The sequence below is a fragment of the Meriones unguiculatus genome, chromosome X (assembly GCF_030254825.1).
Source record: "Meriones unguiculatus strain TT.TT164.6M chromosome X, Bangor_MerUng_6.1, whole genome shotgun sequence".
Classification (NCBI taxonomy): Eukaryota; Metazoa; Chordata; class Mammalia; order Rodentia; family Muridae; genus Meriones; species Meriones unguiculatus.
In genome coordinates this window covers 89,264,112-89,408,290 of record NC_083369.1, presented here as the reverse complement: position 1 = coordinate 89,408,290, position 144,179 = coordinate 89,264,112, and the positions used below count along the sequence as shown (strand labels likewise).

Below are 144,179 nucleotides of genomic sequence, written 5' to 3'. Positions count from 1 at the left end.
CCACTCTCTGCCTAGATATGTGAGACAGGGTCTCTCCCGGAACCTGGGACTTATGTTTTCTTTGACAGGCTGGAAGCCAGCATGCTTCAGTGATCCTCCAATCTCTGCCTCCTTCATAGCTGAGGTTACAGGAGTGTTAAGGATGCTTGGCTTCTTACTTGGGGTTTTAGATATGAACTGCAGTCCTGTGACTGTGCAGCAAGCACTATTAATTACTGAGCCATCTCTCTGGCTCAGCTCCCTTTCATTTTTATGATTAATTTAGAAACTCAGCCACCCATGTTTAGGTGAGTCTTCCCATCTATTAGCCTAATATAGACAATCTTTCCTAGTTAATACCCAGAAGGTTGTTTCCATGGTGATTCTAATACCCATCCAGTTAACAATTAAGGTTAACTACAATAAAAGGTTAGTATTTGGTTCTGTGTGCTTGGGAAAAGGGTTTAGGTGAAAGACAGGATCTAATTCTGTGGTCAGTGTTAGGTGATAATGATAAAGAGGTGTTGGACACAGACTAGGGAAAGAATTATACAGCTAGTTGAAGAAGAAATACTGAAAAAAATCCATGAAACCTCAACAATATGGTTAGTTTCTCTGAATGGCAATTAGGGTCTTCTGATTAACAACATTTCAAGCCAGGTTCCACATACTTGTCATTCTCTTCTCTATTCTGTGGTCTTAAACCTTAAGCATCTGCCATGGTATGGCAAGCATTGCGGTGGTCACTCTGGTGGAAAAGAGCACAGTTGTCATCGGTAGAATCTAAAAAACAAAGCAAAACAAAAAGCAAAATCCACCCAGGTATTTGGACATGAGACAATGAAGTCATATTTTTTTATTTGTGCTTGAACAAGTGAAATTCATTTGTCATGAATCTAGTTAGAAGGCATCAACTAAGAGCTTGTAGGCTCTCCTATAAGGTTTCTTTTAAAGCAACTCTAGAGACAGGGGACAGTCTGAGGCTCTTCTTCTACAACTTAAAAACAAAACAAAACAAACAATCAAATAAAAAAACAAACAACAGTGCCATTGCTGCTGAACCACGCTTGCAAATTTTGCTTTGTATTAGGGAACAAGTTAGGTGACCAACACTGACTCTAGAAGGACTAGAGTGTGAACTGAGAGTCCCATGTGTAGCCTCAGCCAGCTTGGAAACTGCTGCTTTGCTAGTAATCCCTTAGAAAAAGGCTGGAAAGGTAGAGAGGAAAAGCAAGTTATGAGAGTTAATGTCCCTTAGTCCTGAGTTTGGCACCAACTTTGGGCAAACCACTTTCCTTTCCTGGGCTCCAGTTTCTATATCTGTATAATGAAGGGAGTTGGAACTCTTGTTAATACAAAATCTCTCTGGTTGTTGGTCAGGCATATCATTACCTAGATGACCTTTCTCCTCACTCATTCTATTATTTATATTGCTCCGGTAAAAAGTAACCACTGTCCAATTGGGGTTGAGGGTGGTCACGTCTTTGAGTATTGCTGTTAACTGTTGGTGTTGACTCATCTAAAATCCTGTGGGCAAGTTGTGATGATTTTGCCCAAAATAACAACTCTTGGTGTGTCTCAAGCCTAGAACAATGATTAGTACAATTCTTTCTTTCATTCAATGAACACTCTCTGAGAACTAGCTTTGGGAAACAGTACTACTGGAGAGAAGACAAAAAAATGAATAAGACACAGTCTTACTATCTTATATTGTTAAGAAATATACACAGATATCTATGAGAGTATGTAGCAATTATACAATGCTCACCTCATCATCGAAACCAAGCCCTATTCCAAATACTTATTCTGATTCATTTAAACCTCCCAAAAAACCCAGGGAGCCAGTGCTAGGGTAGCCTGTTTTTCAAACAAGGCAGTGGAGGCTCAGAAAAGGTTAATGCTTTATATATAGTTAAACATTTAGTAAGTGACAGAACTGCTATAGTAGCCCTATGTGTTTTCTCACTATGCTTCATTACTTCCTAATTTAAGAGAGTCTGACTTAGATGTTAGAGACTCAAATAAAGCAATGGATGGATGCAAGAAGTGGAAAATTGCTTCTTGGTGCCCAGCAACAGGAGAATATAGGCTTTGAGGTTAGGCAGACCTGAGGAAATAACTTGACCTCTGTTAACATCAGTTGACATATCTATGAAGTGGAGGTGATGAAGAATCATCCCTGCCTCACAGATGTGAAGATTAAATAAGTTAATGCATTTAAAACACTCAGGATGGTGCTTAACACATAGAACTTGTATAACAAATTTTACCTACCATCATTACTATTGTTAACATCGATGGGTACAGGTATCGAGGGCTGTAACAGGATTGCATTCTGAGGCTTCAGCGGATGGACCTTTGAGATGAAAGTTGATTTTTAAAACCAAGTAAGCATTGTTTAGAAAAATGTAAAATTAAAGTCACCAGAGATTTTCCTTGCTTGACAAGGTAGAGTTTGATTTTTACCTTAGGGCACAGCACTGTTTCCCCTAAGCTCTGGAAGGCATGATTAACTATCATATTTCAAATCTCTAGATCAATTGGATTCATCAGATTAGCCCCCAAAAGTATTGGTGCTTTGGGGGCAATAAGATAATGATCAGTTTTGCTAACTATTAAGAAGACAGATGTGGAGGAAGCAGGGCAAAGACAGAGCGCTTCCTACCTCATCAGTTCCAGGAGGCCGGAGGCCAGACTTCAAGGTGGGGAGAGGGGTATGTCAGGCAAAGGCAAAAACTAACATTGCATGGCACCTAGTGTGGAGGCAGACTTGCTAGGGAATTTACGTGCATTGTCTCATTGAACTGCCCAACTATAACCCTTTGTTCCTGCTGCTGTAACAAAAGGTCAGGGACAGGGTAAATTATGTACAGTAGAAATATATTTCTCAGAGTTGTAGAGATTGGGCAGTCAAAGATCAAAACACCAACAGGTTTTACCTGGTGACAGCTTCCAAACTTTCTTCACTTCCACTTGGTGCATCCTGAGTGTGTCCTCCTTTGGGGTAGGGAGTGGGGAGTAAGGGGTTTCAATGCTATATTTTCACATGGCAGAAGAGACATGTATAAGTTACTTTGGGGGTTGTTGTGGCAAACTACTTTAAAAAAAAAGTTGACTTCCGGGTGAAAAGATTGCTTTGTGATGCATGGTTTGAGGGGAAATACTCCATCATGGTGGAGAAGTCATGGCAGCAGGAGTGTGAGGTGTCTGATTGCATTACACCCACAGTCAGGAAGTGGGGAAATGAATACCTGTGTTCCATTTATGTTCACTCATTTTCTTCTATTCCTTCCCTGCTTTTGGGGGTTGAATCTAGGATCTCCTACATGTGAGACAAGTCCCTTTTATTTAGTCTGAGGCCCTCTCTATCCATGGAATTGTGCCACCCACACTCATGATGGGTCTTCTGATGTCAGTTAAATCTCTCTAAAAATGCCCCACAGAGAGACCTAGAGGTTTGTCTCTTAGGTGATTCTGTATTCTCTCAACTTAACCATCAAGATTAACTATCTTGCTAATTAACTATCACAAAGCAAAAGGGTAAGAAAATAACATCTGGGCCAAGCATGGTGGCACACACTTTTAATCCCAGCACTTGGGAGGCAGAGACACAGGTGGACCCCTGTGAGTTCAAGGCCAGCCTCGTCTACAAAGCAAGTTCCAATACAGCCAGGGCTACACAGAGAAACCTTGACTCAGAAAAATAAAATAAAAGAACATTGGATTGTTTCCCTCAACCTCCTTTATAAGAGTTCCAATCTACTCATGAGGATTGAGGACAGGGCCTTCATGAATTAATCACCTTCCAAAAGCCTCAAGGCTCCTCTTCTCTTAATACTATCACCTGGAATTTAGTTCCAACATATGACTTTACACACACACACACACACACACACACACACACACACACACACACCTGTACTGTGCAGAAGAAGCTCTGAATCCTCAGAAGAGCATCTGGAGCCACACAGCTAGTATAAGGTATTGAGGGGCAGAATTAAAATTGATTACTAAAATCTGAGGTTTAAAAATAATGAAACACATTGCTTACACAAACCCATAATACACAGGGGCAGGTAAGTCAATTGAGTGGCTAAATAGCTGATAGTAATAAGACACCGTGGACCTGTATAGCTTAGTGTTGATGTGGGGACTAATGACATGCTGGTTTCACATAGGTCAGCTATCTCATCTCTGTTCCCAGCAATATATACACCAAGGTGTGCCTCAGATTGTCCTTCACATGGATGGAAACTAAGTCATCAATGGACAGAAGCTTATCTCTTCTGAAATGCCCTCACATATGCAACTTGATAATGAAGATTAGCCATGGCAGTAGGTAAGATGGGCACCAGGAAAAGGAAGGTTTTATAAGCAGACACTGAATAGAACTTTCTGTAGAAGATGAAGGCCATGTCCTATGCTGTCTAGTACTGTAGCTACAAGTCATGCTTGCATGGCTAGAGTGACTGAAATATGGCCAATGTAACTAAAGAACTGAAATTTAACTTTACTTAGAATGTGGTTGTAGCTATCATATTGGAAAACACTACTCTAACCACTCAGCAATCACCATGCATATCCTGGTAAATGTGCAATTAAATATGAAAGTTTCTATTTGGGGGGAGTACTTAGTTAGGTGTCATGGGCTTGCTCAGTAAAGAACCAGATCAGTAAGTTTCTTAAGAATGATTCTGTAAAAAAGGTTTCTTCCAAATTTGTAGAGTGCCTTTAGGCACATGATCTCATTTCTTTCTGAAGGACCCAGGAGTGGGGAGAGCAGAGATTACCCTTCCCATACTTCCAATGAGTGTGGGCGAGGGTAGCAACGGTCTACAGCAGGTATGTCTAGAGGACAGTGTTTCTCTTTTTTCACTGAACTACTCTTTCTAGTAGGAAAGCCAAGAAAGAAAGAAAAAAAGAAAGAACGAATCAGCCTTGATCCCTCAGATGAAAAGACATTCATTCTACCTAGTCCCTCTTCTATTTAATGTGGCCAGTTGGTTCACAAACCATTATCAGGAACCCTATCTTATTCCCATCCAACTCCCTGACTTATTTGAATAGTTTACTCATATATTCAGTATCATATATGCAGAAGAACCAGTTATCTCTGAGACTTTTCTGGGTCTGGGGTTGCATTTATATAGAAAAAAAAGGCCACTTTCTTGTGGACAGTTTTGGCAGAGGGAGACTGACAAAGTGTATGTATCAGAATGTTGCAAAATTTCAAAGTTTTGTTTTTTTTGTTTTTTTGTTTTTTTGTTTTTGGTTTTTTGAGACAGGGTTTCTCTTTGTATACTTGGCAGTCCTGGACTCGCTTTGTAAAGCAGGTTGACCTTAAGCTCACAGCGATCCTCCTGCCTCTGCCTCCCTGAGTGCTGGGATTACAGGCATATGCCACCACTCCCACCTCAAAGATATTTCATAGTAGTGTACCATAGTTTTCACATCATCTGTGGTACCTAGAAACACTATTTGTTGTACCTTTCGGGTACATTTGGATGTACACTTGGAGCAAACGTTTGGGCTTGCTGCAAGGTGGAAACACCTATTGATTTAATCTTTTAACATGTGTTGAGTGCCACCTATGTGCAGAGAATGATATTGAGGACTCAGAAGATTGAAATCATTAGGGTCCTGTCTTAGGAGTTCTCACTCTGATGAAAGAAGCGGTGCATTTCTATGGCTGTAAAAGGAGCTAAGAGTCTACAGTAGAAAGGAAACAGACCCCAGGACCCTCTTACTATAGGGGAATCCCAGCTGAATGTAATAAATAAATAAATAAATAAATAAATAAATAAGGCTGAGTTCGGAGGCTCCTCCTTCCCCGTAAAGAGACAAAACTAAATAGGGGATAGTTTTAAGCAACAAGGTATAACTTGCACAATGTCTCCCAACAGTGAAGAGGAACCAGAGGTCAGTATGGGGGTGGGGCAGGACTGGGAGACAGGGACAGGAGGGTGGCTTTTTGATTGGGTGGGATTTTGAGGTTTTGGAGCATGCATTAAGAGCTCACTCATAGGGTCAGGCCGAGGTAGAGGGTACTCGCTTGGAGACAGGAGGAGAAATAAGGCTGGTAGGCAGTTATCCAAGTCCTATGCACAACCTAGGGAATCACCACCAATTCTAATTCAGTTGAAGGTGCAGAAGAGAAAGGAGGTGGAGTAGGGGAAGGTCTTGAGCAAACCCATAGGAAGGAATGAAGAGTTATAAGGAGAGAGAAAAGAACATGGCCAGGGTCAGAAATGGAGGGAGGGTGTTGGAAGGAGCCCAAATACGGTCCTTTTCCAAATGCCCTGGTATCCTGACGGCAGTTAAGGAAACCAGATGAGAAAGGGTTAAGTGTGCCCCTCACTGCTCCAAATGCTTGCTGTGTTTGAAATCCTTCAGGTCTCTATCAACCCTCTGGACCCCAGCCAGGCAGGCATTGTCTGGGTAGCGGTTGTGGGTTGTCCCAGCAGCCGCTCAGCCTTTGTTGTGGGGCCACCTCGGGGTTCCTTCCCGCACCCTGGATAGGACTGCAGCACGCTTGCCGGGAGGGGGGCGGTACAGGAGGCTTGCTCCCTCTCCCTCTTCCTGGCCCCCGCCCAGCCCTCCCGATGACCACATGACCAAGTGGGATCGCTGCCAAACCACAAGCTACAAAATGCAGCCCCCGAAGTGAGGAGGAAAGCATTCGCTCTTGCAGCCTCAGTCAACGGGTAGTTGGGAGCCACAGTCAGCCACTTAGTTTTTGCGGCCGTCCTGTCCGGGAGCCACCAAGGCCAGCCCTGCTGCGGTAGAGGAGACTGCAGAGGAGGCGAGCAGACGTGGGGCCAGCAGCAAGCGGTGCGTCTGGGGCACTCACTCTCCCGCTGTCCGGGAAACACGCGAGCTCTGTGCCCGCACGTGCCAGCCCCGGCTCGCGCCTTTCTTTGCATCTGGGGTGCCTGGCCTCTCCGCCCACCCGCTGGCTCTTCAGGGCTGCAGCGGACCGAGTTGCAGCATGAATCTGGGGCTCTGCATGCAGGCGCTGCTGCTACTCTGGCTCTCCTTGACTGCGGTGTGTGGAGGTGAGTGCGTGCCCTTCCACTAGCCTGGGCTTCCTCCGGGGCTTTCCTGAGCTGCAGCCTAAGAACTCCTCTCTTTCCGGCCCACGCGAGCAACTCCCGCCTCCCAGGAAACCCAGGGCGAACTATGCAGGAACAGCCACGCTCCAGCCACAACTGAAGGCAGACTGACAGGGCTTCCAGGGCCAGGGGCCACTTGCCATGTAGGTGCTGTTCCCTCGGGCAGCATGAGGTTCCTTATTACCTTGTACATCACCATTTAAGCCCCTCCTGAATGTCCTTAGTAGTTTAAGGTTCTCAGGGCCTCAGACTTACATCCTGTGTCCTGTACTCTGTAACCCACGTGGTACGGAGGAGAATGGGGGTATGTCCCGCTCACGTCGTGGATCAATGGAGGCCACTGACCTGAACTGAGTGGGTCAGGACTCTACGTTGAGGGTCTCTGGGTCTTGGAGTTTAGGGGCCACTGGCCAGTCCAGGGGCTCAAGCTACTGGGGCTGATGTGCTGACACTAGATGTGACACTTGTTGCATAGTCAGCCTGTGCTTTAGCAGCCTCCTTAGGCAGATCTGAACTGGACAGGGCCAGGCTGGTTTTCTCCTGTACTCCACGGTCCTGGATAATCATGTTCCCTGTTCCACTGTGGGACAGCGGGCCCATAGCTTCCATCTCTCAGGAGACTTGGTTCTTCTATATTTTGGCTTCATTCTCCATTTTTGCCCCAAGTATAACTTTGGTTTTCCTGTCTCCAGGTACCAAACCACAAAACACAAGCATTTGATCTGACAACCTCCATGCAGCTCAGGGAAGGGGATACCTTCACCTCCACCTGTACAAAACCCTCACCTGGAAATTCTTGGCAATGATACTCCCCTGCCTACTTCAGTCCAAGTCCTCAGTGTCTCAGCAGCCCCTGCCCATGCTGCCGGTCCTCTGTGTGGGTCCTCAGTGTCCCTCCAGCCCCTTGCCCAGGCTGCCTGTCCTCTGTGTGTCAGAACCTCCTGCTGCCAGCTCCCACCTTCAGCTGCCCCACTCATGTGATCTGGCTGTCACTGCAGCCTGCCTGGCACAACAGAAAGGCAAGGTCAAGACCAGGTGGACAGTTGCCAGTGCCAGGGCTAGAGTCACAGGGAGGTGTCTCTTAGTCTCTGAGCACCATTTTCTCTCCTTCCACTCCCTTCTGCCAGCTTCTGCTCCAATATGCAGCATAAGGACAGCTTACTCTACCCCTCCCAATGTGGAGGACATCTCTACTCCATCCCCAGTTCCAAACTCTAGGCACTCTTGTAACCTGAGCCAGGCTTGTCAACAGTATGGTACTAAGGCTAGTCAAATGGAGGCCAGGCTTTCCAGAGCCTGGTCCAGAGAAGGAAAGTGTTTCAGTGAAGGTGAATGTTTAGGCGAAGAGTGTCTCATATTCCAGAGACGCAAACATTACTGCAGAGCAGTGGATGTAGCATTCCCAGTGGGATCTCCATCGGAACCTCAGGTTGGACTTTTAAAGCACTCACTATACAGACCTGACTCTGAACAAGAAGACAGGTGTGCCATTCCTACTGAGGTTGGCGTGTTCCTGAAAAGTTACATAGACTCCTTTGTGTGTCTCAGCAGGGTCGGAGTTTGGGTTGCATGAAAATCAAATCCCCTTCTTCCCATGGCTGCAGTTCTCAGCTTGAAAATGCAGTTGCCTCACTCGAACAAGGGTTCCAATCCTCTTGGCTTGAGATTCTCTGGGAAATAACCCCTGCTTCCTTTTAAGCAGAAAATGAGTTGAAAGTGCATACTGAAGTATATTTGGGGTATTCTCTGTCTCTAACGAATGCCTTTTGTACAGCCAGGACCTCTGCAGTGATGAGAATCAGTGGCTTCTAATTTGTTTTTTCAGACAGGAAAAAGCCAGGGTTTCAGGTATCAGCTTATCTGACTAGACTCAGCAGCAAAAGTAGGAAACAGTGAGTGATTGGATCAGAGTTCAGGAGGAGCCCAGGGACTTCCTGCGATGGGGAGGAACAATGAGCTCCAACCCAATAGGTTTGAAGAGGCCAAGTGGCTTCTGGGGTGGCTGCTTTCCCAGGCCTGACTGAATCTCAGTGAGCTCAGGGTGGATCTTCTCTGCAGGTCTAGAGTCTAGACATCTTCCTGGCTTAAGTCTGAGCCACTGTCAGCATGTTGCTCATCCTGGCTCTTGACCTCTCTTCCTATAGTGCTCTTCCCCCACGTCCTCCCTGACTGCAATAGACACTGACAGTCACAGGTCATTAGGACATGGGAGGGGTGATACATTTTCCCTCCTGGCACCATCCATACATGTCTGCTCTACCCCTAGGATACAATGGCCTGGACCATTGTTCCAAATCCAGTAGTTGAAGGCAGGGACATGAGAACCAAGGCCTCACTTTTTTAAAGTTCTTGGGGTCCTTTCACTATGAATGGCTACATGGTGGTCACCCCACACCTGAAATGTGTCTCTGCTTCTGCTTTCTCATCAGCATCACTCAGAGCCACCCTCAAGGCTTAGGGTAACTGTTGATGAAATTGTAAAACTTAGACCATCGGCTAAATCAACTGGTGGGGATGTAACAATGGTGCTCTCTCAGCCCCTTCACACATGGTATTAGCTTTAGGTCAATCAAACAGAAGCAGTACCTAACACTTCTGCCTCCAAAGGACTACTATTATTTTTTTTATCTTGATTCTCATGGATTTTAGGTTTAGAAGTTCAGTTGGCACACTAACACACTTTAACCATGAGCATGGAAGTATGGCAAGCCAACCCTTGTAAACTCCTAGGTCCTAATAGGTCTGGTGTTTTTTCCTGGACAAGAATGGAAGGATGTTGTAGGGAGAGAGAGAGAGAGTAGTGTGCTGGTCTGGCTCTGAATGGGGAGGAAAAATAGCAGTTTTAAAGTCTGTGCAAAGAGGGCCACAAGGACAAACCTCTCCCAATTTTGAACCAAGAGGATACAAAATGCCTGGAAATTGTGTGTAAGCTGAAGACTCATAAGCCAAAGAGTTGATGAAGGAGCCAGAATATGGGGGTGTTGGAGGCAGGAAGGATTGGAGAATGGAGGAGTAACCAAATGGATATATGGAAATTGTGAGTCAGTCGTGGGAATTCCTTGATGGACAGCAATGAAATTCAAGAAACAGGGATAAAGCTGAAGGCAAATCTGATGGTGTGCAGGGAACAGAGGCTGGTATTCATTATCATTAGCCTCAGGCACTACGGTGTTTCTGAAGACCACTCCCATCTTGAGCATTGCATAAGCATCCTGCTCATCTGCCTCTTCCCCAGAGCTGTCTCATCTCTGCACACTGTCCGCTTCTAAATGGCCAAGAGTGTGTCTGGATCATAGCTCAGCTTTCTTGATGTACTACTGGCTCCATGAGAGCTGTCAAATGTGCCTTTCTCCCTCATCTTTCCCAACAACTTCATGTACAACTTGCATTCCATTGTTAGGGCTCAGTGGCATCCGATAACTTTTGTACTAAGCCATATGTGGGCAGATGGAGACAGGAGCCTGGGATAGCATAACAGAAGCCAGGTGAGGTTAGAATGAAAAGAGTTTCTATCAGATTTTGGGTAGTAGGTGTGATCTAGAATGGTAGATTGGTGGGGAGGTGCTAACCCCAACAATCCACTCCTCTTCTTGTGTAGCATACTCCTACAGGTCACAGTTCCCACCTCCTTTACTCACTTGTACCATATTTCTTAGCCTCTAAATATGGTCACAGGCTGACTATAACCCAGTACAAAGTAGGCTTAGTTAGTTGTATCCCAGCCACACCCACAAGAAAGCTTCAAGAGCATGGAAAAGGCTCAACTTATTGATGAAGTGTCCAAGGGAGACAAAGACACCTAACTACTGATGAAGTACCCAAAAGAGACAAATGAGATATCTAGCACACAGAAGTGGGTTAACTATCAAAGGATATAAGCATAGAGTGACATGCATTTGGTATTTGCTTTAAAATATAAAAGCCAAAAATAAATAAATAAATGAATAAATAAATAAAAGAAGAAGAGGAAGAGGAGGAGGAAGAAGAAGTGGTGAAGCACACATGATTCCATTCAATAACTGTGACATCTGGGTATGGGTCCATGAAGGGGCATCATTGTGATGTTGTATGTTTGGTATGTTTGAAGTATACCAGTTGTAGGTGTGCCATGGGAAATTGTTCCCCCACCACAGCCAAGTATAGGCTTGATGCTGCAGAGTGAACCCCCAATTAGGACATTTCCAAAGGAAGAGCTTGTTTGTGCCTGCAGATACGTGATATAACTGTCCAAAGATTATAAAATCAGTTACCTCAATGGTAAAAAGAGTGACTCTACTTGCCTCAGAACAGTGTACGAATGGGACATCTTTTCATTAGGGTAGAAAAGAAAAATATGAGAGCGCCACCTTGTGGAGAATTTGCACTGTCCCTTTGACTGTGGCTTCCTCTACTGTCTCCCTCTACATTCTTAACAGATTTTTCTCCTCTCTGCAGTGCCACTGATGCTGCCTCCAGACGGGAAAGGGCTAGAAGAAGGCAACATGCACTACCTGGTGCAGCCCAGAGCTTCGAGGGCTGGACCAGGGCCCTGGCAGGGAGGCAGGAGGAAATTTCGCAGACAACGTCCTCGTCTCTCCCATAAGGGCCCCATGCCTTTCTGAATCAGGTATTATAGCCCCTTGTCAGCTGGTAGCACCAAAGGGGATGGACATTCTACTATCAAAGGCCAGACACACAGGGGTCGTAGCGCTTCCTTGAAGCTAGTAAAAAGTAGTCATATTATTTATCTATTTTATAGAAAAGGAGACTTCTATAATATAAGCCCAGAGAAGGGCTTAGCACTTGGGACCAATCTCCCGACTCCCTCCCAAGAGCTAAGTGTTTAGTTTTCTTCTCTCCTTCTCCCTGGGATTGGGAAGACTGGTGTCATTGGACAGTTCTGGAGGCCATGGCTAGAGAGGTTTGCTAAGAGCATGCCTACAGATATTCAGCGTGCACTTTTACCAGGCTCAGGGTTGAAGGGAAAGAACAGAGAGCCATGTGATAGTCAGGTAGGGAACAGAAGAGCCTGAGTGTTAGCTGTCCAGATCTGTGAGAAGCAGAGAAGAATGAAAAGTGGCTGCAGAGAGAGCAGGGTTTATGCCTGTCCCTGAGGGCTGGCCTGCTTCCCCTCTCACTGCAGCCAGAATCAAAGGGAATTAACTTGGAACCTTGGGGTTAGGGGTGGAGTGGGCATGACTTATGTCTCTTTTCTTCTAAGGGATTCCTTTGACCTAGGATATGTCTGTGATTTCTCGCTGGTCATTTTGTCTCTTTAGGATTGAAGGAATCTCCAAGTGCGCACCCGGTGCTGTTCTCTCCGCTCCACAGATTTGTTCTCTTCTCTGGAACCCTCATGTCCATTTGGCTCTCACCTTATACCTGTTATAGCTGCTGATGGTCCTGGCTCTTCTCACTCACCAAGTTCTTCTAATGGCATGGTCTTGCCCTTCACTTGGATGGTTCCATTTCTCTCACAAGGATCCATTTGACCCATCTTCCTGGCCACTCCTTGTAATGCCATTGGAGACACAGCTTTTCCTTGGCCTGCTCCATGTTCTAGACCCTATCTATTGGCCTTACCATTCACTTGGCCCTTCCCTCTTCTCATTTGCCTTGGCAACTGGACTGGAGCACTCCCTTCTTCAATGGATTCTTGCGCCCCCTTACTTTCTCATCAATTGGACCTCTCCCCTGGAAGAGAATACAGAGATGTGCAATGAGACTTTGATTTAGAGGGATTGGGTGTTGGGATACATAGAAGGTGCATGGCAACACTGACATGTGGGTGTGGTGAAGGAGTGAGGAGAAAAAGCTGTCATGGCCTCTTTCTTAGGTCTCACTGGCCCTGTTAAAGGAAGAGAGGAGCCCATGAAGTACTTTGTCACTGTGTCTCCTAACATCCTTGCTCCCTTTGTTCTATTGCAGCTAGTCCAGTTCCCAGATCAGAAGGGGAGAGTACTGACCCTTACATGGTTCTATACTCTCCTGGGAGTAAAAGCTAACTAAGCAGAATAGCTGTTTTTGCCCCCTCCCCTTAAAAATCATAGAAAGTTAGAGCCCAAAGGACCCTTGTAGATCATTTAGCTTCCTTATGCAAAAGCTTGCACAAACAGAGGCCCTGGAAAGTGGCCTGCTCAGAGCCATTGCAGAGGCTCAGAGGGGATCAGGTCTCCCAACTCCCACTTTATGATATCCTTTTCCCTCTCAGTGATGTCCTTTCAAAACAAATGAAGTGCCTTTTGCTGGGCTTAGTGCAGGCAGTGGCTGGGAAGGATAGGAAAGGAGGGGGAAACCAGCTGTGAACTGTTCTGTGTGGAAATGGAGCTTCTTCCTCCATAAGTGGTGAAATGGTACCCTAAATAGGCCTAGTCCCAGCCCCCTGCCCAGGCTCAAGCTATTTTAATTAGGGTTCTCAGGCACTGAAACTACCATTTAGCCCCTGACACTGGTTGTTCTGAGCTCCTATATTGACTTGTTCTTGTGGCTTTGGGGGGAAATGTCAGAGGCTAGAAAGGGGAAGAAAGGAAGGAGAGAAGGAAGAAAGAAGGAAAGATGGGAGGATGTGTAGGTAGTGTATTTCACTCCACCAAGAGATCTCATCTCTCACTATGAGCCTTTTTGCAGCCCTTCCCTGAAGGGAGAACCTCATCTTTTGCTTAAACAGATGTTCTTCTCAGAGGCTTCCCAGGAGGGAGAAAAGAGAAGACATAAGCTTGATATTTACTTATATGGGTGTAGGGCAGGGGGAGTCAGGACCCCCAAGCCCCATAATAATCCAAGATTGCCTATCCACCCCTCTCCAAAGCCTTCCCATCTGCTGCTGCTGTTGCTGCTGCTCTGCTGCTGTCACTTCAAACCCCACCCTGGGAAGCTGGGCCAGACATAGTGTCCTCAACCCCTTGGGCTTGAAGTGGGGCTGGCTGGTGCCTCTTCTACTGCTGGTACCTTTACCAGAGACCAGGCCTTCTTCCTCTTTGCTGTTTCTGCATCTCCTGCTTTATCAGCCTGCCATGCCCAACTCTATGGGGAAGGGGCGGGAAGGGGTCGACAGCTGAGAAAGAGGGGAGATAGAAACAGAAGAGGGGAGTAAGTTCATCTGGTGGGCTATCTTATTTAAAGTTGTTGTGTATTGTTCTTATACTAATTTATATAAAACTATTTAGGCCCTTTGAATTAAAGAAACTGTCCCCTTCCCATAACTGTTCTCAATGTTGTAAAGATTGTTCTGTGTAAATATGTCTTTATAATAAAAAGTTAAAAGCTGACAATTTGCCCTTACTCTTTGAGGTCATGTTCAGGAGGGGTGTTCCTTTCACCCTAAGACCATACTTGTTCCTGTGCCCAGATTGCACGTGTAGGGAAGTAAGTGCTTGCATCTCAAATTGGTTCTAGGTCAACTGGTCTCAAACCAATTTGCCACAAGCACACAAAAAGACTCTATGCTTAAGGGCCAGTTCACATAAATTTGAGCCCCTTTCAAGTCCTTTGGCATCTGTTAGAATGTCCTTATTTTTCTGGCAGTGTCATTTAAAGGATTTTTTTTTTCAGAAGAATTTCATTTAAGGACGTGCTGATCAAAGGTGGGATTTTTACTAAAAGTTGTTTTGTAACCCTGGGTGGGTGTCTTCTGTTTTATCTATTTTTTAATACCTTCTGGACTTTTTAGCCAGTTTGCCTTTCTTGAAAAATGTTGTCAGCCATAAATACATTTGGTAATGACTTTCTATGTATCATTTTATGTTTAACAAAGTGGAGTTGCTTGATGAATGAGATAGCTTGAAAATAAAATCCAAGGAGTTCAATAAAACCCTGCCCCATTTGTCTTACTTTTTCATGCTTGTTGTCAAAATGTTAATATCTTGCAGAACAGACAGGAACATTGGATATATGCAAATTTGGCTAATAAACCCATTAAGTATACACACAGCAAACACAATGCAGAGCTAAATTCAACGAGGAGACAGAAATCATAAGAATGGTTGCATTTGATAAATCTTGTGAGAAGTTCTGTAGATTTGACAAGTATTTTAATGCTGAAAAGGTTTAATTTTAAAAGAAAATGAGTTCAGACAAACTTGCTAAAGAGTCAAAACCACTCAATAGGCTAAGAAAAGTCATCCAAAAGCACGGTTAAGTATCTCATCATTAATAGAATGCTGCACATTGTACCGTAATGACTTAAAAATATGGCATTTTGTTGAAAGTACCTCTTAGGAAAACATGTAGCTTTGAAATTGCTAGTTTGCTGTTTAAGTGAACTGGTTATCAGAGGAACTTAGCGTGCATAGACAGAGCTTGGATTGTGGATGGGTTGCTTTTCCACTATCCCTAACCACCCCCTGAGCTCTAATTTCACATGAAATCAAGGGCTAAGGGGTGGTTCTGGAAAAGAAAACTGAATTCTCACCCATAAGCGTTTAGGCAGTTTAAAAGAGCTTTTTAAAAATTACTAACTCATTTATTATTGAAGTGTCTTGAACAGAAAGACTGTCATTCCCATCTTACAGATGAGAAAACCTGCTGAGAGAGGGGAAGCTCTTAGCCCAAAGTTTCATAGCGTGTAAGTCACTATAGAATCTACATTGTGAATTCCAGAATGCAAACTCTGTAGAGTAGAACAGACGGTCTCCTAGTCATGAGAAAAAAAGAAGCAGAAAATGTGTGTGTGTGGGGGTGGTGGTGGTGGTGGTGGTGGTGGTCTCCCCACCCCCATTAAATGAAACAGAACTTTGGAGTAGGAGACAGCCTGGCTCAGCGTGATCAGGGAAAGTGAAGATTGGCCAAGTGATTAAAACTGGCCCATGAAGACTCAACAGCATCTGGGAAGAGGATGATGGGCAGGGAAGGGAGGGGAGAAGCAGCCATCAGGGGGCACAGGGCAAGTGTAGTGAAATGGGTACCAGTGAATGGGTGTGAGCTTGACTCCCTTGGGACAAATGACAAAGGGAAGGGAAACTGATGTCCCTCTGTAAAGATAACTGGGTTTCAGACCTAAGGAGAGCAGGAGCAATAGGTTATATCCTTTGAAGGTATCTTGACTTGACCAAACAAATACAACAGGATCAGAGCAGTGTTGGTTGTTAAAATACTCAGCTCTTCAGAGCTATCCAGTCAATGGCCCTGTGGCCACAGGTGGCCCAGGATCGCTATGAGGTGGCCTAACATAGACATTTAAAACATTATGGGCTTTCTTGGTAACTTGATTTTGTGACTTTTTCTTTTTGTCCATTTATTTATTTGGGTATGTGGATGCATGTGTGTGGGCTTGCTTACCACAGTTCACATGTGGAGGTCAAGGGCCACTGGGTGGAGTTGTCTTTCTTATTCCACCTTGTAGGTTCCAGAGATGGGACTCAAGTTATCAGGTTTGGTAGTAAGTTCAGTTAACCACTGAGCCGTCTTACTGGTTGGTTTGTACAGTTCTTGAGAGTCACAGTTGTAGATGTCACTGTCACACAAAATAAATGTATGCCTTTCCTCATAACCTGCAGATTGAGGTTAGACACCTCTGCTAGATGATTCAACTACAATTCATCTGATCATTTCTGGAGAAGTGGCGGCAGCCTGAGGGGTTGAAGGGGGCAGGCAAAGAACCTGAAAAATAACACTGCTTCCAAATCCATCTTAAAACTGGGCAGCCTTTGAAATGACAAGGATTCAGGAAGTAGATTTGGGGCATGCATAGCTTTTCAGGCCACAGGTGTTGGTTTCAAATGAGCCGTGGCTGCTATGAAGCCTTTCTCTTCAGACTCTGATCCACTTGGGACCCCTAATTGAGCCTGGGCTACTCTTCTACAACTAAAGAGCCCATGGAGTCTGGCCTAAGTGGCCATTTTAGGGTGCTTATATAATTCTGTTTCTCAGATCTAAAGGCTATTCAGCTACATTTCTCAACCCAAGGTTTCTCTCTGCCCAGGTTGAACCAATGCCAGCTAACCAAAAAAAAAAAAAAAAAAAAAAAAAAAAAAGGTAGAGAAGATTTAGTCACTACCTTCCTGTCCTGGCTGAGGAAGGCTGTTCACCCTGCCAGCATTTCTCTGGAACACCCAAAAGGAAGGCTTCTCGAGGTCTCCTTTGGAAACCTACTTTTCCCTTCTTAGTGGCCAGTACTTGGAGAGGTAATCTGGCAAGGAACTCCCCTGCTGCTGCTTTGGACTACAGCTGAAAGGTCAGAGGTACAAGGAAGACAGTTCACCTCAGGGGTCAGACCACTTTTTCTGTACAGTGTTTTCAAATCTGTCCCACCTGTTAATTACGTCTGCCTTGTCTGACAGAAGCAGCCATATACATCACAGAAATCAATGGGTGTGACTGTGTTCCAGCTAAGCTTTATTTCTCAAAACAGGTGACAAGCAATAGTTTGCCCAACCTCATTCTAATAAAGCATCTCCAGGTTTTTCAGCTTACCATTCAGACCCAGCATAGGGGGGAAGGGAAGACTAACTTTCTGTAACCAGGTTTACAGTTGAGAAAATGTCATCAACTGGCTGGGCTAGGGCCCCTGCACCAGGATGTGATAATAGTCTTACAAAGTGCTTGCAATGGAAGGGGAAGTCTGACTTTTAAATCATGGGTCAAATCCTGGTGCATTTATTTTTCTGTGTGACCTTGAAGGCAAGGTCATGGCCAGGGTGAGCTGTCTTTTCCTTCTTGCCCTAGGTCCTGCTGCTTATTTCTCAGGGCTATGATAAGGACTGTGCAGCATCACACAGTTGGAGGCTCAACCCAGATCTCATCTCCCAGGCTTGGCTCACTAAATAGGTATAGTTATTATCTCCCCTCAGCATTGGGGAGCCATTATTTTCACTTTATACCTTGAGGGGAAAAATGCTTGAAGAAGTGAAATCACTTGTTCAAGTGCATGGAGTAGCCCTACTTGGCAAGCCAAGCTTTAACCCCAGGTCTAGCTTCACTGTCTTGCTCAAAAGGTCTGTATGTCATGCCAACTGTGCCTTGGTGACTGGAAACTTCAGCTCTCCTAGGCCTTCCCCAGGTACAGATTTGGCCCACAGCATTCTCCCTTGAGCCAGCTTTAGCTTGAGCTGTAGCCTGGAAGGCCTCTTCAAAGATGCCAAGTCCTCAATATTAGCACCTCATCTGGAGATCCTGAGCTTCAGTCATGGAACTAGACACCTGTTCCAGGAGACTTGGTATTTAGGGATCCTTTCTCTAAGGATCAGGGGCTTGTAAACTTAGGTTTCCTTCCTGAATCTGTTTCTGCCTCAGTTATCTAGGCAGCTTGGCCATGCCTTTCTTGGCTGCTATAGGCCTCAGCCTTCCTCCCTGCTAGGCTACCTTGAGTAGATAGATGGCTCCAAAGCACCTGTGAATGAACAATGCTTATAGTTGGGCCCCCAACAAACAGTGAAGGCACTTCAGGTACTTTGGGTTGTCTTGTGGAGGAAGCTCAGATCTGGGAGAAGAGATAGACATAGGATGGGACATGCCCTTCAGCCTTGAGAGGAAGGCAACTGTTAGATAATGTAGGTCTACACCACTTCCCTTTACTAAAAGGAAGCTGGTACCTCCTTGTCATCTTTCTCTTATTGTGCCAACAAATTGGTTTTCTGTCTTCTTTGAGTATTGAAGAGTTGAAGACTATAGTCGAGGGAGCCCAATAGCATGAAACTCCGAAGCTCAGAGCTATAGATCCTACCTCAGCTTGGCCAGTAGCTGACTGTGATTCCAGCCAGGTCACTCGATCTTTTAGGGTTCCAGTTTCCCCTCATCTACCAGGGATCTCCCTTTCTCAGCCGTGAAGAATCCCAAGACCAGAGCTGATGATCCTGGGAGGTCATTCTGTGAGTCAAACCCCTTTCTTTTCACATATGACAATATTGAGACTCAGACAAGGAAAGTGACACTTAAAGGGAGAAGAGGCATGACTAGGTAATACTAGGGTGCCTTTCCTGTGCCATGCATAGAGCCTCGCCTGCTTTGACTTTGTCTCCATCACAGTCCAATTGTGTAGCCTAGAAAACAGAGGCACTGAAAACCTAAAATCAGATAACCAAGGTAGTATTGGTATCTTTCTGGGCCTCAATTTTATCCTTTCTGAAATGAAAATCATAGTCTTTTGAAGGCTTATAGTAACTGAATTTCCTAAAGTTAAAAATGGTAGAGTGAGTGCCCGGAGGCAGTGTCTGTGCATGCATGGACATGGGTGTGTGTGTGAATGCGTGTGTCTCTGTAAAATATTGCCTCTTTTGTCAGGTGCTCTTAAACACCTCCCCCCGACACTCTGCACCTGAAAGTGTTTTATAAGAGTAGAAAGCTTGGGTTTTTGATCTTGGCCATTCTGATAGGTGTAAGGTGAAATCTCAGGGTCGTTTTGATTTCCATTTCCCTGATGGTTAATGAGGTTGAGCATTTCTTTAAGTGTTTCTCTGCCATTCGATATTCCTCTATCGAAAATTCTCTGTTTAGCTCTGTTCCCCATTTTTTGAATTGAGTTACTTGATTTGCTGCTTTTCAACTTCTTTAGTTCTTTATATATAATGGATATTAGCCCTCTGTCAGAGAGAGGGTTGGTGAAGATTCTTTCCCAATCTGTAGGCATTCGTTTTGTTTTGATGATGGTGTTCTTTGCTTTACAGAAGCTTTTCAGTTTCATGAGGTCCCATTTATTGATTGTTGCTCTTAGAGCTTGTGCTGTTGGTGTTCTGTTCAGGAAGTTCTAGGGTCTTCCCCACTTTTTCTTCTAACCGATTTAATGTGTCTCGTTTTATGTTGAGTTCTTTGATCCACTTGGACTTTAGTTTTGTACAGGGTGATAAGTATGGATCTATTTTCATTTTTCTACATGTAGATATCCAGTTAGACCAGCACCCTTTGTTGAATATGATATCTTTTTTCCATTGTGTGGTTTTGGCATCTTTGTCAAAGATCAAACTCAAGTGACAACACATGCTGGAGAGGTTATGGAAATGTAAACTTGTACAACCACTCTGAAAATCCATCTGGAGCTTTCTCAGACAACTAGGAATAGAGCTTCCTCAAGATCCAGCTATGCCACTCCTAGGCATATATCCAAAAGAGGCTCAAGTACACAATAAAGACATTTGCTCAACCATATTTGTAGTAGCTTTATTTGTAATAGCCAGAAGCTGGAAACAACCCAGATGCCCCTCAAACTAAGAATGGATACAGAAATTGTGGTACATCTACACAATGAAATATTACTCAGCAATGAAAAACAAGGAAATCATGAAATTTGCAGGTAAATAGTGGGAACTGGAAAGGATCATCCTGAGTGAGCTGTCCCAGAAGCAGAAAGACACACATGGTATATACTCACTCATATAGACATATAATATAGGATAAACGTACTATAATCTGTATACCTAAAGAAACTAATCTAGAGGGAGGACTATGCTAAAATGCTCAATCCCCATTGCGAAAGGCAAAGAGGATGGACATCAGAAGAAGAAGAAAACAGGAAACATCTTAGGAGCCTCCCACAGAGAGCCTCGGAAAGGCTCTGCCCTGCAGACTATCAAAGCAGATGTTGAGACTTACGGCCAAACTTTGGGCAGAATGCAGGGAATCTTAGGAAAGAAGTGGGAAATAGTAAGATCTGGAGAGGAAGGAGCTCCACAAGGAGAACAACAGAACCAAAAAATTTGAACACAGGGGTCTTTCCTGAGACTCATACTCCAACCAAGTACCATGCATGGAGATAACCTAGAACCCCTGCACAGATGTAACCCATGGCAGTTCAGTATCCAAGTGGGTTCCATAGTAATGGGAACAGGGACTGCTTCTGACATGAACTGATTGGCCTGCTCTTTGATCACCTCCCCCGAGAGGGGAGTAGCCTTACCAGGCCACAGAGGAAGACAATGCAGCCATTTCTGATGAGACCTAACAGACTAGGATCAGAAGGAAGAAAAAGAAACCCTCCCCTACCAGTGGACTTGGGGAGGGGCATGCATGGAAAAGGGGGAGGAAGTGAGAGATTGGGAGGGGAGGAGAGAGGGAACTAGAGGGGGGATACAAAGTAAATAAAGTATAATTAAAAATAAAAATAAAAAAAAAGAGTAGAAAGCTATCCTATTTCTTTCCTCAGGCTGAGAATATAGCTCAATGGTTGAGTGTGTGCTTACTATGCATTAGGTCCAGGATTCCATCCCCCTCAAAGGAATCTTAATATTTGTCAACTGTGAATTGAGTGCCTATTATGTACTACATTCTGAATGTGTGTGTGTGTGTGTGTGAGAGAGAGAGAGAGAGAGAGATGTTATTCAAAATCACAACAGATGTTTAACCATGGGGCACTGGAAGGAAAGTCAGGGCTTTTAGGCAGTTTCTTTGGGAACTGTGGGGATGTCAGAGAAGGAGATGAGACCTCAGGAATGAGTCTGGAGCAAGAAGAAGGGAGGTACTTGTAGAAGGAGCCCAAGGACCCTGTTGAAGCACCAATGTAGGAAATGTTAGATACAAAAATTTTTAATAAATTTATTTTTATTAATTACACTTTATTCACTTTATATCCCAGTTGTAGCCCTCTTCCTCATCCCCTCCCAATTCCACACTTCCTCCCTCATCTCCTGCCATGCCCCTGCCCAAGTCCACTGATAGGGGAGGTGCTCTTCCTCCTCTTGCATTTGATTTTAGCCTGTCAAGTCTCATCAGAACTGGCTGCATTGTCTTCCTCTATGCCCTGGTAAGGATGCTCCTCCCTCAGGGGGAGATGATCAAAGAGCCTGCCACTGAGTTCCTGTTAAAGACAATACCGGTTCCCCTTACTAGGGAACCTACATGGATACTGAGCTGCCATGGCCTACATTTGTGCAGGGCTTCTAGGCTATCTCCACGAATGGCCCTTGGTTGGAGTATCTGTCTCAGAAAAGAACCTGTGCCCAGATTTCTTGGTGCTGTTGCTCTCTTTGTGGAGCTCCTCTCCCCTCCATGTCTTTTTATCTCCCCCTTCTTTCATAAGATTCCCTGCACTCTGCCTAAAGTTTGGTTATGAGCCTCAGCATCTGCTTTGATACCGTGCTGGGTAGAGTCTTTCAGAGGCCCTCTGTGGTAGGCTCCTGTCCTGTTCCCTGTTTTCTCCTTCTTCCAAAGTCTATCCCATTTGGCTTTCTGAATGAGGATTGATCATCTTACCCAGAGTCCTCCTTCTTGTTCAGCTTCTTTAGGTGTAGAGATTTTATTATGTTTATCCTGTATTATATGACGAATATCCACTTATAAGTGAGTATATACCCTGTGTGTCTTCCTCCTTCTGGGACACCTCACTCAGGATGATCTTTTCTAGTTCCCACCATTTGCCTGCAATTTTCATGATTTCCTTGTTTTTAATTGCTGAATAATATTCCATTGTGTAAAAGTACCATAATTTCTGTATTCATTCCTCAGTTGAGGGACATCTGGGTTGTTTCCAGATTCTGGCTTTTACAAATAAAGCTGCTGTGAACATGGTTGAGCAAATGTCTTTGTTGTATACTTGAGCATATTTTGGATATATGCCTAGGACTGGTATAGCTGGATCTTAAGGTAGCACTATTTGTAATTTTCTGAGAAAGCTCCAGAATTATTTCCAAAGTGGTAGTACAAGTTTACATTCCCACCAGCAATGGAGGAGGGTTCCTCTTTCTCCACATCCTCTCTAGCATGTATTGTCACTTGGGTCTTTGATCTTAACCATTTGATGGATATAAGGTGAAATCTCAGGGTCAGTTTGATTTGCATTTCCCTCATGAGTAAGGACGTTGAACATTTAAGTGTTTCTCTGCAATTCAATATTCCTCTATTAAGAGTTCTCAGTTTAGCTCTGTAACCCATTTTTAATTGGATTACTTGATTTGTTGCTTTTTAACTTCTTGAGTTCTTCATATATTATGGATATTAGCCCTCTGTCAGATATAGGGTTGGTGAAGATCCTTTCCAAGTTTGTAGGCTGTCGTTTTGTTCTGATGACAGTGTCCTTTGCTTTACAGAAGGTTTTCAGTTTCATAAGGCCCCATTTATTGATTGTTGATCTTAGAGCCTGTGCTGTGGGTGTTCTGTTCAGGAAGTTGTCTCCTGTGTTCAAGGTTCTTCCCCATTTTTTTATTCTAACAGATTTAGTGAGACACAACTTTTTTAAAATTCTTTTTTAAAATTATTTATTTATTTTTATTAATTACAGTTTATTCACTTTGTATCCCCCATAAGCCCCGCCCTCCTCCCCTCCCGGTCCCACCCTCTCTCCCCCTTCTTTGAGCATGCCCCTCCCCAAGTCCACTGATAGGGGAGGTCCTCCTCTCCTTCCTTCTGATCCTAGTCTATCAGATCTCATCAGGACTGGCTGCATTGTCATCTTCTGCGGCCTGGGAAGGCTGCTCTCCCCTCAGGGGGAGGTAATCAAAAGAGACACAACTTTTTAAAAAGCCATTTACAGACAAAGAAGAGAGGTTGTGTGAGGCTGTGACTTGCCCAATGAGAGATTCCATTGGACTCCTCCATGTTGACTGATTCCCTTTCCTTCCTTAGACTGGGAAGGCAGGGTACCTGATGACAGTAGCTAAGACATTTTCTTCTGGTAATTTGCTCTTATCAGTTTCACCAGTTGCTTAGGAAAGGTAATGCCCCTCCCTTTGTTGAAGTGGGCAGTCGAGTGCACCTGGGCCAACTTTCAGGCTGCCAGGAAAGTTTCAAAGTTCTGCAATCCAAAACAGTGATTCAGAGGCGCTGTCTCCAGCCTGCTGGCTCAGTTTTCGGAGAAATGTGGCGTGAGAGGCTTCCCCCTGCTGGCAACATCTTTGAACTGCAGTGCTTTTTCTTTTTCTTCTTTTTTTTTCTTTTCTTTTCTTTTCTTTTCTTTTCTTTTCTTTTCTTTTCTTTTCTTTTCTTTTCTTTTCTTTTCTTTTCTTTTCTTTTCTTTTCTTTTCTTTTCTTTTCTTTTCTTTCTCTTTCTCTCTCTCTCTCTCTCTCTCTCTCTCTCTCTCTCTTTCTATTTTTTTCCTGGCCAATGAGCTCTCGAATGGCTACTATACTGTTTACTTCGAATCTACCCTTTGACAGCCTCTGCTTTACTATCTGCATTTGACTAGAGCATGTTTGGAACACAGAAGGAGGGTGCTGGGGGTGAATTCTTTGGTGCTAAAAAGAAGCATCTATGCCTCTTTGGTGGCGTCCTTTCAGGATTGTCCTAGACTGATTTTCTTGCCCTCAATGAATGCTTCCTTCAGTGAATTCTGGCTTCTGACTGGTCTCTCCCCTATCAGGGGCTCATCTGTTTCCCTGATGTTCTAGAAGAAAGTTTCTTAGCTTTTCCAGGCAATAGCAGTTGTCATTACTTTATGTGTTCCTCAGAGAGCTCTCAAGGAGTGAGTCTAGTCTCTGCTAAGACTCAAACACACTCTGGGATCCTTTTTGCCACTGAAGTTATATAGGGTGTTTCTGCCCAGAGAATACTTCAATTAATGGACATTTTGTGTCATGATGGTTATCCAAGATTTTCAAAGGTGTCACTCCACTTACTTCCCGCACTCATTTTAATCCAGAGCTTTAGCAGACATCACTCCTGTCTCCAAGCCTCTTCTAAGTGACTAAAAAGGCCATCCCATCTTACCGGTACAGTCTCAGCAAGCAAAATCCCCTGGTGTGGTCATTATCTGAGTACTTGAGCCATTGCATTGTGACGTAAGTGTCAGAGTGTAATGAATGGCCGAACTTTACTCAAAGGGAAAGCTTCTGGATGAGATCAGAAAGATGGGAGCTCTGGGAAAGCCCATTCACCTTCTAGAAATCAGCTTCAAGTAGGTGCTCATGCGCAGGCATCACTTTGTCCTTTCCCCATGGGTAAAGCAGATCAGTCACACCTGAAGCATATCTAGGAATTACCCTTTTCGACTCCCCTAACTGAGGCTATGACTCTTTCATGCACAGATACAAGAAGGAAAGATCTGCTTCCCTCCTATTGCCATTGCCAGGAACCCACCTCACACCTTGCTCTTCCCATTGCTGTCCTCTCGATTGGGTGGTCCTAAGGTCTGAGAAGTTTTGTAACAGAAAAGAAGCTGCCATGCCAGTTCTCCCAATTGATAACTTAGTCCCTCCTCCTCATCTACCATCATTTCCCTTATCTATACTGTGGATCCTTGTACCTATTGCTGGGATATTTATGCTCAGTGAAGACACTGGAACTAAAAGCAACCTGAAAAGAAAACCACTACCAGAAACGTGCACGTGGAGAGTTCAAAGCCCCTAGATCAGCATAGAGCCTTGCCCTTGGCAGAATGCCTTCTTTTTCTCCAGCTGTTGCAGGAGGATGCACAGATAACAGTCACATAACACCCCACAGTTGGTGGGAACTTTAGCTGAACCATCATTCCATAAGGCAAGCCAACATTTATGGAGCACTGATGTGCTAGGCATTATTCTGTGTGTTTTACATCTGCTTTACTTATTGGATCCCCAGGCAGAAACTCTCACCCCCATTTTGTGGATGTGGGAAGCAAGGCTCCATAAGCTTATGCAAATTGCCTAAAGTCACCTAGCTAGTAAGCTGTGCCAAGATTTAAAGATTGCAGTCTGCCTCCAGGACCTATGCTTGGCAAATCATTGCTATGACTGAACAGTCTACATAATCCTTGCTGAGAAGTTGTTTTGCCTCTGCTTGCTTGCCCCCAGTAAGGACGAGTTCATTACTTCCCAAGGCAGCCTGTTTTGGTGTCACACAGATATGGCTGCTAGACTCTTTTGGCAAGTCTAGCCAAGTTTTAGTGACCCGGACCACACAATAATCTAAGTACCCTGAAGAGACAAGTCGTGAATAGGTTATAGCAAATATTCTCCTTCTTCCTCCTCACACAACAAAATTGAGGATTTCCTTGACCCCAGAGAAATCTTGACTTCAGTTTGGGGGAGGGGAGCTGGCATGCAGCCCCACCTCTCTTCGTATCACAAAATTCCCCAAGGCACTTAGGCCCCTTTGCTACCTCGTGCCCCTGATGCAGTGGCTGAGAAGGAGACCGAGTGAGTGATTTGCCTAAGGTTCTGTGGCAGTTTAAGCAGGAAGTCAAATGGTTCCATCCACCTCAACATTCTTTTCAGCTGGTGCCTTGTCTCTAGTTATAAACCGGTGCATCCACAACACTCGGTGTATTACTAGGTACTCCTTCACGCCAAATGAATGAATGGGCTCTAAGAGGGTGAAGTGCAAGTCTACAGCCTCCTTTCTAGCTGCCCTCAATTTCCTGGAGGAGTTAGTTTTTCATCCTCTGTTGAGATCCTTAAAAGCAGTATTTCCATGGTAACAAAGCATAGACTTGCCACTCTGTAGGGCCAATTTTTTTTTTTTTCTGTCACACAGAATCTGAGCTCACTCCAGAAAAAAATACACTAAATGCTTCCAGTGTCTGAAGAGGAGGTGACTGTCAGTTGAGAGACCTAAGGAATAGGCACTGCCAAGGGCGGATCCCCAAGAGCATATCTCTGCAGGGAAGTTCTTGGGCCCATCGACCTTGCTGGGGTTTCTATGGTAACAACACTAGGCTAATGGGTTGCCAGGGTGACTGCGCCATAGTGCTAAAATTGCACGGGACTGGACCACACAGGGCCACCGAATTGAAAAGATGCTAATAACACCTTTCTGAGTCTCTATGACAACAACCACTCAAACACCCTGTCAGCTTTGTCCTGAATGCAGATTAGACCCCTGCCCTCCAGGCTCAGCAAAGAACAGCCTAGAAGGTGGGTCCCCTAGTCCAGTGTGCTTTGGATTTTGTCCCTGCCTTTCCTTTCCAGAGGGATATAGGGCCCAGGTTTGTATCCCTCCTCAGCCTCACCCTGCTTTACCATACTGCTCCTCAGAGTGTAAGGCTGAAGCAGCCTGGGTCTGGAAGAAAGTCTGGGACAGGAACAGGGCTCAGTCTGATAGATGTGGGAGCAAATGGAGCTTTGGGTTACTTCAGGGTTCAGTGCCTCTCTTGCTGCAGTTGCTGGCAGGCTACTTGAGTTCATGTAGTCCAGAAACAAAGCCACGAATACCGGGCCAGACTTTTCAAACACTTTGCAAAGCCATAGCATGTATAAATTGTATAAAAGCACTCAGCATCAACCATTGAGTCTCATTCTTCTTCATACCAGTGTCTCCCTGAGGCACCTACAATTCTGTAGAACACAATCTGAAATTTCTCAACTTTGAATGATATCTAACCTGAACTATTTGACTTTCCAGGTACCACTTGGGCTTCTGCTTTTCCTACCTGTTCATGGAGTTGATGGTAAAGGTGTGTGAGGAGGACAGAAGGTTCCATTGTGAGGCCAGGCAAAAACATTTAGGACAGACCTTCCAGAATTGACTTCCACACTTGTTTCATGCTAGCCAGTAGTCTAGGACACACTTTCTGTGTTAGTCACTGTGTCTTCTTCAAAACAAGATGTCAAGGCTGGCATGACTATCTCCATAAATAGGAGGAGAAAGGAAGCTCAAGGCAGGGAATAGTGAACCTTAGTGCACCACCCTGGGTGAGCATCTCTTCACAGGGGGTGCTGCTTAGTAGCTCCAGCAGAGAATTGTGTGAGCAGTGCTGACCTGTGACCTCTCTCTGGTAGCGCTGAGCAGAAGGAGGTGAATTCATCCAAGTCATTAGTGGCCCCTTACTACCTACTGCCTCCCACCCAATATCCACATGCAATACACTGCCTTGTCAGTGGGAACTGGAGGGCAACTTCCACTCTTTAAAGCAGGAAGCATTATTTCTCCACAATGTCACAAAGGCCATAAAAGGAACATGATCTTGTTAGGACCAGGATAGCTATGGTGATTCCCAGTTACCATGGAAACTCAGAAAGGTTTATGATCATCAATTACATCAAAGGTCTGTACTTATTGGATGTGATCTTACACACCTAAAATCAGTACTTGGGAAAGTGAGTCAGGGAGTTCTACAGAACAAGACCTTTTCTTCAATCAAACTAAACTAAAATAGCAATGACAAAAACAAAAAAAACTCTGTAGGGTCAGGAGAATGACTCATCAGGTAAATCATTTGCTGTGCAAGCCTAATGACCCAAGTTCAATGTCTGGAATCACACAAAAGTGGAAGGAGAAAGTGAACTCTGCAAAGTTGTCCTCTGACTCTCACATGTGCTGTGACTCGTGTGCACCTGCATACACATCATGTTCACAATAATAACAAATACAATTGCTGTAAAAGTCTGTAATTGTTCCTTCAGATTCAGGTAGCAACACAATCACTTCCATACTTCTTGAATGCATGGATTTGTGGGGCCATGTGTCTGGCTCTTGAGTATGGTGGATAAGAATTTATTTTCATTTATTTATTTCTATGCGTTTGGGTATTTTGTCTGTTTATGTGCCTGTGTCTCACATGCATGCCTGATGCCCAAAGAAACCAGACAAGGGCATTAGATCCCCTGGAACTGGAGTTCCAGACAGCTGTGAGTCACTATGTGGGTGCTGTGAACAGAACCTGGTCCTTTGGAAGAGTAGCCAGTGTTCTTGATCACTGAGCCATTTCTCTAACCCCTATCTGAACACTCCTCCAGCCCCAAGCTCTTTGGATTGTTCTGACAAAATACTGAACACTGGATTCATAAACCACAAAAATCTGTTTTTCATAATTCTGGAAGCTAGGAATCCAGGAGGGAGGGGCCAGTAGCTTAGGTGTCTGGTGAGGCCTGCTGTCTGCTTCAGGATGGCACCCTGCTTCCAGGTATTCCAGAGCAGAGAAGCTTTGTGTTATCAGTTGGCAGGAGAGTAGAACTGGATGCCCCACTCCCTTCTCAAGCCATCTTGTATCTCCTAATTTCTCTTCAAGGATTCTACCCTTGTGACTGACCTCATAAAGACTTTAACTCTTATTTTGTTTTTTAAAAAAATCTATTTTCTTTTTATTTATATGTAAGTGTGTCTGCATATAGGTATGTGAATGTGAATGCAGATGCCCATAGAGGACACAGGCATCAGATCCCCTGGAGCTGGAGTTAAAAGTAGTTGTGAACCACATAGCATGGGTACTGGGAACCAACATTGCATCCTCTTGAAAAGTAATGAGTGCTCTTAACTGCTGAGCTACTTCTCCAACCCAAGAATTCTATCTGCTTTAGGGTCACTTTTCTGCCTCTCCCTGACTGTCTTTCACAGACACAGTAAGTGCTTAATAAGCATCAAATGAACAGAGATAAAAACAGATTTTTATAAATATGCTTTCTCTATTCCTTTGTGTTTCTACCCTGATTTGGTGTCTTTAAAGCTCTGCTGTTTCTAGTAAGGCCTGAAAACCTGATGACAAAGTTTTCACCAGGGCTCATGGAGGACAGGAGGGAGGTACTTCAAGCACCATGGTATGTACAGATTATGTGGAGAAATGTGGGCCTCCAGCAACCCCAAATCATGTCCCATTGTGTCACTTCTAAGTGGAGGGGCTGTGAATGAAAGTGGCCTCTTGACCAGCAGAGGCAGCAGTGGTACTGCAGGCCTTCGTTCTCCAGGGTGGGAACAGTAAAGTCAGATGGCCTGGATTCTAGTCCCAGCTCTGCTACTTAGCAGCTGTGTGTCTATAGGCAAAGTGTAAAATTGGTAAAGGGTATTTTCCTCACCTGGAACGTGGAGGTCCTGCTAGTTTCTTCTCATGAAGCTCTTACATATCAATTCTTTTTGTGTGACATAATGTGTGGTACCAAAGAAGCACCTAACAAAAATGGAAGAGCTAGAAGGACCGTAGCTGTAGTTTGGCAGTCAAGCATTTATGTAATGTGTGTGAGATTCTGGGTTCACATCTCAACACCACAAAAGAGAGGGGAGAGTCAAGAAGTTTTTTATCCCCATTAGGGGTGAAATAAGAAAAGGGAGTCAGCCGGGCAATGGTGGTACATGCCTGTAATCCCAGCACTGGGGGGGGGGGGGCAGAAGAGGGTGGATCTCTGTGAGTCCAAGGCCAGCCTGGTCTACAGAAATGAATTCCAGAACAGCCAAGCCTACACAAAGAAACCCTGTCTCAAAAAAAACAACAACAACAAAAAGCAAAAAAACAAGAAAGAAAGAAAGAAAGAAAGAAAGAAAGAAAGAAAGAAAGAAAGAAAGAAAGAAAGAAAGAAAGAGGGGGAGATGGAGGGAGGGAGGGAGGGAGGGAAGGAGGAAGGGAGGGAGGAAAGTCAAGAAGTTCTGTATCCCCATCAGGGTGAGATACACTTTTCCCCCTAATGTCCCATCCATTGCCACCACTACAGTTTCTGGTCAGAGTTGACCTATTTTCCCCTGGGAAGAAAGCCAGACTGTTTATTCTAGTCTCGCTGTTTGGGATGCAGAGCAGAGCAGAGTTTAATATTTCTTTATAATGCATTTGTTTAGCACAACTTACATACTACGCTCATGTTCCCCTGAGTGTTGTTTGGAGTAACTCTATAATTCTGCTCAGAAGAATTCCTACCTTAGTTGCCCAATGGTCTTTCCTCCAAACTGCAGCCCTCCCTTTCTGCCCTACCCCAGGAGCTCTGTGATATTGAACCAGACTCTTCATTGCTTTGAACCCCCATTTTCTTTTTCTAGCATGTGAGAGTCTGAGTGGTCTCTGGGTTCCCCCTGATAGCACAAATGCTTACAGTGACTGCCATGCTACCGGCCTGTCCTAAGATCAGTAAGACCTGGATTTCCTGGCTTCTGGAAAGGCTTCTAGCTCCCTGTCTCCTGGGGAGAAGTGTTGAAAGCCAGGTTGGGCAAGCATGTGAAATAGAAGTTCCAAAAGGAGACCTCAATCTCACCTGTAAGCTTCTGCTCCAGCACAGGTCAAGGCTCGTTGAAAACAACAGCCTTTTTTATGGTAGCCAACCATGCTTGGGGAGACTGTCCTGCTTCAATGGCTGTAAAGGCCTGAATGATCATGGCTGCATTACGCTGTTGTGAGACTCTAATCTTGCATATACACCACGGGCAAACCAAGGAGACCAACACCAGAAGGCCTGCTAACGCTCCCATGCCCGCCCATTCCTTCAGATGATTCATGGCTGCAGCAATCCATGGTGATAATCCTGTGGCTAGTCCTGCGTCCACTCTGGTAGAATTTACTGCGATAATGGCCACTCTCAGCTGCTCCATCGTAGTATCGAATTCTCCAGTCCAATTACCTAAAATATAGCTAGACAATTGTTTAGACAGATTTGCAGCACAGGAAAAATTCTCATGTTGTATGCTAGTGACACAAAGTCCAGCATACTTTCATTGATAGCCAGGTTGAGCGATTTGCCATAGGGTATCAATTTGCTCCTGCACAAGGTCAATCCTCTGATTGAACACCATCAAGCCTCCTTTTAGTTGAGCATTAATTCCTTTTTGTACATCTAAGGCATGAGCTAAAAGATTATTCAGGGTCTGAGCAGTCTGCACAGTATGACTCCCTCAGGATGCGAGGCTAAGCACTGCACTCAGGGTCAGCCGCTTTGGACCCAGAGAAGAGCATGTCTGATTGCATGCGGGTTGATGCCCCAGGTCCCGCCTCTGAGAAAAAGGTATCGAACGGGTCTGATGCTCTTTGGGTGGATGACACCTAAATGAACATCTGTACAAAGTCCCAATTTATTTCTAATATCAGAGATCAGACCTCTACTCTTGCCTGATGCGCCTAAAACAAAAAGGGGGAACTGTAGAGAGCTGCGTAATGCCGCGCCTTAAAGATGGAGCTGGTTTCTGCCTTCCACCTTCCCGATGGTGAGTGCTCTCTGTCAGGAACAACTCCACATTTGGCTAAGGCTGAGGATCTGGCTTGCTTCCATGTATGTGGACCTATCTGCATTGCCCACGTGGCACGCTGGGGTTGGCTACCCAGAGGCTATCTAAGCTGTGGGCTGGCTTCCCCAGGGTCAGATGATTGTTCAAGGTTCCTGAATAAACTGCATTGAAAAAAAAAAAAAAAGAAAACAACAGCCCTGGCTTGGCTTCTACCAGGCCTAACCTAAAAGTCTTGCACTGGGCTTGTCAGCTTCCTGAAAAGCAAGAGAAGTGGCTGAGCACTTTGGAGAGGTGGTTATAATAGGTTGTTTTCAAGCAGGGCTATCTTACTGCTCTCTCTGCAGGGCATTGTTGGCTGCCATTGATCTTCCATATACTCTCTCTTTAGGTCTCATCCAAGCCCAACTAAACTCCTGTAGGTGTAGCTCAAGAGACTATCTGCAAGGATTTTCCCAACACACCACCCTCATACCCCCAAAGCCTTACAATTTGAGTTACAACATCTTAATAATAAAGAAATTCTTACTCATTTCCTTGCTTGGATCTAGACTGTGGTCCTTTATTCAGTTCCTTGTGCTCTGAGGACAGTTCCTCAGCCTCATAGACACAAGTGAGCAAACCAAGGTTGGTTTTGAGCTGGGGCACAGGAACCAGCACTTGACTTGAACCACCTGGAGGCAGAATACCTGAATTCTCCATTCTGGTTCCTTTCTAAATTGTGTACATGACTTAGGGAAGGCCATTTCCCTTCTTTTCATCTGCTAACTTAATTGGGGAAATATGATGTGATAGTCTAACCAACCTTCCTTGGCAAGTAAGAGACTCCCAAAAGAATGAATCTGTGATAATACTTTCAAGCTGCAGGGTGCTGCATATATCCCCATAGCGACATGAAGAGATGCCCTTCTATCTCTTCTAGGTATCTGGATTCCACCAGTCCCCTCCATGTTCTGAGGTGTACTTCCTGTCACCAGGTCCTTACCCTTCTTCCATGGCCATCAAATGTGATCACAGCTTCCCTGTCAATCTCCAACATTCTTCTACAACCAAACTCCTCATACAAATGGTGTTCAACCATATGTCTGCATTTTTTTTCATCTTTACATTTTTATCTGTTGGCTTTTGGTGCCACTCTTCACCTATCATCTTCCTTTATGGTTCTTTTGGTTCTTCTACTAGTCCTCAGAGAGTACCAATACCTGATATTCCTACCCTTGACCAATCTAACCCTCTTTGACTGTGGGCTGAAGCTAGAAAGGTTAACTAATGGACGATGATGATAAGATGGATAGGGAGGCATTTCTAAGATTACACTATATGACAGTGAAACCTGTCTTTTTCTTATTCTCTCTCTTGCTTGCTCAGAGAAAGCTGTTTGCCATGTTGTGGACTACTGTCTGGAGAGATCCACATGGTGAGGCACTAAGGGCTGTCAAAAGCTGACAAGACACTGAGACTTTCTATCCAAAACCCAGCAGGCACTGAGACACTCTTGCCAGCAGTCACATGACAGAGCTTGGAAGTGAAGTCTTTATCAATTGAGCTCTGTAGGGACTGCAGTCCAGCTGACATTTTGATCCCAGCTTTAAAGAGAACTTAAGACAGGGGACCCAACTAAGCCACACCCAACCCAGAGTCCTCACTTACTGATTATGAAATAAACTTTGTTTTCATTCTTGAAGTACTAGGGATTGAATCCAAAGCCTTGTGTATACGAGGCAAGCACTTCACCACTGAACTACATCTATGTTTTATTTTTTTTGAGACAGGGTTTCTCTGTGTAGCCTTGGCTGTTCTAGAACTCCCTGTGTAGGCCAACCTAGCCACAAAGTCATAGAGACCCACCTGCCTCTTTCTCCCAAGCGTTGGAATTAAAAGCATGTCCTACCATGCCTCGTTCTCTTTTTACCTTTAAAAGTTTTTATTGTATTTTATTTTAATTGTGTATATATGTGTACATGAGTTAGTGTTAGAGTCACAGGCAATTTTGAACCATCTGACATGGGTTCTAGGAACCAAACTTGGGTCTTCTGAAAGATCAGTAAATGTTCTTAATCACTGAACCATCTCTCCAGTGACTCTCTCTTATACTTTTTATTTTGATACACGGTCACACTAAAGTAACAAGGATTGTCTTGAACTCTCTTATCACCTAGGCAGGCCTTGAACTTGCGATCCTTCTTCCTCAGCCTCCTGAGTGATAGGATTATAGGTGTGTGTCCAAACATGCCTGGCACCAATCATGTACTATCTGTGTGACTAGTACCACAAAGCCTTGCATCACAATCTGTAGAAATACAAGCAAAGCATTCAGAGAGACATTAAATTTCCAGTGCTTTTGTGCTTCAAATGCTACATTTTTTAAATTTATTTTTGTCCCCCTTGCTCCTTTTCGTTGTAGACCTACATGATAATCACAGTGTCTTGAAATCTCCTTTGCTAAAGAAATTCATCCATTACTTTTTAATTTAGTCTTAGACAAAGTCTTAGGACAAGGACAGAAAGCAGCCACAAGCTTTGCCAAAATATCACAAGAATGATCTCTATTCCAGTTGCTAATATTATTCTCCTGTGAAACCTCTTAAGCTAGGTTTAAACATTACACATAGCTCTCAGCACTACTATCTTCCAAGCCCCTACTAGGATGGCCCATCCCACTCTAGATACAACATTCAACCATATTTAATGTTGGCACCAAGGCTTGTGCTGAAAGATAGGAGACTAAGGTGAGGTCGCATCTGCATTGAAATAAAGGGAGGGGTACCCTTGAGGTAAGACCCCATTCAACTAAGCTTCCAACTTATAAAAGGAAAAGGCCTAAGGAATTTTCTCCTCCTACAAAGGAAAAACAAGTCAAAGCTACTGCAAATGTAATTCGAGGGGGCCATATCAGCGAGTCAAACTTCACAGTGTTATTTAGAGTCATGAAAAACATTTGAGCAAAAGGGTTGTGGAAGTTTCCTCCATGGTTAAGGAGAGTCAGTGGGGCCAGAATTGTGGCATTGGAGTCCCTGCATGGAGGCCCTGAGAGGCCATTGCATCAGTTTGTAAAACTGAAGCCTGGATTTCCTTGGAGATCCCAAAATGTTAGAAGTGCCAAAGCTATGCAATATATGCCAAGAAGAGCTACACACAGAGAGACGAATGTGTTGCAGGCAACCAAGTCAGAGGGTGGAAACTTCTAAGCTCTCTGATGCAGAGTTTTTCCTGCTGGGGTCTGGTCTTGCTTTGGTCCAGTATTTTCTCAGTATGCCCTGCTGCCTTCCTTTTGGTATGATCATGTATATATCCTGTGGCATTATATATTGGAAGTATGTAATTTGTTTTTTGATTTTACAGAGGTTTACAATGAAGAGATTGCCATAAATTTCAGAAGAGACTTTGAACTTTGGACTTTAAAACAGTTCTGAGACTGTGATAGCATCTATGGGGACTTCTGAATTTGGACTAAATGCATTTTGCATTGTGATATGGCTATAAGCATATGGGAACAAGGGGATGGAATGCGGTGGTTTGAATGAGAATGGCCCCGATAGGCTTATATGTTTGATTACACATGGTGAAAATGTTTGGAAAGGATGAGGAGGTGTGGTCTTCTTGGAGGGGGTATGTCACTAGGTGTGGGCTTTAAGGTTTCTCTCTCTCTTTGTTTTTCGAGACAGAGTTTCTCTGTTGTAGCCTTGGCTGTCCTTGACTCACTTTGTAGACCACGCTGGCCTCGAACTCACAGTGATCCATCTGCCTCTGCTTCCAGGAGTGCTGGGATTACAGGTGTGAACCACCACACCTTGCTTTGGCTTTAAGGTTTCAAAGGACTCTCACCATTGTCCAATGTTTTCCTCTTTACTTTCTATTTGAAGATTAAGATGTGAGATCTTTGGTGTTCCTACCACCATACATTTGCTCTACAATCATGGGCTCCAACTCTCTGAAATTGCAAGTCCACATAAACATTATCTCTTATAACTTGTCTTGGTCATGATATTTTATCACAATAGTAGAAAAGTAGTAGACACCTACCATCTTTGCTGTGGACCAAGACAACACCAAGAGTTGCAAGAGGCAGTATTTAAATGATATCTCCATAATGCACCCTGATTTTTAAAATTACAAATGCTTCTCTAACTAGTCCTCTTTCTTCCTCTATTTATTTATCCATACTACTAACCATCACATCATATATGTTTTACTTCTTTGTTGATTGCCTTCCACGCATGAGACTGTAAACTCTGAGAGAGTGGTTCTCAACCTTCCTCATGCTATGCCCCTTTTACAGTTCTTCATGTTGAGGTGACCTCCACCCATAAAATTATTTTTGTTGCTGCTTTATAACTGTGCTTTTGCTACTGTTATAAGTCATAATGTAAATATCTGATATGCAACCCCTGTAAAAGGGTCCCTTGACCCCCAAAAGTGTTGTCACCCACAGGTTGAGAACCACTGCTCTAAGAGGATAGGATTTTTGCCTGCTGTGTTCCATGAAGGAGCCTAAGCAGCAAGTTGTGGGGCGAGTAGGGACAGCCTCCATCCAGGATGTCTTGCTTTTTTGGTCATGGAAGCTTTCCTGGATATGGCTTAGTTGCACACCTATAGCAAAGGTAGCATCTGGCCCTGCCATTTCTGAAGGCTTCCCAGAATAAGACAAGAGGTCAGACAAGACTGTGCATATGAGAGTATATGAAGATCTGTGTGGCTGTAGGTTGGATTGGGAATAGAAGGCAGGGTATGACTATAAGCTAAGTGTGAGCTCATGCTCTGGAAGGAAAGGTAAGATATGCTTGGCTGGGTAAGGGTAAGCCCAAGGCACAGAGGCCTCATTAGCCCTATAGATTCCATTTTTGTTTCCAGCAGGTGTCCTTAGTATGGCTGGCACTAGGATCTACTGATATCCTTCTGGTGTCCCTGGAAGAACCAGGAGTGTTAGTGACTAGTAGGCCAAGCATCTCTAAGGAGGTTGTGGTCAAGCCTCTGGCATTTCCCCTCATGAGCCAAAGGAATGCTGGAGAAGCCCCAAGAACAATGGGGAGCTGACAGCCACTCAGAGGATCTGTGACGTGGGCCCTAAAGGGGGAATGCACAGCTGCTGGCCAGAACTCAGGGGATGGGAGAGGGGTTGGCAGGGATACAGAGAGGCTGAGGAATCCTTGAAGGAGGAAGGCGGAAGCAGCTGGGGATGACACCGATAGGCATTTCCCGCTTCAGGATGCCCTCCTGTTTTCTTCACTTCCACTGCAGCTGCAAAAGCAAAAGCTGCAACTTCCATCCGGCCCTCAAAGGTCATTCTAGAACTCAGGAGTTACAGGGCCCCAGTGAGCCACCTCCACTTTTGCCACCCCACCCAGTCCCAGAGGAAAGCAGGCAAATTGCTCATTCCCAAGCAAAGTGCCTTCTTGACCTAAAGGAAATTGGCAAGGGATGTTCAAAGTGTTTGTGTATGTAGCCCTTCTTGACCTTTGCCAAAAGAGGATAGGAGGGCATTTTGGTCTGGAAGGTGTGCTTGCCTTCTTGCTCTCTCACTAAGGCACACCTACACGTCCCTCCCCAAGTGATGCAATTCATTGCTCAGGACCGATCTTTTCTATGGGTGCTTCAATTTAGTCACAGGCAGATTGAAGCATTTCTTTATAAAGACCCTCTTTTTTTTTTTCTCCTTGGTACCCCATTCCAGGACTCTATAACATTTTTTTTTTCATTGTAACACTCACTAAGCATGCTCCTTTGGTGTACTTTGGATGATATGGTAATTCACCCTCAACAATTTGCAATCACTGGGGTTATGCCTCTTAGCCACCCTTAATGGCTATTCAAGGTTTTATCTTGGAGAAGATAAGCTATGCTCATATGCAATTCCCAGTGTAGCAGCTATATACTCTTCTCCTGTCCTACTTCTTGAAGAAGATTCATTGGAGAGAAAAAAACTTCATTCCTGGAATAATTCCAATTGCACCCTTGCAATGAAGATCAACATGATGCAGCATTATATGTAAGGCAAAATCATTTCTTTGCAAATTTCCCTACTTCATTATGCCATCCTTTACAACTGTCTTGACTCTGCTGTCTGAAAGGGGTCCCCATCAGAAGTTGTTAGCGTTCCAGTATTAGAGCAAATGCCTGAGATAATCAACTTGTAAAGAGAAGAGTTCTGTTTTATTTTAGTATTTTCAGCCTCATTATTTTGGGGCCTGTGGCAAGGCAGCACATCATAATGGTAGCATGTGGCAGAGAAAATTGCTCACCTCATCTTTTGAAAGTGAAAGAAAGCACAAAGACCCCCCATGCACTGGTTGTGAACTTGATAGAATTGAGAGAGAATTAAATACTATGAGGATGTCATTGTTTCATTCTGTTGCTGTGATAAAGCAGTCTTGCCAAGAGCAACTTAAGGGAGGAAAGGGCTTATTTGACTTACATTTTCAGGTCACAGTCCATCATTGAAGGAAATCTGGGCAGGAACTCAAGTAGGAACTGAAATAGGTATCATGGGGAAATTGTGTCTACTGGCTTGCTCCTTAGCTTGCACAGGACCAAGGTGTATAGCCTTGGACCAGGTGCCTAGGCATGGTGCTACCACAGTAGGCTGGACCTTCCTGCGTCAATTAGCAATCAAAACAATGTTCCCACAGACATGGCCTCATGCTGATCTAATTTGTGTAATCCGTCAATTAAATATGTCTCGTCTTTGAGGTCTGGAAGTTACGTCAAGTTGACAATGAAAATTAACTAGCACAGGGGAGGAGTCTTATTCTGAGTGTTGTTGGCAGCAGCACCATAGGCTGAAGGCACAGATGGGAGAGAAGGGAGAAAGAAGAGAGCCAGCAATAACACTGTGAAAAAATATTCTCAGTATCATCACCATCACTGTACTAGAGGGTGAAAGAACTAATTTCATTTTTTTTTCAGTGAGGCTACTAGAGCATTTTGAGTTACACAGGTGACTTGCATTGCATTTCTATTAAACAAGGCCAACTTAGAGATTCTGGTTCATTTTACAGCTTATAAAACTAAGGCATATATAAAAGAGATGGAACCTGTTCATGTAAAGAGATAAAGAAAATATTTTTCAGTAACAGCCAGCACCAGCATCCCCAGAAGCAGAAGTATGGTGCCAAAAATGTGAATTATGCTTTTACGGGTAGAAAAAGGATGCCTGTCCTAGCTTTCACACCTGTAATACATATCAAGGCCTCAGGAGTCAAGCGAAGGATTTGGAACAATGTTAGAAATTTTAAAGGAAAATGTCAAGGAGCAGTGAAGAAAGGGAGTGAGAAGACCCAGAGAGATGGAGGAAGTCTAGACATTCCCATCAAAGATCTTCAGGGTGGTCTTGCTCTCTCATCACGTTCTTGGGGAGAAATGAGGAAAGGCCAAGGTTTTAAGCCTTCCTCATTGTAGCAGGAATAGAGACCATGCCCCAAATCACAGGAACTGGGGGGCAAAGAAGACCACAAGATACATTTTCCCTATTATTTCCCTATCCCATGAAATTCACAAATATCATAGGTAGGGCTCTCTTGGCACTGAACTAGCACAGAGGTGAAGGGAGGCTAAAAGTAATGCCATTTAGGTCTCAGGGAGCATGGGGAAGGTGGGGAAAGATCAGGAATCCACTTGGGTGATTAGAAATACAAAGATGAAGAACCCGAGATACTGTAGATTTGATTACCACCCCCCATCCCTTAATTTGACAATTGAATAATAATAATAATAATAATAATAATAATAATAATAACAATAATAGGATTAAGGAAGCATCTATGGCAGGCAAAACTAATCTCTATCTTCACTCACCATGCTAGGTGTTGCAAAATTAAAAAAAAAAAACAACCCACAGTTATTTGATACCTATAGAGAAGTCATTTCAAGAAGAGATAGCACAATGGGCAAAAATCAGATAGGAGGGTAGTTGGAGGACATAGGGACTCTGGGCAGCACTGAGAAAATAGCTCAGCAGAGTGGTAGAGCCCAAGTCCAAGTTCACTGGACAATGGGCCTGATTCAAGGGACTTCTGGGTATGTTTAGAATCCTTGAGGAGGAGGGGAAAAGTGAAAGCAAACAGACAGCATCTGGCAGTACAAGTAGACTAAGGTACTGAGTAAGTTGTTTGAGAAGGATGCCACTTACGCTTTGCAGGAAGATGTGTACTGAAAAATCCTGGGCTAAGAGTAGGTATAAAGCTGTCTAGACCAGTTCAGGGTATCTCATGGTCACCAAAAGGGTATAATATGATGGAGGCCACTTGGTGAATAGCTTCACTCTGTTCCTTTTGGACACTTTTCCAAGGTCTGCCCATGCTCAGGAAGAATACTGACATGTAGAGCTTCACAACTTGATATGGATGGGTCACATCTAGCTCATGGTGTCCTCTTGGGCTCAGATGAAATCCTGAGTGAATGTATGTTATTCACCTGAATACAACCATGTTAAGGACCTCCAATGCTTTAGACCCAGTGGAATAGCAAAACCTTCCCTGGGTTAGCTCAGGAAAATGACACAGTCTTCCACAGTGGGTCCAAGTACTAATGTTATGAACGACTGACCTTTAGCTAAAATTGGTGCATGCAGAAAGTCTCAGCTATAGCTTCTTTCTCCAGGATGAATTCTATATGAAACTGTTCCCATACAAAGACTTCCTATCAAAATCAGCTAACCTGCCTCCTCCGTGATCAGCTGTATATCAGCCCACCACATCCTCTATATGTACAAAGTACATGTGCTGAGTGTCAGGACTCATTCTTTTGGTATGTCGCCATCAGAGTGTATGGCCCATCTGATCCTCACTCTTCTGTTTATGTGTCTGATCTTTCTTTCTTTCCTCATTGCCCTAGTCAGAAAAACCCCAAATCCACGTGGTTGTAGTTATGGCACATTCTCCTAAGTCCTGTCCTGTCATCTCCCCTTTTCATTCCCATTAGATTCTTCACTAAAGTCCATTGAACATTTATTAGATGCTGCCCTGTGAAAATTATGGAAGAAGGTGGCTGTTCCTTAGTCTTCAGGTAGCTGATACATGGACACACGTTGTTATGACTTCATGGCATTAGCTCCCTAGGAAAGATTCAGTTAAAAAGTTGTAGGAGGATATTTCCTTTGGGGTGGGTCAGGAAGTCTGCATAAAGGACATAGCATTTGATTTGGGCAGCAAAGGAAGGTGGAAAATGCATGTTCCTAATATTTTATGAAGGTGTTGACTGCATATCAGATTGTCTTCTTTTAAAAAATAAATTAATTTATTTTATTATATGTGTATAGGTTAGGTATTTTGCTAGCCTGTATGTATGTGGGTGTATCATGTATGTGCCTGGTGCCCATGGAAGTTAGAAGAATTCATTGGATTCACTAGAACTGGAGTTACAGATGGTGGTAAACCATGGAATGGGTGTTGTAAAATAAACCCAGGTCTTCTGCAAGGGCCACAAGTGCTCTTAACTGCTGAACCATATCTCCAGCTCCATTCTGTCATTTTCTCTATGCACTTCAAATAATGAGTAATCTAGGCTTACCACATTCCCATCAAGTAAGTGCCCTTACCGTCCCCATTGAACAGATACAGACATTGAAGCTTCTCTGAGGCTCCAGGATAGGCAGAAATAGTATTCATGTGGGAGCTATGACTTGAATAAGGAGAATCAGGGATGGGTCCAAGAACACCTGGGAAAGCAGAAATTGTCTGGGCAGCTTTAGCGTGTGGTGCCTGAAGTAGGAGCCATCCAAGAGCAGGTAGAAATAAAAAGAAGTTTCAAGTTACATCTTCAGGTACCCATGGGCAAAGACTGTTAGAGTACTTCAGAGGACTCACCAGCAGCAGCAGTCACTCACCCAGGCTATATTCTAACAAGGAGGTGCCCTTCCTACCTTACCCAGATGCTTCCCATTTCCAAAAGGGCCTCACTAAGCCCTGCTGATTATCCACTAAACTCTAAGGCCAATGTTCACTCGAGGACAAGAATGGAAAATCCATCATGCTCTAGGCAGGAAATTCCACAGTGAAGGCCCTTGAGCTGCATCCCTGCAGAAGGAGCCATCCTGCATGCAAGACAGGTCCTGTTCCTGTTTTGTTTGTTTGAAAACTGGATGTTGTTATTCCCTGCTCTGCCTGTGTTTATGTCAGGGAACTTTTACCATTGGAAAACAAAGTCCAGGCCAGGCTAGGGCCAAAACAGCTCACTGTGGAGCCCTTCACTCTGGCATTTCCGGGCTTGCTCCCTCCTGATGAATTTCTCAACTGAACAACATCAAAGATCATCTCTTCTAGCTTTTCTCTCATCTTCAAGGGACTGTGGTGCTGAGAGTAAGCTATTTGATTCTTGAAGCAAGGTAACATCTAAGCTTGATGTCCCTGCCTAACTCCAGCCTGAATGAGTAACAGGAATAGTCTTGCCCTTGACACCGAGTAAGCAGCAACACAGAATGCCAGGCCTTGACACTCAGGCTTCTCTCTCTCTCTCTCTCTCTCTCTCTCTCTCTCTCTCTCTCAGCCTCCATTTACAGGAGAAAAGGGCCAGGCCTTGGAGGGTAGCCTCCTGGGACAGTACTTCTCATTGAATCAAATCTCAGAACTGGAACGCAAGACTGGAGAGGTAGTATCACCTGCCTCCAGTAGGATCATCTTCATTTAGCAGGTGAACTAATGATGATGGGAGTAATCTAAAGATGGGAGTGGAGGAGTGGGGCTCAATATCAAGGCTAGAAAAAAACAGGTTGAGAATTAGAGAACAAGAACTACCCACAGGACCTCTGCAGCCATCTTGCCAAAAGTCCTCTCAACGCCTTTCTTTTGTCTCCTCTCAGGCCTCCATCTTGAGTATTTGACATCCGGCCTGGGCCAGGCTAACCTTTCTTTTACTCTTTATCATCTACTGGTTCCTACTGCCAGCTGACAGAGCCAGTTCTCTCTCCTTCCCAGTTCAATCTAAGCTCCTTTGTCTTCAATCTAAGCCCCTTTGTCTGCTATGGCTTCTACTGCCCTTTCCCTCCACACGGGCTGCAAAATATCTAGGCTGCAACATTTTGCACTGTTCCATGCACCAAAGAGCTCATGGGTTTCCTGGAACTCTCCTATATGAGTGAATGCAATCCATCAGTCAGAGCACAGACTTCCCTCTTTTCTCCTCTTCCTCTTTTTCTTCCATTCAGTAAATGACAACTTGTGGGGCAGTGAGATATTGATATAATCCATCAGGTTCCTGATCAACATGGAAATCAACTGACCCCTTTGATGAGTAGTGGCTGAGGACAGGGCTAGTGAATGGGCAGGTGGCAAATAGAATGGAATACAGAAGGTAATAATAAGAGGGCTGGGAGTATAGTTCAGTTTGTAGAGTGCTCTCTTAGCATTCACAAAGCCCTGGGTTTGATGCCTATCACTGTATAAACTGGGCATAGTTGTATATGACTTTAACCCCAGCACTCAGAAGGTAAAAAGATCTGTAGTTTAAGGTCATCCTTTCCCATACTGTGAGTTCAAGACCAACCTAGACTACATGAGACTCTCTGTTTTGAAATAAGTAAGTAAGTAAATAAATAAATATGAGTAAATACTATTTAGAGGACAAAATGGACTTATATAAAAGGTCAGACACCACGTATATAGTTAAGTTGATATTCTAATTCAGGTTTATCTGATGCTACAGTCAGACTCAAAATCAAGCTATAGCATTAAACTAATGAAAGAACATGAATCCCTGATGAGGACCTCATTAACCTTGTCCTGAAAGCAAAAGACATTCTAAATCTATGAAAAGGAAGATTCTGAAATACACCCCCTTACACATTCACACACACATGCATGCACACACTGAGCTTGGGAGATATCTCTTAAAAGGCTACGAATCTTAATGGGGAAATGAATGCAGTTTGGAGGCTGATGGAGGATATCTATGCTAGGACTGTTTTCATATTGACGATACAAACTAGTAAGAAGAAGGCAAAGATAGCTAGGCATTTAGCCTGTCTCTTCCATATGTAGGGAATGGGGTCTTTCTAAAGCTCAGGGGTAGGGTTTGCCTTTGGGCACATCCTCTTAGGCCAAGTCCTATCCAAAAGCTGACAAAGATAAAAGATCCACCTAGGTCATTCCAGGCCAGTACAGAAGTATGGGCATATAAAAGTATGGAATCTGGCTCCTGGTGGCATCCCCACCCCTCATATTTTTGTTCAGGGAGTCACTTTCTTGGTAATACCTACCCTGACCACCATATCTAAAACTGGTCCCATCCTGAGTCTCCTTCTGTATTTTATTTTTCTCCAGTGATGTTTATCAACGAGTGACATTTCTGCATGTTCATTTTCTTTGTCTTATGCCCTTCTCTACTACATCATGCATACCACAGTAGCATAAGACACTCTGGTATTGTATGTACTGCTTGAACCTCAGGACCTAGAAATGTACCTAGTACACTGCTGGTCCTCAAGAAGTTGCTGCATGAGTGAAGTCACTGCTTCAGGCGTTTGTGATCTGTATATGATGCTGTTCACACTGTAATGCTCCTTGGCTGCTCTTCAAGGAGAGGCATGCGGTTTAAGTGTAGCCTCTATAGAGTCCACTAATCTGGCCAGTGTGATATCCTAACTGCAATACAGACAAACTCTTGTATACGTGACTTCCCTGCTGAGATCAGTGGCTGTGCCCTGTGTGCTTAGAGAAGGGGTGAAGTAAACAGACACAGAAAACAAGCTGGGGTAGCTATCCTAATATCTAATAAAATAGACATTCATCCAAAATTAATCAAAAAAGATGAAGAGGGGCACTTCATTCTCATCAAAGGAAAAATCCATCACCAGGAGGACATAACAATCCTGAACATCTCTGTCCCAAATACAAGAGCACCTGCATTTGTAAATGAAGCATTATTAAAGCTGAAATCACACATTGATCCCAATACCTTAATATTGGGAGACTTTAACACTCCACCCTCACCAAGGGACACATCATCTAGACAGAAGCTAAATAGGGAAATAATGACACTTACAGAGGCCTTAATTCAAATGGACTTAATAGATGTGTACAGAAAATTTCACCCACATTCAGAAGAGTATACCTTCTCTTCAGCACCTCATGGAACCTTCTCCAAAATAAACCATATAGTTGGTCACAAAGCAAGCTTCAACAGATACAAGAAAATCAAAATAATCCCTTGTATACTATCAGACCACCATGGCCTAAAACTAGACCTCAGCAACAACAGAAATGACAAAAAGCTTACATACACATGGAAATTAAACAACTCTTAACTGAATGATATCTTGGTCACAGATGAAATGAAAAAAAAAAAAAAGAAATTAGAGACTTCCTAAAATTCAATAAAAATGAAGGTAAAACTTACCCAAATTTATGGGACACAATGAAAGCAGTGCTTAAGAGGAAATTTCATAGCACTAAGTAATTCTAGAAAGAAGTTTGAGACATCTACTACAAGCAACTTAATGGCACACCTAAAAGCCCTAGAAAAAAAGCAGACACACCCAAGAGGAGTAGATGATTGGAAATAATCAAACTCAGAGCTGAAATCAATTAATTAGAAACAAAGAATACAATTCAAAAATCAATCAGACCAAGAGCTTGTTTTTTGAGAAAATCAACAAGATAGACAAACCCTTAGTCAAACTAACTAAAAAGCAGAGAGAAAGTATCCAAATCTGCAAAATCAGAAATGAAAAAGGGGACATAACTACAGACACTGAGGAAATCCAAACAATCATTAGCGCTTACCACAAAAGCCTATATGCCACAAAATTTGAAAATCTAGATTAAATGGAAAATTTTCTTGATTAGTTCCACTTACCAAAGATGAATCAAGGCCAGGTAAATAAATTAAATAGTCCTATATCCCCTAAGGAAAGAGAAGCTATCATCAAAATACTTCCATCATTAAAAAAGCCCAGGGCTGGACAGGTTCAGCACAGAATTCTACCAGACCTTCAAAGAAGAGCTAACATCAATACTCTTCAAACTAGTCCACAAAATAGAAACAGAAGGAACATTACCAAACTCATTCTATGAAGCCACAGTCACCTTGATACCTAAATCACACAAAGACTCAACAAAAAAAGAGAACTTCAGACCTATCTCTCTTATGAACACTGATGCAAAAATACTTGCAAACTGAATCCAAGAACACATAAAAGATATCATCCACCATGGCCAAGTAGGCTTCATCCCAGGCATGTAGGGGTGATTCAATATACGAAAATCCATCAATGTAATCCACCATATAAACAAACTGAAGGAGAAAAACCACATGATCATCTCCTTAGATCCTGAAAAATCATTTGAAAAACTCTAACACCCATTCATGTTTAAAGTTTTGGAGAGATCAGGGATATAAGGTACATAACTAAACATAGTAAAGATAATATACAGCAAGCATATAGCCAACATCAAACTCAATGGAGAGAAACTTAAATCAATCCCACTGGACTCTAGGACAAGGCAAGGCTGCCCACTCTCTCCATATCTCTTCAACATAGTACTTGAAGTCCTAGCTAGAGTAATAAGATGACTAAAGGAGATCAAGGGGATCCATATAGCAAAGTAAGAAGTCAAAATATCCTATTTGCAGATGATATGATGGTATACATGAATGACCCCAAAAATTCAACCAGAAAACTACTCCAACTGTTAAACACCTTCTGCAAAGTGGCTGGATGCAAAATTATCTCAAAAAATCAGTAGCCATCACATATACGAAAGACAAAATGGCTGAGAAAGAAACTCGAGAAACTATACCCTTCACAATAGCCACTAATAACATAAAGTTCCTTGGGGTGACTCTAACCAAGCATGTGAAAGACCTATTTGGAAAAAAAAAATATCTTAAAGTCTCTGAAAAAAAGAAACCTAAGAAGCTATCAGAAGTTGGAAAGATGTCCCATGCTCATGGATCAGTAGGATTAACATAGTGAAAATGGTCATCCTGTCAAAAGCAATCTACAGATTCAGTGCAATTCCCATCAAAATACCAACACAATTCTTTACAGAACTTGAGAGAACAATTCTCAGTTTCATAAGAAAAACACAACAAACAAACAAACCCAGAACTGTGAAAACAATCCTGTAAAACAATAGATCTTCAGGCGGTATCTCTGATCTCAAGCTGTTCTACAGAGCAATAGTAATAAAAACTGCATGATACTGGCATAGAAACAGAATGGTGGATCAAAGGAATAGAATAGAAGACTCAGAAATAAACGCACACACCTATGGATACTTGATTATTTTTCCAAAAAAGCAAAACCATACAATGGAAAAAAATACAGCATCTTCAACAAATGGTGCTGGTCCAACTGGATGTCTACAAGTAGAAAGTACAAATAGATCCATATTTATCACCCTGCACAACATTAAAGTCCAAGCGGATCAAAGACCTCAACATAAAACCAGACACACTAAATCGGTTAGAAGAAAAAGTGGGGAAGACCCTTGAACTCATTGGCACAGGAGACAACTTCCTGAACAGAACACTAAAACTTCCTGAACAGAACACCAACAGCACAGGCTCTAAGATCAATAATCAATAAACTGGACCTCATGAAAGTGAAAATCTTCTGTAAAGCGAAAGACACTGTCATCAGAACAAAACGACAGCCTACAAACTGGGAAAGGATCTTGCCCAACCCTACATCTAACAGAGGGCTAATTTCCAGAATACATAAAGAACTCAATAAGCTAAACAGCAAAAAAATCAAGTAATCCAATTAAAAATGGGGTACAGAGCTAAACAGAGAACTCTCAAAAGAGGAATATTGAATGGCAGAGAAACACTTAAAGAAATGTTCAATGTCCTTAGTCATCAGGGAAATACAAAACAAAACGACCTTGACATTTCACCTTACACCCATCAGAATGGTTAAGGTAAAAAACTCAAGTGACCACTCATGCTGGAGAGGGTGTGAAAGGAAACCCTCCTCCATTGCTGGTGGGAATGTAAACTTGTACAACCACTTTGGAATTCATTCTATTGTTTTCTCAGACAATTAGGCATAGTGCTACCTCCAGATCCAGCTATACCACTCCTAGGCCTATATCTAAAATATGCTCAAGTATACACCAAGGACATTTGCTCAACCATGTTTGTAGCAGCTTTATTCGTAATAGCCAGAATCTAGAAACAACACAGATGTCCCTCAACTGAGGAATGAATATAGACATTGTGGTAGATTTACACAATGGAATACTACTCAGCAATTAAAAACAAGGAAATCATGAAATTTGCAGGCAAATGGTGGGAACTAGAAAATATCATCCTGAGTGAGGTATCCCAGAAGCAGAAAGACACCCATGGTATATATTCACTTATAAGTGGATAATAGACATATAATATAGGATAAACATCCTAAAATCTGTACCCCTAAAGAAGCCTAGTAAGAAGGAAGATCCTGGGTAAGATGATCAATCCTCATTCAGAAAGGCAAATGGGATGGACATCTGAAAAGGGAGAAAACAGGGAACAGGACAGGAGCCTACCTCAAAGGCTCTGAAAGACTCTACCCAGCAGGGTATCAAAGCAGATGCTGAGACTCATAGGCAAACGTTGGGCAGAGTGCAGGGGATCTTATGAAAAAAGGGTGAGATGAAAGACCTTGAGGGGACAGGATCTTCACAAGGAGAGCAACAGAACAAAAAATCTGGGCACAGGGGTCTTTTCTGACACTGATACTCCAACCAAGGACCATGTATTGAGATAACTTAGAACCCCTGCACAGATGTAGCCCATGACAGGTGAGTGTCCAAGTTGGTTCCCTAGTAATCGGAACAGGGACTGTCTCTGACATGAACTCAGTGTCTGGCTCTATGATCACCTCTTCCTGAGGGGAGAGCATCCTTAGTAGACCACAGAAGAAGGCAATGCAGCCAATCCTGATGAGACCTAACAGGCTAGGGTCAGAAGCAAGGGAAGGAGACCACCCCTATTAGTGGACTTGGGGAGGGGCATGAAATTAGATGAGGGAGGGAGGGAGGATAGGACTGGGAAGGCATGAGGGAGGGGGGCACTGCTGGATACAAAGTGAATAAATTGTAATTAATAAAAAAAGAGAATCCTGAGGTTCATATGTTTTCATCAAGTATGAAACTGATTCAGGAGCTCAACAGTATCGGGGCCATTGTTTGTTTATCACAACTGCCAGTGGACAGGATCTAAACTGAATTAGGAATTGATGTAGCACTTCCTCAGCAACTTGGGTCAACAACAACCACAACAAAAACAGGGGACTACCCCAGGTTACTGACTAATAATAGCTCATTTCACACTCACCAGCTTGTGAGTTGTGATGTTGGACAACTTCTTTGCTCTCTCTGAGCTTCAGTAGCCTCCAACGTGAAAAGTATGCTTCTGTGAGAGGAAGATGAATTACTAGAAGGAAGGTGTCTGGAACAATGCGCAGTACATGGTGAAGAGTATACAAACATTACTTACTCTTTGTGCTATTTATAGATGGTGGGAGTCTCTAGAAAGGATCTATAACTTTGTCTAGCACCAAGTATGTAAGCTGAGGGAGGAGACTGTGATGTTATTGTGGATAGTCAGATCACTATGAATTAGTAGCACTTACACTGAGACCTGAAAGGTGAAAATGATACAGCCTGCAAAGACCTGGGGGAAGAACTTTCTGGGCACAGGGAACAGCTAGTGCAAAAGGCCAGATGCATCAAAGGACTTGGAACTCTCCTGGAATGTAATGGAGGCCATTGTTCCTGGGTGGCTGAAGGGCCATCAGCTGAAAGAGGCAGGTATGAGCTGATTACACCAGGATTAACAAGCCACAGAAGGGAGGATGTGGAAGGGCCATGAGCACAAGGGTGGTCTTATTGTACTCTCACACATTGCAATGTGCACTCATCCACGTTCTGCCAGGAGATAGATGTGACCCCCATCATCCATTTCCCTGCCTGAGTTTTAGGCATCTCAGAGCAGCAAAAAGTCACTATCTTTGATTTTGACAATTTAGACTTTTCTTTCATTCACACCAAAACCGAGCTTCCATTATTTTGATCATTATTTTTCCTTTAAGGTCCAGTCTCTTGTAGCCCAGTGCAGCCTTGAACTTGATTGATACGTAGCTGAAGATGAACTTGAACTCCTGATCCTCTCGTCCCAACCTCCTGCATGCTGGGATTACAGGAGTATGCCATCATGCCTGGCTGAGGCTAAGCTCTGAGACAGTGAGCTTCTTATGCTGCCTTTCAGCAGGCACCTAAGCCAAGTACCAGTGTTGAAAAGAGCAAGCTTCCCAGTATGTCTGAAACCACACTGGGCAGCTGGGCAAGCTGGACACCTTCATTGTAGACAGTTTCCCCAAGACTCTTTGGCATCAGTTTCTCATTCTACTACGATTGATATGTAGCAGTGAATAATTGTTGAGAGAGAGAGAGAGAGAGAGAGAGAGAGAGAGAGACAGAGACCGAGACAGAGAGACAGAAAGAGACCTAGTTGCAGTATGATAGATACATATCAATTTTAAGAAATGGAATAAAAAAACCAGGTCTCTGCCCAATTCATTTGAATTTCTTGAATGACTGTTGATATATCCATGGTGAAAAGTGTGTTCACTCGCTGAGTAAGAGACTTTGTAACTTCAAAATATACCAAACACGACTACCAGTTCCCTACACATCACCCTCCCCACAAGAACCCCATTCCAAGTCATGTTGGACATCCTTTTTTAATTTTTTTTATTAATTACACTTTATTCATTTTGTATCCCTCCATAAGCTCCTCCCTCCTCCCCTCCCGATCCCACCCTCCTTCCCCTTTCTGCATGCATGCCCCTCCCCACGTCCACTGATAGGGGAGGTTCTTCTCTCCTTTCTGATCTTAGTCTATCAGTTCTCATCAAAAGTGCCTGCATTGTCCTCTTCTGTGGCCTGGTAAGTCTGCTCCCCCCTTAGGGGGAGGTGATCAAAGAGAAGGCCAATCAGATTATGTCAGAGGCAGTCCCTCTTCCTATTACTAGGTAACCCACTTGGACACTGAACTGCCATGGGCTACATCTGTGAAGGGGTTCTAGGTTATCTCCATGAATAGTCCTTGGTTGGAGTAGGAGTCTCTGGGAAGTTCCCTGTGTTCAAATTTTCTTGTTCTGTTGCTCTGCTTGTGGAGTTCCTGTCCTCTCCAGCTCTTACTATTTCCCACTTCTTACATAAAATTCCTTTCACTCTGCCCGACAGTTGGCCATCAGGCTCAGCATCTGCTTTGATAGTCTGAAGAGCAAAGGGTTTCAGAGGCCCTCTGTGGCAGGTTCCTAGTTTGTTTCCTGTTTTCTTCTTCTGGCTTTCAGAGGCCCTCTGTAGCAGGTTCCTAGGTTGTTTCCTGTATTATTCTTCTTCTGATGTCCATCCTCTTTGCCTTTCAGGGTGGGGATTGAACATTTTAGTTAGGGTCCTCTCTCTTGCTTAGTTTCTTTAGATGCACAGGTTTTAGTGGGTTTGTCCTATGTTGTATGTCTATATGAGTGAGTATATACCGTGTGTGTTTTTTTGCTTCTGGGACAACTCACTCAGGATGATCCTTTCCAGGTCCCACCATTTACCTGCAAATTTCATGATTTCCTTATTTTTCATTGCTGAGTAATATTCCATTTTTAAAGACAATCTTACTATGTAGCTCAGGTTGGCCTTGAATTTACAATCCTTCTGACTCCTCCTCCCAAGTGCTGGGATTACAGGCAAGTATGTTACCACATTCAGTTTATTTGCGCTTTGAAACTACTTGGTGGATAAGCCCCCACCCCAACCCCTGTGGCATTTTAGAATTGTCCTTGGACTTTCAAAAACTCTTTACAAGGCTCAGCCTAGGACACAGTATATGGCAAAGATTATATGTAACAAATATTCTTTCTTTACCCTGTTTCCCAGCATTCCCTGTAGTTAAGTTTAGGCAACATAGTAGCACTGACTGAGAAAGAATCAATGGGCCATGGCATTAAGAGTTACTGTGCTGTTATGGACTAGATTATATCCCCCAAAGGAGTATTTGGAAGATTTCTATGAGTGTCTGGATCTGGAGCAAAGAACTAAGGGTAAATGGGTTCAAAAGAGTGGGGCCCTGATGCATTGATGGTAGAGTACCCAGGCTTCAGAACCAAGGAATTGATGGCAAATGGTTAAGTCATTAACAGTCTTTGGCTATTTGTTGTGGTAGCCTGAGATAGAACTCCCTGCTTCTCCTGGTCTCTTTGCCTAGTCTGGAGTTCTTGGAGGACACTGGTTTCATACAGCTTTCATAGCTGTTGTTCAACCTTTGCTAAACTCTTAGAAAGAGAGGAGCCTTTCCTGTGTAGATCTTGATTTCACGGTGTCTGTTATCATAGCTTGACTTACTATATATAGTTGACAGAGAAAACACATCAACACTATTCAACACAAAAACAGAAGTAGGTAGAAGGCACCAGGAATTATCCCTGTGCTGGCAGACCACAACTGAGCTGGAGCAGCAGTAGGGGTCTGGGAAGCACAGTACTGGGAATTAAGATGGGTAAAAGTTGTTTCTTGGCTCCCTGGACCTAGCATACAGTGACTGTTTAAACTTCTCAAGGAATCTGTCAGCATTTTAAATAAGAAAACAAGGGCAGTGCAGGAGCTGTTGCACATACTGGGAGGTAAGGCATTGTTTCTAGAAAATCCTCTTTCAAATGCATACCGCTTTCTTAACAGGCACCTTGCCTACATCTTCTGAGACAATTCTGCTAGGGTGCTTTTTCAGGAAGGTGCTGAAAGGACAGGTCCGGGGCTTTGGAGCCACCCTGGTCATAAAGAAAGAAGCTGGCTGCACCACTTGGCCTACTGTTAGCCCTCTGCTGCCTTATTAGGAGGTTTGCATGTCTACGGAGAAAGGCCTATGCTGCTACTTGGGCTTCCCTATGAAAGTCTTTCTCCTTGCTGTGCTTTCTTGGGTCATGTCACCCGCATGACCATCTTTTTAGATCATTCATGAGAAAGGAAGGCATGTAAAATGATGAATCTTATTTAATTTTACTTTTGTCAAGACTTACCTATAAAAATTTTCTTCCCTCAGAAGAGGCTTACCAAATTCTTTTCCCCATTCAAGGCTAAGCTCAAGTCCCAGCCCCCTAAGGAAACCTTTCTGTACTGCTCGCTTACCTCTTAATAACACGAGTTGTAATGTTATACCCAGTTCGTGAGCCCCCACAAGATCTACAGGAATCGACTCCGCTGCAAAATACATGAGGGTCTTTTTATTGTAAATTACAAGCTGCAGCTTGGGCCCACAACACCCACCGCTGAAGCAGTGGGAGCTGAGCGCGCCATCCCCGGGTTAGTTGGGTCATTTATAGATTCTGGTCCCATTCTGCCAGCATGCCCAAGGCAGGGGCAATTCCTGCCTGGCAAGCATCTATTAGTCAAGATGCTACATTTTGAATCGATTGGCTATAGGAAGGTTCCCAGACCATTGACCATTGACCATGACCAGGTGTCCCTCCCTAGGGGGAGGGTTCAGTTTCCTAGCAACTGTATCTCTAGTGGGTGGGGAAAGAATGCAGTGAGGTGGCTCTTCCCCTCAGGGCATTACTAAACGTCTTTACTGTACCTACTTTAGGTCTTAATAGCTGCTACTTTATCTTTTGATCTCTCAGTAACTGATGTCTACCATTAGTATTCTGTGCTCACTCATTTTGCTTCTACTCTGTCTAATCCCTCTTAGTCCCAGAGGGAGGCATGTTTACCACCCCATTTTGCTCCCAGGATAACTGTTCAGCGGGAAAGTGACTTATCTAGACTTGCACAGGTAGCATATGGCCTAGCTGGAAAGCAAGCATTTCTGATTTCCAGGCCTTGATCCTGCTCACTGCTCTCTATTGCTCCCAGAAGTTCATCTCCCTGTCTTCAGTTGTTTCAATTTTGTTGAAACAAAACCAAAAGTAGACAAATAGACTTTAAAGTTCCTTTGAGTGTTGTACTCCCTGCAAGGTCTTTGAGGGGAGGGATGGCTGCTTTTAAATAATTAAAATTTAGCTGGGTGTGGTGGTGAATGCTTTCAGTGCTAGCCCTCAGGTGGCAGAGGCAGGTGGATCTATATGAGTTTGAGGCCAGCCTGATCTACAAAGTGAGTTCTAGGACAGCCAGGGCTATACAGAGAAATCTTGTCTAGAAACAAACAAAACAACAACAACAACAACAACAAAAACCCTTACCTTTTCTCTTTTCAACAGGACTCTACAGTTAATATTGGTTGTGTACATACATAATTTCATCTACTCATTACTACATTCCTGAAAATGTTTATGTAGTTCATAGACAAGGTAACTGGAGCTCAGAGTTTCTTGCCTTGCAAGAAAAATGCATCCAGTGATTGAAAGCAACTTGCTTTCTTTATCCCAAGGTGCCTCTTACTCTTACTAGCTAACGTGTCCCTGCTAATCCTTTCACCTCTCACAAGGCAGTTTGGTATGCTAAGGCTTATTTCCATCCAATCTAAAATAGCTGAGGTCAATAATGGTACCCATTTAATCTTCAGTCTTCAGTGTTGGAGCCATTGTTCATGTGGTATTTACCAAGCAGGGTATGAGTGGGTCATCTGGAGATCCTGGAACTGGAAAGCAGGCCTCATAGCTGAGGACAAGCCTCAGAAAAGATGTGCTGAGGATCTTTACACAAGGCAGCCAAGGTTTTCCCTAGGGGCTCATTAAGAGCCTCTCTACTGCTTTCATTATCTTGATACAAATGGGACTTTGGGGACACCATAGGATCGGGGGACTCTGTTGCTTCTTCTCCATTTAGGACCCCAGAAGTGTGAGGAGGTTCCAAGAGAATTCCATCAAGAAGGGTGGGGTTTGAGCTTTGAAGAGGGAAGAATGGCATATCTGTCAAAAAGTCATTCTTGACTGGACATCTGCTTGGCTGGCAGGTTTGTAGCTCAGTCCCAAGTCTACACATGAGAGCAAAGCAAGGGGGAACTGGAGAGGGCTAGGCACTAAGCATTGTAGCAGGCCCCATGGCCAGCATACTTTTCCTGTCATCAAGGAGCCACCTCAGAAGATGGCATGTCTGAGCTGTATTACCTGATTCCATCCATGAAGACTGGCTGAGTGAGGGGCTCTAGGGGCAAAGGTCTTTGAAGATCTTCTGGAAGAAAGGACGGCAGAAATGAAAGTGTGTGTTGTGCATGTGTGTGTGTGTTCCCCTTTGAATTGAGGCTCTGCAGTGAATCAATCAGAAGGGATGATTTAATTACCTTGGATCCATCTTAGCATCTTCTAAGGATCTCCAGTGGTCCTTTCTCCTGAAGGCTCCTCCAAGGACAGGCTGGCTGAGCCGTGAACAAAAACGATCAAGGTATGGATTTCAATAATATTGCCAAGGTCAGGCCTATTGAGTGAGGCAAGTGAGGCTCCTGGGAATTGAATATTTTGAGGTGCTCACTCAGAGCTATCCCCTGCACTTTCCCAGGTTGCAACTATGAGTGAGCGGGAGCCTCCTTTAGTTTTCCACCGCAGGGCCTCACTTGCCTATCTTTGGCTGCTATACAGCCTGGGCCACTATGCTCCACTGGGATTCACAATATGAGAACCTTCTGAGACTTGGTGCTGAGAATGCAAGACACCCTTACAACAGTCAGAGGTGAGTCTGCAAAGGGACCCAGAAAGAGAAACCTCAAGTCTGTGCTGCAAGTTTGAGTGGTTTTCTGAGTGTGAGGAAGTACATGAAAAAGGAGACCTGGAGACCTGGGGCGAAGCCCCCCTCTATCTCAGCACTGTGGTGCCTTTTTTTTTTCATCTGTAATTTAAGGACATAACTTCCCTCATAGGACAGCAGTGCAATGTGGTGTCTTGCCTGCCAAGCCCTGGGCTCCAGACCTAGTGCTACCACACACTGGTTCTCTGATTTTAATAAATAAATAAACCTCTGATTTATTTTATTTTTATTTTTATTTAATAAATAAACCTCCGATTTATTTTTATTTTTATTTTTTTACAAACCAGAGGATGCATTACATTTCCTGGAAACAAGTAGTTAAATAGAAATAGGGAGATTTCTCTCAACTGTGTGAACAGAGGCAATTGATTCAACTGCGTTCTTAAGGTTCCTTCCTGCTTCCTGTTTCCATGATTTAAAAACAAAGCAAAACAAAACAGCCGAAAAATCTTCTCTTCGAAACAGATGTTGAGAGCCAAGTCAGCTCTCCACACCATTTCCCCTCCAACCCCGCCCACCAGATAAAACTAAGCTTATACTGTCCTCTGGTGCCCATGACTGTTACAGAACTCACTTGTACTGGCCTATTAAGATGTGAGCTTTAGAATCAATACTTCATTCATTCGCACCTCTTCGTTCATTCACACCTTATAATTTTATTGATCCCTCCATGCTGGCCAGGAGCTCTGCTGTGAATAAGGAGGCCACACTTCTGTAGGAGAAACAGACACAGATTTAAAATAAACATCATTTCATTTTATTTGTTTGTGTGTTTGTGTGTGTGTGTTTGTACATGAATTTATGTACTGAGCCGTCTTTCTGACCCATAGTAAAAGAAATGTAAAGGTCGAGGTGTGCTTGGCTTGAGGGAGGCAGTGAGATATAGAGAAGATCTTGGCAAGAACATGCTTTTTTAGCCTCTTTTTAAAAATTACATTGTATTGTTAATCCCTCAAGATAAAGTATTTTAAAGTTAACATACAAATTGATGGATTTCATGATGGAATTTTCACACACATATATATATATTCATGACATATATATTCATATATATATAACATATATAATGACATATATATTCATATATATATCATTATCTGTAGTTATTTGTCCCCCCTCTCAAATACCCCTCTTTTTTGCACTTGCCCTCCTCTTCTGATACCCTCTTCTCCTCAGATTGTTGCCCCTTTTGTTTTTGTTCCATTACTCTTTCTACCTCCCTCCCTTCCCTTAATATCTCTTTGTCTTTCACAGTCTCCTATGCCCCTCCTCACACACACAGGAGCATTAAATCTATACTCCACGTACAAGACAAAACAGAAAGCACTTGTCTTTCTGAATCTGACTTGTTTCATTCAATGTACTGTCTTCAGGTCTAATCCATTCTCCCATGTCATGATTTCATTTTTCTTCATGTCTAAATAAAATTCTATTGTATATTGTACTATTTTTTCCATTCACATGTTGATGGGAATTTAGACTGGTTCAGTCTTCTGGCTATTGTGAATTATATAGCAATAAACATGGTTTTGCAAATTGCTCAAGAGTAATCACTGAGAGCCCTTTGGGCCAGGAGTGGGCTAGATCATTTCGTAGTCTTACTTTCAGTGTGTTGAGGAACCTCCATATTCATACCAGTTCACAGCCCCCACAATACATAACGGTTCTTCTCTCCCCATATCCTTGCTGGCATTAAAAACATTTTTTTTTTGTTTTTTGTACATGAATATTTCCCTGCCAGTATGTATGTGCACCACATGTCTGTCTAGTACCTGTGAAATCTAGAAGAAGATGTTAGATCTGTTGAAAGTGGAGTTATACATGTTGTGAGCTGCCTTGCTGGTACCTGGTCCTCTGCAAGAACACTAAGTGTTCTTACCAGTGAGCCATTTCTCTAGCCCCAGCATTAGTTTTTTGAGAGCCACTTTAACTGGGTTGAGATGGAATCTCAAAACAATTTTAGTTTGCACTTCCCTGATGGCTACGGATGCTGGATACTTTTAAAAAATATTTATTGGTCATTTGTATTTCTTGTTTTGAGGACTGACTATTCCGTTCATTAACACATGTATTAATTGGGGGAATTTGTGTGGTTTGGTGTTTAATTTTTTGCATTTCTTTATGCACTTTAGATATCAATCCCATGTCTGAGGTATAGTTGGCAAAGACTCTCTCCTACCCTGGAGGTTGCCTCTTATGACTGTTTGTAATTTAATTTCATGCAACCCTGTTTGTCAGTTCTCAGTATTATGCCCTGTACTGTTGGTACCTTTTAAGAAAGTTGATGTCCACATCTATGTCTGGAAGTTTTTCATATTTCCTATAGCAGTTTCAGAGCTTCAGGTTTTGTGCTAAGGCCTTTGATCCACTTTGAATGGATGCTTGTATTAGGGTGAAAGTTAGTTTCATTTTTCTATATGTTCATATCTAGTTTCCTTACCATCCTTTATTGAAGAAATTAACATTTTTTTCCAGTGTATGTTTTTGACACCCTTGTCAAAGATCTGGTAGCTGCAGGTCCTTTGGTTTATTTATTATTTATTTTTTGGTCAGTCCTCTATTCTAATCCTTTTGTCTCTGTGTTTTTTTTGTGCCAGTGGTGGTGGTTACTGAATGAATGAGTTTGAATTCTTCAGGTGACTGGAGAGAGTGGGTATATGTAAAAGCAAAGAAGCACATTTAGAGGAGTATAAATTATTTGGTATGTTGGGGTCATAATGTGAGTTCAGAGTAACAAAATAAGATGAAGATGAGCACTGGTAGGCATTCAGGCAGACATAGGTCTTGTGTGTAATGTGAAAAGTTTGGACTTGATCCCTGGTTGAACAAGGATTATTCATGGTTTTGAGTAGGGAGTGACATGGCCATATCTGAATGTCTGTAAGTTCATTTTGGCTGCTTTGTAAATGATGCTGGCCTGTGATGCTCTTGGCCTGGTTGCTAGGTTTAGAAACAAAACAAAAGGGGAAAAAAGAGAAACAAACAGAATGAAACACAGATGGCCCAATTAAATTTGAACTTCATATAGAGAACACTTTAAGTGTAAGTATAACCAAAATGTAGTACAAGATAGATGGGAAATGATTCTCTATCTGAGATTCAAATTCATCTAGGTAGCTTATACCCAGTCTGGCATCAGTGTCTTAGAATCATCACAGAGAGATGATGGTTGGTGGCTTGGGCTACAATGGAGATAGAGATGTGAAAGAACTTTGGATGACAAGGATGTGAAAACATGAAAAAGAAGGAGGTCTCAAAAATGACAGTTTGGTCATTTAATTATACCCTCAGCTTACCCTGAGGCCAAGTGTCCTTCAGAAGCGTGCTCTGGAACTGTGGAAGCCAGGAGGACAGCCACCTCCAGAACCATAGCTCAGCTCTGCCTCCTACTTCCTTTTACATCAGCATCCTCATCGCTTGCTTGGCTCAGGTTATCTGCTAGGGACTAGTGCCTAGGAAGAAACTGGGGCCTCTTTGCACTTTCATCGCTTGCCTTTCTGCCCTAGTCTTTGCAATGCAAGCAGGAGGCCTCCAGACCAGGCCTTACTTCTGACCAGTATAGATTCTTTTCACTAGGGAGAGAAATCCTAGAGTCTCACTTGGTATTCTCCAGTTTCCTTTAAGGCATTCCCATCTGAAAAAAAAAAAAAAAAAGCTTAGAACAAAATGGCGTTCTGATTTTGTCAGCCTTCTTGTGGCACAAAAGTGCCTCTGAGTGATAATGAAACAATGAAGGCCAAGGTGACTTAAGACTGGTTTCTAGATCAGTGGAAACACTTTACATTGGGAATCAGAGATCCTGCTTCTGCAGTTGACCATGCATCAAGATTGCTGTCAGTGCTCCTTGCCCTCAAGGTTCTGGGTCACACATTTGTTTGGCAGCCTTCTGGTAAAGAGCCAAAGATAACATCCAGTGAACCCGCCATTCTCTGAGAACTCCATGCTTGACAAGACTTGGGAAGATGCTCCAGGCTGAATAGCTCAGACTCTTCAAAATCACTATCCTTCTTCCATGTCTCATAGATCCCACCCTACAAGTAAATCTACCTAGGAACACTTAACAGAAAACTGACATGGGTTTGAGTTTGGAATGTCACACAATGGGCATGCAGCCAGGCCAGGCATTTAGGCTGGCCACCACAACAGGTGACTGCCCAGTTCTCCCTTCTGGAGTCACAAGAAATAAAAAAGAACTGTATATCTCCTTCACGAGGAGATTGGGTATAAGAGGCAATTTTTGAGACTCAAAGAACAGGAAGTGAGAGAAAAGCAGGCCTCAGGTGACTTTGTGGGCTGACAATCCAGATTGCTTTTGTTAGAGTTGTTAGGATGAGAGCCTGGGCCCTAACAAGCCAGGCTCAGCCATTTGTCCTCAATAGGCCAACTAAACAAATATGCTCTAGTGAAAATTTGCAAGAGAAAAGGGTCTTTAATATTTATTCAGTGCTGTCACATTAGGAAAAGGAATGAAAAGCCCACTGACTCAGCCTCCTCATGGCTACTATCAGATAGATTTAAACTGAGGGCGAGAGATATGTATAACTATGGAGTTCCAGTGGAGATGTGGTCTCCAATCACCACCCCCTCATCGTCTGCATGGGCTCTATCCTCTGTCTTCTGCAAGGCAGTCTGGCAAGCTGTCAGAACTATGTGGAATCTCTGGAAGACAAGCTCTTCCTTTGACTGACATAATGGACTCAGCCTTTTCTTCTTCCAGCATGAATCTCCCATGGGAAAAAAAAAAATCAGGGGTCCATTATTTCAGTCTCTTTTGAGTATTTTGTTTGTTTGTTTGTTTGTTTGTTTTTCGACACAGGGTTTTTTCTTGTAGTGCTGGCTGTCCTGGACTTGTTTTGTAGACCTGGCTGGCCTCGAACCCACAGAGATCCACCTGCTTCTGCTTCCTGAGTGCTGGGATGAAAGGTGTGCACGACCACACCAGGCTAAGAATATCTTCATTCTTTTATATGATGGCCACACTCCAGAAGTGGTGAAAAAGACTTCAAAAGGAGCCTGACTCAGGAAATTCAGCATCTTCCCTTGCTCTTGCACTTCAGGGGGCACCCAGTCTGAGGAAATCAATGAACCCCGTCCCCTGCTCCACCACCCAGGTGTCACCCAGCTGAGAAGAACAACACACCCTTTGCTTTCCATCCAAGCTCAGGTTTGGTTTAGTCTCCTATTTTCCTGAGCCAAGATATAAGTTAGACACAAAACTCAAGGGGTATAACTATGAGTAATAACAAGCCACAAAGCGTCCATACAAATTAAAGGAAGTCAAATATATAGTGTTTTTAAAATCACTTCTAATACTTCTCACATTGTAAGATTTGAGTCTGTACAAGGCTCATCTTGTTGGCTTTGCTCTCACATTCCCATGTCCTTCCTTTGTCCACAGGGTCTCTAGTTGTCTACTTGAAAAATGAAGCAGGGATCACTTCATCCTTTCTGGGGTGACCTCAGTTCCTGGAGCAGCTCCATGGCTTGCAAGGTTTCCAGAATGTGAGCCTCTAGGGGGTTTGGTGAATCAGGGGTGGGCAGCACCATAGTCATGACCTCTGAATTGTGCAATACCCTGGCTACGTTCGAGAAACTAATGAACAATGTTTGCCCAGGCTGAGGGTTTTGTGGTGTTCCTGTGTCGTTGAGATCTACTTCTTCTATAAGCTGCTTGGTGGCCTGCTCTACTCCCTCTGAGACCATAAGCATTAGCCCTACTTCCTGGCCAGTTCCAAAATGTACACATACACATTGTTGGTTCAACTTCTTTGCAGCCAAGGGGTCTATATACTATATACTAGCTCCATCAAACCCCAATCCTCTGGTCCCCACAAAGTATTTATTATCTGTGTCTCTAACCCAATCATCCTTCCAGGGCCTCCTCAGGGAGAGAAAACTCCTCAATCTGCAGTGGTGGGAATTTTTCTTGTTCTCAGTGTATGATATGGTTCCAACTCTGGATTCTTCCAGATGGCTATCCAGTTGTCCCAGCTCTGCTCATTGAGTGCATACATGAGAGCCTGTCCAGCACAATGACGATCCACAGGGACTAAGATGGAGTGTGGGAACAACAGGTGCACCCATTCACTCCATACTCACTCTGGATGTGAGTGATCAGGGGCAAAATGGCTACACAAAACTATATTTGTTATCTCTTTTTGTTGATCTTCTGAGCAGTATTCCTTTGAGTTAAATATTGGATGGCACAGACTTGCTGCCAAAGCTCGTGTTAAACAGTTCAGCCTTCACTGGGAGGGCTCAGAGCAGAACAGTCTAGATTACAATATTTAGGACCATTTCTGCAAAGGGTCAGTTAGTAAATGTTTTTGTTTTTGAGTCTCTCCGGCAACTACTTAACCCTCTTATTGCAGTAAATCACAGTTATAGATAACACAGAAAAAAAAATAGCATTGCTGTGCTCCAGTCAAATTTTATTTACAAAACCAGATGGCAAGTTGGATTTGGACCATGGTTTGCCAACCCCTAAGAGCCACTAGAATAGAATCCTAGAAGATTTGTTCAGATACAAATTACACATTAGTCATATAGTATATTATAGTATAATACTAAACATCATCATCAAGAGTCCTTGTGGCAGGACCAAATATATCTGGGCACAGGGGTCTGAGACTGATTCTCCAACCAAGGACCATGCATGGATATAACCTAGAACCCTGCTCAGACATAGCCCAATGGAGCTCACCATCCAAGTGGGTACCCTAGGAAGGGGAACAGGGACTGTCTCTGACATGAACTCAGTGGTTGGCTCTTTGACCTCCTCACCCCCTGAGGGAGGAGCAGCCTTGCTAGGCCACAGAGGAGGACATTGCAGCCAGTCCTGATGAGACCCGATAAACTAGGGTCAGATGGAAGGGGAGAAGGACCTCCCCAATCAGTGGACTTGGAAAGGGGCAGGGAGGAGATGAGGGAGGGAGGGTGGGATTGGGAGGGAATGAGGGAGGGGCTACAGCTGGGATGCAAAGTAAATAACCTGTAATTAATATAAAAATAAAAATTATATATATATGAAATAAAAAAATGATGTCCTTCTGGCTAGGCAGGTGGGCAAGGCTTCTGGCTAAGGTCCCTCAGTAAGTATGCCCTGTATTTACGCTCACAAAATAGCATATTTTGGCATTCATGGTTCCCTAGGCTGTTCCTTAATTTAGTCTAAATCTCATTCAGGGCCATTACACAGAGGTGTGTTCACTCTTAGCGGCCCTCACTACCTACCCTAGACTATTTTTGTTGGTAGGACTGTACTGCCATTCACTGAGGATACAGAAAACTCAGAAAAATATGGGATTATGGTGGCATAATGTGTTCTGTTCTAGACATATGTGGGACAACCAAGTGGAGCTCTCTAGCAGGTACTGTGATATAAGCATTCACTTAATCCCAGCTCAACTTGATTTATGCTTTCATAGAAAGAGAAAATACTAGTGGAAAATATTCTTAACTCCATCCACACTCAGACCAAGCAATTCTGTTCTGGAATTAATGTGAGATGTCACTCTGCTGTCCCTTTAGCAGTTGTCAGTTCTAAGGTATGTTCTGTGATATGACCATCTCCCTAGACTGAGCATGATTTCTACATTTAAAGGTAGCAGTGTATGCCAGGTGGTGGCAGCAGCACATACCTTTAATCCCAGCACTCAGGAGTCAGAGGCAGGCAGATCTTTGTGAGTTCAAGGCCAGCTTCATCTACAAAGTAAGTTCCAGGACAGCTAGGGCTACACAAAGAAACCCTATCTTGAAACACACATACATACACACACACACACATACACAGAGAGAGAGAGAGAGAGAGAGAGAGAGAGAGAGAGTTTTTTTCTTAAGTAGTTGACTTTAGAACATAAACCGAGTAGGTTATAGCACCACTGTAAAATGTGTCTGAAGTGGAAGGTGGCAGGGATGGATACTGCTTCAGATAGAGGCTTGGAACTTGTTAGCAAAAAGGTGGCAACTGCAGGCAAAAGGTTAATGGAGTGTGTATTGTAAGAAGAGATGTGACCAAACCCCAGCACATGCCATCAGTTCGTGATGGGGCCAAGAAGCAAACAGAACCTGCAGCAGCACCTCCAAGGCAGTGAGGTTGGAGGAAAGCTACAAAAAATATTTTTCTAGGTCATATTCATGGGTACTGGGGAATAAGATTTGAACATATGCATTTGGTAGGTTCTAATGCAACCCACAGCAACCTCGTCCACTTTCAGCCTCCTTTGTTCCTTGTACTCCTCCACCCTTGTACTCCTCAGAGATTATTCTGTTTCTTACCAATTCTCATCTATGTCTTCCCCTCCTCCACTCCGCCACATGGTTCAATTATTTTCATTTTCTTCACCACAGAAGAAATGTCATTAACTTTAGGCAGTGAGATTACTTCCTAACCATGGTTGGTGCTTTCAAAATAACTGCGAAAGGAAATTTTCTTTCTTTCTTTCTTTCTTTCTTTCTTTCTTTCTTTCTTTCTTTCTTTCTTTCTTTCTTTCTTTCCTTCTGGTGTTCTATGGAATATATGGCTGAAATATCCACTGCCTTTATACAGTTTCAGTTTGTCTTTAAAAAGGATTTATTTTTGTTGGCTTTTTGAGCCACAGGAGAAAAAAAATAAAAGGTGCCAAGATACGAAAAATAACTCCAGTTTTAAATGCTATTAACCAGAGAATAGCCATCCTTTGCTTCCACCTACTGGCTATAGCTGCAATCTGCACATGATCCTTGTTCTTCAAAGCCTCAGTCATTGTTAGCCCTGGAGTACTGGTTCATTGTGTGTGTTTATGTTTGTGTGTCCTCGAATTTTATACTCCACACAGCTTTTTCTGGGGGGGGGGTGGTGCAGGGATCTTCTTTGTCAAAATTGGAGGAGAGATACTCCTCAATGTGAAGGTGAGGGCACGAGGCTGGCAAGGCTGCCTCCTATGCTTGACAAGACACCATGTTCATTTGCTCCAACACACAGACATTTCTTTAATGAAATATGTTTTCCTTAATCTTTTTCTGAGTATAAAAAGCAATACATGCTCATTGTAAAAACTCTAGGAAACCAGAGAAATACCAAAGTTAATGAAAATCTTTGAGGTTGGCATTGAAGAGTACCCAGATGTGCACTTTACTGTAATTTCCAGCAATGCCCCCCAAAGTCACTGTGGATGTACATGTAGTTTAAAGAAAGATTCTGCTTTCCATATTAAGCCAATGTGCACATCAAGACAAATTTATCTTGCACTTAATGGCTTCTAACCTTCCCTCCATGCACATTCTGAAGTCATCAGAGACACCATGTTATGATCCAAACTGACTGTTGTCAACAGTTTAGAGCACTATTTCCTGGTATTTTTATTCTTATATATTTCTTGTGCAATATGACAAGTTTCACAATGAGCTTTTCATACAATGCATCATGCAATGTACTTCAGTAATATTTAACTCTTTCACCCTCTCTTTTACCCTTCTCCCCTTTTTTGGGCTTCCCCACGTAGTTTCCATTCTACTTTTTGGAAGTCTTCTTTAAGTTTAGTTTCCAAGTAGAAGAAAGCACGTGACACCTTTCTTTGTGAGACTGTCTTATTTGGTATAACATGATCATCTTTAGCTCCATCTGACCTTTCCATGAATACTATGATTTTGGTTTTCTTTACAGCTGAATAAAATTCCATTAGGCATAACCTCCCCCTTTTAATCCACGCACCTGTTGATGGCCATCTAGGCTGGTTCTATTTTCAAACTATTGTGAATATTGTGGCAATAAATATGGTTTTCCAAGTATCTCCAAGGTATGGTGACCTAGAGTCCTTCAGTGTAGCCAATATGGTCATTGTAGTTTCAGTTTTTTGAGGAACCTCTAACTGATTTCTATAGTCACTGTACCAGTTTACATTCTCACTTGCACTGCATAAGAGTTCCTCTTTCTCTGAATATTCACCAGCATTTGTTGTCATTTATTTTCTTCATAAAAGCCACTCTGATTGGGTTAGATGGAGTCTCAAAATAGTTTTCTGTTTATTTGTTTGTTTTATTATCAGAGCAAATGTAGATTTTTTAAGGAAAATTGAGAAAGAATTACAGAGAGCGGGAGGGGTTCTTTAATGTTCTTTTCCCTGGTGGCTAAAAACACTGAACATTTTCATATACTTATAAGCCATTTGTACTTCCTTTGAGAATTGTCTATCAGTTAACTTGCATATTTTTTGACTGGATTATTTGTTCTTTGAAAAATGTTTTATTTATTGTTTCATAATTCTCTCTCTCTCTCTCTCTCTCTCTCTCTCTCTCTCTCTCTCTCTCTCTTCCTTCCTTCCTTTCTTCCTTGAGACAAGTTCTCTCTACATAGTCCTGGTTGACCTGGAATTTCGTATGTACAACAGGTTGGCCTTGAACTCAAAGGAATCTGCCTTCCTCTGCCTGCTTCAGCCTCCTGAATGCTGGGATTAAAGGTCTGTGCTAGCACACCTGGCTCAATATTTGTTCTTTTGGTGATTAATATATTTTAGAAGGTATTAATTTCTTCATCAGAGGAAAATGTGGCAAAGATTTTTTGATCATTCTGTAGGTTGTCTCTTTACTCTGCTGTTTCATTTGTTGCATGTCCACCATGTTTGTGTGTACATATAATTTTTGAATTTAATTTTTTAAATGGGAACATTTACGTAACTACACATAGCTTGCCTTTTCTACTTAATATTACATCTTACCAATTTTCCTGTGACACAATTCTTCAAAAATATTTGATGAGGGGTGAGAAGCATACAAATCTGTGGGTATAAGGATAAATACTGACAATGCAAGGGTTATGGTGCATTAGTAAAGTGACAATTATAGATTGTCCTCCAGTGTCCCTGACTTCACTAGCCCTGGGTAGCTGGCTAGGTTTTCAGTACCAGGCATGATTTCCCTCTTATTGAGCAGGCTTTAAGTCTAATTAGAAAGCTGTTGGTTACTGCCAAGATATTCATGCCATTAGTTTACCCTTGGGACTAATGTGCCATTGTGGTTGTTGTTGTAGTTCATAGTTGTCACCACTGAGTAGAACTATTGGTTGCTTTTCCTCTTTTGCAAGCTTGCATGGAATCTTTTGATATCATGAAAACTAATCCACAGGGAGGAGGTTTTCAAGTCAGATAGTTTTGATCCTTTGGGTCCTCTGTTCAAAGTGCATGGTGCCTCCGGCAGTAAGGACTTTACCTTCAACCTCTGGGAGGCAACCATGAGAAACAGCAATGACCTGTAATGTTTTGGCAGTTTCCTGGACTCTTTCCATTCTCCCATTCATCCTTATTCAATGCTCTTCTGCATTTTTGTCCCCTGCCTATCTCTCTTTGTATCTTATCTTTTTCTTTTTAAAAAGAGTTCACATACTTGCCTTATCTCCCATCTTATCTGGTTCACTTTCTTTTAGAACCTAACACAGTGGCTTGCAGTTAGTGAGTGCTTGATAATTAGTTGCTGGATTCTAATTAGTACATGACTACAAGTGAGGTATAGGGACCTGAAGTCGGCAAAGGCTTAGGCCTGGGGGGGGGGGGGAGAGAGAGAGAGAGAGAGAGAGAGAGAGAGAGAGAGAGAGAGAGAGGAAGATAACAGGAGAAGCTGGTTAAAGTCTAAGCTAAGTTGAACAGCAGCTACCAGCTACCAGCAGGATATTAAGCTGATGCTATGGGTGAAGCTAAAAGGGATTTAAAAGGGCATCTCTACTGGTTTGTATGTTGGATGTTTCCAAAAGATCCATGTGTAAAGAGCTTGAATCCTCAGGGTGGTGATACTAGGAAGGTGTTGTGAAACTATCTTCAGGGCATGGCATGGCCACTGCCACTTGGGGTCAGAGAAGCTGTGATTACTTGCATGAGACCCTCATGAGATCATCTAGCATCATTTCTGCATAGGAAGTGTTTTTTTTTTTTTTTTTTTGTGTGTGTGTGTGTGTGTGTATGGTAATCAGACCCTACTCTAGATTCTAGCCACTCATTTCCTTTTGTCCCTTCCTAGTCATACAACATCGTTTTACAGCTGCACATGGTTTAGGGAAGTGGTAGTGTGTATACAGGAGGTGGAAGTTTGACTGGGGTAGGAGACTCCAGAGATACAGCTTTTCTGGGTCATCATTAGGGTGGGGCTTTCTGGTGATGCAGCTGCCTGTGAGTCACCCATATTCCTGTAAGTAACTGGAATAAACTTACTCATCCACCAAACTAGACTTGAATAGAATTGGTTTTTTGGTCTATTGGTGTCCTGTCTTGGGGTAAACAGACTCCCCAGGAAAAGTAATAGAACAGAGGGCATTGGGGAACATGCACTTCAGAGGACTTGTGGGACCCCATCACTTCTTTTTGTCCTGGCTTAGAGACTCTGTCTACCATGAACTTCCTACCATTGCCATCTGGCACTCCCATTAGAAGGCGAAAGAAATGCAACCACTCGATTATGGACCAAACCTTCCATACCAAGAGTTAAATAAGCCCTTTCTCTTTTAAGTAAATTATTTCAGATTTTTTTTTTTTTTTTTTTTTTTTTACAGAAGGGGAAACACACACACTTATGTTCATTTTCACTTAAGTGGGGGGGGGGGATAAGAATTGTTTCTGAGAGGCCAATTTGGACTCTGGAGTCATATTCTACTCAGTCATTAGCAGAATAGTAAGTTACATGGTCTGTTTGAGCCTTGGTTTCCTTGACTGTGGAAATGGGGATAAAGCAGTACTTTATAAGCATTGTCTTGGTGATAAAATGCATTAAAACAGTATAGTACCATTATTGCTCTTGTGAAAGAAAGGAATTTACACACAGAGAGAAAGAAAGAGACAGAAGACTACATCACTTTTGTGACAAGAAACACCCAATACCTCCTTGTTCCATGTGAAATAAAATTGAACTTTTCTCAGTGTCTCATGCTCTTCATGACCTGACTACCTCTTGTCCAGCACAACCTCTCTGTCACTGTGCTCTGCCTGGATGTTGTCAGAACACAGCAAACTATTTTCTGCCTCAGGATTTTTACTCCCTTTTGTTGAGATGCAATCTTGGACAGAGCCTGAATGGTTGGATTCTGTGGTTTGTATTGGGTAACCAACATTCAGGGATTCAGGAAGGTTACCAATACATCCTCTAGGACACCTTCCCTGACCATGTCCTCTTGCTGTATCCTCTGGTGCTTATCGTGTTGTATTCTCTCCATGGTGATTGTGATAGTCTGTAGTGGTTTTGTGTACTGGTTGTATATCTACCTCTGTCTGTTCCACCCTCGTAATGTAAGTACCATAAGAGTGGGGACTTTGTCTTGTTTACTTCTATGACTCTAATATCTCTAGTGGCAACAGTACATAATAGGAGGTACCCTAGAAATACTTACCAAAATTACTGTTTTTGAAGGTGCAAGAGGAAGTGTCATGGTTGATGGCGGGGAAGTTTTGCAAGCTTGGATGGAGAAAGCTTCAAAGGCTTAGGTAGAAAATTATCCTTAGTAAGGAACACCACTTATTTCTGAGACAGCTAAGAAAGAGGGGAGTGGGGTGAAGATAAGAGATATTGTGATGTGCAAGGGCAGCTCTTTGAGAGAGCTGTTTCTGCCAGATGGCTTTGAAATGTTCACAAAGGGTATGGTGACCTACTAAGAGCTGAAGGGCAGTAGAAGAGGGGTCTGAGCTTGGAAGCCAATGGAACATTTTGGAATAATTAGGTTAGCTTCCATTTATTGAGCATTTGTTTAACAGGGACCGTTCCAATCCTTTAAAATGTATTTACTGTGTTTGTCCTCATCATGAGTGTATAAGGTATATATGCTTTTATTCTAAGATTTGGATCACTACAGTTTAGATATACTTTGAGTGAATAAAGGCAAAGTTCCTGTGTTAGAAGCTTGGCCCCCTGTTATGAGATGGCAGTTATTTTGAAGAGGAGGAACCTAGTAATCACTGTAGATGCTGAATTTGAAAGGGATTAATGTGGTTCTCAAAGGATATGGGTTAATTCTCATAAGTTTTTGTTAAAAGAGAAAAGCTGCCCTGAAACTCTTGCTTTCTGTATGTGATCTCTTCCTATTACAGTGTTCCTGCCATGATGTAATCCACTATGTTGTGATATGGCCAGAAATCCCACACTAAAGCTGAGCAGATTCCAGCACCATGCTCCAAGACATCCCAACACTGAGCTGTATAAATTTCTTCTGCGGATAAGTGCTTGTCCTCATGTTGTTGGTTATAGCAATATAAAAAATTTGTTTTGTTAATTGTATCTCAGTGAAATGGTGGAAAATGTTAACACCAAGGCAGGGAGAGAGAGATTGATTGATTGATTAACATTTGCCTAATAATATATATATATATATATATACACATATATATATATATACACATATATGAATGACAGATCTGGATTTGAGCTCATGCTGGAGCTTACATGAAAATCCAATAACATTTCTTATTTTCTTAGTTTGTAGTGGAACAGGTAAGTAAAGTCTCAGCTGAATGTGAGTGGAAGGCTTATGGAACTACATATGATGGACACAGGAGTAATCAGCCATAATGCCATGAAAGAAAATCCAAGGAATGTTTGCAGAAAAGGTGAATGGGACAAAATGGAGAGTTAGTGTTAGGCACAGCAAGTGGGGACCTGAAGCAGTCTCAAATGTGAGGTAAAGAAGAATTATTCTATATCATGTACAAAGGCTTGGCTCATTGTGAGGGTTAAAGAATAGTGCGAGAAAACAGTAGCAGTGATGGAGAAGTGTTATTGGTAGATGGACAAGACCATGCAGGATAGAATTGTTCAATGCATGGTCTAATAATCCTGCACTAAATGGTCTTAGACACTTTAAACTGTGGATTCCCATACCTATCTTGGCCCTACCAAAGCAGAATTCTGAGAGTGAGGCCTGGGGACTTGCTTTTGAACCATGATTCCAGGTGATTCTTGTGTACAAAGAGACCTAGCACCACCAAATTCAAGGCCTGGTAGGTTTTGCTTTTTTAGGTCTGACCTACTTCCATGAATTAGGAATTTAGAAGAGTGAGAGATTGATTGTCTTAAGCCGTGCTGCCTGCTAGAGGATGTATTGAAGGATAATACAGTTAGAAAGATGATGACCAAGAAGGAGGGCATGACAACAGTCCATACAAGGGATGGCCTGGACTAGTGTGTTGGCAGTCGAGGTTACGAGAAAGATGAATGTGTGGTGGAGCTGAGGTCGAGCTGGGAGAAAGGGGAGGAACTAAAGTGAATCTAGATGTGTATCCTGCCATTTGGGTTGCATTAGTATACTCAGAGTTGAGGGATAACTAATAGGGGTTGGGGTTGGGTGGAAATAAATGCATTTGGGGTAAAGAAAGTCTATTTTAGACATGTGATGCTTGTGATGGCTCTGAGTTATTCAAAGCTAGATGTGAGCCAGGTTAATTGAACACATTCAGCAGAAAAAGAGAGATGATGTGGAAATAGACATTGGCAGTCAAGATCATTGTAGTGGTTTTAAAGCCATGCAAATAATAAGATATCCTGAAAGGGATTGATGGACAAGCAGAGCAGAATTGTTTGGAAGAGGTCAATTCTGTTTTGGATGGAGAAGATGTTTAATGGGCATGAGAAAGCATAAATAACTAGGAGATCTAGTTCCACAGAGTGGAACACCAGTTACTTTGTAGGAAGACTATGGGAAGATGGCTACAGTAAGTGAGTCAGACCTGGTGCAACACATCTGTAATCCCAGCACTCAGAAGGCCAAGGTGGGAGGTGTCATTGCACAGCACAGGCTAGTCTCAAAACTAGCAACAATCCTCCCACTCTGTGTAGTTTAAGGAGCAATGTCCTAGGAAGCTTTAAAGATATTCTTATGCCTAAGACCTGACAGGGAACTCTCATTCAAGGATCTTAAGAGGGGCCTTAACACTTTTTTTTTTAATATATGCTGCAGCCATTAGAGAAGTTTCCAGTTGTGGCTGATGCTGCTGTCCTTGGGGACCACATTTGAGAACCATGGCTATAGATGACTGCAATGAAGGCTAGGAATGAGAACCACTCACCTAGATTGCAGATGAGGAAGTGTGGACATCTAGAACCATGGCTTCAAATCACGATCCATGAGCTGGCAAACTCCCTTTCTTTACTAAGGGAGCTAGAGGGATAGCTTCCTCATAACATAGAAGACAGAAAGTACCACTGTGGACTAAGAATCATTTCAGGAAAGGAGTGAGAGGTGGCCCATGTAACAAAGGCCAAATCAAGGAATTTACTCATAAAGCTGGGAGGAATAGAAAGTCAGGCCCACAGAATAAGGCAAAGCTCCCTTAAAAAAAATAAAATAAAATAAAATAAAATAAAAAAAGCAAGAGGCTAGCAGGGAGCAATGGAGCAGACAGTGTGGCTCCCAAAGCTGGATAGCAGCCAGGTGTTGTACATGGGTGTGCTTGTTATTCATTCTCTTTTAAAAACTGAATTTTGGTGTGGCCAAAGAGATGTCTAGCAAGTTAAACACATTTCATCCTGAGGAGAATCTGAGTTCTGTTTTCAGTATCCACATCAAGTAACTCACAACTACCTGTAACTGCAGCTCCAAGGGATCCAGTGGAATATTCTGCTCCTGTGGGAGCATATACCTCTCTCTCTCTCTCTCTCTCTCTCTCTCTCTCTCTCTCTCTCTCACACACACACACACACACACACACACACACACAATGATACAAATACACAATCATGACAGGCTGTTGTTATTTAGCTAAAACTAACCTTGAACTCAGCATATAACCCAGGCTGGTCTCTAAATCAGGTTGGACTCCCAAGCAAACATTGGGTTTACAGATGTATACCACTATACTTGGCTTTAAGTTTTATCTCAATCTGAGTTTCAAAAAGGTTTCTGGAGGTGTCATTTAGATGGGCCAGTGAGTAAAAGGAACTTGTCACAGAAGGCTGATAACTTGAATTCAATCCTTAAATCCCAATGTAAGGAGAAAACTGACTTCTGAGAGTTGTTTCTTAACTTACACACACACAAATAATAATAATATGATAATAACAATAATTTGAAAATAGGTTACATAAAAGGTCTGAAGTACAGAGGCATAAGTGCTGGTGTGGTGGCATGTCTCATAGTCAGATGATGAAGGAAAGTAGAATGGCCTGTGTACAAGCTGGATCTTGCCTCTCCAACAAGATTAGTAGCATTAAATAAGAAACTGAAAGCTCCCCAGAGACTCATACTCCAACCAAGGACTATTCATGGAGATAACCTAGAACCCTGACAATGCAGCCACTTCTGATGAGAACTGATAGACTAAGATCAGAAAGGAGAGGAGGACCTCCCCTATCAGCAGACTTGGGGAGGGGCATGCATGCAGAAAGGGGGGGGGGGAGGGGGGGACCGGGAGGGGAGGAGGGAGGGGCTTATGGGGGGATATAAAATGAATAAAGTATAATTAATAAAAGTTAAATAAAAAATTTAAAAAAGAAACCGAAAGCCTTATGTACAGCCAATTTGATAGAACAGAAAGTGAGAGTGGGAAAGCTATATAGCAGCTTCAATGTGCCACATACTATTGCTGTGAGCTTAATGTACTTCCATTTAACAATGCCATATCTTATAGGCTATGAGAAAGTCGAGATATTTTTCTAAATGTACCAGGTAATGCTTTAGGGGTTTAAACAAGGAAGTGATGAGTCTCATGTAATTATACCATATAGAGTCAACATTATATTCATTTCATTTTACCAGCAAGAAAACTATAGGCTAACTAGGCCAAAGTCCCTCACAATAAAGAAGTGGCAGAAACTCGATTGAACAGTGGACCCAAGGTAAGGCAGTTGTGGTTAAATCTTAACTGGTGAGTATAGATTAAGATTATGTAGGGTGTTCATTGACCCATGTCAAACTGTGAAGCTTAAGCCTTTTCTTCCTACCAAACTACAGGATGGGTCAATCATTGTCCCCTCTGAAGCTCCCTATTTGAACAAGGACAATGGATTGGATCATTTACTAAGGCCTTTCCTCCTTAACATTTTGTGGTTTTATAGTTACACTATGTGGCTATGCATTATTAAGCCACACCAAGAGCCTGTTCAACTTGCCTTGTATTACAGAGACTCAAATGAGTCCTCTATAACATAAGAGCAGCCAGGCAGGTGTAGATGCAGTTTCTATTTAATGTCAGACAAGGACAGCTACAGTGCCTGCTATGTCATGTTGCCTTTTGCTACACAGAAACTGCTGGGTGTTAGTCTCCATTCATAGAAGGGGACATCACTCTAGAAAGAAAACACCTTCTTCTGCCAAGCCTTTGGGTGGAGCAAGGAAAAAGAAAAACAAAACAAAAATAAACAAAACAAAACAAAAACATGCTCCTAACAAAACTGAGTCAACCCCTGCATCTGGCAGGGTCACAGTGGGAGGGATCTGGGAAGTCAGCCCTGGGTGAGAGGAAAGCTCCAGCTGAAGCTTCTTCAGTCTCAGAATCTACAAATTCATGCTGTAGCCAACATTGGTGCCCTGTTAAGCTCAGGAGCATCCTTGGCAAGTGGGAGAACCTCCCCTACATATTTGTAAATGTATGTACCTGTTCACCCCACACAATAAATTTGTCTTCAAAGGTTCTAAAATGGATTGTGTGAAAACAGGCTCTTTGGGAGTCAGATCTAATCCGCCTAGGCTGACAGCAAGGGAAACGGGGATCCTCTGAAATGTGTATATTAGGGCTTATCATACTTCTGGAGCTGGCAGGATCATGGATGTGACCTTGCTGTGACATTTATAGGATTAAGATTCAATGTCCAACCAGGCAAGATGGTGTGTGACTACAAGGAAGGTTGGGTCAGGAAGGTTCTTCAGTCTAGAAGTTCAAGCCCAGACTCAGCAACATAGTGAGAGTATATATCTCATCCCACTCCCCAGAAGGAAGACTTTCTTACTATTGCTTGAACCCTTAGGGTCAAAATAAGGATTTTGGCTAGCCCTGAATGTATATGACTTCTTTATTGCTCTCTGAAATTACATGGCTTCTAACTTCTTTGGGAAAATACACACACCATGTGTGTGCAGGGGCCTGCATAGAATCCTTTAGATCCCCTAGAGATAGAGTTACAGAAGTTGTGACCTACCAGATGTGGGTGCTGAGAACCAATCCTGGGTCCACTGGAAGATCATTAAGTGCTCTTCATTGCTGAGCCATCTCTCCAGCCCCAATTTTGTTTACTCATGTGGCTATGGCACAACACATGTAAAGGTTACTGACACCTTTCTGGAGTCAGGTACCTCCTTTCACCATGTGGGTTTGGGGAACTGAATTCCAGCCATCAAGCTTGATGACAAGTACCTTGACACATAGAATAATATCAACAACCCAGGAAAACACACTTCCGTGGTCCAGGAGCTAAGGATCATAACCAAGGCTTTGTGTGTGCTAAGTAAGCACTTTAAAATGAAGTTCCAGGCCCAGCCTAAAATTTTTAAATGACATTTCTCTGTAAGCTGGGTAGTTACAAGTACAGGTATAGTTGATGGGGACTGCAAAAAAGTCAAGTGAGACCAAGTGACATACATCTCCCCTCTTCAGTTCTTTCTCACTTCGGTTCTTTCTTTAGATTGCACTAATTTTTCACACAACATATATTTATTCAGAAAACTGCAATAAATTATAATAAAAAGATAACACAAAATACAGAATCCCACTAGCAGCTTTGCTTAGTGACCAAGACATTTTTGTGAAATATAACAAAGAACTACAGATACAGATTAAGAATCAGAAAATGGTGAAAGGGAAACTAATGCAACATCATCCAAAAGATTTGAATAATTTCTTCCCTAAGATGCTAGGTGCAGAGTCTTTCCCTACCAGTTGAATTTAAAATCTTTAATTTGGAGGAACTCTGAAATAGTACCTTGAAGGAATTAGAAATTAGAGATTGAGGTGCAGGATAGGCAGGGCAGGGAAGCAGGTTTCTTCCAGCTGATAGGTTTTGTATTCACTACTTGGAGAGTGTCTACAACCCTCTACCCTATATGTATTCCAGATCAAGGTGGATAAAAGGTTGAGGCAGTGAAGCAACTTGGTGCTTTGGCCTGATGAAGGAAAAACACTACATGCATGCTCCACATAGCCCCCACTAACCATATGCTTGCTCTTCAAAAGACCCAAGGTTGGCAAGGAATTATAAAAAGGGCATGGAGAAGCATTTCCCTGTGGAACACCTTGCCCCAGCTCCTATCATCTATTTCTTCAGTGACTACTTTCTGGCCTAATAGATATGACAAAATTCTTCTGTTCTCAGTCTTTTATTAGCCAACTGTTGACCCAATTGGATCTTCAGCGAGTTGGCGCCAATACTTTGACTCTTATTTCCCAGCTTGCATAAGGGCTTAACTAGTCTATTGCAGGATACATACTTTTTGTTCTCCAAAGAGCTCAATTTTGAAGAGGTGAGGCAGCTGGAAAATCATTTGATGGTGGATGTTTTCCTGGCCCTCTCCTGGGATGCTACAAGAGTCATGGAATCAGGACCCAAGATTGTACACACAGCCTATACAAACTCCTTACATCCACTGTTAATGGGCAGGAATGAGATGACTTGGGTTGGTTTTGGTGAATGAAACCAAGCAAGCCAATTTCACCAGGCAGTTTTGCAGTCTGAAGTCAGTGGCTTGTTTGTCAATCACAAAATAGTTTTTAAAAAGTTTGTCTATCCCACCAAGCTTGAATAAAATGAAACCTCACAGAGGGGCTTCAGGTGTGAGAGGTAATGTGTGTGGCTGATCCCACTTATCAGTCTCTCTTTATGGCACTGGATACTGTGACTAGGAGCCAAGACCAGTCTTTCTTTACTTGAAGGAACCAGATGTGGAGTCCAGAGTCAGCCCTGATGAGAGAGGGAAAGTATCTTCTGATACTTCAGAAGATAGAAGAAAGGGTTCAAAGGGTTACCTTCAATATTTGGTTTGGGGGCAGCGAAGGCTCCATGGGGCCTCACTTTTTTGAGTGGATGCATACATTATTCTGGGAGTGGGTTTCTAGTGGAATATGGGTCACCCAACATTCAGGATTGCTCATGTCAAGTGTGGATGCTAATAGGTAAAGGGGAGTAGGAAGCAGGGCCTGCTACACATGGACATTTTTACTCCTGAAATACTCACAGTGCTTTCCTCGCTATTGTGATATTCTCACATTGGTGGGATGCCATCTCTATAGGCCATAAAATTATGTAACTAAACATGATCTGAGACAATGGCATATGGTTCCACCAAGTGTGGAGCCACAAGAAGGCCACTGTTACAGTGACACATAGACATCATTGTAGTAGAAATGCACAAAGGCATGTAACAATCACATGTGGACAGTGAACTTCTGTTGAGGACACCCACGGAGTCACTAGCCTCATCCAGGCTTTCTTCAAAGTGATAACATGAATGAAAGAAGAGTGCAAAGTAGTCACATGGGGAGAGGGTGGATTCAAAGTGCATTATTCAAAGGACTACAGACAAGTCTGAGCTACAGCAAGTAGTGCTTGTAGGCCTAAAATTGTGGAATGCCTCACAATCTAGGCTTAGGGTATTAAAGATGATCATGATAACTGGGAAGTAGGGTAAAAACATATTCTTAGGTAAAGGAGTGCAGACTTCTTTGCTTTACAGAGTAAACACAAAACACCAAAATATGGTAACTTTGGCTTGCCAATATGTACCTAAAAGGATTTTGCTGTGTAGTAGAAATGGTAAGGAGGGATTAGGAAACTCTTCCCTTTGTACTACTAACAGAACTTAAAAGATCCTGCAATAGACCCTTTCTGTGTTATGACTTTTCAAATCATTCTGAAATACTCAGAGCCCAAGGTCTTCCTCCTCTAGAATCTCACACAGGCAGAGACTTAGTCTTCCTCGCTCCCAAGCAGGAAGCCCAGAAGGAACTGGATGGCACGCTGGCGGTCATTTGGAGACTGTCTTGCCATGAGGTTTGGTGGAGGCCTCAGAAGAAGGCTAGTGAAGAGAGTAGCTAAAGGGTGGGAGAAAAAAAAGGGAAACCCATTGTCAGACATGACCTAAGCAAAACCTCAAGGTTCAGGATGCAGGGAACAAAAATAGTAGGAGGGAGGTGACTGCCATATTCTCAAACATCAAATGTGGTATAGATTATGCACAATGCATACAAATTATGCTTAGCAAGTATTCTCACAGACATTCTCATGAAGTGCCCTTACCGATCATGTTGGCACTGACATTGTTGTAGTCAGAGAATTTTAAGAGTTCACGAAGGAATGACATCAAGTAGCGGAAAACATTTCTATGGCATCTTGGAAGCTGGGAAATTACCTGTTTATTAGAGAGGAGTGTATAGTAAGGTAAATAGCTCAAAGCGAATACAAATTTATAGCTGCCGTAAGAACAATTTGTAATCCAACTCTTATAGGCCCCATTTGTCCGTCACTACCCTCTATTACTTACTCATGACTAGTATGCTACCTGCCAAATTATAACCTGAAGTCAGTATGGTTTGGTTTCTCTCTATTCAATGGCCAGGCAATGCAGTCAGCACAGTCACATTCACACAGTGCCTCACCAGAAACAAAGTGTTCATCTGTTCTTTCTCCTTTTCCTCCAACAGCAAAAGCATCTGTCACTGTAAGTGCTTTTCTCAACAATGCCACTTGGCAATGATGGGTACCTCCTACCAACACTTACTAATGTGATTTATAGCTAGTTTCAGCTAATGTGGACCAAAATCTTTGCAAGATTAAAAACATATCAAGAAGGAAAGAAGGAGGTGGAGAAGGCAATGGTAGCTCTTAACTGCTACCTTCTCTTCCTGGTAATGACAGCTAGAACTGAACTCACAATTTGCTTTGCCAATCTCACCCCAGGGTTCAGGTATCCACCTCACTAAGTTTTCTATTAATGGAAATAGGCCAACTAGAAAACATTCCAATATAATAGAAAATAATACTACCTAAAGTCAAAAGGGTTTCAACTTTACTTATTTAGTGTATGTGTATGTGTGTGCACATGTGTGGTGCGACAGGGCACATGTGGAGATCAGAGAACAACTAATGGGAGCAGATTTTTTTTTCCTTACATCACTTGTGTTCTGGGGATCAAATTTAGGCCAACAGCCTTGATGGCAAGTACCCTTTCCTATTAAGCCATCTCACATCTTACGATCCCTCAAGGATTGTGAGTTTTTTAAAAAAATTATTATTATTGTTTATTACAATTTATTCAATTTGTATCCCGGCTGTGTCCCTCTCCCTCCTCCCCTCCCAATCCCATCCTCCCTCCCTCTTCTTCCCCTGTTCTCTTCCCCTAGTCCTCCTCCCCTTCTATCAGTTCTCATCAGGACTGGTTGCACTGTCTTCCTCTGTGGCCTGGCAAGGCTGCACCCCCCCAGGGGGAGGTGATCAGAGAGCCTGTCACTGAGTTCATGCCAGAAAAAGTCCCTGCTCCCCTTATTAGGGAACACACTTGGAGACTGAATCTATGGGCTCAGGCCAGGGTTTTAGGTCCCCTATAATGTCTGTCATGCATAACAGACTCAGACCCATTCTATCATATAGCTTTGTAAAACTGACGATTTCTCTATGGGAGAACCTGCACTGAGTATATCCTCAGAGCAACAAAACTCACCTGTCTGCAGATCCGAGGATCATGAGCAGAGTCAAGACATCGCTGATACAGCTCATAACAGATGACTGGCTCTGGCAGGGCTTCCAGGAAAATGAGCAGTGCTTCAGCCACAGAGTGGTTACTGCCAGCTGAATTCCCTTGAGTCAAGGGAAGAGGAACCCAGAGAAAAGCCACACAGAGACCTGACTGGCTCCCTCAAGCCTCTACAGGGATGGTTTTTCCTCTTCTTTTTTTCAAGACACACTGCTCCTGACTGGGTTTCGATAATAGTTCAGGTACTCTGCAGCCAAGTTGGTAAAGAATTGGCCACAGTCCCTTGGGAGGTTTCACTAAACTAAAGACCTGGGGAGCATAGTCCACACAATGATAGGGTTATAAACTAGTTGCCAGTGTTTCTCTCATTCTTCAATGTAGAAACAAAAGTATCAAATACAGGTGGGAAAAGACTTTGACCAAGTATATTTTCAGCTTCCCAAGCCTTGGACAGAAAGGATACGGATTATCTCAGGAATGCTGGTGTCCAGACAATCAATGATCTGCTGTAACTCCTCCTGCATCCCAGGGGTTTGGAACAAGTCCTCCTACCAAAGAAGTATGCATAAAGGGAACAAGGCAAGATATCCATCCCCCTAAGTTCTGAAGCTTTCCCAGAAACTGGGAGAGCAACAGGAAAGAAATGAAGGGTGGTGTATGTATTAGCGGTTAGGGAAGTAAGTATGGATACAATATTGCACTCCTTTAGCATTGATATAATTCATGTGAAATATTATTTCAAGCAAGAAAATGACCTGTCAGAAAACCACACTTCAACCTTTATTTGATAAGGCAAGGGACTAAATGGCAAGATCAGGAAGCCAGGTAGTTTACTGAGCCTCTAGAAAACAGAGTATACCCTGCATAAGCACACCCATTGACAAATGTGGACAGAATTGGATGTTGGGAAAAGAGTAAATGGTACATTCATGATACAACTGATTTCTGAGTTATATTGGTCTCAGTAGGTCTGAGAACACTACCCTTCAATTTAGTCAAAGGAAATTCTTTTCTTAAGATAGTAAATAGCTAGTGTTTTAGTATAGGATTGAAAAGAAAACCCAGAGCTATGTTAAAGAAATGGGTTTGAAGTTTATTTCAATTTTAAAATTTGCAATTGGCTACAGGGAAATTAAAATAGGCATTAGACTGTAGGACTCAGTCATCCAGGGCAAAGTGTATAAACAATTCACAGGTATTCTCAGTTCTCGTCTTGGCTCGGCCATCAGACTCAGAGTGTGGTCTCAGGTACCTGCTCAGATTATACTCTTCAGAGGTATGGCAGTGTAGCCACAAGGAGGTAGCTTGGGATGGTTAAATGCCCTATGCTAATGTGGAGCGTCATATTTTCCTATTATTATTCACACTTTCTGCAGTCTCAGGGAAGGTTTTCTCTCACTTACCTGGTGACATGCATATTTGAATAAGTGATCTACTAGAAGCCAGATCTCCTTGGGGACTTGAAGGGGTCTCTCACTGGCACCTTTATCCAAGGGTACCATCTGCAGAAGGGACTTTTCCTAACAGATGAAAATGGATGAGAATTAAAGGGGCCTCAAATGAAAGAGTTAGATCTCTTTCAAAATGTTCCCAAGTGGGTACAATGTGATCTTTGTCTCATAAACTTTCCCCTTTCCCCCCACCCCACAACAGACATGCATGTTCAAAAGGCACTCAGTAATGATTCCAGTAGTTAAAACATTCTCCTTCCCAAAATGTTTCATTCAGCCAGTAAGCATTTCGTTTGTGCTTATGTAGTGCATCTTGTGGATGCATTCTCTATTCAGGAATGAGAATCAGCTAGGTGAGGATACAGTCACAGTAGAGTCTATGCATGACCAGTATCTATACAGTGAACTCACAATTGCTAACATGTTACCCTGAGAAACTCTATTTACACTTAGGTTTCAGTTTATTGTACACTAACTCTTCCTCCAGGCCTTACCACAAATATTACTGGGAATTCTCATTGTTTCTTTAACTAAATTGCTTTGGTTCTCAGGAATAAAAGACAGCTGTGTACATGAAATGTACATATATGGATACTTTAGGTTTGATCAAGTTTTTAATCATAAGTCCCAGAATCTAAAAGTAATAACCTAGGATATAGCAATTGAAGAGCTAGAATACCATGAACACTCTAGGGACTACTTCCAAAAGTTGTTATTTATGTTAGTAGCTTAGCAAGGATTTCTAGGGGCTATTATTCCTCTTACCTACCTTTCTACTGTTAAAGTCTTCTGAAAGAATATAAGACAAAAATCTAGAAGTGACATACACCAGACAAATAACTAAATTCAAAGTGAAAAATAAACTCAACTATCTCCCAACACTCAAACAGGAATCTGTTAATTTATCTTAGGTTTATAGATTTAAATATAAAGTACATGAAAAATATATCTAAAATAGGCTAAAGACCATCAGAAGGAAGGTACCCTTCAGAAGAATCCCAGTGGAAAAAGCCACATTTATTTTTAGCATCCACTTCCTTTTGTCATCTCTAACTTCCAGAAATTTTTCCCTGATGTTGTTCTATCTATATCCTCCAGACATGTAGCTTTAAGGGGAAAAAAACCCATATCACTATGGTCACAGAGACCACATACTCTACAGCAGCACCCATGCTGCTGTTAGGTGCTAAACACCTAACATGGTACTCTTTAATAAACACAGAAGAACTGCCACACCCTTCTCAGGAAATAAAGAGAAGGGAATACTGATCATTGGTTGCCATTTCAAATCTCTCTACATATCTATTTTTCACATTTATTTCCTTTCTTTCCCTTGGGTGCTATGTCTTGATATTCATATTCTATATAGTTGCTGTAACTTCTATTGGTGGCTTACCCAATGAATTCACTCTTTATACTCTGGCTGTATGTATTACATGCAGGCATCCCCCTGATATCTGAACTCAACCATAATGCATTCTACTAACTTGCTGGACAAAACAGAAGACATGTACAAATTCTTTTGCAGATGCCTCCAGATTTACCATATATAAATTATTCATCAGTGACGCATATGCTTTCAAAAATCTGACATCCAACTGAAAGTTTTTTTCCTGTACTGAGGCATTAAGACAACACAGGCACTGTCTAAGCTGAATAGATAGAACATGTACTGCCCTTAACAGAGAAACACTAAGAAGCAAAGATATCTCAAGCCTTTATAAAGTGGTTTAAAAGGGTTAATAAAATGTCAGTAGGTTATATACAGCATCTACTATTGACTTCCAAATTCATGTGTGATAATAGCAAAGTCACACTTGGGCTCTGAAGCCTAGAAAAAGATATAATAAGAAAATGCAGAAAGAATATTTACAAAAGAATGTTCCATACATTACTCTGAACACTGATGTTCAAAAGAGAACCAAGACACTCTGTCTTCTTTCAACAAGTCACAATCTGTGCCTTATAAGTCTACATTTTGTAATCTTTGTATGTGCATTTGCATGGGGGTGAGGGTGGGAAGTGTTTTAAGACAGGGTTTCTCTGTGTAGCCTTGGCTGTTCTGGACTTACTTGCTTTGTAGACCAGGCTGGCCTCAAACTAGCAGTGATCCTCCTGTGTCTGCCTCCCAAGGGCTGGGATTATAGGCGCGTACAACTGTAATGATTAATGATTAAAGCAGTTCCACCTTCAAAGTGCATTCAACTTCACCCAATGGAAGCATCCTTCAAACACTAGAAGTACTGTGGAATGTCTGTCCAGCTCCTGGCCCTGCATTTGGCAGTCCTGAAGGGAGCCTGGTCTGTCCAGTTGAGCCAAAAGGCCATGAGGCACTACAGAAGGGGTGCACCACTGGACAGTCAGGAAACAGGACCCACGCCATACACTACAGTGCTCAGGGGCACTGGGACTTTCCGTAGCCTTTTCTACCTTTCTGAGCTTTGAGCCTTGCCTGTTAGAACAAAGAAAATACTTTTCTCTGTCTAAAGCTAGACAGCTGGATTAGATAACTTATGATTTTCCTTAGCTCCTCAATTCTACTCTTTGTTCTATTTCTTGACCCTTATCTGGGCATTCTGTGTGTAATTAACCACTATTATCAAGAACCTCAAATGGCTTCTTTGTTTTATGTGTGGTCCCTGTATGTATGTGTATATGGAGGCCAGAGATTGACACCAGGTGTCACTCTCAGTCTGTCTCCATCTCTTTCTCTTTCAGACGTTGCTCTCATTGAACATGGAGTTAACTGATTCTGGCTAGGGAGCTCCAGGGACCTTCATATTACCTGTTCCCCAGAACTGGGATTACAGATGTGTGCCACTGCACTTAGTTTTCTTGTTGGAAATCTGAACTTAGGCCCTCTTCCAAATTATTCTTAGTGCAACAGGAATAACATTTTTTTTTTTGGTTGTACTGTTTTTGGAAGCAGGGGAAACTAAATAGCACCCTATAACTCATGAGTTTTCAGATAAGCTATATCAAGGTAAATCTGGACTAGAGATGCAGCTTCATGGTATAGCGCTTATCTGGAAGTTTAAAAATGAAAAGGAGTCTTTAAGAGGCCCTCTGTGAATGGCTCCTGTCCTGTTCCCTGTTTTTCTCCCTCTTCTGAAATCCATCTCATTTACCCTTTCTGAATGAAGACTGAGCATCTTATCAGGGTCCTCCTTCTTGATCAGCTTCCTTAGGTGTACAGATTTTAGTAAGATTATCCTATATTATATGTCTGATATCCACTTATAAGTGAGTATATACCATGTGTGTCTTTCTCCTTCCGGGATACCTCACTCAGGGTGATCTTTTCTAGATCCAACCATTTGCCTGCAAATTTCATGATGAAACTACTCATGTTTGTGGGTTTATCTTAGATGAGTTGGAAAATAACTTCCTAGACATAATGGTTACATAATATGCTTATAAGACACATGTTGACTATGGCTTGACTAATACTGTCCATACAGAGGATAGCCATCTTTTCTCCTTTCTCTCTTTTTTTTTAAACACTTGTATGTACGTATACATACATAGACATATATGTATATTAATATGTTTATCTGTGTTGTCAAATCTTCATTTTGATGTTCTTAACAATCTAATTTTGGCAAACTCCTTATTAAGTTTTTTTGCTTTACCTTCTGGAAAATATACTGAACAACATTAGCCTTGAGAAGCTATTTCTCAAATGAAAAAATGCAAATGAGGCTTGGTTGTAGCTTAGTGGTAATGTATCTGTGTAGCACGTGTAAAGCCGGTGTTTCTTCCCATTTGACACACTTGAGTGTGCACATACATGCACATGTGCATGCACACATACTGGTGGCTAGGGATGTAGTTCAGCTGGTAGAATGTTTATCTATCATCTATCAGAAGGCCCAAGTTTGATTCCCAGGACTGATTAAAACCTGGAGTGCTGTCATCCCAGCACTGGGGAGGTGGAGGCAGGAGGATCAGAAAAATCAAGGTCAATCTTTGCTACACAGTGAGTTTGGGAAAAAAATGTACCCTTGAGTTTTATTTCTTTTACATATAGAGTATCAACAACTTGTCAGATATATAAATATCATACCTAAATTTTGAGCATACTTAAGACAGCTGGCAGGACATCATGCGCTATTAGGGATTCTCACCAAATCAGAGGCCTCTGATATGAGAATGTTTAGGGACAAGTTCCAGGGGCCACAGTTAAGTGTTAATCAAGCACAAGGAAACCTTCATTACCACCAATGGATTGAATTACCTTTTCTAGGAAGCTGTCTTCTTCCTGAGAGCAGAGCAGGAGAAAAGTCATTGGCAGATAGACAATGATGAGAGTTAATTCACAAAATTAGAAATAGCTCAGTATTAGATTTTGCTTGCTTGCATATAGACATCTAGGTTTTAAAAGTTCTAAATACTTCAAATGATGAACACTGAAAACGGGATACACTTTCTATACACAAAGTTCTTTGCTACACACAGTATATTATTATACAGCTAGCTGATATTATCAGTAAAGAAATACCCTTCCATGGTCTTTGATCTTTGTACCCTCCAGAAGCTGCCTGCAGACCCAGTCAAGTCTGGTGTTGTCTTCATGTACAGTTCTTACTTCATCCTAATGTCACTTCCATGAAGGAACTTGGCTGTAGCTTTGAGAGTGGAAACACAGAAACGGGATACTTCTTTCCTATTTCTACTTTTACTTCCGTGTCCTCCTTTCTATTGCCGCTCTCATGCCAGCTATCTTCCTGAGTCTTCAAGAGCCTCTTGAAGCTTTTTCCCCTCTCCCTGTACCCACCCACCTCCTCAAAGGTCTCTAGACTCCCCAGGTTTGAAGATCCACTGAAATGAAAACAGACTTTATCTCAGAGGTTTGTGGATCAGTGAGTGTGTCCATCAGTTCCTCTATTTTCCTAATGAATATAAAAGACAAAGGAGAAACAGGGAAATAGTACTTTTATCTTTGTTATTTCTGCAGACATTACAACCCAATGAGAGTGAGAGCAGCAGCAATCATCACCATCACCTGAGGAATGTCTACCATGTACCAGCATAAATACAATGTCACTTTATCTGCACATCAGTGTAAAGCATTATTCTTATTTCACAGCTGAAGAAACTGAGGCTTTGAGAGGTGAAATTATTTGCCCAAGGTCACACATAGGTAATAAGTGTGACCAATCAGGATTGGAACACAGGTCTGACCAACCCCATTTGTTATCACCACACTCTCTTCAACAACTAAGAAAGGACAACAAAAATGCTTACTGGATAGAGAGGCAGGGGGAAGCTGTGAGAGTCCTTCTATGATCAGCTATGGATAGTGAGAAAAGCTATTCACAGGACAGCATGATTAATGCAAAGGGGATAGGTATTAATGTTAGACAGGCCTGGATACAAATCTTCCTTCTGCCTCCTACTGATTTGTAATTTACCCAACTTCATATTGTCTCAGTGTCTTCTTCTCTGAAGCAGGTAAAATATTTTCCTCCTAGGTACAGTAAAGCAATCTAAAGCCAGGAAGAGGTGGGGTACACTGCCCTAGAGACTCTCAACTGAGTTTTTCCCAATTCCATTACAGACCACTGAGAAATCAGGACTAATCATATATCAGGAGAAATCCAAGTCTCCCTGTCAGAGAAGCATAGGCCCCGAAGTGGGAGTGAACATGTATTTCCTGACACTCCAAGTGGTAATCTGGAATCTATTTTCTCTGCTCTTGTTACATATGGCAATTAGAGGTTTTAGTATTGTTAGATACATTATGAATTTAACATGATTTCCTGAGTTTACTTACATTTAAATACCATGTGAAATAAAGTACTCAGAGTCTTGGTAATAGAACTTTTAAGGTACATATTGTTCTATCAATATGATACTTCTAAATCTGAAGTTAATTCTGAGTGTCAACAATCTAATTTAACAAAAGGTTATACTATAACATTTTATTAAGTTTAGAAACACTTCTTAACAAATATGACAGATTTTACATCCGGTCTCTGAAGAATACATGACATATGATATAACAGCAAAACCAAGGAGGAACTTTGTGTGCTATCATGTCAATCTAGGCCCTGAAAGACATTTCCTTTGAGTGGGAACCATCTACCAATGGCTTTGCTAAATATCTTCTGAGGAGGGCAGTGGCAATTCAGGACAAATAAATGAGAAAGATGTGGTTGGTCCCTGACCCTGGTTTCCAATTAGTCTTAGAATTTACAACCTGATGTTCTTATAATTAGTATGTAAAAGTTTCTAATACATGGCTACTAGTCCTTAAAAAGCACAGGATTTCTTTCTTCCTTTTTTTTTTTTTTTTTCAGCTGGTGTTAGGATCTGGAGCTGTGTGCATGCTGGGCAAACTTTCTACTACTGAGTCACATCTAAGTCATTAATACACAGGTGGGAGGGGTAAAGTGGAAGTAATCCAGATGCAGTAGTGCAGGCCTGTTATAGCAGTTACTCAAGAACTTCACACGAATGCAGAGAGTTCAAGACCAGTCTGAAAAACATAGCAAGATCCATGCTCTAAGAAAGGGTGGAAGAGGCAGAAAGAAACGAATGCACAGAAAAGTTAAATGACAAGGTGACTAAGAAGAACTTACTCATCTTGTTTGTTGGAGGCATAAGGTATCTAGAGGATGTTGAGAAAAAAATGGCAAGAAACAAAATTTGACACTGAATGACAACTTAATGAATCTGTAATGTCTGTAGGAAAAACTCACTACCTTTGAGCAAGGAAAAATAAAATCAACCTCACCAGAGTAGTATTACAGAAAATTTAATCTGTCATACCTAAATGGGAGATAATGAAATGCAGAAACAAAGAGAAATATTAAACAGCTATCAACACAGGTCAAATAGGAGAAAAGAAACAACTTAAAACTGACATGGGGGCCCATGAAATAGCTAATCAGGTAGTTGCGTTTGCTACCAAGCCTGATGACTTAAATTAAATCTCTAGAACTCACTTGGTGGGAGAAAAGAACCAACCTCACAACATTGTCCTCTGACCTCCACAAGCGTGCCTTGGTGTGCATGTGCAAGCTAAATCAGTCATTTAATCAATTTATGTACTAATAAGGGGCCTAGGAAATGGTTTACTTGATGGATGTGTATGTATGCAGACCCAGTTCAATTCCTAGGCCCCACAAGGTAGCAGAGGAGCAACTCTCAAGAGTTGTCCTGATCAACACACATGCTCTGTGGCACATGCATGCCTAAGTGTACACACACACACACACACACACACACACACACACACACACAAATTCATTTAAAAAAACCTAGAATGGGAAATATATATTTTAAATTAGTGGCCAGGCAGTGTTTCTTAGTAATAGAATGCTCGTCTGGCATTAATGAGACATGGGTTTCCACCCCTAACACCACAAACATGAGAGAGAGAGAGAGAGAGAGAGAGAGAGAGAGAGAACTCTAAAGGACTCAATAAATACTAGTGGAGGGTCAGCAAATTTATGTGAAGAGTTTATTTCTTTGGTGGCTGGGATGATGTCTCAGTGATTAAAGTACTTGCCATATAACTGTAATGGAATCTGAGTCCCCAGAACCCACAAAAATGCCAAGTGGGTGTGGTAGCCGTCCTGTAATTCTAGCCTTGGGAGATATGAGATCCTCAGAGTAAGCTGGCTAGGAATGCTAGCCACAGCACTGAGATATGGGTTTGATTGACTGAGAGGCTCTGCCTTAATGAATGAGATGGGAGACTGATAGAAACTGATTCCCAACATTAGGCTAGGGGCTTTACATGCATGCTCATGCACATGTACTCACACCCACTTGTGCACACACAAATATGCATATCCACACATGTACATCACACACATTTGAAAGTGGAAAAATGCAGTGAGTCTATTTTCTGGATGTATGCATAAAAGACAAATGTAAATTACACTTATTCCAACACTAGTCTAAATTTTGGAATTAGAAACATTAGCTAATGTCCACTAATAAAAGGTTACTCATCTCTTAACTCTCTAAATGGACTTGAAAGGGTACAAATGCTCACTATTTGCAAAAGGCTCTGTTTATCTCATTCAAAACAGGAACCTACTTCAGGATTTCTTCCTTGAGTAATATGACACATAATAAGTGTAATGCAAATCACTCCTTAGTCCAACACTTATTTACCATGAAAATAACATTCCCAGTAATGAATGTAGATAAAACAATATAAAAAGAGTTCTTTATAGGTAGAAGATTTAGTTGACAGTATGGAGTATTAAAATCAGGGCCTAGGGAATGTTAAGGAAGTACTCTACTACTGAGCTGCATCTCCAGCTTCCCAGCCCACTTTTACCTTTTTTTTTTTTTTTCCTGGTAGCATGGTCTCTTTTTATTTATTTTTAATTCACTTTACATCCTGGTTGTGGCCCCATTCTTCCTCTCCTCCTCTTCTCACCCCCTCTTCCTTCCCTTTCCCCTCTTGACTCTTCCTCAGAAAAGGGTAGCTAACTTTCTCATCCACCCCAGCTCATGAAGTTGCATCAGGACTGAGCATGTCCTCTTGCCCTGTGACCTGACAAGGCAGTCCCACCACAGGAAAGTGATCTCAAAGCTGGCAAGTGAGGCTGTGTCTGATGCAGTCTCCACTTCCCTTACTAGAGGACCCACACGAAGCCTGGAATACTAATTAGCTATTAAAAACAAAGAAATCATGAAATTTGCATGATGGATGGAACTGGAAAAGATCATCCTGAGTGAGGTAACCCAGAAAGACACACATGGTATATACTCACTTTTATAAGGGGATTTTATCCATATAGTACAGGATAAGCATACTAAGAGGCACAGACCCAAAGAAGATAAATAACAAGGAGGATACAAGAGAGGATGTAAAAATCTCACTTGGAAGGGGATACAAAATAGACAGAAGTAGTGGTTAAAGAGAAGAAACAAGGTAGGAGGGGGGCATAGAGAGTTAAGAGGATGGAGATCAGAACTGGGGAGAGTGAGGACAAGAGGACAGATAGCCTGTAGAGAAAAGAGAAACTCAGGATGGGGTTATCTCTGTGACAAGCTAGAGACCTAAGTCATGACAGACTCTTGGGAGAATATGAGGGCGACTCAAATAGAGACTCCTAGTAGCAGAGGCCATAGAGACTGAAGAGGACACCCTCTAGTCTAGTTAGACTAGTCTTCTTGTAAAGGGTGGGGAACACCAACCTACCCACAAAAAGTTCGACCCCAAATTTATCTTGCCTACAAGATGTGCAGGGATAAAGATAAAGCAGATAGAGCAGAGATTGAGGGAATACCTAACAATGCCTGGCCCAACCTATCAGAAAGTGCTAACCCCTGACACTATGAATGACACTCTGCTCAACTTGCCTGACAGAGTTGTCTTTTGAGAGCCTCTACCCAGCAACACCTCAAAACCAATGCTGAGACTTACAGCCAAACATTGGATAATGCCTTGAGATTCTTGTGGAAAAGTGGGAAGAAAGAGAAAAGGACCTGGAGGTGACAGGGGCTCCATAAGAACACCAACAGAGCCAACTAACCAGGGTCTAGAGGGACTTGCTGAGACTGAAGCATCAACCAAGGATCATACATAGTTTGGACCCAGGCCCCCTACAAATATGTAGCAGATGGGCAACTTGGCTTCATGTGGGTCTATTCTTAACTTTTTACATGTAGACAAAGCTTATTAATTTATCAAGCTAGCTTTGATCTTGTGATCCTCCTGTATTCAGTCTTCCAAAAATACGTATGCCAAGAGGCCCAGAAGGTTCAAATTCAAGAAAAACTAAAGGAAAACTATAAGTTCTCAGAAGAAATAGTTCATATGAAATATAGAGAAGAAACAAATCATACATTTAACAGGACAAGAAAAGAGTGGTTAGATCAGTGAGATTTAAAAAAACAGAGGGCCTCTGAAAGCCAGAAGAAGAAAACAGGAAACAACCTCGGAACCTGCCACAGAGGGCCTCTGAAAGCCTCTGTCTTACAGACTATCAAAGCAGATGCTGAGCCTGATGGCCAACTGACGGGCCAGAGTGAATGGAATTTTATGTAAGAAGTGGGAAATAGTAAGAGCTGGAGAGGACAGGAACTCCACAAGGAGAGCAACAGAACAAGAAAATTTGAACACAGGGAACTTCCCAGAGACTCACACTCCAACCAAGAACTATTCATGGAGATAACCTAGAACCCTGACAATGCAGCCACTTATGATGAGAACTAATAGACTAAGATCAGAAAGAAGGAGAGGATGACCTCCCCTATCAGTGGATTTGGGGAGGGGCATGCATGCAGAAAGGGGGGGAGGGGGGACTGGGAGGGGAGGAGGGAAGGGCTTATGGGGGATACAAAATGAATAAAGTATAATTAATAAAAGTTAAATAAAAAAATAAAAAAAGAGTGAAAATATCATTGGTATTAAATGAATCACCAAGTTATTATCTCGAGACTTTACATCCTTCTACTCATTTGCATGTTTCTTTCTTTCTCTTTCTTTCTTTCCTTCCTTCCTTCCTTCCTTCCTTCCTTCCTTCCTTCCTTCCTTCCTTCCTTCCTTCCTTCCTTCCTTCCTTCCTTTCTTTCTTTCTTTCTTTCTTTCTTTCTTTCTTTCTTTCTTTCTTTCTTTCTTCATGTTTGTACTTACAATCAAAATCCTTAACCAGTTCTTGCACTTCAAGCCTGGTCTCTTTTCCATTAGCTCATTCTATATGCAGCAGCAGAAGGTTCCTTCTAATATGCCAATTTACAACCTTGTACTAGTTCTCAAAGTCTCCTGAAGGTTCTAGAGAATCTCTGGCTCAAGCACAAATTTATCCTACAGATCCAGTTTCAGATATCATAATCACCCTTTTCAGAAAAATCTTATAATTTCTCATTCATGGTCAGTTTTCTGTTACTTTGCATCCCTTTAGTCAAGGTGCCCTTACTTCTGGAAGAGACTACTCAGTGTAATACCTAAATACATGTTTGTTTCTTAAGTACTCTGATTTGACTGGAAACATGTCTATGATCAACCCTAAATCACTTTTTTTAATTTACTTTATTTATATGTACTGAATACACTATTCAGATGTATTTCTAGATCATGTTAATGTTACAAGCATCAAGTGTCCATTAAGATAAAAATAGGCTGATTTTGAAAATGAGTTTTACAGAGATTGCCTGGTGAATCGATAAACTTTTATAGTACACAAGGGCTTGAGTAACTGCGGGAAAGGAATTGATTGTGAATACACATTACAATCTCCACAGCATTCACTTTAAATCATTTCCCAAAATATTGGTTTAATCAAACAAGTGAACATTAATCAGCAAAGATTATTAATGTTCAGGTTATCTTGAATGCAAATTTCTATTAGCCATAACTTAAATTTAACTATACTGAAGATACAAGTATACTTTCATGACCACTAAATTACAGATCTCACACCATCTCCAAACTACTTTATATCCAGTATGTAATAAATATTAATGACTATTTGCAAGTTAACATATTAGTTAATAAATGAGAAAAAATAGACCTTTGTTCTGAAAAAGAATAAAAATAGTCACAACAGCAAATAATTCTCATCTGTTCCCTCTTAATCTAATTCTAACTATCCTAGGAGCTGTAAAGTTTCTGTTATTGAAAATGGTTGGAGAAAAAAGATTCACGCCAAGTATATCATTTTGCATTTCACAGGAAGCAAGTATAACAAAAGAATCTTTCTGAAACAGAAGTTGGAGACACAGCACACGTATGGAACTCATGAATTTATGGCACATGATATAACAGAGGATATATACCAGTATTAATAGCACGGTCTCATGAAATATCCTGGTAAGCCCTGGAAAAACACCAGACCTAAAGGAATATTTGAGAGTCAAAACAAGCGGAAAGATGTTCACAAAGGGGAAGTGATTATTTTTTGATCCCTGATTACTGCTGCACAACAATGTGGATAACTTCCTTATTAATGAGCTACAGTAATTTAATAACACTGAAACATACTAAGCCATGGAAAGAATGACAACTGTAACATCTACAAAATAAGAACTTCCGAAAAGAACAAATGATGATGTAAGTATATAATTAAACAAAAAGTCATTCTTTAATTACAAATGACCAAGGTTCTATGTCTTTAACCCTGAGTCAGTTATGTTCTAGAAGACAGAAGAGGGCCCTCCATAGAGCCACCTATCCCTCTGATAATTACCTACTGTCTACAAAGGTAGTCAAACTGCCTAATAATACATTTTTTATATAGTAAGACCTTTTAAAGCTGGTTGAGTCTCCTAGTTACTCCTAGAATATGTAAAAATTATGACCATGGTACTATAATGAGGTGACTGACTTGGAAACAAAAATAAGCCATAGTTTAGTTTATAGGAAATCAAAAGTGAAGAGAGGGTATACAAGGGTAAATTAAAAACAAAACAAAACAAAACAAAAAAACAAACAAACAAAAAAAAACAAGAAGAAATGGCCAAATTTAGGAAATAATTGCCTGGGCAACTAAACTAGACTCTTAAAAAGCAAATGATACTGAAAAAAAATGGAGAACTGTTTACTATGAAAGGTACTATAGAGACCGTAGCATATATATATATGTGTGTGTGGGGTATATATATACATATACACATATACACATGTATATACATATATGCGCACACACACATACATACACACACACACACACACATATATATATGCTATACTGCATAGACTAAGACTTCATTTTGCTTTTTTGTTTGTTTTTCAAGACAGGGTTTCTCTGACTTGCTTTGTTGACCAGGCTTGTCCTTGAACTCACAGAGATCCACCTGCCTCTGTCTCCCTGAGTGCTGGTATTATTCATTTTGTTTTTTAAAAAGCTATAAAAGCTATTACTAGAAAAACTGGAAAAATATGAATATAAACTAGATGGCAGATGGTATTGGGAATTAATATTAGTCTTATGAAGTGTAATTATAATGTTGTATGTACGTAAAAGTTTGTCCTGTTTCTTAAGAGATACAGGCTAAAGTTCTTAGTGTTCAGCAGATTAGTAGCATTTAACTTTAAATGGTATACATAAACGTATGCATGCGTGTGTCTGTATGTGTAAGACGTGGGAGTTTACTGTATTACTCTATTTTTTCCCTGTATATTTAACGTTTTTCATAAAAAGCAGGTACAAGACCAGACAGATGGTGCAGCAGTTAAGAGTACTTGTTGCACAAGACCTGGATTTGATTCTCATTATTCATACAGAGGCTTACAATAACCCATAACTTCAGTAACAGGGGAATCCAACACTATCTTCTGACCTATGTAAGAAGGCATTGCATTCACATGGTTCATAGACACAGGTAAAACACCCGTACATAACACAGAAATGTGTTTCAAAAATTTAAAAATAATAATAAAATATAAAGCAGGAATAAAAAAAGCTAGAAAATGATGTTTGGGATAAAGTAGCAAAAATGATGCAGAATCTATTTTAAAAGATGAAACAAAATTTGAGAAATAAGAGTATGGTGCTGTAGGCACCATGCCTAGTAGCACATGGCCAACACAAAATTAACTCAATGGTAATTTTGTAGACTTTTTGCTCATATTGTTTTGTTTAAGCATTTTTTTTTCCTGCTGGTCTTTTGTCTGTATATTATGATTTTCCATCTTGTGTTTTTATGGTTTTTGTTTTTGTGCGTATGTTTCTTGTTTTTTTCTTAAAAAATATCCAGTTTCTTTTTGTTTGCCTGTTTGTTTTCTAAAGACAGAGAGAAAGAAAGGGTGTGGAGTTTGGTGGATGGGAAAGATCTTGGAGGAATTGGGGGAGGGGAACTGTGATCAGCCTATATTGTATTTTTTCAATAAAAAATGGAATATGGTAATAGAAGAAAAACACTTATGAGAAACAGCACACTGAGAGTATATGAATTTCTGAAGAAAAGTGTTTTCTTTCAAACACAAATAAAACTTTCTATCATGAGAGCTCAATGGAAACAAATAAGATTTAGTGCCGTAATTTGCTCTCTGAGTCACAGGTGCAACAATTCCATGGCAATGACACAAATTACACTCAGACAAGCTAGCAGGCTACTGTTTCTCTAACCCTTCCTGCTGGACAATACAATCACTTAGTCTAGGCCTAAGCACCAATGTGGTTTTACATGTAAATGGTAACACTTGGCTCTTCACTTCATTGTAGCTGGTAAAAAAATTAAAAAAGCTAAGACTAAACCTGTGGTGCCAACCTGTACACAAATCCAACAATATTTTTATTTAACAGAAAAATTTTTAATAGGATGAACTTACTTTTAAATCACATTTTTTTTTTTTTTTTTTTTTTTTTTTTTTTTTTACTGAAAATAATGTTTTTTCCTCCTAAGACTAAAAATACTATAGAATAACTTGGCTTGGGAAATAATTCTTTTCTTTCTTTCTTGACTCATATTAGGTGAACAAGCCCTCGGTGTACATTATAACCATCTATGGACTGAGTTTACATCTCAGTTGGCAGCATGCCTGTCTAGCTTGCAGGAAGACCTGGCTCTGAACCTCAAAACTGCATAAACCAGATATGCTGGAATATACCTGTGATCCCACACTGAGGAGGTAGAGAAAGGCAGATCAGAAGTTTAAAGTTGTTCTCAGTTGAACAGGAAAGTTAAGTCTAGCCTGGTCTACCAAAGAAAAAAGCTTCTGAAATGTCAGTCAAATACAGACTAATAGACTCTATATCCTAAGATTCTCCATGGTGAATGGGGGTTGTAGTAAGCACTCCTAGGGACTATAATGCAAGTTCTGCAAGCTTCCATAACAGCCTGTGCTCTCATTAGAAGGAAAGTTCGACTTGATATAATGTAGAGAGGGAGACTGGAGTGAAGTCAGAAAGTCTGGGTGGTAGATCTGTCACTGCTTATCTGACTATGGGCAAGTGAATGCCTCTGGGCCTCAGTTTTCTTGTAAGCATAATGAGGAGAATACAGCATCCATACCAATTTATATGAATGTGTGATGAGCTTAACAAGCATGATAGCTCTGAGAGAGAGCCTTTAATATATCATCTGTTATAGTCCCAACAAGAGTTAACTACAGATTAGTCTTTCCTCTTTCCTCTTAGGCTTAATTTAATCAAAGTGGTGCTAAGATAAAGTGACATTCTTCTTTATCATTTATCAGTTTCCTTAACCCCAAATGAAGAGAGAAGGCACAGAAATAATGGGGACAAGAGAGGGAAATTAAATTTAAATAAGGTTTAGGATGCTTCTCACCAAGTCTATGAGTTTGGTGACAGGGACTTCTCGGATTGGTCTTTTCATTCGACACAAAGCCTCTAAGGAAGTACCAAAGCAACTTGGAAGGTAATTCCCACTGATGGTCAAGAAGTAATCTTTGCCTCGATCCAAATGCAGGACAAGAATATCTTCAATCTTATCTTCACCTGAGTTCAGGATGGTTACAGAGTCTTTGCTGACGTATACATCAAGGGAAATGTCCACTGTCTCATCTGAAATGAAAGAAATGGCGCATTGTAGCACAGATTTTTCCAGTAAAAAAGCAACTCTCCTCAAAAACAAAAAAATGCCACCAAGCAACAACAAGAAAGAGATGGGACACACAAAAACAGCATCACCAATATAAGGACAATGAAGATAAGAGACATGTGGTTAGAGAACAAGAAGTTAAGCCACGGTGGTGGGAGTCTTGAGGAGTTGGTATGTGGCAAGCAGAGACAATGGTAAAAGGAAAACTCACTTGGCTCCAAGTAGCCCTCAAAAGGTTCAGCTCGAAGCCATGGCTTGCAGTATTGGCTGTCATTAAGTTTAGGGATGAAAGAAAAATGGCAGGGAACCTGTCCATTGTTGCTGATCTGGAACTTCTCCTTTTGCAGCTGCCGAAACTTCACATTCTCAAACATAAACTGGGGAATAACAAACAGACAGACACAACCATGCATTCATAGTAGGGGAAGTAAGTTGGATTATTCATAGAGAATGTGAATCAATAAGGCAGTTATTAATAAGATGTGTAATTACCACATATATTCACAGACTGAGACAACTTGCTAGTGTTGATGTTCACACATTTTTAGCTAACACCAGCAGAGAAGGTGTTAGGTAACTCTTGACCCCAGATTGTTTCAGGGATCCTGAGATGGACATGATCATGGTCCAGGGTGCTCATTCTGTGACTAAATTCTGTTCCCTCAGACATATGAACTAAGCACCAAACAAGAGTAACTAATATGACTGCTTCCAGCTGCTAGGTGCTGCTGTAAGATCGCATTATGTATTAACTCATGTGATCTAGAAAAGGGAGCTAAATTTCTGAGAAACTAAAACACTCCTGCATCTGCCAAACTGAAAAGCTGATACTAGAATGGAGACATTCTGACACTGGCAAAGATGGTTTTAAACTTGATAACCTTTTAAGTAACACAGTTTCCTTTGTGTTCACTACAGTGAACAGTAGATAGTAAGCTATGCAGTTTTGCTCACCTCTCTCCTGCTAAGTTCTAATGACGGAAGGAAGTCATTTTCCATTCTGTCCATAATGCGTACAATATCTTCAAAGACCTTACGATACCTCCGTTCATCCACAACCTTCACCTAAAGGGGAAAGAGACACCACTTTCAGCTTCACATGCTCCTACCTCCTCTCCATCAGAGGTTATCTAATCATTTAAAACTAGGTATTATGGGATTACCTTAAAAAAAAACTGTAGTATGAACAGTGCCCTCAAAAACTTTAATAGCCTGCTTCACCCATAACTTTCACCTCAAATGAAATAGATCTTTATTTAGTCTTACATCATCATCTCAACTTCTCTATCTTTAAGAGTTTCTAATACATTTTAAAAGTCACTAAAACAGACTAAATTAGTAGGCATTATTAAAAAATTCACTTTAAAGGAAAGGTAGGGTTAGTTGGCTAAATTTCTGGGAAAAAAAACTCTAGGAAGCTTGATAATAGTACATATTTGGGTAGGATTCTTCCTTCCTCCATTGTTAATTATCTGACAATGGAGAAAATGGGATAATTGCAGTAAAAATTATTTCTTGCAGTGTGTAAAATGACAGTGCTAAAATGCACCCAGTGGAATCTTTTAAGAAGCATAAAATAGTAAAACTGCAGATAAATATGACGAAAGCATTTCAGTCCATTAGTTGCTATGCACATTGGCAGGACTCAGGTAATTGCTCAGATTATGTAACAGCAAAGGTATGATGCTAGTAAGTAGAGATGGCAACCATTTTAGAAAAATGCCACCACAAAATGTCCTAGAGTAAAACCACGACAATAAACAAGTCATTTGGACTAATGAACTCAAGAAAATTTTCAGATGACACAAGACTTCCAAGAACCTTATCTAGCTGTATTTTTTTAAATATTAAAATTTCATACAAATTAATGTTACAATTTAGCACAAGTAACATAATATCATTGTTATATGTGAGACATTAATTCCTTTTTTATCTAAAGTCTAAAATTTCATAGAAATCCATGTTAAAAGGAAATTTGTGTATACAGCAAAGGCTCAGAGGCAGATGTGGAAAACAGGTGAGCCAAACAGTCTAGGGATTCATTTTTTAAAACATATCTGAGGCATAACTTAGAGAACTAAGGATTGACCACTCTAGTCCCATAGTATGTGTTAGGTTGATTTTCATACTCTTACAGAATTTTGTAATGATTTTTTAAAATTAGTTTTAGAACTTTCTAGGCCACAGAAGCAAGTAATATTTTGAGAGTTGAGCGGTTCACCTAACTGACTCACTGGTGAGATATGAATTTGTATTTGTATCTTTTCAGAAAGACAGGGTAAGCAAAGACTCAACCTGGCTGAGGTTTAAAATCACAGGTGCCTGGGCCTATTCACAGGTCTATTATCCTTCCTTCTTTCCTTTCTTTCTTCTTTCCTTCCTTTTTTTTTTCTGGTGTTTTTGAGACATGATTTCTTAGTGTAGCCTTGGCCATCCTGGAACTTGATCTGTAGACCAGGCTGGCCTTGAACTCACAGAGATCTGCCTGCCTCTGCCTCCACAGTGCTAGGATTAAAAATGTTCAACATCTTGCCAGCCCACAAAGAGCTTCTCAAAATTGCTGTATCACTTTAAAGAAGAAACAGAATTCTATTAAAGATACACAAAAATATAAAGAACTTATGAAAAATTTAAAATACCTAAGTGGGTGTTTAGGATTGATTTGTAGTATGAAAAATATTCCAAGGTTTTGAAAGGAAACATAACAACAACAAAAATCCAAGGAAGCTAGTGTTTGGGAAAAGATCCCTTCTTTAAACAGATTTGGGCATTCACATGAGAAAATGAGTATATCCTGGAAGTACAACTGGACTTGGATGGGTTTAATTGTACCTTCTGAAGGCATGTTTAATCAGGACATTACCACTCTTAAGGCATGGTGGGGCATGGTGGGGCATGGTGGGGCATGGTGGGGCATGGTGGGGCATGGTGGGGCATGGTGGGGCATGGTGGGGCATGGTGGGGCATGGTGGGGCATGGTGGGGCATGGTGGGGTAGTGGAAAGAACATAGATTTAGGAGTTAAATGGCTGAAGAATTGAATCTCAGCTCTCTTTCTAGTTGAATACTCTCAAGGATCTCATTTTTTTAAAGTCCCTGGTTTTTATCTGCTTATCTGTGAAATGGAAAATATTTAAGTGAACACTCTTGTGGCAAGCAATAGATGTGAGCAAATGACCTAGTACCACTTTTAGCACATACCTATTATGCACTGTATGTGGGATTAAACACATGGCTAGTATCATTATTATGTTAAAAATTCAAAGTGAAATGGGAAGGGGTGGGGTGGGGGGTGGGCATACAGGAGTGAGTATATCTCAGTGCTTGGCTTATATTTAGAAGGCATGAAACCCTGTGTTTGATTCCTAGTATCACATTAAACACAACTGTGCATAGTGGAAGGAGAGAACCAATTTCTGCTAAGCTGTCACATCTGACCTTCATACATCCCACAGCATGTGCCCTTCAATAAAAATATAATAAAAACAACAACTGTAACTCAGAAGTAGACAAAAAATAAAGTTATTGGTTATCTTAAAAATAAATATACTCTAAGAACAAAAACTAATTTTATTTCCTCAAGAAATACCTTAAAGTTATTCATTTTTAAAAGAGGACTCTGGTCGGGGCAGAGGGTGCTAGAGAGATGGCTCAACAATTAAGAACACTGGCTGCTCTTCCAGAGGACAGGAGTTCAATACCTAGCACACACATGGCAGCTCATAGCTGTCTGCAACTCCAGTTCCAGAGACTCTAGTATTCTCACATAGACATACATGCAGGCAAAACACCAATGCACATGAAATAAAAGCAAATAAATATTTTTTTTAAAGAGGACTCAAGACAAGAGTCATTGTAAGACACCTGGGTGACACCTATGTCAGCAGTCCCTGAAACAGACATAAACAGAAGAAATCTGTCCAATTATGCCCTTTGCATGCATGAAAACATTAATCTTTATGAGTTGGTCTCATTACCAGCATACTTTGTAGAGGAGGAGGCTGACACATGAGGATGTTAAATAAATTGTCCATAGTCTCACAATTACAAACTGGTTGACCTGGAATGCAAAACCATGCAGTAGACTACCAAATCACCCTAGTAAGAACCACACTTATCCTGACAGGTTACAAGACCACGTGTATGGGAAATCCACAAGAAATATCCAAAGTATAAATCAGCAAGATTGTGAGATAATCTGCACATTCATAAAACAGCTAAAAAGAGAAAAATGTATTCATAATAGAGGCAAACATGAAATAACTGGCTATAAATTTAGCTCAATGCACAACCCAGTTCAAAACAACATAACATGTATGCTGTTTGAGAAGATTTCACTGTAGCAGATAGGACTATAGCTCTTAAAGTAATGAGTAGATATGGTCCTATTCTGATCAGTGTAAGCCTACAAAGCACAAAACATCTGCACATAAGTAAAAAGACTGGAGCATGAGATCTAGAGATAGTGTTTGAGAGGGTTGAAGGGATGGTAACCACTCAACTGTGCAAATGATTATTTGTTTAGAGAACATTCATGACATGCTAGATTATGAATCCACCCCATATATACATAATGCTCTGGAAAGAGCTACTTAACACTTAAACAAATGAATGAGCAATCAACTATTTACCCCAATATGGAACAAGGCGCTAACAGGTTTGTGGTCACTAGTTTTGAGTTCCATGTGACTCCGGTAATGAAGTTGATTAACATTTATTCCTCTCCAAAGAATTCGGTCACACCAGGCTGGAACTCGGCATTTCCCACTGTAAATAAAGGAATGAGTCACAAACAGAACATACCACACAAGAATGTAATAACACACATTGGTTTAGAATCACATTAAGCCTCTTTTTATATGCTCACAATGAACCACACACTTCTTCCCAGAGGAATCTTCTTTCCTACATCTCAAGCACTGATACCAGCTTGTACCTGCTTATCAGCCATTGAACTCCTAGCACTACTGCCTTAGTATTATCTCCTAAATGAATAAATGCTTTTCTTAAGTTTAGGTCTGCATCTTAAACAATGTCACCATAGGGGAAGATGAAACGACACCTTCTTTAAATAGCCTTATAAAGTCAGGGTTCCACTGTGACCATTTTGTCTTCCTTTGCTCCACCTGACTGTGAAGGTACTTCATAATAGCCAATTGAGTGAGTCAAAAACTGCAATCCTCTATTCCTCTATTGGGTTTAACCTCTGGAAAAAGAGCAGAGCTTTCTCTTCTAAACCTTGACTTTAATGGACCTATCTAGCTTCTTTGAAAGAGATGAAATAACATGCGTGCATGCAAGCCTGAGCATAGAACAGTCCACAGAATACTGAGGGCAAGAAAATTTTTTCATCATTTATTCAAATAAGGAATGCGTTATACACTTGATCTAGGAAGTGACTTAAATATTACTTCTCAGCAGCTCTGGAGTTTGATCTTAAGTGGCAGAAACCAAGCAAAATAAACAAGGTCCCTCAGTGTTCCTTTTCAATTGTGGACTGGCTCCTTGGGATATATGGGACATTTCCTCCTTCCTCCCCCCAATGATCTCAGTGTCTGAAGCACCTGAGTATGCCCATGGATTCTTTTGTCTTTCAAGCTTCTGAGCCAGCTAGGACAATAGAAAAAAATGAAAGCAACGTATGTGGGGGATAGACAGTTAAGATGGATTTACTGACAGGGTCACTATTTTCTGGGGAGATGAGGAAAGCAAAGGGGTCCAAGGAGTAGTTCCCTTTTTTTTTTCTTCAATCAACAGCAGGTGTGAGTTCAGACATTAGGGTTTCTAAGAGGTCACTAATGCATTATTTTTAAAGACATGTTTAAATTTTTTCACTTATGCATACATATAAGCAGGTGTCCTCAAAAGCCAGGAGATGGTGTCTGATAACCTGAAGCTGGAGTTACTGAACTTGGGCCCTCTTCAAGAGCACCAAATATTCTAGCCACTGAGTAATCCCTCCAGGCCCTCACCAATGGATTCTAACATGTTCTCAGAACTGACAAGGACTATGATAGAAGAACTGCTTATGACTCTGTTCTCATCTTCTGGTATCCAAAGTTAAATAGCAGAGAAGTAGTTTGGAAAAAGGGCTCAGAGCATCAGTTAAGAAAGAACGATAAGCCAGGCATGGTGGTGCATGCCTTTAATCCCAGCACTCTGGAGGCAGAAGCAGGTAGATCGATATGAGTTCAAGGCCATCCTGGTCTACAAAGCAAGTTCAGGACAGCCAAGGCTACACAGAAAAACCTTGTCTCAAAAAACAAATACAAAAAAAGAAAGAAAGAAAGAAAGAAAGAAAGAAAGAAAGAAAGAAAGAAAGAAAGAAAGAAAGAGAAAGAAAGGATAACATTAGGAAGGCAACAATCTAAGCTAGTTTGCAGGAGTGACAGTTCTGATAGTGCTGGAGGCAGCTCATAAACTATCAAATGCTCTGACATCTAATGAATACTTTCCTACTATAAGCTCAGTTTGAAATACTCTTCTGTAATAACACTGAGCACTGAGATCTCCCTCTCTGCATATGGAATTCTTGATAGAAAAACTTCCTAGCCTATAAGGAGGGATCTAGAAGGACACTGAAAAGATCAAGCCTTAACCTTTCTATGAGAATGTTCTTATCACTTTACCTGGAATCCCATCTGTCAGTTTTAGAATCATACTTGTAAGTGGGAATAAACTTGATTTCCCCTTCATTGAAATCCACAAAAGCTTTTTTCTGTGTGCGCTGAATGTTTAACTACAGACAGAGAGAAACATCACATAAGCACAGCAACACCATATTAATGTGATATTTAGGCTGACTGGCCACTGCGTCTTTTCTAGATATTCAGCTCCACACCCTTTTCAACTGTGGAAAAACACACAGATAAAATTTCTTATTTTCAGAACTCAATATCAACATTGCCATAGAATCTAAACTCACCTTCTGACAACAGTTGTTGTTTTAGCACAGTGTCATTTTATTGCCAATTATGGCCAGGACAAAATTGTGAAAACAAGAACACAGAATAATCCTACATTGCTTAGAACTGGGCAGGAATGATCTAGAATAATTATAACTACAACAAAAAGTACACAAACATTGAAAGAATAATTTCAGTGAATAATTAATGTTTTTTTGATGGGTGAGTAGGGTCTGTAGAGATGGGCTCAGTAGTTAAGAGAACATACTGCTCTTCTAGAGGATGTGAATATGTTGGATGGCTCACAACTACCTATAAACTTCAGCTCTAGGAGATCCAGAGCTGCCTTCTGGCCCCATGGGCACTGCATTCACAGGTAGCAACCCATATTCACACATACATATACACAGTGATCCTCCTGTCTCCACCTCCCCTTGTTAATGCTGAGGTTACAAGTGTATGTGGCCATGCTTGGCTTTTTAAAAACAATTAATTTATTGTTTTATTAATTATAGTGTATTCCTTTTGTATGCCAGCTGTAGCTCCCTCTCTTGTGCCCTCCCTTTCCAACCTTTCCTCTCTCTTCTCCTCCCATGCCCCTCTCCAAGTCCACTGATAGGGGAGGTCTTTCTCCCCTTTCATCTGACCCTAGCCTATCAAGTCTCATCAGGACTAGTATTCCTCTGTGGCCTGGTAGGGCTGATATCCCTTCCAGCAGAGGTGATTATAGAGCCAGACACTGAGTTCCTGTCAGAGACAGCCCCTGTGCCCATGACTAGAGAACCCACTTGCACACTGAGCTGCCATGGGTTACATCTGTGCAGGGGTTCTCGGTTATCCCCATTCATGGTCCTCGGTTGGAACATCAGTCTTAGAAAAGAGCCCTGTGCCCAGAGTTTTTGGTTCTGTTGTTCTCTTTGTGGAGCTCCTTTCCCCTCCAGGTCTTTCTCTCTCCCCCTTCTTTCATAAGATTCCATGCACTCTGCCCAAAGTTTAGCTATGAGTCTCAGCATCTGTTTTAATACCCTGCAGGGTAGAGTCTTTCAGAGGTCCTCTGTGGTAGGCTCCTGTCCTGTTCCCTGTTTTCTCCCTCTTCTGAAGTCCATCCCTTTTTCCTTTCTGAGTGAAGATTAATTATCTTACCCAGGGTCCTCCTTCTTGCTTAGCTTCTTTAGGTGTACAGATTTCAGTATGTTTACCCTATATTATATGTCTAATATCCACTTATAAGTGAGCATATACGTGTGTGTTTTTCTGCTTCTGGGATACATCACTCAGGATGATCTTTTCTAGTTCCTACCATTTGCCTGCAAATTCATGATTTTCTTATTTTTCATTACTGAGTAGTATTCTATTGTGTAAAAGTACCACAATTTATGTATCCATTCCTCTGTTGAGGGACATCTGGGTTGTTTTCAGATTCTGGCTATCATGAATCAAGCTGCTACATACATGGTTGAGCAGATGTCTTTGTTGTATACTTGAGCATATTTTGGAGATATGCTCAGGAGTGGCATAGCTCGATCTTGAGGTAGCACTATTCCTAATTGTCTGAGAAAGTGCCAGATTGATTTCCAAACTGGTTGTACAAGTTTACATTCCCACCAGCAATAGAGAAGTGTTCCCCTTTCTACACATCCTCTCCAGCATGTATTGTCACTTGAGTTTTTGATCTTATCCATTCTGATGGGTGTAACGTGAAATCTTAGGGTCATTTTGATTTGCATTTCCCTGATGACTAAGGACATTGAGCATTTCTTTAAGTGTTTCTCTGCCATTTGATATCCCTCTATTGAGAATTCTCTGTTCAGCTCTCAACCCCATTTTTTAATTGGATTATTTGATTTGTTGCTTTTTAACTTCTTGAGTTCTTTATATATTCTGGATTTTAGCCTTCTGTCAGATATAGGGTTGGTGAACAATCCTGAACAACAGATCTTCTAGAGGTATCTCCATCCCTGATCTCAAGCTGTACTATAGAGCAATAGTAATATAAACTGCATGGTACTGGCAAAGAAACAGAATGGGGGATCAATGTAATTGAATAGAAGACTCAGAGACAAACCCACACACCTACAGATACTTGATTTTTGACAAAGAAGCCAAAACCATACAATGGAAAAAAAAGACAGCATCTTCAAAAAATGGTGCTGGTCTAACTGGATATCTACATGTAGAAAAATGCAAATAGATCCATATATATCACCCTGCACAAAACTAACGTCCAAGTTGATCAAAGACCTCAATATAAAACCAGACACACTAAACCTGTTAGAAGAAAAAGTGGGGAAGAGCCTGGAACTCATTGGCCTAGGAGACAACTTTCTGGACAGAACACCAACAACACAGGCTCTAAGATCAACAATCAATAAATGGGACCTCATGAAACTAAAAAGCTTCTATAAAGCAAAGGACACTGTCATGAGAACAAAACAAGAGCCTACAGTCTGGAAAAGGATCTTCCCCAACCCTATATCTGACAGAGAGCTAATATCCAGAACATATAAAGAATTCAAGAAATTAAACACCAACAAATCATGTTTGTTTTTTTATGAAGATGTTAGGATCCAAATTCAGATCCTCATGCTTGCAAGGCATGTGTCATTTCTCCATCTCTACAACTCATTATTGTAAAAGTTATCCTCACTCAGATATTTCACCAAAGTTACATGAAACTCAGAATGAATCCCAGTTGTACCCTTTCTAGAGGCAAGAGAGAGGAATAAATACAAACAAATTAGCCATTCAACTTCAGTGTAAAGGTGGATAGATAAGAAAGGCTCACTATAAAAACTATTACAGTACAAAACACCTGAACTTTTATTATGTCTAAAGTTCAAAAAGGCTCTCATGGGCATTTAAAGACATTTGGATTAAGTCAAAACATTGTCTTTCCTTATTAAGAATCATTTACTTTCATTCTAGCACCCTGATGTCCTGGGTACATAATCAAAGGAAGTGAAATTAGTATACCAAAGAGGTATGTATACACACGTTTACTGTTTCACTATCCATAATAGCCAAATATAAGGAACCAAGAAAAGTGCCTGTTAATAGTGACTAGATAAAGAAAATGTGATACATACATATATTATTCAGCCATAATGAATGAAATACTGTCATTTGCAGCAAAATGGATGGGCTAGACAAAATGTTAAATTAAATAAACCAGACACAGAAAGACAAATATTACATTTTAGCTCTTAGGGGTGAAAGCCAAAAGAAGTCAACCCAAATGTAGAATAGTGATTATCAGAAAGTGGGATATGAGGACAGGTTGCATAAAAATAAGCTGGGTGATTTTTATGGTGCTGTAGATTGTACCCATAGCATTACATAGATTATGCAAATGTTCTACCACTGAGCTACATCCCCCAGCTACCAGAGTCTGGATTTGATTACTGTACTATGAATATACTTGCTGACATGTCACAATAAATGAAATGACTGTGTGCAATTATGGTTAATATGTATTAACCAAATATTAAAGGGCATGAAGGAACATTCATTTTTATTGGCCTGTACCTATATTCCAAAAAGTTTATTTTTATGATCAAGGTGCATTGGCACATGCTTGTAGTGGCAGCATTTAGGAAGCAGAGGCAGGAGAACCATAAGTTCAAGGCCAGTCCTATGCTATACAGTTAATTCCAGTCTAGGATAGGCTTTATAGTAATACTCTAGTTCAAAAAGAAAAGATAAATGTGTGCAAATAAAAACTCAACTCATTTACCAGGTTTACACACCAACATAGTGGATTATATACATGGATACTGGTTTCTTGAATATCAGTTTTTTTTTTCTGAGTACTATATAATTAATCATTTTCCTATAAGGACTTTTGTTTTTGTTCTTTGTTTATGTGTGGGTGGGTGTCCGTTTGGGAATGTGCAGATTTCAGAGGGTGGTATCAGGATGTTTTCTTCAATCACTTTTATACCTTATACTTTGAGGCAGGGCTTCTCATTGAACCAGGAGCTCACTGTTTGGACTAGGCTGGTTGGGCATTAAGCCCTTGGGATACACCTGTCTCCAAGTCACAGACACATGCTACTATACCTGGCTTTTGTATGTGTGCTGTGGAACCTAACTCAAGTCCTGATCCTTGTGCAACAAACACTATATCCATGGAGCCATCTTCTCAGACCTTTACACTGCTTTTAACAGCTAAATACTAGTTAACGCCAACTTATCAATTAGTTCCTATTAAATTACAGCTTACACTATTCAAGAAAAAAAAAAAAACAACCCTTTTCTTATGTTCCCAGTCTCTTTCATAGTGTCTCCCTCCCTCTTTTACCTCCAAGCTGTTGTTCAGCGTGCCAAGTAATCATAAAACAATTTCCCCATTCCATCTGCTAAACCACATCAACAGAGTGAAAGGTCCATTTCCTTTAGGCAGTATTCTCCAGTTAACCTCACCCATTCACTAGCCCACAGATACAAATCTCTAAAATCTTTGCCTGATAATGACTTACTAAATGATTTTGCATTTGCTTTTTGTCACCAACATTATCTCCCTTGATAAAACTTAATCAAGGCACTCTAAATCAATATACCCCCAGTCACAATAACTTGCAAGATAGTATGAACTTGCCATCTCTTTCTAGCATAAGCCATGCCTAGCATGTGTCTAGCTCATAATCCTAACAATCTCTGCCATTGAAACTTCACTTACCTGGTCGAATTTCAAGAGCCTCTGAAGGTCATTTTTATTAATAAGACTTTTCACCTCATTGGCATCAGGCATGCAAAGTCTGTAGTTCAAATCTCCCAACCAAATGACAACACTGAGGACCAAGAAATAGATTAGTACAGACAAGAGATAGATTAGACTAGCAATAATTAAGATTAAAGCTAATCAGAGGAGAATGGAGAGAATAAAAAGGGTATATTATTTATGAGGATCTTTTTTATCATTGGCAATGGGTTTGAAGCTGTAATTCATTCTCCAGGGGCAAGTACTGCCCCTGGAGAACTAAGAAAGACAATAGATTATAAAATATCTGGGAAATAGACATGCCATATAAAACCAAATGAAAATTGTTTGGAATACAGTATACATATGGGATTTGGAAGCCAAGGAGTTAATGGACTGAGAAGCATGTAGTTTATTTGCTGGATTAGCTTCAAAATTTTCTCTGGCTGCCTGCCAAGTCTCTAGGCAAAGAGATTCCTAATGCTTTTCACTTCCCAGAGCCCTGAGGCTTTCTAGGCTCTCTGTGAGTATTTCCATGGTGGGAATGACTGACAGAGCCCACTAGGAAAATTAAATCTCAGCTCTCTACTGTAGCCAACCTGTTCAAGACCTGAAGTTCAAGTTCCAAGAAAGAAGGAAAGTGGCACATACATCCTCAGTCCCAGAACCAAGATTTGAGATGTTCTGAGAAGACAACCCTCAATTTATCACATCAAAAAGGGTCCCTTTCAAGTCACCAAAAGTTCACAAGGGCTACAGGAAAGCTTTGGACTCTTCGAAAATAAATTTATGGAATTGCTGGGGATTTCATGGTTATAAATTTCAAGACCTTGACTTTGTCAGAATTCTACATGATCCTATTTTTTATGACAATATGGACAGACTCAAATACCACTTTCTTTTCCTACTCTTTCAATAATTCCCCTAATATCCACTGTTTCTAATAATCCTAAATTATCTTTTGATTTACTACAACTCTCACCTTACATTATTTCTTCCAAATCACCCTCTCAGAATTTCAAAGACCAATATTCATTTCTTTACAACTGATTATTTTCTATCGTCTCCCAAGCCATTCCTTAATGGAGCTCTGCTTCTCTCCTTATGAAATCTCATTCTTTGCCACATTTTTTTTAAATAATCACAACAATTTAAAAGAATAATGCAGATCTGTGGACACAAAGTTGGAAAGAGATAAATAGGGCAATATGTTCTCATACAACAAATAACTGTGTCCATATATGTATGGAGAAAAGTCTAGAACAGAGTGTTCATTGAAATGATGCATATCTCCATATCCTTTTAATTTTTCTAGTAGATGCACTTAAAATATAAAAGTAAAAATAACAACTTTTATTTAACCCAATACATCCAAATTATTGTGTGATTAAAATTTAGCAAATTAAGGTATCCCACATTTTCCCCAAGCAATCTTCAAAACCCAATATAGCTTTTGCTTACAAATCTCTCAGTTTGACTAATGACTTTCCAATACCCAACAGCCAGATGCTGGCTATCATATTTGACAGTGAAGCTCTATAAAGATCCACACCCAAATATTAAAGACAGTCTCCTTTGGAGAGAAGGGCTGGCTGGGGAGAATGAAGATAAGAAGTAAAGGATTTTAAATCATATTTATTCATTTTAACTTCTGTTATTATAATTACGATGAACATTCTATTGGATTTTTAAAAATTACTCTAATTTGAAGATTCTTTCAGCATTACTCTAGAAGCTACACTAATACAAACACCTTTTCTTCCTGTTGCCAAACCCAATTTCTCTGCCAGGGAATCTGTTATTTCTAAATACTATTCTCTTATTTTGTAACCCAAATCTCAAAATGGTAATCCCTCACTCTTCACACCTCTAGAACTTCTTATTTTAGTCACTGTTATATCCCTAGTCAAAGGCCATGGAGAAGTAATCACTTACTCATGCTTCATTACGTTCAGCTGTGGGACAGCCTGATTGGGGACTGAAAAACTCATTCTTGCACAGATGTCTTTATAATCCTGATTCCTTCTTTCAAGCTCTTCCACGTGGGCAGCCAGGTGGGAATTAACAATGCAGAAAGTGGTATTGTGAAATACAAATCTCACAGCTACACCACCTTTATTTCCCTGTTGGCCAAAGTAATTACAAAATCAGGAAACACAAGGAACCATTGAATCTTACATAGATATAAAAAATAATCAAATTAATTGCCAAAGTAACTCACCATTTTCCCCATGATTCCAGTTCCAACTGTTTCTGTAGCAATATCACGGATATATCGACACTGATCTTTTCTAGCAAAGATGAGAAGCATCATCCCCACAAGGCGGACCAACTGAACCTATGAATTTCAGAGAGTTATAAACAACTAATACAAACTATTCTTTGCTACATAGCTATCTTTCTAGGGTGACCAACTCAAGTGATTACTAATGTCCAGATATAGATCTGCATCTTCTAATTTCCTATTGTAACCCATAAACTGGAAATCAAAAGTCTCTGTGGAGTCTTTAGTCTGTCTTTGAGTTTTCAGAGTCAAAAGCATTGAGGGACTGTGTATGAGTCTCTCTCTTTCTCTCTCTGCCTGTCTGTCTTTATTTCTCTCTCTATCTCTTTGTCTGTCTGTCTGTCTTTGCTTCTGTTTATCAGTGCTGAGGATCAAATAGAGGACCATGCACACCCAATACAGGTACTCTACTATTAAGCCATATGCCCAGTCTTAGGTCTCTAATTAAATCACTTTTCAGCTTACTGAGAGTACATGAAAAGTTCAAATGGTAAAGAATAACCCATTATCCGAGCTTTTTCCTCTTGCCTCTCCTCCCTAGACTCTGGTTTCTTATTGTTAAGACAATTAAATACACAAACAACAATCTTTTAGATTTTGATTATTTTTAACCCAAACGTGAGCTAGAGAGCTATAACATCTTTTTTTACTAAATTTTTATTTTTTTATATTAATTACAGTTTATTCACTTTGTATCCCAGCTGTAGCCCCCCTCTCTCATTTCTTCCCAGTCTCACCCTTCCTCCCTCGTCTCCTCCCATGCCCCTTTCCAAGTCCACTGGTAAGGGAATCCTCCTTCCCTTACATCTGACCCAGCTTATCAGGTCTCATCGGGACAGCTGCATTGTCCTTCTCTGTGGCTTGGGAAGGCTACTCCCTCCTCAGGGGGAGGTGAATAAAGAGCCAGCCCCTGAGAAAGTCCCTGTTCCCATTACTTGGGAACCCACTTGGACACTGAACTACCATGGGCTACATCTGGGCAGGGTTCTAGGTTATTTCCATGAATGGTCCTTCATTGGAGTATCAGTCTCAGAAAAGACCCCTGTGCCCAGATTTCTTGGTTCTGTTGCTTTCCCCTCAAGGTCTTATTATCTTCCCCTTCTTTCATAAGATTCCCTGCATCTGTCCAAAGTTTGGCTATGAGCCTCAGCATCTGCTTTGATATACTGCTGGGTAGAGTCTTTCAGAGGACCTCTGTGGTAGGCTCTTGTCCTGTTTTCTGTTTTCTCCCTCTTCCTATAGAGGAATATCGAATGGCAGAGAAACACTTAAAGAAACGCTCAATGTCTGTCCTTGCTTATCAGGGAAGTGCAAATCAAAAGTACCCTGAGATTTCACCTTATACCCATCAAAATGGCTAAGATCAAAAATTCAAGTGACAATACATGCTGGAGAGGTTGTGGAGAAAGGGGAACCCTCCTCCATCGTTGGTGGGAATGTAAACTTGTACAATCACTTTGGAAATCAATATGGCGTTTTCTCAGACAATTACGGTTAGTGCTTCCTCAAGATCCAGCTATACCACTCCTAGTTATATATCCAAAATATGCTCAAGTACACAATAAAGGCATTTTCTCAACCATGTTTGGAGCAGCTTTGTTCATAATAGCCAGAACCTGGAAACAACCCAGATGTCCCTCACCTGAAGAATAGATACAGAAATTGTGGTACTTTTACACAGTGGAATACTACTCAGCAATTAAAAACAAGGAATCATGAAATCCGCAGGTAAATGGTGGGATCTAGAAAAAATCATCCTGAGTGAGGTATCCCAGAAGCAGAAAGACACACATAGTATATACTCACTTATAAGTGAATATTAGACATATAATATAGGATAAACATACTAAAATCTGTATACCTAAAGAAGCTAAACAAGAAGGAAGACCCAGGGTAAGATGAGCTGTAACATCTTAAACACTTATGTTTTCTGCATAAACTGTTCAAAAGCATAGAAGAATATTAAATTACTCTGTTTGAGGTTAGAATAATAGTCTTAAGATGAAAATATCTCTCCTAGTAGCTAAATGCCTCTAGCAGACATCATCTTATTTATAAAAGGTTTATTTAATTATGCATATAAGTCTTTTATTTGCATGCATGTTTGCATGACAGAAGGCTTTGAGTCACCATGTGGTTGCTGAGAATCAAACTCCATACATCTGGAAGAACAGCCACTGCTCTTAACCCCTGAGCCATCTCTCCAGCCCCCAAAATATCTTCTAAAGATGAACAAACTGAACCATCTTCCTAAAATCAACTTTCTTCTTGATCTTCAAAGTTGAGAATTTGCTTGAATTCCACAACACTGTTATTCTTGTTCTGAATCTAAAGCTTACTTTATGTACCCCATACACTTCATACTGCTTTTCCTGTAGGAATTTAATTGTGGCCATATTGGAGGACAATCTCAAACTTTTATTATATGGATAGATCAGTTAACATATATGTAATTATTTTGACTTAATTATTAATACAAAACAGTACTGTTTTCTTCTAAAAGATATCTAATTGATGAAAATTTATGATCAGAAATCTTATGGATTTTTTTCCCTCAGAAGTAACTACAGCACAATAGTCTCATATGGAGAAATCAATTATTTAAAAAACCTTTTGGAAGAGGTTCAGATACTGGTATAACTGCCAGTGAGTTCTACTTAATTATATAGTGAAAAAGAGAATCCATGGCAGCTTACTTTTTTATACTTGGCCTTCGAAGGCAGACCCCTTTCCACAGCCATGGACCATTCTTGCTCTTTTACCGACTCAAAGTAGAAAAAAGCTTCTGTGCTCAAGTCCAGCTCCTGGAATCTGAGAGGAAAAATGGATGCAGGCACTACACACAGCCCACAATTTCCTTTGGCTACCTCCTTTCCCATTTGCTGAGACATTAGAGTAAAGAAAAAAAAGAGTGTGAGATAAATTTTATAAAAGACATAGTTTTTCTACAGAATTTCCACCAGTATATTCATAGGTTCTGCAAAAACTAAACAATAACAAAATTCTCATAAGGATAGTAGTGAAATCTTTCTCTTACAACCTTTGAATAATCACTTTGAGAATTGATCTCATCTGTTTCTATGATGTGTCCTATGGGTTTCATTCCTGTTTTCTTTTGACCCACAAATTAACCCTCTTATAGAGTCTACACAGCAAGTTTTTACCAAACAAGTTTTAGAGAAAATAGGAAGATCAAGGCTGGTGAAATGTCTCTGTCAGTAAAGTGCTTGCTGTGCAAATTGAGGACTTCAGTTCAGTCCCCACCATCCATGTAAAAAAGCTGGGTGTGTACAGGTGTGTGTAATCCCAGCACTGGCAGGAAGAGACAGGAGGATTTCTAAGCAAACTCCTGTTTCAGTGAGAGACACCCTCTGAAAAATAAGGTACATAAGGTTTTTATCATAGAAGTGGGTGGCAGCTAATTGAGGAACTCATAACTGGCCGAAGTGTGAGAATTGGTAACGGTGGAGTGCTCTACCACTATGGGGTATCTACATCACACGTTCCAAGGCTCTGGAAACACATAAAAGAGGGTGTGGAAAGAATGTAAGAGCCATAAGATGGGGACATGTACAGCAAATGACATCTTCTAGATGACACAGCCATTGCTCTCCTGAACTTACTACATCTGTGGTTGTCTGCAGAAGACATGCACAAGATTGGGCCCATCAACATTTCATCATGGATAGAGGAGGGGCCCATGAAGCCTTGACCCTCTCTGAGGGACAATGGGTAGTTAATGGTTGCTGGTAGATGGAGTGTCACTTTCTTTGGTGGTATAATCCTCAATAAGTTGCTCTAGTAAATAACATCCCACCCATGCTCACAGAGGAAATTCCAACCAAACTCAGTGGGTCACATATATAAAGAAGACATATAAAGAAGACATGGATATGGGAGGGGGATTTGTTGGGAAGAAGGGTTTTATTAGGAGGGAGGGAGAGAGATGGTAACAGGCATGCAAAACACTAAAATTCATTATTTACATAAATGAAATGGTTAAATATTTAAAAAATGGAAAAAAAATAAGATGGAGAGTGATTGAGGAAGACACCCGGCACACACCAACATCTTTACACACACAATCACATACACAAAGGTAAGAGGGTTGCCAAAGTCATGTTACACTAACACCAAATACAGAAAAAGGAAGATCCAGAAGTGGTCTTTACCCAATGCAGTAAATATCAGGAGGAGTTGGGTCACAGTTCAGCCAAGGTTCTAAGCTGCTATCTGGAGACTGGCCATTCACATTCCAAGTGCCAACAAAAAATCTAATACATTACAGCAAAAAAAATATATATAGATATATAATTTGAAAACAAAGCTCAAATATGAACAAAAATAATGCTGCTTTTATCACTTCTATGAAAGAGTATTTTGATTAACATAATACTTCAAAGTGTTTTGCCAGATACATAAGAACTCTTGCACACATACTATAAAGGCATGTTTTCTTTTCTCTATATTTTACACCAAGTGACTCAACAAAAAAGAACTAGGACTATATTTTAAACAAATACAACTATTTTGCCAAATGTCCATTCAATTAGACGCCATTCATTAAGAGAGAGCCCAGTTTAGGAAGGGAAAGAGGTATCTTAGAGCTGGACACCAAGATAACTCTTTTATAAGGTGCTATAAATTAAAAAAAAAAAAAACCCTCACTTCTCAAAGGTCATGAGGACAACTGTGGGAAATTTTAATGAAGCAGATAATATATTAAGCGGGAAAGCAGAAGGGATGGATCATAGCACTGTCTTAGTTGTTCATATATTAGCACTGTGTAAGATGAGGAAGTGCAGTTGTGACTGAATTCGAGGAAATGATGAATATTAGGATAGCAGATGGGACTGGATGGAGTCTTGGATTAGAAAGGAATATCCTGTTCATGAATAACACACTGGGGATATATGCTACACCTCATCACCTTCCCTCTATACCTCATATATCATCAGGGCAGCGTCCAGAAAAGGGAATATAAATGACCAAAGGTGAAATGAAAACTAATAAGAAACAATTCAGGACAGATCATCCAATTAAGAGGATTATGTGAAATTTGAGTTGATTTATCAAAGCAGTAAATTAATATATGGTAATAATGGTAGACTTTAATTTTTCAATACTGACTGGACAAAGATTCAGCAGGCCAGATGAGACACACACTTGTTTATTGAAGGTGTTAAGGGACATTTTTCTAGGATGTGTGAGTTTGATTTGTTTTCTAAGCATGGATAGAAACATTAGTAGAGATGGGATCATTAGCAGTTAGGAAATTGAAGGAAAACTGTAGCTATATGCATAGTTTTAGACAAATATGCTTTTAGTCAGCTGAGATGGGAGCCTGAGTCAGATGATCATGTCCTCATTGTGTGCTTTGATTCTTAATGAAGTTAATAGTTTTGCAAATCAAAAGACTGTTTTGTTTAGACTTGGCGAGTAGAAAACAGACAAACCTGAAAGACTGGATGTTGACATATTCCTTCTCCCGTTTTGCAAGGATATGTTTGATGAGACCCTCTCGCTGCCCAGATTGGGTACTTGGTACAAATAGCTTTCGCATGGTGTTGGTCACTTTGGGCTGTTCTTTGCTTGAAGCTTCCTTTTCCCGTGGAAGCCTAGCAAAGAAACCATGGATTCAAAAGTTAAATTGGCTAAAATGGAAGCCTCTTATAGGGGAAAGCATGTTCCAACATAGGACTTACATTTTATTCACTGAAGGAGGTGGAGGGGGTGGTTCCCGATGAACCCCTGTGGGGGGATTTTGTGTATTCATTTTTTTATCTAAATTCATAGATGAAAAATTATCCTCAAATCCAAGCAGGCCTGAAGGATACAAGACCCACAGTCAAAGTGAAGATAAAGAGATCCTCCAACATAGCCAAGACAAGCAAGGCTTTTATTTGCTCATGACTGGATCACGGTACCACAGGGCTAATAATCACTTATATTAGGGTAAGACTCAAATTCATCCCAGAAGCACTAACTATAATGACATAAATTTATACCAATCTGGAACCTGAATAATACAAGCCAACATTTACAGAAGGGATTCTATACATATTATTTGCCTTTCTTACATCACAATACCTTCATAAGGTAGGGTACCATTAAAAATCTTCCCACATTGTAGAGAAGAAAACAGAAGCTCAGAGTTGAGTCACTCAAACAAGATGAAATAATTAGTAAGTTTCATACTTGACATTCAAACCTAGGCTGTCTGGCTGTGAAGTTTGTACTTCTTATTTATTATTATTATTATTATTATTATTATTATTATTAGGCCATGTTGGCTCAGAAAGAACCACTATACTACAGAGAGAATCAGGAATGAAGCATTAATTCATTGCCATGAACCCACAACAACAACAAAAACATCCCACACAACCAATTTATCTGAACTAATACAATCTACTGACTCTAAAATTATCCTAGCAACCAGAAATAATAGAGTCTTTCCAATACCTGAATAAGCAGGTTTATCCTTAGTGTCTAATTTCTGGTACCAGCTAGATGAATCTCTTTGTTCTGGAACAAGAAGCTGTGACTGAGCTGGAAAGACAAGATTTAGGTCAGAAACTGGGAAGACCATCACTAAACTATAGTGGAAAGATATTCATTTATTTAAAGTCCCTGAATGCACAGTCAACATAATCCTGAAAAGGAATAGAAGAGACTAAGGAAATACCAACAGCTCTGAGTCATCTGGGGGCAGAAGGAGGGGCATTACAGGCTGCAGCATACTGCATGCTATGCCAATGGCTTTCTTTTTAAAGCTGGGTAGACTTATTACTTAATCTATCCCTGGGTTCATTCCTGAAGGGGAAAAAAGAGTGAATTATCAGGGATCAAGGTGCAGGGGGTTTTGCTAATTGGTAACTGCGTCTGAATAAGCATGTTAGTATTTTACTCTCATTGGAATAGTGGGAAGAAAATTGCTGAGTCTTGAGTTACCTTCCTGAGCTGCAAGGACCTCTGAGAGGAACTTCAAACATTGTTCTTCATCAGGAATTTCAAAGTGGCGCTCTCTGGTCCAGTCTCCTTGTACCCGAATTTTGCAGCCACCTTTAAAAAGAAAAAAATCACAGATACCTAGCTATGGGATACAATGTTTTATTAATGCACTATTGGGATAATAGTCTCAAATTTTCTTGTCAGTAGGAGATCCAGATTACAATAATTGCAGACCCTTAAGGAGGAGGAGCATGTGTCCAAGAGCAAGGGCTCTGGTATGGCAGTGGTGGAGGAGATGAAGCAGAGAGAAAACCCTACGGGAAGATGGTACTCACAGCGCTGATGAACTGTCAATGAACAGACTGATCTAGCAATAGGCATACTAAACCACAGTTTCCTAAGACTCAATCTCTCAGCTGTCAATGCAAAGATTTCTATGTTCTAGCAAGATAAATTCGTCAATCCCTTTCTTCCTATGTCTACACTGGCATCCATACCATTCAATTCCAGATTGTATATATTCTAAACCAGGAAGGTAATATAGGAAGTAACATGGTAAGATTATTTATTTATTTATTAGTTATATTATTTATTTTTTCAAAATAAATTAAATTTACAAGTTAACTCAAAAATAGTGGGATTGCTTGAAGTGTTCTGCAAAGACACACCTACACCTCATTAACACAAGTGAAAAATACCACAAGTAAAATGAACATCTTGAATAATCTTGCAAAGGCAACATAATCATCTATTCTAAGAGTGGGCTGGTTCAAGAATAGTCAACTGGGAAAGAATAGAACTAAAAGCAAATTTACTGGGGCTGGAGAGATGGCTCAGCAGTTAAGGGCACTTAGTGCTTTTGCAGATGAATGGAATTTGATTTGCAACACCCACATGTTAAATCACAACTGTCTGTAACTCCAGTTCTAGGGGATCCAATGTTCTTTTCTGGCCTCTGTGGGCAGCAGGCATGTACAAGGTACACATTCATACATGCATACAAACAGTTATACACATTAAAATTATAATTCTTTTTAAAAAAGCAAAACAAATTTACCAAGGGTTTAGGTTTTTTAATTTTATATATATACATATGTCTGTGCACCACATGTGTGTCTGATGCCCCTGGAGGCCAGAAGAGGCACTGGATCCCTCTAGAACAGGCATGACAGACAGGTGTTAGCTACTAAGAGGAATTGCATAATTGAGCCTAGGTCCTCTGGAAGAGGTGTTGTGCCATCTCTCCAACCCCAGGCTTAGAGTTTTTAAGAGTACAACATACTCTCTCTTGTTTTCTGATGCCCTAAAATTATCATCTGACTCAGCTATTCAGATTTTATGATCCAGGGAGCCAATGTATTTGTTTATATTCTTATTCTAATTGGTTGATTACATACATTGCTTTCTTGTGTTTCAAAAGCTACAAGCTCCTTAGTCAAGGGGCAAGACCACATATACACTTTATCTAGTGCTCTCACAGTCTAGAATAATCAATAGCATCAGAGCTGTCTGAAGCCAAAGGGCTTCCCATGTCAGAGTCAAGACTTTTCATATTAGGATGGACAAAATCCTAGGCTAGCTAGCCACTCTCCTGGTGACAATGATGATCGACTTCAGAGCTAGAAGGCATTTCATAGGTGGCTGTGGAACAGAACTTTTTTTCCCCTTATAAATAATAAAGGGGAAATAGAATTAAATTCCTGGTTTTTGTTGACAATTCAGTTCTCAACTTTGGTTTGTTTCATCTTCTTTTTTTTTTTTTTTCCTCTTTTATTTCCATCTTTATAAAACACAGTGGTTTGTTTGTTTGTTTGTTTTGGATAAGATTATTGGTCAGAAAAATAAGAATGGAGAAAAATGAAAGACAATCAGGAGGAGCAGAGATAAGATACTTAATGGTGGATGCAAAGTACAGAGGAGAACAAAGGCACATAGTGTCAATTAGGAACAGCATTAAAGACACTGGGAAAGCTTCAGGGCCTGAGTCCTCCCTTTTGTACATCAATTATAATCAGAACAGGTAAAACAATGCTATCTCCATCCGATAAAAATTCAGTACCAGGGCACTTTCTCTCTTAGGTACAATTCTTGAAAGATACACTTTAGTAAATATAAAATAGATCTACTTAACCACCAGAAGATTCCAGAAATTGCTTGCAAATTATCATTGTATGCCGTCTTAACATATTACTTAGAAAATACAATAAGTTATTCCATGACCCAATCTTCACTTCCCCTTTCTTCAACCCTGCCTCAAATCTCAGGCCTCTGTGGGCAGCAAACATTCCTACACCTTTCACTTCATCTGAACATTCTTTGTATCTCTTGGTAGTTCTTTTTTTTTAAAAAAAATTATTTATTACAATTTATTCACTTTTTATCCCTGCTGTAGCCCCCTCCCTCGTCTTCTCCTAGTCCAGTCCACTCTCCCCCTTCTCCCCTCATGCCCCTTCTTTAGGGCCCTGATAGGGGAGGACCTCCTCTGCTTCCATCTGACCCTAGCCTATCAGGTCTCATCAGGACTGGCTGCATTATCTTCCTCTGTGGCCTGGGAAGGCTGCATCCCCTCAAGGGGAGGTGATCAAAGAGCCAGCCACTGAGTTTATGGCAGAGACAGCCCCTGAACCCCTTCCTAGGGAGCTCACTTGGAAACTGAGCAACCTATGGGCTTCCTCTGAGCAGGGTCTCTACGTCCTCTCCATGCATGGTCCTTGGTTACAATATCGATCTCTGCAGGGGCCCCAGGGCCCATATTCTTTTGGCTCTGTTGGTCTCCTTGTGGAGCTCCTGTCCCCTCCAGGTCTTTCTATCTCCCACTTCTTCCATAAGGTTTCCAGCACTCTGCCCAAAGTTTGGCTATGAGTCTCAGTATCTCCTTAGATACCCTGGTGGGTAGAGTCTTTCAGAAGTCCCCATGTGGAAGGCTCCTATCCTGTTTCGTCTTCTCCTACTTTGGATGTCTATCCTGTTTGTCCTTCTTAGTGAGGTTTCAGCCTCTTCCCCAAGGCGTCATTACATGGCTGGAGGTTTATTTCTTTGTGTGTGTGCACAAACGGGTGGAGGGCAGAGGTCAAGTTCTGCTGTTGAGCCTGAGATGCCATCCATTTTATTTTGTTGAAGAATACATAGGGTCTTTCATTGACTTGGGACTTGAGGGTAGTTTAGGGTAGTTGACTACTGAGCCCCAGGGATCTACCTGTCTCTGCCTCCACAGTGAGGGATTATATATATGCCTGCTCTGGGGATCAAACTCATCCTCATGCTTGCACAGAAATAAGTTTACCAAATGAGCTCTCTTTCTAGCTCTAGAAGTGCTTTTAGAGCAGACTGATATGTAGACCCCACCTCAGGACAATAAAAACAGAATATCTGGGGAGGAAGCCCAAAAATGTCTCACTATGTAGCCCAGGATGGTTTTGAACCTTGCCTCAGGCTCCCAAGTGCTGAAATCATGGCCATCATCCACCACACCTGGCTCCACTGGTAATTTTAAGTAAAATGCTTGCTAGGGAGCTAGGGATACCAACATACAACTACATTAAAAATCAGAGGCAAATGCAAGCTACTTCCTCCACAAACTGGTTTTGAATTCCTGGTTTCAAGTGACACTCCTGCCTCAGTTTCTCATGTACCTGAGATTACAGACAAACACAACTGTGCCTGGATTAAACATGACTATTCCTTCTTCATCTTGGTCAGGGAACTGTTTTCTCCTGAGGCTCATTTTGTAGGCTACACCACCTTCTCTTTCTTCCTCTATGAGACCACCACTCTCTCTAAACCTCAGAATTCAGAATCTACCACCTGATAAATAAGACTTTACTTCAACCCAAACTTCTGTCATTATTCAGTCTTGCTTAAAATTTGGTGTGGAAAATCCCGTTCATACCTTCACCTTCGAAATATACCTCAGTCACAACTGCCTCACTCCCTAAAGTGACTCCCTCAATAATATACCAGATTTTTCATAACAGAAATACAATCACCTGACACACATCAAATTAAATATCTCACTGTGACCTGTTATTCCTCCCAATTTACTTGCTCATTATCTTTACTATAATTGTTTTGACCTCATGGAATCTCGGCCCCATTAATCCCTTCATTTTCTATCCATGGACCCTTCTTACTTTCACTTTCTCTTTTCTCAAACAGATGTCATTATCATAGTCTGTTGCAAAAACCCACAACTGCCTTACCTCTGGTCTCCCACTGCACCTATTTGGCTAAATTTCAACCCACAAAAGTCCAACTAATTGACTTCTCCATATGCCCACTAGAGAAATTAGAGTTAATAAACACACCTGCACACATGCATATTTTGCTGGCTTTATGGTATGAGATTTATGTTAATACAACATAAACAATAGTCATCTGAGGAGAGGAAACCTTGATTGAAATGTCTCTGCAAGGTCACGCTGTAGGCAAACCTGTAGAGCATTATTTCAATCAGTGATTGATAGAGGAGGGCTCAGGCTGTTCTAAGTGGTGCCACCTTAGGCTGGTGGTCCTGGGTTCTATAAAAAAAGCAGACTGAGCAAGCCAGTAAGCAGCACCCCTCTGTGACCTCTGGATCAGTTCCCGCCTCCTGCTTCCTGCTTTGACTTCCTTTAGTGATAGACTATGATGTGGAAGTGTAAAGCAAATAAACTCTTTCCTTTCCAACTTGCTTTTTGGTTATGGTGTTTCATTGTGACAATAGAAACCCTAAGACAAGTTGGTACCAGCGGGTATTGCTGTGACAGACCTGACCATATTTGGGGGAGGATTGTGAAAAGACTTTGGAACTTTGAGCAAGGGAAGCTATGGAGTGTTGAGCGCTCATTGGGATGTTCTGTGGGAGCTTGGAAGCTAAGAGAACAGTGCAGAAGATGGAGGCCTGGCTTGTGAAGTTTCAGAAGGCAAGACTGTAGAGGCCATTTGTTATTTTGAATTAAATTTCTGTGGTCCTGATTAGCTGAGGCTGAAAAATCAGCTATGATTAACAAGATAACTAAAACTATTGAAGTAAAACCTTTGCTTTGCTGGGATATTCAGTGCTGGTCAGCTGGAGCTGAGAATTTATGGGTTATTAAAGAGCATTATTGATATATAAAAAGACAAGCGTCATTGAGGTGAAATCTTCTGAGAAGTATTTTTTTTCAGAGTCAGCACACAGAAGCTTTGCTCCAGAGGCAGCCAAGGTTGTACCTTGTGCTGGCAGCTGAACTTGGTAGTCAACAGGTGGCACTAGTTTTGAAGATATAAACGGTCAGGGAGAGCAGCTGAGGCCTGGCACTGTGAGAGGCCAAGAAAGGCTGTTGATGAAGATACTCCCTCAGAAGTAGAAGGCTCAGGACTGAAGTTGCCATGCAGATAAGTTGAGGCCTGGCACCATGAAGAAAGCCCATAAGAGGTTATTGGTGAAAAGCAGCTCAGCTGTAGCAGGACACCCCAGAATTTTGGAGATGCTAGTACCACTGAATGATCACCAAGAACAAGAGCAGCAGTGGAGTGAAGCTGGCCTGAGCACAGAAGACAAGCTGTGTGTGCTGCTGAAGGCAGAGATGGAGAAGTGACCCAAGCCCTTTGGGAGAATACAGAAGATAGTCAGTGAATCTCAGATATTGGACATTCTGTTATTTAGACTGTTGAAAGTTTAGTTTTGCTTTGTTCTGATTGTGACTGTGCCCTGTTTTTTTCCTCTTTAAATAAGAAAGTACTTAAATTATTATTATTATTATTATTTATTTTACAGAAGCTCACTGTTGAGAGACTTTGAACTTTTTTAAAAGAGATTTTGGGGTTTTACAGAGAGTTTGGATTTTAAGAGAGACCGGATATTTTTAAAGAGATAACTTTTAAAGAATTTGAATTTGTAAGGCTGTGGGGCTTTTTTAAATTTTATTTTATTTATTTATTACAAATTATTGGCTGTGGGGCTTCTTAAGTTTGTAAAATATTTTCTATTGTGATGTCTTTATTAATGTGTGATATTGGGGATGAACAAGAAAGGAAACGTTGTGGCTTAACAATGATGTATTTGTGTGTCAAATTAACAAAGTATCAGTTGTGCTAGCTAGATTTATCTTAGAGGAAACCTTGATGAAGAAAATGCCCCAAGATTGGGTTGTGGGTCAGCTTATGAAACATTTTTTTAATTAGTGGTTGATGGTGGAGGATCCAGCCAATTGTAGGTAGGGACACCTCTGGGCAGGTGGTCCTGGTTTCTATAAGAAAGCAGGCTAGGGAAGCAAGCCAGTAGGCAGCACCCCTCCATGGCCTCTGGATCAGCTCCTGTCTCCAGGTTTCTCCCCTGTTTGAGTTCCTGTCCTGGCTTCCTTTGGTGATGAACAACAATGTGGAAGTGTAGGCCAAATAAATCCTTTTTCTCCTCAACTTGCTTTTTGGTCAATAGAAACCCCAACTAAGACACATATACATAGAAATTTGCTTTTATAATAAAGTTTTGATTACCAACTTCAAATGGACCCTCTAGCTTAGAAAGCCAGTGGTTTTCACTGTCAACTAGTTTCCTAATATTATCTTGAACAATTATTTCACATCTTCTTATGCATTCTCAGACTGTGGACCAATTCCTCATGTCCTCCCACTTCAGAGCAGGTTGCTTAACCTAGACTTTAAAGAATGGCAACCTGTTTGTACTTATCTCCCATCATATTCAGAGAGGATCCCTTCTGTTAAGATCCCTATCACTCCTTATACATCCTCCAGTCCTCTTGGGAATCTTATACTTACTATTGTTCTTTAAGTAGCAACCCCCCAAATCCTTGGCAAATTGACTCATCCAGTGTGCGTACAATGGCAATTAGTTTTTACCACTTTACGGGGTAGTTTTTTTTTTTTTTAAGACAGTGTTTCTCTGTGTAGTTCTGGCTGTCCCTAAACTCAGAGACTCATCTGCCTCTGTCTCCCAAGTGCTGGGTTTAAAGGTGTGTACCACCACACCTGGTTAGTTTTTAGTACTTTTTGAAGTGGCTCCACAAACTTCAAATGTAACTTAAAAAACAACAGATTTTTTTTTGCATTTTCCAAAATTGTGTTTTCATTCTATATATCACTCTCCTAAATTTTCTGCATGCTCTATAGCTGGCCTGTCCAGCATCAACACATCTGGCTAGTGAGCTCCTGAAAAGTGATTACTAAAATGGAGCCACTGAATTATGAATTTTACTTCTAATTCATGTAAGCAGGTACATGCATTAGACAGTACTGTGTGAAACAGCAGAGCTCTACACACAATCACATTATCTCTCATGGTTTGTATTATCATTATATTCTAGTGGTTTAGACTTTGCTTCTGATTGGCATCTATCTGTTTGGCTGCCAATTCGTCATCCACACACAAATATCTTAAATCTCAATCAAACATGGCCAAACTGCATTCACTGGTACTGTAAATCCACATTCAAAGCCATGGTTGGGCCACTCAAAAGCCTCAGGGATGAGCCTGCTACTATTACTGTGCTAAATGAACACAGTATCAAATGTCCCTCAAAAGCTCTCAGCCTTATCCAAAATGACTGTGCATTGCACTGATGGGGGCTAAGAAAGAAACTCACAACTAGTGAAAATGCAAAGAGAAAGTGTCAGTGGCTTGGGGATCTTCTAAAGGATGGGAGTGGAAGGATGGTAAGAGCCAGAGCCTGGGGAAGAGTGAAACAAAACTGTCTTCTTGCTGTGACAGGACCACACTGCACTTGAACTAACAGCAACTCTGGCTATGTGCACAGGAACTGTAAAACTCAGGAAGTCAACATTCCAGAATCAAGTGTAAAGGGGTTCACAAGCTCCTACTCCTAACTGAGGAACTATGAACAACTGATAGTTTCAAGGGAAGGGAGAGCCCATTTTCTTTAAGAGTGTGGCTCCTCATAGGTCAACTACCCTGCAGTGGATGACTCCATGCCCAGGAGTAGGTAAAAAGGATCAAAATGTATTGTCTAAAATTCTCAAAAAATGAATAAAATATATTTTTTAAAAAAACGAATTCTTTTTTTTTAAATATTAGTTACAGTTTGTTAGCTTTGTATCCGGGCTGTATCCCACTCCCTCTTTCCCTCCCAATCCCACCCTCCCATCCTCATCTTTTCCCTGCCCCTTTCCAAGTCTACTGATAAGGGAGAACCTCATACCCTTCCACCTGATACTGGTTTATCAGGTGTCTTCAGGACTGGCTGCAAAGAGTCCTCCTCTGTGGCCTAGCAAGGCTGCTTCTCCCGGGGGGGGGGGTAGGTCAAAGAGCCTGCCAATGAGTTCATGTCAAAAACAGTCCCTGTTCCCCTTTTTAGGGTACCCACTTGGATACTGAGCTACCAAGGGCTACATCTGAGCAGGGGTTGTAGGTTGCATCCATACATGGTCCTTTGTAGGAGAAACAGTCTCATAAAGGATCCCTGTGCCCAGATACATTTGGTCCTTGTGGAACTCCTGTCCTCTCTGGTCATATGAACCCCCGCACCCCCTATTTGATTCCCTGCATTCTGCCTGAGGTTTGGTTTGGAGTCTTAATATCTGCTTTGATACACTGCTAGGTAGAGTCTTTCAGATGCCCTCTGTGGGAGGCTCCTGTCCTATTACTTGTTTGCTTCTACAACTAATGTCCATCCCATTTGTCTTTCTAAGTGAGGATTGATCATCATACCCTGGGTCCTCTTTCTTGTTTATCTTCTTTAGGTGGATAGATTTCAGTATATTTATCCTATCTTATAGGTCTATATAAGTGAGTATATACCATGTGTATCTTTCTGCTTTTGGGATACCTCACTCAGGATGATCGTTTCTAGGTCCCACCATTTGCCTGCAAATTTCATGATTTCCTTGTTTTTAATTGCTGAGTAGTATTCCATTGTGTAAAAATACCACAATTTCTGTATCCATTCCTCAACTGAGGGACATCTGGGTTGTTTCCAGGTTCTGGCTACTACGAATAAAGCTGCTATAAACATGGTTGAGCAAATGTCCTTGTTGTGTACTTGAGCCTCTTTTGGATATATGCCCAGGAGTGGTATAGCTGGATCTTGAGGAAGCACTATTCCTAATTGTCTGAGAAAGCGACAGATTGATTTCCAAAGTGGTTGTACAAGTTCACTTTCCCACCAGCAATGGAGGAGGGTTCCCCTTTCTCCACAACCTCTCCAGCATGTGTTGTCACTTGAGAAAAGAAAAAAAAAAAAACATGAATTCTTTAGGTGCACATATTTAATGTTTATCCTATCGTATAGGTCTATATAAATGAGTATATACCTGTGTGTATCTTTCTGCTCCTGGGATACCTCACTCAGGATGATCTTTTCTAGATCCTACCATTTGCCTGCAAATTTCATGATTTCCTTGTTTTTAAATGCTGAGTAGTATTCCATTGCATAAAAGTACCACAATTTCTGTATCCATTCCTCCGTTGATGGATATCTGATTTGTTTCCACAAGGACAAAATATATCAGGGCATGAAGGCCCTCTATGATTCTGTTTCTCCAACCAAGGACCATGTGAGGATATAACCTAGAACTCCTGCTCGGATGTAGCCCATGGTAGCTCAGTAACCAAGTGGGTTTCTCTAGTAAGGGGAACAGGAACAATTTCTGACAGGAACTGAAAGACTGGGTCCTTTACTCCTCCCCCCCCCCCAAGGAAGGAACAGTCTTGCTAGGCCACAGAGGAGGACTTTGCAGCCAGTCCTGAAGATAACTGATAAGCTAGGGTCAGATGGAAGGGGAGGAGGACCTCCCCTAGCAGTGGACTTGGAAAGGAGCAGGGAGGAGATGAGGGAGGGAGGGTAGGATTGGGAGGTAATGAGTAAGGGGGCTATGACTGGGATACAAAGTAAATAACCTGTGATTTACATAAAAAATTAATAAAAAATGAATTCTTGAATGTCCCCTCAAAGAAAAACTCATTCCATTGTCAACATATTTATGCAAATGGAATCATCATCTAAGTTCAGGTTAGAAACCTTGTATTTGTCCTTGACACTTCCTCCTATTCCCCATACCTCTACTAAATTCATTTGCTATGAAATTTGCTCACTTTTCTCCATTTCTAATACCACCATCTTTCCAGTATAGAAAACCAAAGCAGCCTCGTAAGAGGTCTTTCTGCTTCCAGGCAAATGATGCTATATCAGCATAAAAATCCTTTACTTTTCATTCTAAAATCTAAAAATGCAGATTCAACACTGTGGCTTACAAAATTTCATAGCCTGTCTCCCTTGGTGCTCAAGCCCTATTCCAGGCATCAGAGCCTTTTATTTCCTAGAAATGCTCAGGGTATTTCTAATTTTGAAGTCTCACAACCCCCTTTATCTAGAATACTCTTTTTTTTTCTCCTCCAGTTGTTGCCTGTCTCTTAGGACTCCAGTTCCCAAATCTAAATGTCTCTTCTTTGTAAATACATTGTCTGAGTATACTACCTAATTTAGTGACCCCTTTTGTAACGTCTCTATACTTTTTCTTGTTAGTATTTATCAAATCCATTTATCAAAAGTATGTAAACATCTAAACTTTCTAAAAGTCACTTTCAGACTCTACCAACCAATATATTAAAGCAGATGCTGAGACTCATAACCAAAACTTGGTCAGAGTGCAGGGAATCTTATGAAAGAAGGGAGAGATAGTAAGACCTGGAGGGGACAGTAGTTCCACAAATAGAACAACAGAACCAAAAATCTGGGCACAGTGGTCTTTTCTGAGACTGATACTCCAAAAAAAAAGGACTATTCATGGATATAACCTAGAACCCTTGCATAGACGTAGCCCATGGCAGCTCAGTATCCAACTGTGTTCCCTAGTAAGGGGAACAGAGACTGTCTCTGACATGGACTCAGTGGATGGTTCATTGATCACCTCCCCCTGAGGGCGGAGCAGTTTTGCCAAGCCACAAAGGAGGACAATACAGCCAGTCCTGGTGAGACCTGATAAGCTAGAGTCAGATGGAAGGGGAGGAGGACTTCCCCTATCAGTGGACTTGGATAGGGGCATGGGAGGAGATAGGGAGGGAGCGTGGGATGGAGAGGGAATGAGGGATAGGGCTACAGCTGGAATACAAAATGAATAAACTGTAATTAATATATAAAAATAAAAATTTAATTAAAAAGTCACTTTCATGCATTAAAATGTATAAACCAGTAAGAATGTGTTGTTGCTTTCTCTTGTGTTCTTAGAGCCTAGCATAGTGCATAGCACCCAAAATGTATATAGATGCTTATGGAATGCATTTATGAATTATAGGCATCTCTGTGGCTCTAGCAGAAGGAAAAACCAAAGCAGAAGCAAGACTCTTTGCTGTGTTTTGATAATTCTGTAGAATTTACCACTAGGTCTGGCAAATAGAAAGCACTTAACAAATATTTGTGGAATAATGAATAAACTAGGTAGGGTACTATTAAAAAATTACCATAACAGACTTCATCTAAAAGTCATAAAGATATAAAGGAAAAGAAAAAGGGAAATATACTCATCTCCATGAAAAACAGGGAGAAAACTCAATAAAACTCAGGATATATCCACAATTAAAAAAAAAAAAAACAGCAAAAACCTAAATGCCGTTTTTGTTGGTTTTGTGTGTGTTTGTGTGTGTGTGTGTGTGTGACAGAGTTTTTCTATGTGGCTCAGGCTGCTTTTGAACTTGCTATATAGCCCTGGCCTTAAATTTGTGATCATCTTGCTTAAGCCTACCAAATATTCAGACTACTGGTACATGCCATGTCTGGTTTAAGTAGAATTTATTATTTTTTTAAGACCCAGCAAATCATTAGGCAAAGATGTTTTTAACTGGGAAATGCCAGTTGAAGCATCCTCCCTAAGACCCAGAGCCACACAAGGGTTAACACCATTATTTACACATTGGTTCCCAGTTCTCAATGGTACAGTAAGATATTTAACAAAGCCAGTGGCCGTGGCTATTAGAAATAAGGGAGAATAGTTATTTGAAGATAATTAAGGGTATCTATCTATCTACCAAAATAGAAAATTAGCAAAAATATTAAAAAATAACCTAAGTGAAGTGGCTGGATAAAACATCCAAGACTCATTAGTTGTTCTATATGATAGCACTAAGCAATCAGAATATAACAGAAAAAAAATCTCACAGTATCAGCAAATCAAATCCACCATGAAATTCTTAACCTAAAAATTTGATGTACATAAAGAAACCACTGAGAGCTGTAAAAGAGGACCCTAATAAAAAGTTTTATTATGTTCCCTCAAGATGATTTAATTTTATAAAGAAAGTAACTTAATAACACTATGACAAAATAGCTATGGTGAAATATTGGTTATTAAAAATAATGCTTAGACAACCAGATATGGTAGAACAAAATACTAATCCCAGCACTGAGAACGTAGAGGATCAGGATCAATGTCATCTTTGGCTACAGAGTTTGAGGCTACCCTATCATAGCTAGAACCTGCCTCAAACAAACAAACAAAAAAAACAAAAAACAACAACCAAATTACGTTTAAAATGATTTAAAATGCCATAGAGGAAATGCCATGGTAAAGTATTAAGTGAAAAATCCATGATAAAAACTATAAATAAGGCAGTAGGTGTATAGGTCAGTTGAACAACATATATTTACCATGTACCAGGCCTTTGGGTCCAAATTTTAGCATTACAGCCCTCCCACAAAAACTATGTAAAAGGATTCCAATTATATTGAAATATAAACCTAAACTAAAACAGTAGGAGATATAAATGTTAGCTAGAATATAATCTCAAGATTATATGTAAAAGATTTCATTTTTTAATTGTGTGTGTACATGAGTGCAGGTGTCTGCTGAGTCCAGAAGAGGGCATTATTTTTTATTGTACAGAAGCTTACTGTTGGGAGACTTTGAACTTTTTAAAAGAGATTTTGGAGTTTTACAGCAGTTTGGATTTTAAAAGAGACTGGATAACTTTAAAGAGATAACTTTTAAAGAGTTGGAATTTGTAAGGCTGTTGGAGTTTTTAAGTGTGTGAAATGTTTTATATTGTGATGTCTTTATTAATGCGTAATTTTGGGGATGAACAAGAAAGGAGGCTGGAGCTAGAGTTCCAACCAGTTGTGAGCCACCTGAACTGAATGCTAAGAACTAAACTTGGGCCTTCTGGAAGTGCAATACTTGCTCTTAATGGCTCAGCCATCTCTCCCATTCTATATAACTTTAATTTGATACTTCAAAACTTTTTGATTGTCACAATTATACATAATTAATATACATTAACATTATAACCAGAAAAACTACTTTCAAGATGTTTACTACTAGTATCTAGACAATATATATTTATACTAAAATCAGTCTTTCCCATTAACAAAGGGTACTATTTTCTAGGGGTTGACTCAGATTATCAGTCTTGTGCAGCAAGTACTTTTACTCACTGAGACTTCTCCTTGACCCTATTAGGTTCCTTAAAAACAGCAGCAACAACACCAAAATTAAAACAAAAACCAAAAGCCAAATAAACATGTTTTGGAGATGGGGAGAGCTTCATGTAACCTAGTCTAGCCTGAAACTCACTCTGTAACTAAGGATAGACTTGAATGCCTGATCTTGCCTGCAATTCAGTCACTGAGGTTACAGTTATGTGAGACCAAACCCAGTTTATGTAATGTTGAGGCTAGAAGCAGGGCTTCTGGGGTGCTCGGCAAGTATTCTTATCAACTGAGCTATATCTCCAGCCTAGTGCTGTTTTGTTTTCTCTTGTCGAAGTGCAATAAAACACAGATTCTGGGTTATTTTCTCTCTTGGATACCTGCAACAGAAGCTAGCAGCTAGGTATACATAACATTTTAGGAGCAGCTTTTAAGGTTTCCATATTCTATGATTAAAGAAAAGCATAATAAACCCAAACTAGAAAACTATTCAGTACACATTAATAGTGCCAAGGTCAGAGACCATCTCCAAACAAATTATGTGCAACCTGTAGCCTCAAGCTAAATGTTAATTTCCACTTATCCAAGGACTCCAGCAAGAGATAAGGCAAAGCATTTGATTTAGATTCACATGGTCAGATGTGCTTTTGATGGCAACCACACAGTAGCTACAGTAGCAATCAAGTGCCCATTTTCTCCTCTCCAGAGCACAGTACAATCAGATGATAAACAAAGAACATCTTGCACAGAAAGTCAGTGATTTGCAGCAAACTGATAAAAATGAAAGGCCAGCAACAGTGAAAAGAAGACCACGTTCCCTCTGATGAATGGCAACCTTGAGGGAACAAGGCTTAAGTAGGGCATGAATTATTTCAAAAAAGAAAAGAGAAAAAAACCAAGCAATTTAACGGACTCTGTGCCTTCCAAAATAATATAAGGAATAGGTGAAAACATTGTGAATTTACACAAAACATAAAAAGGTGGGAGAAGAGTCTAGAATATAATAGTAGTCGAAAGATAACATTTATTCAGCTCCCCCCAAAAAATAACAGATTGTTACATTTGCAAGAAAATAGGTGTAACTGGAAATTACAATGACACTGTTAGCAAAGTATCTTAGACTCAGAAAGACAAATACTGCATATTTTCTTTCCTATGTAGAGCCTAAATTTTAATATGCATACAGGTCAATGTGTTTGTGAGGGGGTACAGGTAATGAGACTGGAAAGAGGATTGTGAAAGAAGAAAAGATATCTTAAGGGAAAGTTGGGGAGAAAAAAAACAGGGTAAAAGAATATATGTGTCTTGCAGGCAAAAGGATCAGTAGAAAGAAAGGGGTCACCAGGAAGGAGGCAGGCTGGTGTGGGAGGAGAATCAATAAAAACAAAGTATCCTTGAAAACCCCATGATGAAACTTATTACTTTGTATGCTAACAACACCATCAACAAAAGAATAGGCAACTAATGGGTATTGAGAGAGAGAATCAGCTGCTCCAGGAGTGGGGGGGGGGGTAGAGGTTGGGATGGTGGAGGGAGATGAACCGCTAATTCATTATCCAATACAAAATGATAAGCTCTGAAACCGTGTACATACAAACAACAGAAACATTCAGCAGGTTGCATTTATATATTTATGCATATATACATGCATACTCATATATAGTAATAATAATTAAAAGAGGCTTTCAATTTGATAGTGGGTGGACATGAAAGAAGTTGGAGGGAGGAAACTTTAGAGGGGCTGGGAGAGAGGATAGGGAAATGAGGAAAAGAATACAATTACATTTTTATTTTAAATATGTATATATACATATATACATTTTAAAAAATAACTAATATGGCTTGGTAAATAGCTTAGTCAGTAAAGTACTCAGCATTTAAACATGAGGATCCAAATCTGATCCTCAGAACCTATGTAAAAATGCTGGAAATGGTGGCACATACTTGTAATCTGTGCTGGGGAAGCAGAAACAGGTAGATTCTTGGTGCTAGACAGCCAGCCTAGCCTAATTGGTAAGCTCCAAACTGGTGAGTCCCTGTCTGAAAAACATAGGTGGACAACACCCCAAAAAGGTTCCTATTGTTGTTGACCCAAGGCCTCAACATAAATATACATATATATGTACACACAAATGCATGAACACAGAAAGGCTCACACACGCACACACACAAAGAAAAAAATGACCCATAAATCTCAAGCGCTTTAAGCATTTTCGTAGCTCTTCCTATTATTCAATCAGTTCCACAGCAACGAAGCGATTGGTAGTGACAATGCCTGCAGCTTCAAGTAGCTTACAGCTATTCTGAAGCAGCAAAGCTGATCAAATTTCAGGTTTGTAGAGATTCTTAGCAGCCACCTGTCTTTTCTCAGGCTCAGTTGGAATGGTTTTGAGAGATGAGGATAATTTGTAGGGCTACCGTAAGAAAATGGAGACTTTGGAATGAGATGGCAAAACGCAAGATGTACCCCTGAAAGTCTCTTAAATCTACAGTAATAAAGTCAATATGTGTAGAATGAAAAGCAACTCCATTTAGAAAGATACTCACTGTTCGAAGCAATATCAATCAAAAGAGTTTCTTCTGCTTCTGAGGGAAGGAAAAACACAATAGAATCACAGAGGAGAAAACCACTCATTACCATCAAAGCAGTATTTCATAACTAAATAACAGCATCACTCAGGCACCTCTCCTGAATCTCAGAGCACATTAAAGAATCCTTTGATTATTTTTGTTTGACATATTTTTTAAAAAGAATTTTAATAGCCCCAGGTTATAAAAGAGTATGCACAATTCAACTCAAAAGAAAAAAAAAGGAAGAAAAAGAAATGATCAAAGACACAACTGGAGCTCCTTAAAGAAAAGCAAGGAATGGTGACTTAACAGTAGCAAGCATAATAGCGTGTTCATGCAAGTGAAGAAAAACTTAGCTCTGTGTTCTTTAGATGTTAGAGAAAGCCAGGGAAGGGACTAAAAGCCTCAAAGCAGAATTATTCTCACTGAATTATTCTTTCAATTCAGACATGGTCTCTGACAATTTGTCAATGATCTCATTATCTTCACTTCTACCCTAAGCTCTTAGGCTTTTGTGAGTCTAAGAGGTATACTATCCAGTATGGAGTTTTAGACACTTACAGTGCCATCTTAATTGAAGCACTAGTCACCAGAAGTGATCACAGATAGATGAATAAAGAAGATATAGTTTACAAGACACAGTGGAATACAATTTAAGGACAAAAAGAATGAAATCCTACCCGTTGGCCATATGGATGGAACTTGAGGACATTATGCTAAGTGAAATAAATCAGTCACAGAAGGACAAATATTGCAGAGTCTCACTTGTGGAAGGTTAAAAAAAATGATCTCATAGAAGTGCAGAGGAGAAATAAGTACCAGAGACTAGGAGGAAGTAGTGGCTAAAGGGATTCATAGAGAGTGAATAATACATAATAAAGTACAGTTAGATAGGAGGACCAAGTTCTAGTGTTCTACAGTATAGCAGGCTAACTAGAGCTAAACACACATTTACAGATCTTAAAATAACTAAGTGAGTTTGATGGTTCCCAAAACAAAGAAATGTTATCTCAACTTGATCATTACATGTTTCCAACTGTTACACCGCACTCCTTAATACACACTAATGTTATGTGTCAATGGGGAAAAAAGGCGACAGCACAAAGCAGTTTGTATGTTTAGAGTTCTCTTTTTATCATTGGTCTTCCTAGACTTCCTCTTTTTGCCCCAAGTATATGAATTCAACCTACCTTTTCCTTTGTTACCTCCTTAGACTTGAGTACAGGCTATGGCCTCATGGCTGACCCTTAGTTCTAAGTTAGAATTAACCAGGATCTCTGTTGATAAGATGGGAAGTCGCACCCTTTTCTAGCTCTCTCACCACACAAGAGTCTACCCCAGGGTCTATTATTCAGGTGCAAAAGAAGCAATAAGTAAGGAACTAAGTTGTCTAACAGTAGAATGTAGTTTCAATACTGTCTGTAGCAGGGTGAAGTAAGTAGGATATTGTTGTGGATGTTTTGGTTTATGATATGTAAACAGGTTTTGTTAGAATGCCAAGTTGGGGATTTTAGTTTGTCTACACCTGTTAAGCGTCTCATGTGGAGTGTGATCTTTGCCATGTAGAATTAGTTGAATTCTGAGGACTTTGATAGGTATAAATATGACAGCCCAGAGGAAGATGGCGCAGCTGCTTGGAGGAGGACTGGTTGCTGCTGGTTCGTCTTGCTGCTGCATTTGCTGTTTGCTGATTGGCTGGTTACTTGGACTTCTAGATTTCTGGACAACTGATATCGGTATTGCTCCAAAAGAAAGAATCCTAGGACCCTACCCAGAGGGAAGTAGCAGAGAGTACTCCATGCCCCTGTCTTTACTAACCTTCTTTCCCTCCTACCCATTGATGGGGGGGGGGGAGGTAGGGAGGGAGAGGCATTTAATAACTCTAAATAAAGTAGGTTTGTTAAAAAATCAAGGTCAACAGAATATGAAGACATAGTCTGTATTCACTACTGTAATGTAGTACCCTTTAGTTGAGTGATTAGTTTTCCAAATAGATATGCAAGTCAAGAAATGGGAAGGAACTGAAAACTCAAGGGCATAACATTTCAACTTCTTATGGAGGAAACTATTCCATACATGTATTCTACTTCAATCTATCAACTGGCCATTCTATTGGCCATTTATTTCTTATTAAAAATAATAGAAATGAGACCCTAGAAGTAGTAGGAACGGGCAAAAACATGCTAGGACGCCAAAGCCTTTGGCTCTTTTGTGTAAGGCTTCCATTTACAAAGTAAAGCGAGTGCAGTAACCTACTATGGTATCCAGGTGCCTTGTTTAGTATGTCTACCACACGAAGAAGATTCAGTAGCTGATTGTGTTTTGACACACTGTAGACATTACTCCTTTTAGGTATTTCAATTTACCCCCTCCTTTCTCCTCTCTTCTCCTCTCCGAACTGTTCCTTCTGCTCTTTTGGTTAGAGGCAAGGTCTCACTACATGGCCAAGGTGAGCTTGGAACTCATGCTTGGCCTGGAATTTGCAATCCCTCTGCTTCAGCCTCTTTCTAGAATTATAAGTGTGAGTCACTATGGCCAGCTCAGTATGTTTAGTTCTTAATGCATACTGTATTTTCTTTTCAGCATGCTGTCTTAAAAGTTATACACATTAACTGTATTCACTTACAAGGATGAATCCTGAGCAAATGATATGTGGGAAGATTTATGCACAGAAATGTTCACTCATTATTATTTATACCAATGAACAGTAATCCAAATGTCAACCAGAGAGGATAAGTACATTATGAGCCATTCATGAAATGGAACAGCATATAGCCACTGACAGCAGAGATACACTCTTAATAAATACAGTAGCAAGTAGGTGAGAAAAAAATGTTATATTGGATGAGTCCTGCTTAAATGATGTGCTACATACACAGAGCAAAAAAGATGGTAGGTGTTTCTTAAGCATGAGAATGTAGGTGACTTGTTTTCTTTGTGCACGGCTGCTGTATTCAACTCTTTTACAGCATGCATGTTACTGTCATGAAAAAATAAAGTTCAAAGTAGAAAGCACTTGTTCAAGGTGTGACTCAAGTTCTCAAGAGTCTACACTGGTTTTAGAATACTTCTGCCTGATAGATGCACTGGACCTTCGGGAGATATGACAATTTGTTCTCTCGTAATCTGTTTCCTTTCTAGAGCAATGTGAGGTTACAGAAGCAATACCTCCTACACAGCTCTCCCAGTTTTTGAGTTTCATTATGGCAATGAAACAAGCTTTTTCTATGTTCAGTCGTCAAATGTGAAGATAGACAAGTATTTCTTCCCCAGAGCTATGATTCATCAATGTCAAGACTTAAGAGCCAACATAAGAGTATGAGACATTACAATCCGACACTTCATGTTGCCAAGGTGTGTTAAATCCAGTACTTTGGAAACAAAGTACTAAATACGTGAAAATCCTTTACACAGACAGAATGTTGGTTAAGCACAAGATAGTAATTTAAATCCACAAATATGTCAATCTGAATAAAAGATTACTTACACATATATCCAACTCTACTCAGAGAAACAGATGATATATACATATGTATTTTAAAATATAATTCTTGAGCACTTTTAAACTCAATACTTTTCAGTGGCAGGTTAGCAGTGTTACCTTTTTCTGCAAAGAGTAATATATTTCACTTTACATGCAGTGACAAATTTGGTTATGAATGGCATTATACACTGCATTAGTGACTAAGGAGAAGCGTTGTAAAAGTAGATAAGTCATTAAAGCAAGTACCTTGAACACATCTGAAGTGTCTATTTATAGGAATGATATCTTGAACATGCTGTTCCTTCCCATGCAACTGGATTATTAACCTAGAACACAGAAGGTATCAACGAATAGCTACTGAAAATGCCAAAACTTTATCAACAAAATACCTTGCTGTCCCGCTACACAAATATAATCTGTGTTTGTTAAACTTGTTGCAGTTAAGTCTACTTGCTCTGAGTATCAGATGCTAGATTTTGCTCAAGGGCTAAAAGGATAATAGTGGTGATCAATATCAACATGCCAACTGCCCTACAAGCATAAAGAATATATAATGGTCATCTATGTCCTATAAACAGAGCATGCAATGCAAGTTATACACCTTTACTGGATGACCACTAGACTGAAGAACCTAAGGCATAAGTGAACTCGTTGATGGCAGGGACTATAGCTATATTTCTGTCATGGTATTTCTCGTGCTTAGTATAGAGCCTAGCATATCTCAGATACTCATGTGCATTGAATCAATGAGTCAGACAACTCATTCATTAGCTTGTCACATTCTGTTTCATGTGTTTGACCAAAGAAATATGTCATCTCTTCACACATGCATGTAAGTTACTAGAGGAATAAGAACAGTCATTCCTGAACCAGTTAAAATAACAGTAGCAACCAAAAAGGTAGCAAAAACCCTAAATGGGTTATCTTGACACCCGTGGTGTGTATCTTCTGGTTTCTAACTTCAGGCTGTGATTTTTATGCAAACACGAATGAATCTGACTCCTAAATCCACTTACACTCACTCCTTAAACATTAATGTTTGAAATAGGCTTTCACCACTGTAGTTCAGGCTAGCCTACAACTATATAGCTCAGGCTGATCTCAAACTCATGACCTTCCTGCCTTGACTCCAAAGCAGATGGATTACAAATATGCACTACCATGTTGCCCTTAATGTTTTTTTTTATTACTATTTTTTATTACTTCTGAGTGGAACAGAATCAAGGTATAACCTAATTGGTAAGCAGCCATTTTAAATATCAACTGGCTTCCCCACATCAAGCACTCTTCAGGTGAGGGTTTTTGTTTGTTTGTTTTTATCAGGAATGCCTCTTTTCTGAGCAGCGGGGTCTAGATCCTGTCCATGCATGGTCCTTGGTTGATTCATCAGTTTCTGCAGGACCCCTTGAGCCCAGATTTTTTGGCTCTGTTCGTCTTCTTGTGGAGCTCCTGGCCCTCTAGGCCTATCTGCTCCTCCTTCCATAAGCTTCGGAGCACTCTGCCCAAAGTTTGGTTATGAGTCTCAGCATCTGCTTCCATACCCTGATGGGTAGAGTTTCAGAGAACCCCTGTGGAAGGTTCCTGTCCTGTTTCTTGTCTTCTCCTACTTTGGATGTCTATGCTGTTTGCCCTTCTGAATGAGGATTAAGCCTCTTCCTTAGGGTCCTCCTTGTTGTTTAGCTTCTTTAGGACTATAGATTTTAGTATGTTTATCCTACATTATATGGCTAATATCCACTTATAAGTAAGTATACAGCCCATGGAAGGTTCAGTTTCCATGAGGGCTCCCTAGTAAGAGGCGCAGGGGCTGTCTCTGACATGGACTCAGTGGCTGGTTGAATTAATGAATATGCCTTCAAGCAAATGGAAAAAGAGGATCTGGGGACGGGAAGAGCCTGCCGAATGGGGAAAACACAAGTCTGCAACATTAACAATGTAACATCTCCACAGCACTTTTACTGTGTAAGCCATTTTCACATTTAAGATTCTCCAGTTTTACCCCCAAAAGCCATAAAACAGTTTATACTTTTGTTCAACTTAAGAGGAAACCAAGGCTTGGAAAGCCTGATTAACTTGGTTACACAACACATGTCAGTTACCGAGTGAAGAAACTAAGAACCCAGGCTTCCTACTTCCCTGTCCATTGAGCCCATCCACTAAGCCACGGGCTTGGAGTTAATCTATCAGTTTAGGAGTTCGGGGTTGGAGGCCCCTGCTCAGGCAACTCACACTCTTCACACCTGGCTGTGAACCTGTTGCCCACTTGGCTAAGGTGGGTGGCTCCTTGCGGTTTCGGGCTCACGGAGGTTTATGGAAGAAGGCTCTCTCCTGCTTGGGAGTCAGGAGGTTACTTACTCATATTGCCCTTTCCTCTGGGCTAGGGTCAGGGTGCAGGGCTCCCGGAGGGGACCCTTCATCTCCAAGCCCTCCACTTTATGCAGGCACTGGTCAAGGGTCTCTTTCTACTATTATTATTTGCAGCCAACGGGTGACACGCGGCCGGGTGCACACCGGCCACCCTCTTCAGTGCCCCCAGTGTCCCCTCCCAAGTCGGTCCCCTTTCCCTGCTCCGTTTTCCCCAGGACCTGCCCGCACCCCCGGCCGTATGGCCTCCCGTCCCCTTCCCCCCTTCACTCAGATGGATACTGCCAGGGGCTGAGCTCCGACCGGGAGCTGCGGCTCCATCAGGGCGGCCTCCAGGCTCTTCGGGGCTGCGGACTGCCAGTAGATTCCACGACACCGCCTCCTGCGGCCTGCCGCCCACCCGCTTCGCCAAGGCTGAGAGAAAGGGCTCCGGCACCGCCAGGCACTGGCAGCCTGGGAGCCCAGGAGCCGGGAGCGTAGGAGCCAGCCTGGAGCTGGGGAGCTGGGAGGAGAGAGTCTGACCAAAGAGAGAGAGAGAGCGGCGTCTCCCGCCCCCGCCTGCCTGTCAGGCCGCCGCAGATTTCGCCCCCTACGACCAACCTGGGAAACTGCAGCCAGACACCTGAAAGAATTCAGGACTCCAAAGCAGGTCCAACAGAAGGCAGGCTTCAAAATGCTATCTGCAACACACTATAAGGGTTTGAGGACTTTGAAGATTGTCAGAGAAAAGAAACAGTCGCACCAGATGAACTGGACTGATAGGGTCCACAGCATGCTAACCCCCCTCCCCATCCGTAAGGTTATGAAACCTTCTGTTGGTCATTTTTAAGATATTTTCTCTTCCTACTTCTGTCTTCCATCCCCTTAAAATAGAAAATTACCCATAGACCAGCCCTCTGTCCCCCTAATCCCCACTTTTCATCCTCCTTAGGTGACTTCCAAGTATGTGAAGTTCAAGTATACGTGCCTAGTCTAGGCCTCTTAATACTTCTCACTGACAAAACTAACTCATCATTTCACTCAACCACCATCCCTGAAAATTTAAGGCTACAAGCTTTCTTCCTCTCTACTGATTTTTTTTTAATCCAAATAAACCTTGTTCATATTTTCTTTCGAAGGACTTTTTCAATTCCTTGTTTTCTCTCCTTTCATTTTGCCATCACTCTATTGTAAACTTTGTCATGTCCAATCTGTGTAACTGAATTTCCCTCCAAAGAAATCCTGTCAGTTACAATCTCTCCTTCATTTTTTTCCACTCTGATGATAGCCACCAAAGAGCACTACCATTTCAGCTGTATTAGTCATTTGTTCCAGAATCTATACTTGAGGCTATAGGATGAACACAGACCAATAGAACAAAATGCACAGCCCCCAAATATACCCATACACTTATAAAAGTTCAATAGTCAGTATATATGGCATTTTGTATCAGTGAAGAAAGAAACTATTCTTCACTAAATACCGCTAGAGATATTGATTTTTCCACATGAAAAATTATAAAATTAGTTCCTCACCTTACACCATGGATGGAAAAAAAAATCAGTCTCAGGAGGTGTGATAATTAGTAGACAGCCTGAGCCTACCAGACAAGCTGTGTGTGTTATGGAGATGTGAGGTTAACCATGAACTTTAGAGCCCAGAAATCACTAATGAGTCCCAGGAATCTGACATTCAGCTTTTTACACTGTTGGATTTTTGCTTTGCTTTGGTCTGATTGTAACTGTGTCCTGGTTCTTCTCTCTGTAATAAGAAGGTATGTAAATTATTTTAGATTTTATAAGAGCCTATAATTAAGAGGCTTTGGATTTTTAAAGATAACTTAGATTTTAAAATTATTGGTGTTTTTAAAAGATTTAAACTGTTAAAAGTTATATTGATATTAATGTGAGATCTCAGCGCAAAGAACTGAAAAAAAAGGTGGTTTTAAATGGTATGTTTGTGTGTCAAAATTGACAAAAGCTGTAATGTCATAGTCTTTGTAAACTTGACAAAAGCATAGACATAGATACCTGGGAGGAAGGAATTCCAATTGCCTCTGTCAGATTGGTCTGTGGGAATGTTTTCCTGATTACTGATTGATATGGCAGAGCTCAGCCCACTGAGCAGTTATGCCTATGCTTTATCAGAAAGATGGCTAAGCAAGTCAAGGAAAGTTACCCACTAGGCAATATTCTACCATGGTTCCTGCCTGCAGGTTGCTGCTTGAGTTCCTGCTGTGGCTTCTGGTGATGATAGATTCTAAACTGTAAGAGGAAATAAACCCCCTTTCTCCTCAAGTTGTTTTTAGTCAGTGTTCTATTACAGTAACAGAAAATAAACTGTAAAAGGTAGATTAACAATCAAACAGTGTGGGGATAGAGAGAGGGGCTGGAGAGATGGCTCAGAGGTTAAGAGCACTGGCTGTTCTTCCAAAGGTCCTGAGTTCAATTCCCAGCAACCATATGGTTGCTCACAACCATCTGTAATGAGACCTGGTGCCCTCTTCTGTCATGCAGGCACACATGCACGCAAAATACTGTATACATAATAAATAAATAAATCTTTAAAAAAGTCAAACAGTGAAGAGCAAAATGTCGCAACTTTCAGAAGAAAGTGGGAGAATAGAGGTGGGAGGCTATGTGTCAGTGATAACATAAATTTAGCATGCACAAATCACTGCAACCACCAGCAATGAGATTTTTATCTGAAAATAGAATGTGAAAGATACCTTTAGTTAGACCTTTAAAAAATGTATATACTTTAAGACACTACAATGAAATTCAGAATTCAATGGCTGAAGCAGGTGGATTCTGAGTGTGAGGCTAGCCGGGTAACAAAGAAAGTTTAAGAATTTCTGAAATTATATAATGAGAGCGTATTCTAAGGAAAACAAGGAGATAGAGCTCATCTTAATGTGCTTATTTATCATGTCCCAGGTTCTGGTAACAGAACCACACCTGACACCCCCAAAGGTCACCAGGAACTAGGTCATAGGTCGCCAATTCCAGAAACAAGGTCATAAAATTCCCTACCCAAGGAACAGCCTGAGGATAACCACAATAATGGGAAGGTATCTTATCTCAGGGTAGGGTATCTGTGCTGGGCAGCCCACCAACCTAATATACCTGAGTTCTATAGATAGCTCACTCAATGTTATATTAACCAATCACTTTCTAACAAGCTTGCCCTTGGTCACCCAATCGTGTAACTGTTAAACCAGAAATTCCTAGTCCTTCCTCAAACCCCAATAAAAACGGTATGGTGCAACTGCTTGGGGCTCTCCTCTCTCATACACTGTCTTGGTGACAGTGGAGAGACCAAGCTTAAGCCTGAATAAAGTTCTCTGCTCTTGTATATGTGGTCTAGCTCCTGTTGGTCTTTGGGGACCTTAAGATCTAGGCATAACACTATGTTTAATAACTAGCAACACATACACACACACATACAGAACATCTAGAAGAAAACTTGACAAAATACATGAATAAATAATTAATTGCCTAGCATATTTTAGTGACTGGTAAAATTTAAAAGGATGGGGGTGGTTCCAAGATGGCAGCATCCAGCTCCCACCATATCTGAAGGGCACAGGATCTAAACCTCCAAAATTGGTGAGTGGAGGGGCAGCTGAAGCCAGAACATCCATATTGAGGCTTCCTGGGCGAGAAGTGACAACCTATGAGCTGGGACAGTTTGGTTCCAGGTCACCTGTGGACGTCTCCAAGGACTGAGAGTGGAGAATATTCAACCCTGTGCACTTCCCCTTGCCCCAAGCATGGGTATCTCTGCTCAGCAAGGCAGCCAGCATTGGCTTCTATCCCCAAGCACTGAGACTGCAGTAATTGACCCAGGCTCAAGCCTCCATGCTCAGTGATTAAAAAGGCACAGGCAGTCCTCCTTGGTGGGGTGGGGGTGGGGGTGGGGGGCTGTGGCTGCGTCAGGACGGCAGACAGTCCAAGCACTAACCTCCACATGCTCAGTGTCTGAAACAGCATAGGTGGGCCTCCCAGAGTGGAGCAGCAGCTAGTACAAGCAGAATCCTCCACATACTCTGTGACTGAGGCTACAGAGGGATACCTGCCTGGTAGCCAAACAGTGGACACCAATGAGCTGATGGATCTCCCGCACTCTCATTTGCTCCCATGGGCCCAAATCTGAGAGCTGAGAACAAAAGGATCCCCTGTGCTTTCCGATTAGACCTGCTAGCAAGTGAGTTCGCCTTTAAGTGAGTGCTTGCAGAGCCTCAGAACCAGGGTCCCTCTATGCTAGCAGTTAGACCTCTGATCCCTCCAACTCACACCCCCACTGTGAGCAATGTAGGGATCCTTGGGACAGCATTCTCAACATTGAAGTCCTTGTTCTGTAGGTCTCCCTGTGGAAAATGAATTCCTTCCTCTAGATACTTGTCCTTCCTATAATTCTCATTATTTATCCACCCCATGCTCTCTTGCTACTCTGTATTCTCTGCTCTCTCGTACTCTTTCACTATGTTGTCTCTTGCTCTCTCCACCATTCTCTTTTCTCTCTGCTCTGGACTCTTCTAGATGCATCTAGATATTTTCTCTTTCTTACCCAAAATAAAAACCTTGTCTCTAATGGATCTGTGATGTTGGTAGTTTCTTTAGCACCGCCCCCCATATACAGAATCAGTTTTCTGAGGATGTAGAACACAGACAACTTTGGGAGAATTTGTGTTAGGATTCTAAGTTGGTAAAGAGCAATTGACAATGTCTAATAAAGATGAAAACACACCCTCAAGCCCAGAAGTTCAATTTTAGGTAGAGATCCTGGCAAAACTAAACTTTCTGCAAAGAACATAAATGAATAATATATTTTGCATTCTTTGTAATAAATGGAAGCAAATCAAATGCCTGTTGGAAAGTGAATGTTAAATTATGGTTTTCATGAAGGTAAATACTACTATTTTGAAATTAAAATGAAACAATTAGAGGTTTAATTAGTAACAGTTAAATGTCAGAATTATAGAGTTGCAGAAAAACCAAATTGCTAGACAAGTATCATATAATATTTATACAAAGTCTGAAAATTGCTGCTCATGACTATATGGATGCCTTCATAACAAAAATATAATACACAAGTCACAAAAGGACATGATCACAAAATTATAAGGAAGAGGACTGAGGATTGATACATGTCACCTGTTACTTATATCCTCCTTTTTTCTTTTTCCTCTCTCTTTCTCTCTAAGACAGGGTCTCTCTAAAACAGGCCAAGGACAATGAAAACAAGAGACTTTCTTTGACTGTTGGAAGGAGTCTATTATCAAACACTAAATGTTTAGTTTCAATTAGAAGTGAGGATAGAAACAAACCAGCTCTGGCTGGTTTGGAAAATACTATGTAGACCAGACTGTCCTTGGACTTGTGATAATCTTCTTGCTGCATCCTCTCAAGTACATTGAGATCAAAAGTGTATCCTCTCATACTTGGTTTTTAATATTTTTTATTTTGCATTTTTAAAAAAGCTTATATTCTTGCCAGGCATGGTAGCACACAGCTATAATCTCAGAACTCACTGAGGCTGAGTCAGGTGGAGAATCACTGTGTGTTTGAGGCCAGCCTGGTCTACAAAGCAAGTCCCGGATAGTCAAGGCTACACAGAGAAACCTTGTTTCGA

The 144,179-nt window shown here is 41.2% G+C and overlaps 2 protein-coding genes across 3 annotated transcripts; one reads left to right on the top strand and one right to left on the bottom strand.

The window, feature by feature from the left end:
* The first annotated feature begins 6,622 nt into the window (after positions 1-6,622).
* Apln (apelin) lies at positions 6,623-14,880 on the top strand. The gene is made up of 3 exons (XM_021663082.2): positions 6,623-7,034; positions 11,526-11,697; positions 12,350-14,880. The coding sequence occupies exons 1-2, from the start codon at positions 6,968-6,970 to the stop codon at positions 11,690-11,692; spliced, it is 234 nt and encodes a 77-aa protein (XP_021518757.1). The 5' UTR covers positions 6,623-6,967; the 3' UTR covers positions 11,693-11,697; positions 12,350-14,880.
* Positions 14,881-74,979: 60,099 nt separating this feature from the next.
* Positions 74,980-139,135, bottom strand: Ocrl (OCRL inositol polyphosphate-5-phosphatase). Of its 2 annotated transcripts, none has more exons than XM_060375528.1 (24): positions 138,849-139,135; positions 138,558-138,637; positions 136,449-136,528; positions 132,695-132,733; positions 116,796-116,906; positions 116,307-116,393; positions 115,547-115,667; positions 115,298-115,459; positions 114,014-114,115; positions 112,538-112,652; positions 109,779-109,895; positions 109,493-109,680; positions 107,537-107,648; positions 102,583-102,692; positions 100,585-100,720; positions 96,909-97,019; positions 96,166-96,331; positions 95,682-95,917; positions 84,718-84,741; positions 80,433-80,549; positions 79,493-79,577; positions 78,997-79,124; positions 77,577-77,688; positions 74,980-77,371 (listed from the first exon to the last, which is right to left on the bottom strand). In XM_060375528.1, exons 1-24 carry the CDS (start codon positions 138,885-138,887, stop codon positions 77,247-77,249), a joined length of 2,703 nt encoding a protein of 900 aa, XP_060231511.1. In that variant the 5' UTR covers positions 138,888-139,135; the 3' UTR covers positions 74,980-77,246. The 2 variants fall into 2 exon arrangements, with proteins under 2 accessions (XP_060231511.1, XP_021518759.1); XM_021663084.2 differs by having other exon boundaries at positions 138,558-138,633; positions 138,849-139,104.
* Between the last annotated feature and the right edge of the window lie 5,044 nt (positions 139,136-144,179).

Coding starts and splice junctions, on each gene's coding strand:
- Apln (XM_021663082.2), top strand. CDS start 6,968: ATGAATCTGGGGCTCTGCATGCAGGCGCTGCTGCTACTCTGGCTCTCC. Junction 7,035..11,525: donor CTTGACTGCGGTGTGTGGAG/GTGAGTGCGTGC, acceptor TCCTCTCTGCAG/TGCCACTGATGCTGCCTCCA.
- Ocrl (XM_060375528.1), bottom strand. CDS start 138,887: ATGGAGCCGCAGCTCCCGGTCGGAGCTCAGCCCCTGGCA. Junction 138,638..138,848: donor TCGGAGCTCAGCCCCTGGCA/GTATCCATCTGA, acceptor CAGTGCCTGCAT/AAAGTGGAGGGCTTGGAGAT. Junction 109,896..112,537: donor CGAAGGCCAAGTATAAAAAA/GTAAGCTGCCAT, acceptor TGAAATTCATAG/GTTCAGTTGGTCCGCCTTGT.